The sequence below is a fragment of the Dipteris shenzhenensis genome, chromosome 7, assembly GCF_047967505.1.
Source record: "Dipteris shenzhenensis isolate YYH24624 ecotype China chromosome 7, Dip_SZ_1.0, whole genome shotgun sequence".
NCBI lineage: Eukaryota > Viridiplantae > Streptophyta > Polypodiopsida > Gleicheniales > Dipteridaceae > Dipteris > Dipteris shenzhenensis.
Window position 1 is genome coordinate 27,515,400 of NC_141602.1, and position 144,179 is coordinate 27,659,578.

The window sequence follows — 144,179 nt, forward strand, 5'->3', positions numbered from 1 at the left end:
TCTCGTCCACCATGATAACCTCGAAAAAGCCCCTGGCTGCATAATGTACTTTACGAACAAAAGAGCCAACCAATGTGCGTGTCAGCCAGTTGCCTATTTCTGCAGCAGGTGGCATCCGGCCTGGAAAAAATAAAATGACTGCATTCTTGGCATACTCTCTGACTGGATCCACAATTTCATCGACCTCAACCATGAGGCCAACTGAAGGAACCGAGTCTTTCCACTCTTTTCTCGTATCTGCAAATCCTTCATGCATTACATCATATACTAGTTGAGCCTCAATCGTGTCATGCCTCGGGTCATACTGACCCTCAACCTGCTTTTGTTTCTTGCAGGGAGCCGAATGCTCCTTTTGAAATGTTTTTTCATATGAATACTCTGCCATGACTCGGTAGGAAAAGGAGCTCGAGGATGAAGTACCTGTATAAGGGTGGTAAAAGCCAAAAAAACCAGTCCCAAAGAAAGATCAGAGGAAGCCCGCAAGAGAGAAGAGGAAGTGTAGAACCGGTAAGGAAAGAGCAAAAGGATAGGTAGGAGTTGGCTGAAAAACCAGGTAGGGAAGACTCCGGTTGAAAGCCCCAAAAGTATACAAAAGCTGAACTTGTACGGAAAGGTACAGAATGTACGGACACCGTACGGTGACCGTACAGACGTACGGAAGAGGGTTGGAGCCTGGTTACGGGTGAGAGACGAGATGCTGATGGAAGATGGAACTGAAACGAACTGAAACGAAACGAAGCCTAGAGATGCAGATATCGACGCACACACACGAGGGCTGGAGCGAAATCACGCAGGATGCGTAGGCAGAAACTCAGGGAAGTACCGTACTGACGTACGGCACCTGTACGGCTGCCGTACAGGTGTACGGTCAGACGGGGTATGCACACACACGAGGGCTGTGGCGATCTGTTCTCCGCTCACGCTCCACGCTCACACGCACACACCCCAAAACAGACACGAAAACATTTTTAAAAAAAAAATAAAAAAATAAAAAAATTTACACACACACACACACACTTTGAGAAAAAGAGCAAGAAAGCAGAGCAAGCAATAAGATGATCTTACACATTGGGGGATTGAAAGATGGTTGCTTTCATGATGATGAGAAAGACATAGATGACATAATTGTATGCCTTAAGAAGGAAATACTACAGGTTGAATGGGATGAAAATGACATATGTAACATCAGATAAAATGGCACACAAGCACATGATTGCTTCAAGTGGGAGGCAACAAGAGTTAAGTTTCTCAGACACACTAAGGATTTGGATATCTGAGGAGCTCACTCCGATCTAGCTCAAACAAAGAAACAATATACTCACCAAATTAAAGGAAGTGTATAAAATGGGTAAATGGGCTGTTTATCGAGATGCACAAGTCTTGGCTAGGGACTTCAAATCCAAACTCGAAGACTCTCAGTCTTAAACTGTTGTTTTAAAGGCCATTATGATAGACTTAGAATGTAGCTACATTGTATAATAACTTCGGAGAAGTAGCTTTGTTCACCCTCTCTATTCTTTGGTTATCTAGTTGTAGTAAGTGACTTTTTGACGTTTGTCTCATGGACTTGTGAGGTCTACTACAGACATTGATACATCTCTCTCTCTCTCTCTCACACACACACACACACACTCACACACACACACACTTTTTTATAGTGAAATCACACACACATACACACACCATTCAAATATACTAACTCAATATGGAAGTCTCTCTCTCTCTCTCTCTCTCTCCCCCCCCCCCCCCCCCTTCCACCACACACACACACATGCCAAAATGCCATCTCTAAGTTACCTTGGGAGTCCATAACCTTGTTAATACTTTCCCTCTACTACTTTCTATTTACTGATTTGAAAAAGACTTTTGACGAGTAGTTGCCTATAGTCAACCAGAGCTATCTACTTTTTGTTTGAGCTAGTTTTACCTCTTCAAGTTCCAAGTCTTGTATAGCACTCTTAGCTTCTACCATTAGGGTAGCAAAGATGGGATCTTTGGGAGCCATGGCTACCACCGCTCTCAAGAATAACTTCACTGTGCCAGTAGCGCCTCCATGGTTCCTTTCCTTTCTTGGACTGAAGGTCCAACTCTTTGGCTTTGGTCATAACTTTCTCGATGGGTGCACCCCATTTATTGCACAGGTCTCTAAATTTTGATCCAACATCCAACCAAACCTTTCTTTGACTGTGCAAAACTCTTTAGAGGTCAACTATTTTTTGTTAAACTTGAGCATAACATCCATAGATCTTTGGACCCTAGCAGGATGTTGAATCTCCACACAATTGGACTATGGTCCAAAAGGCTAGATAGGGCAAGGTATTCTCCTCTTATGGAGCCTCTCATCCACAACCCCTCTTTAGAGCCATAACACCTATATAACTTCCTCACTCTAAAATCACCTCTTTCCTACAGTTGTTTCAATTGAAGCCTCTAAGGCCCTTTGGGTCATCCCCTGGTTAAGACATAAGTCATCCTAGGTTTTCCATTCAAGACAGATGGTAGCTTCATTGGGTGAGACTTGTCAGAGCTTTCTTTCATAAAGTTCCAACCCCCCCAAAATCCAATGACTACCTACGATTTTAGAGTTTAGAAATCTCTAGCACTCCCACTGATCTTGAGCGGAATTAGGTGCATACACCCTCTTGACCTTGAATTCAAATTCTTCTAGAGACATTGACACATCAATCAATGAGCCTTCCTCATCCTTGAACAATTCTTAGCAATTAGGGGATTTCGCATAAGCCCACCGAACCACCTTTTCCACTGTGGGGGGATTTCCGGAGACTTCATTACCTAACAATAAATGAACCACAAGCTATCCTCATAGCCATACTTGAGTTCTTGGAATAACACAATTCGAGGCCATAACCTTCACATTGATGCTAGACACCCTCTTTGTTTGATTTTGTCACAACTTCTAATGTTCCATGACAATATTTACACCCCATTATTTGGTGCCTTACCACCCTCCTCGGACATAGATTCATTGCAACAGGCCTTGTACACATCTTTGAACAGGCCTTGTACACATCTTTGAAGAAGATGAAATGGTTCTCTTTTCCTAAACTTACACTCCTAGCTACATCCTTATATACTACGGTTTAGAGTTGCAATTGGCTCTCTCCATTGGCTTTCTCTCGTCTCTTTTCCTCATATATTCTTTTTTTAATGATTGGCATCAAGCATTTTCTCCTCCTGAAAGTCACCATTGGAACACTAAGTTTGGAGCTGCAGACCATCCTAAATTCCCAAAACGTGCTAACCTTCATCCATATGAGCCATCTTGATCTCGGTATTGTTTAGAGACTACCTAAGGTGGCGAGACTTTCATGTGCCATGCAATCTTCTCTCCATCATGTTCTTCTACAGTGACCTAGCCTTTCTTCCCCACTATTTTCCTTTGTTCCTCTTACAAGGGGTTTCTCAAGGTTCTCTGGATCTCTTCTAGACCCTCCATAACCAAGCTAATTTGAGCTGGATGTGGTTCTTGCATGTTGCATGCATGGGCCTGATTTGCATTGGACACCTCAATAACCAAGTTGATTTGAGCTAGATGTGGTTCTTGCATGTTGCATGCGTGGGCCCGATTTGCATTGGACACCTCGTTAGACGAGACTATAGACAAAGGGAATCAACTTATATTGATCTTTTGCTTACAACCAAGCCATCTCGGTTTGCAATGAACACTCAGTAAGCTTCCTAACCTAGCAAGCTCATGTGAGAGGGAGAGAACTCAGCACACTGCTCTCTTGTTCCCTGCCTCTCCCTGTTACAACCGCTTTGTACTAACTATGCAAAACCACCTTCCAAAAGACATCACGCTAGGTGCACCATGCCGCTACTTGCTACTGATTGATTTCCCGCAATCTCCAGCACCTCCAAGTACAAATAGTTCTCGGTCCAAAATCTTCCACCGCTTTTGAGCAAGTCTGCACTCAAAAACTGCAATTAGAATCCTGCCCATGTTAGCCTGACCCGAGGGATAACAAAGGGAAATCAAGGCTTCTTCGTATCTAGGCATGAGATCATTAGAATGATGTAGATGGGTTTAGGGCCTTCATCTAATGATGCTAGGTCTACCTCTTTAACCCTAGCCGGCCATCAAAACCTTGTTGTTTCCCTTTCTCTGCCATTCTCTTGGATTGCTCTAGAAGTATTTTACAATCTTGGACCCTGTAAGACTTAACTGCTTGAAGACTTGTCATAAATCAGTATTCTCCTCTTCATCATCATAAGGACTTAGCTTTTGGTGTTGCTTTCATAGACACAATGGGGCCTTCAATCTACTTAGCATGGCTCCCTAATTGGAGGAAAATTCATTGTAAGTGGTGATAGCACCAACATAATTGAGCCAATGAAGGTTGGAATTTTCGTTCATTACTCCTGTTCCTTCCTTGGGTGCCTTCAATACATTGATTATATTTAATGGGACTATAGTCCCATGCACCTTGGAATTGTAAGTGGCCATTTGTGTTCCTCTCTTTTCAGGCAGGTCTATGGATGCAAGGATATGCATCCATTTGAACTCAGGCTCTAGCAAGGGAGCATACCAATGTTCATCTCACTCCTCTCCTACGCCCTTTTCATTACATGCCTGGAACACATTCATTGAAGTGGTCCGCTAAGTGGTATCTGACTTGGCTGCAAACCAATTATCGAACATAGGATCGGCCTTCTAAATTTGAAGGTCGGCCCTCATGACTTGCTCGACCCTATGTAAATATATTCTATTTGAGCTCCAATCATGGACTAATCCTATAGTGCGCTTCCTGGTATAATATTGTAGCCGTCTGATAGGTCATGGAAATACAACACTATAAACAACACTTGATAGATTAGATCGAAAGTCTTGATTTTGATATCACTTAACATGTTGCGCTGTAGCTCCATTGGCTAGTTTGACCATGAGGTTTGTACTCTCCATTTTAGGTCATCCCCACTTGGTCTAGCACTGTTTAGTGACTATACTTACACCGCCCTCTCCATCCAAGATTTCCATAGCTTTCTTTTCTTGGTAGGAGATATGAGTATTGTGTTAGTGTCATCACTTTCAAGTATTGAACCAACTTATGGGTTCTACTACCTCGGGGTTCACATCTTCATGGATCAACATTTTCCCGTTCATACAGTCAGAGAGTTCTGTCTAAAGAATTGGGGTACCCCGTATAACAGGGTTGCAATGGGCATTTTGACCTCAGTAGATAGGAATGTAGCTACCCCATTCTTGGGGTTGTATGATCGGTTTGTGGCCCACCAACTACGGCTCTTTAAAACCATAAAAGGACATATTGTCCTCTTCTTTTGCTTTGTGCCATCCCGGGTCCTCCTCAAACATCTTATGCCTTAGGAGTGAATGTCTTATCGGTGAACCTTGCGAGCATTTATCTTCCACCCTCTTGAGTATGGGAGAGGATTTAGGGGCTCTATCAAAGGTATGATAGTTACGATGGATGGTATTCGGACCCTTGATGGGTCCTAAGCTATTGCTTGAATTTTTATTGGTAGTCACGCACCAGTTGTCATGCCTCGGTGAGGCATCATCATGACCTTTGGGCGTCATAGGTTTTCTATTAGTCAACACTCCCCAAGTCTCATCCTTTCCTTTAGGCAGTTGATTAAATTGGTTCTCATTTGAGGGAGTATGGCTAGAAGAGGATGAAGTGGACAAGGTGGTTGTGTGTCCTCATCTGACCCATTTTGAATAATCACCTTGTTAGAACCTTTCCCACTTTAACTGCACCCTTAAAATTTTCCTCTTTAGGCTGGGATGTGATGGCTTTATCTCTCTTGGCTTATTTGTAGAATTCAAGTTGATGCTAGGTTTAGGGTTTGTGGCCATTTTTCGCATCAAACAGTCCTTGTAGAGATGATATACCCCATAGCCAGAGCACAACGATGCTTGGTTGTGGCAAGAGTGGATCCTTGAATAGTCAATTATCCCAAGTTGGGCGGATTTGGTGGTGCGGGCAATGTGAGGGGTGGCCTTTGTTGATACATCAACTGGGGAATGACCTTAGGATACCAGCATTGTGAGGTCTCATGATTTACTCATCGTGCACACTGAGCATAATAGAGTACTGGCCTTGCCCTAAGATAGGGCCACTCGTTGGTGGGATGATTCCCCATGCAGATGCCACACCACATGTTTTTGTGCTTTGAAAATATGTGAGGATTGCTAGGGCCTCCCTTTTCAATCCTCCCTTAAGTTGTTTGTTTAGCTGATTCAACAAGTTAGTGGCCAACTTTTCCATATTCATGCCTTTAGTGTGGGGTTTTATCCTTGGCTTCACCTAAACTAGTGGCTTTCATAGTTTGGGACACTTTTGATGAAGTTGCTTGTGACATCCCCTTGGGCCTTCTCCTTCATATTGTCACCTTAGCATATAGCAGTCTTGTAGCACAACTCAAATGATATGGGATTCATTGCAAAGAGATGGTCATGGAGCTTGGAGTCCCATAGTCCTATGAGGAAGAGTGGCAAGAGTTGCACATCGGTCATCCTCTCATGCGGTTCACACTATGAGTTTAGGTGCTTGATCTTGGCAATGTAGTCACGAAGGGATTCGGTCTCCTTCTGCTTGATCTCATATAATTGGTTAACGGGGCTCCATTTGGGACCACTGGGGGAAAACACCACTATGAAGGATCTTTATAGTGTGTCCCAATTGATTTCCTCCCCAGGGTTTAGAGCCCTATACCATTGACCTACCTTGCCATCAAGGCTCATCCCAAAAGCATTGACCTTATCTAGGTCTCCAATGTCCCCAAAGGTGTCGGAGATTGTGACTGGCTTACTTTCAAAGAGCTGGTATCGCTTCTAGTGAAGGATGGTGGTGTGCCCCCCCTTCCTAGTGCTTGCACTAGGATCCTCATGGCTTTTTCAATAAGCATCGTTTGTGGCACGTGAGGATTTACTGGTGGGGAGGGCACTACCCTATAAGTGGTTTTGTTGTCCTTGAGGAGGTCATAAAAGGTTGTGGGTGTAACAAAAGTGGGATTGGTGGTTCCTGACCTACTATGTCCTAGGACTAGCACACAAGACAAGATTGGTCTTACCGGTTGTACTGGAAGTGACCTTGGCATAGGCACACTTAGGTTGGGCACTGGTTTATAGGGAGCAATCATTGAATAGGGAGTATTATCTAAGCTGCTTCCCCAAGTTGGATATAATGGGGTCAGAAAGCCTATGTCTAGTGTAATGTGTCCTCCCTGGATTCAAGCTACTCATTCATCTATGCCATAGGATTTTGTGGTCGACAAACACTTGGCATCCTTGACTAAAAGGTGTCACTAAATGAGGGTCCTCTCTTATAAAAGTGTACATGCAATGCTGTAGAACCCACCAGTATGGTGGGCATCGGTGCAATCTGTATAGCCTCAGTCATGGTTGGTAGGGTAGGGCCCTCTGGCTCTTTTGACACTCTAATTTTCCTTATGAATGGTTTCACCATGTAACATGTCGGAGTCAGACCACACATACCTTCCCATCAAGTTGGAAAAAGTCTCTTGAAGCTAAGAGGTTGTGCTAGAAGGAGTGGGGGAATGGGGTTGAATCGAACTAGAGTTGGGAGCTATAGAGGCCCTGGGATTTGGGATTTCACCAAATTTCTTTGTCAAAACTGGTGGAATCCTTTGAGCTTGAGTAATTGCCTTGGGATCGCCCGTGTATGGAGTGTGAGCTTAGTGATGAATTTTTGGATTGAATTGATGCTAAACTGGTCACTTGGCTGGATAGGATGTTATTGGAAGCACTTTCTTTTGGTTCAGGTTTAAATACAAGCACCCTTATGGACTTTAGGTGCATGTAGGTGAGTCAAGGTAGGTGGACACTTGGCAAGCACCCTGATGGACTTCAGGTGCATGTAGGTGAGTCAAGGTAGGTGGACACTTGGCAAGCCCTTTCAATCAAGTCAAATAGTGCCACTACTAGTCAATTGGCTAACCCAGCATGTGATGGGTTAATAATCCAATGTGCACTGCTTTACAATACAACGTTTGTTGGGTTATGCTTAATTCAGTGTGGTGACTACTTTTGGGGTCCAAAGTGGACACTTGGGAAGCACCCTTATGGACTTCCGGTGCATGTAGGTGAGTCAAGGTAGGTGGACACTTGGCAATCCCTTTCAATCAAGTCAAACCATGCCACTACCAATCAATTGGCTAACTTAGCATCTGATGGGTCAATAATCTAGCGTGCATTGCTTAATAATATAATGTGCACTGGGTTATGCTTAATTCAGCGAGGTGACTACTTTTGGGGTCCAATTGAAAATTTCCAGTGCTTGTGACCTGGTTTGGGAATTATATGTATGTCACAGTGCCCAACTTTATAAAATTTCCCTTAGTTCAATCAAACACAAAATTTACCCCTTTTATCAATTTTTGGAGTTATAGTTCAGTGATTCTTGGTGGTGGTGAACATTATGTGGTGATTAGGTGTGCAACTATATCGGAATATCTTACGCGAGTGGAGAAGCCCCAACAGGTGGAAAAAAAGAGGACAATTTGTGATTTCCAAGACCTTGAAACACACTCAATTATCACTTTTCAACCTTTTCCTAAGGATTGGATAGCATAAAAGGTTTAACAATAATCTTCTCTACCTTTTGCAAGATTGTACACCTTGAAACCTCAGAAGGCATTTACAACTAGCTAGAAATGACTACCTACATCTCTTCTCACTCACTTTTTCCTCTTTTTCTTAGCTCATACATATCTCAGGCACCAAAACCAACTACTTTTCACCTAGGTACTAAGTGTTGGGCGATGGGATATAATGGAAGAAGCTCATGCAAGCAAAAGCATACGTCTAACTCCCTAGCAACAATGATGCCAAAAATGTGGTCTCTTACGCGACACATCTCATGGGGATCTTGGAGGAATACTGATGGAGCCTCCTACTCCATGCTACTCATTGTGGGAGATATGCAAGCACATACAATCCATAAGTGTCATGCAAATAGCTTCTAGAGTTGTTGCAATGTGAATCCTCATTAGAAGAAGGGGGAGAAGGGAGAGGACAAGGGAGGGGAAGAGAGAGAGGGAGAGCAAGAGGGGAAGAGAGACAGGGAGAGGGGATGGGAAGCAAGAGGTAAGAGAGGGAAATGGGGATGAGAGGCATTCACAAAGGCAAGAGACAAGAGAAACACACGACAACACTCTAGAAAAAGAAGAGAGTTTCTATTTCTTAAACTTGCAAGTAATAATTGAAGACCAAAGTTTGGCTTTTGGACCTTTACACATGTCACCTTTTGAAGGGAGGGCCAACCCTATGCTCTCACTCTATTTCTTTAAAAAAAAAACTCTCTTGTTCCTAGTATTACAATTCTCTTGGGCCGCTCTATGGCTCCAAGACATCTTCTAACAAGATTCATGAGCGCATTGCACATAGTTCACGAGAAGGTGCAAAATGGGACAATGCTAGCCCAGGAGGTTAAACAAAGTATCATACCTCGGATGTCATCTACATGGTTAGGCATACATATTTCCTTATTTCTCACCATGTGTCATGCACCAGTATGAAAAATACAAATTGGGGTACTTCTATCCTATGTGCATGTTGTGGATTGGTATGATACTTTGCAAGGGCCTTAATATTACCCACTTTAAGACACATGCAAAGTATCATACCCATAAGAGATCATTGCATGGTTTATATAATTTCTTTTTTCTCTCCATGCGTCCATGAGTATGAAAAAATATGCATTGGGATAATTTTATCTTATGTGCATGTTTAAAATTTGTATAATACTTTGCATGGGACTTAATGTGATCTATTTAAAGGCCTATAAAAAGATCATGCCTACCATATATCATTTTCATGGTTGGGTAGGCATATTTCCTTATTTCTAACCATGAGTCATGCATGAGTGTAATAAAATATGTATCAAGGTGATCTTATCCTATGTGTTTATCTTTTATGGGGTATGATACTTTCAAAAGGGACTTAATTTTACCTAATTTAAGGCTTGTACAAAGTATCATAACCATATGCTATCTTTTTCATTGTTCAACATGCATATTTTACTATTTCTCGCCACCATGTGCCATACATGAGTATAAAAAAAATTGCATTGGTGTGCTTCTAGGCTGAAATTTTATCTCTGATAGCTATGATGCCTTGCAAGGGCCTTAAAATTATCCACTTGAAGATCTATATAAATTTTCATACACATTGGATACTATTTGCATGATTGGGCATGCATATTTCCTTGTTTCTCCCCATGCATCATGCATGAGTATCAAAAAAAGTGCATTGGGGCTACATCTATCATATGTACATGTCTCTGATGGATATGAAAAATGCATAGGATTTAATCTTACCCACTATAAGGCCTATGAAATGTATCATACCCATCAAATATCATTTTCATTGTTGGGCATGCATATTTTCTTTATTTCTCAACATGCATCATGCATGAGTGTCGAAAATATACTTCAGAGGGTTTCTATCATATGTGCATGTCTTAGACATGTATAATAATTTGTAGTAGAGTTAATTTACTCAATTTAAGGCCCTTAAAAGTATTATACCCATATGATATCATATGCATATCTGGGCATGCATATTTCATTGCTTCTCACCATGTGTCCTACATGTGTGTCCCAAATATGATTGGGTACTTCTATTTTACATGCATGTCTCCAATCGGTGTAAAACTCAGCATAGACCTTAATCCTATCCAATTTAAGACATGTCAAATGTATCATATCCATCGGATATCATTTACATGGTTGGGCTTATATTTTTTCTTGTTCCTTGTGCCATGTATCATGCATGAGTTTAAAATAATATGCATTGGGGTGCTTTTACCCTACGTGGTTATTTATAATGGGTATGATACTTTGAAAGGGCCTTAACATTACCCATTTTAAGTCCCATGCAAAGTATCATATATATTTTTCATAGTTAAAAATGCAAATTCCCCTGCTTCTCACCATGTTCCATGCATGAATGTAATAACATACACATCAGTGTGCTTCTAGGCTATGTGTTTATCTCTATAGCTATGGAAATTTAAAAAGTCTTCATATTATCAAGTTTAAGGTCCATGAAAATTATCAACTTTATTGGATATCATTTACGTGGTTGGGAATGCATATTTCCTTGTTTCCCACACCGCGTCATGCATGAGTGTAAAATATATGCATTGGGATGCTTCTATCATATGTGCATGTCCTTGTTGGGTATGATACTTTGCATTGATGTTAATCCTAACCACTTAAAGAACTATGAAAAGTATATATCTAGTAGATATCATTTTCATTGTTGGGCATGCATATTTCGTTGTTTCTCACCATGTGTCATGCATGAGTGTCAAAAAATACACAAATCGGCGTGCGTTTATTGTATGTGCATGTCTTCTATGGGTATAAAACTTTTCATAAGACTTGATATTATCCAATTTAAGCCCATTAATAGTATCATACTAATCAGATACCACTTGGATGGTTGGGATGCATTTAAATTCATTGTTCCTCACCATGCGTCACACATGAGCATCAAAAATATGCATTGGGGTGCTTCTTGTGAAAGATCTAATATATGATCGCCACTAAGCCTAGTGCACACAAGATCAATGGAAGAACTAAGGAGGCTCGAAGCACACTAAATAAGACATGAGAGGGAGATAGAAAATCTATATCTCTTGCAATGTGTTTTCAACAATACATGATAGGCCTCTTATATAGAGAGTGCCCTTTAAATAGTCAACACTTGTGTGATCATCTCATCTACATCTCTCCTTGTGGATATCCTCAATCCACATCTCCACATCATGTGGTCCACATCTTAGGGTGGCTACTTTAATACATTCCTTATCACATACCTTTGCCCTTTAATCTATGTGCTCATGGCACCATATCTCAACACCTCCCCTTGGTGCCATGATCCTTTGGCTATTGCAAGGTGGTCAGATGTGAGTTACAAATCCATCACCTCCCCTTAGTGCATGCATTGCTACTTAACTCCTTGGATGCTTTCATAGCTACTCTCAGATGGTTAGGTTTAATTTACAAAATATAGGTAAGGTTGGCAAGGTTTTTGTTTCTCAATACATTCCATTGATGTCACCTTTGGCTCATGGCTTGATGACGATGCTGTGTAGTTGACCTGCTAGTTCTTCAATCTGCAATCTTCTTCCTTGTGTAGCTTCATGCATGATGCTTTGTTCTTCCATGTGCCTTGATGCTTTATGTGTGGATGCCATGCTCTGTGCTATGGTCATCTCATGCACTTGTGCTTTCGGCATGCTTTTTGCATTCATGTGTCACTTTTCCATTTGTTGCAAAGGTCTTACCAATTGATTTCTTTCAATATTGGCAGTGTCTAATTGCTAACAATGATTTTGAACTAACAATGCATAGAGCTAAAAAAGATGATCACTTTTCTTTTTTGGAGCATGTGCAAATTCTTCTTGGATTGGAAGTTACACTTTGTTGAAGTTTTTGTGAAGAAGAGGGGGCCTTAATGATGTGGCAAAGGCTGTTCACATGCAGCTTGCAAGACTGTGCTTAGGTGGTACTATGCCACGTGGCAATCTCTTAACTGAACTGAATTAACCCACGTTTAAGCAAACTTAACCACAGTTAATTGACCAAAACTAACCAACAGTGACTTGACCACATCCTTATCTACCATGTGGCTTTTTGTGGAGAACCTTGGAGGAAGAGGAGGTTTCTGAGGCTGCGATCGTGCATTGCGTTCAAGCAAAAAGTGGAGTCGACATAGGTGAGGCAATTCGTTAGCTGACCGTGAGCCTGTAGAAGCCTTGGTTGGATTCTCTGAAGCAAGACGCCTTGGTCATTTGAGTGTAGGGTCCCCTTTGGAGCTCGTCGTAGAAGGCGGATGGAGTGGCACTATAGAAGGGCTTTGGAGCTATTTGGCTAGCACAGCAGAAGGTCGTAGGTGCTGTAGGAGACAAACGGAGTTGCTTGGCCATGAGTGTAGCGGAGTCAATTAGACCAGGAGAGCTCAGTTGAGTTTGTTGGAGCGTCGAGTGCTGGGAGAGCTGGAGTCGTGTAGATGCCGCACGTAGTCAGAAGATTGCTGATGGAGCTTAGGCATCGATGGAGGACTTAGGGAGTTTTTGCTAAGCGTTGCTAGTATCTTGAGAGTTGCTAAGTGTGCACTGTGGAAAAGCTACTATTCGATGGTGAGACATTGGCAATCCCGTGCTGTTCTGCTTGTCGTTGGAGCGCTTGCACAGTCCGCCTTTGTTGATGGTCATCAGAGATGGAGGCAGCCTTCGTTGAATCGGAGGTCTGCTTTGCTAAGGGTGAGGCCGATCGGGCTCACTGGTCTGTTGTTGGAGTGGAGCCAGCCGGTGCGGTTGAGCCGTTGTAGGAGGCGACTCCCAGTAGTTGGAGGCCAAAAGGTCATGATTCAATAATAGTACAAAAAATGAAATCCATGACCAAGAAGCATGAATCTCCTTTTGGGTTTGGTATTTCAAAACATATATAATGAATAATGATGTGGTAGGGAAATCAAATTGAGAATGAAATTACATCATATTTTGAATGCTTCATAAGGAAGGCCCAAAACTTAAGAATCAATGGATATCGTAATGAATTGGATTTGAAGTAAAATGTTGGCATTTGGATGCATCTAGAAAAATTTGAAAAAGTCACCGGACTACGATAAATGTCTACAATATGCTAATAACATAAACACAAGTTATTAAACACGAGATTATGATTGCTTGCGGTCATTGTCTCATGATTGTACTCGGAACTAGCACACATGGGATGTGTGTCCACAAGTGTGCAGGCGCGCATAGAAGGGGCATAGAAACACACACACACAAACAAACAAACACACACACACGTGCGCGCATGCGCACACACACATGCACACACACACGCATGCACGCATGCTCGCAGAGAGAGAGAGAGAGAGAGAGAGAGAGAGAGAAAGGTCAAAACCATATTAAGGGACCTCCAAATCTCTCTTAGAGGAGCCATATGGATAATAGGAGAAGGAAAGAAGAAGATCTCTTCAGTTTTTGATGTATCAAAGACAAGCACATTGGAATGTTGCAAAGAGGGTGTTGTGATATTCAAAGAGAAAATTATTAAAGCATTGGCAGAAAGCAAACATGAAGCGAGTTCTTAGTGTTTTGAAAAATCCAGTTGGTTCATCTACGAGCTATGTTGACTTTGAGGATGTTGATTTGAAGATTAAGCAATATCTGGCTAACTTGTCTACAGAGGAGGCATTAGAACATCGCAGCCTTAGCTTTGATTTATCTACAAAAGCTATGTATTTGCTACCGTTTACATAAAAAATCACAAGTTAGGATTTCGAAATGCAATCAACCTAGTTCCAAAGCCAATATTTTTCAAAAAGCCCCAACAAAATTCAGATGCTAAAAAAGCAAATTAATCTACAACGTGAAGATGAACATTAATTGAGAAATCACAGACTTCTTACCTTCCTTAAGGTACTAACATCAATACTACATTAATGTGAGAAAAAAAACTTGACCTAATCCATCGAACCCTAATCATAAGTTAACCTGATCTTAACCTATCCCTAAGCCTAACCATGGCCATGGCAAACCCAGTCACCTCTCCAACTTCTCGTTTTGCCATAGGCATCACCAAGGCTAGCAACGCAACGTGAGGGAGCCAGGACATGATGCGCCACTGCTGCTAGGGGATGCACCACTGAGTGAAAGGAGAGGAAGTCAATATCTAGATGTACTTCTAGATGCTATTCCCAATGAGACAGTAGATGGGCTAGGTTAACACTTGCAAATACTTAAGATCATCCTATATTGGGGAGAATCAGGGCCAATTGATGTTCCCTCTACCTCTCAGACTCCATCAGGGGTTCTCCAGTTGATATTCCCTCTACCTCTCAGACTCCAACAGGGTTGCCACATGTTGAGGGATCTTTTCCCTCAACTGTATCATATTTGCAGCCAGCTCATGGGGAGGGACAACCCAATATTTGGAAGCATTATCAGCGCTGTGCAAAGGATGTTTCTCCAAATGCACTTCCAGATGCTATTCCCAACGGGACATCAGATGGGCTAGGTTGACACTTGCAGATGGTAAAGATCATCTTATATTGGGGAGAATCAGGGCCAACACTTAGAATGCTAAGAAGCAAGTAAATTTTTCCTCTCATGACCCAAGAGATGGAGGCTGAAACTGAGGATGCTCAGGGCAATCCGGCATGGCAAAAAGCCATGGAAGCTGAGATTAGATCCATTCAAAAGAATGCTACATGGGACTTGGTTGATGCACCCATTGGCAAGAATGTGGTTGGCACCAAATGAATCTACAAAATAAAGTATCATGCAGATGGTACAATTGAGAGTACAAAACCTATTTCATTGCCAAGGGGTATGCACAAGAATAGGGGATAGATTATGAGGAGACTTTTGCTCAGATGGCCAAGATGACTACCATTCGCTCTGTCATCTCTCTTGCTGCGTTTTATGGTTGGTCTATGTACGGATGTATGTTAAGACTACCTTCCTCAATGGGGATCTCAAGGAGAAGGTCTATGTGCATCAACCCCATGGTTTTATTGCTTAGGGACAAGAACACAAGGTACACAAGCTCAAGAAAGCCTTGTATAGACTGAAGCAAGCGCCTCGTGTATGGTATCATAAAATACATTAGTTCTTGATGTCTCAAGGCTTTGTCAATACTCATACAGAGCCAAATTTATATGTTCTGCAACAAAAATCAGATTTGTTCATGCTTGTTCTTTATGTCGATGATATCATACTCACTAGCAGTAATTTGCAGCAAATTTTAGTAGTGTAGTCCGTCTTGTGTTAGACTTTTGACATGGCATATTTGGGCCTCTTACACTACTGTCTTGGCATTGAATTTTTGCAAACCCAAGAGGGGATTTCTATGGCATCGACAAAATATTCGAGGGGTTGTTGAAAAAATTTAAGATGGAGAACTGTAAGCATATGGCCACTCCCTTGGAAAAGGGAATCAAGCTAAGTAAGCATGATACAGCTGAAAAGTTTAATGGCACATTGTCCACGCAGTTGGTGGGCAATTTTATCTACTTATGCTCCACACGGCAAGACATTACCTATGCCATAGGGATTCTTAGCCAGTTCATGCATTGTCCCACAGTCACGCACTGGAATGCAGCAAAGAGGGTTCCCAGATATGTACAGGGTGCACTTTCCTATGGGTTGCATTATGCTTCAGATGGTGATATTTCTCTGAGTGGCTTCACCAACTGAGATTGGTCAGGGGACATCGATGATCGCAGGTCCACTTTCAGGTATTTCTTCTCATTGGGCTCTGCGTGCATCTCATGGCTCAATAAGAAGCAAGACCGCATGTCTCTCTCCTCCAATGAAACAAAATACCAAGGTGCAAAGTCAACCACTATGGAATGTATGTGGTTAAGGAAGCTTCTGCATGGCTTACATCATGCTTAGGATGGTGGCGCAACTCCAATCTTCTGTGACAGCTAGAGTTGCATTGCTATTGGAAACAATCATGTATTTCATGCTCGCATGAAACACATAGAAAATCACTATTATGTGCGGGATTGTATCATAGATGGCTTCATTGATCTCACTTATTATTCCACTCAGGACAGTGTAGCAGATATCTTTACTAAAAGCCTATCAACGCCTCTCTTCACACAACATCAACATGGCTTGGGGATACGAGACATTCAAATAATGTTAAGGGGGTTGTAAAATGACATTGTTGTCTTTTGTACTCCCATAGGTTGCTATATCCACATGTGGATGAATTTGTGCAACCATGGTACTTTAGGTACTGTAGGTGCTTCTGAGATCAATCCAGAGCATTTCAACCATATCATTGAAGAGGGATTTGTAGAGATATATACAATGATATAATGGTGTAGGATAGACTAGGACAGTCTATTTTAGAGTTTTTGTGTGCTTTAGTACTTGGACTATATATACCAAGTACTTGTACTTCATTTGGTCGAACATTTTAGTTGGAGTTCACTTGTGTTTAATTCTTGTTCTCTTGTGTTCACAACTCTTCTCCATTCTTGTTCCTACAAAACCTTCTTAACAGATGTGGGCTTCAGTCTAACAATCCTCTTTCCTGCAATGATAGGCTTGATGAGGCTTTCTAGACTCTTAAGTTTAAAGTGAAAGAAGCACCTATGTTCAATTTACTGGATCCCAACCTACCATAAGGGGTTGAGGCCAATGCTAATGATTTTACAGTAGGCACAACCCTATTCCCGAAGGATCGGACCTATAGCTTTTGGGAGTAAAAAGCTAGATGACACTAAGTTCGGAGGCCTACAAAGTCTTTGGGTTTTATCAAGATAGGAGCTGATCTTTATCATTTTGTGAGAGGGTTAGACAAGATTGGCAATCATCTGCATTAGTATTGGTAGCAGGTCCAAACAGAGAGCTCCACATAAATAGATCTAAATTCAAGGATTATACCATTTGTTCAAGTTATGGGTGGTCAGTTCTACGTTCAGAATGGCTTGCTATTATGAATTATGTCCCTAATGATGCAATGTTTAGAAGCAAATTTTATATGGATGTCATGATGCTCCAACCACAATTTATTTGGGAATTCAACGAACCTATGACTTAGTACAACAAACATATTACAAGCCTAAGATGAAGCCTCGGATTATTAACCACGCGATAAAATGCCAACATAAAATAAATAAGGTTAGAGTTAGAGGATTGTTGCATCCTATAGACATCCCTAGAAGTAAATGAGAGCATACTTCCATGGACTTCATTGTGGGGTTACCACAAACCCAACGAGGGCTCGTGATGCTATCTGGGCAGTGGTGTGAATAGATTGACAAAGAAGTCCAGATTTTCATCTACAAAGACAACCGTAAGGGGTAAGGACTTGAACATTAGCAAAGGGCTGATTGGCTAGGAAAGACGCTCTCCATAAACTTCTCATAAGAGTGTCCAAGGCTATTGTGTTAACATTCAATGTGCACACACCACTAGATGGTTTGGTTTGGATCTTGAGCCTAGACTCCTAGCTTTTACAAGGTAGATAATGAGATGTAACGATCTTGGAATGCCAAAGCTATGGGCATAGGCTTGTTTGTGGGAGTCTAATCTCTAGCCCACATGCTAGAGGGTGGTTGGGAGGTGAGACGCCCACCAATTTCTATTGTGTTCTATTGATTATGTTTGGATTGTGGTTAGGGTTAGATCCTAATGGGGATTCAATAAGAACATTCATAACTTTATTATCGTGACAAAATAGTTAATTTCGAGAATTTGAAAAACAATTCACCAATCCCAATGCCTTTCATACTAGTATTAATATTACAATAGATTAAAATTACTCTAAGATAATTGAGCATAATCACTTTAAACTAGATACACTAGTTGGTTTCTAAAAAATCAATCTTGTGATCTTTGTGAATTTCTTTGAATCATCAAGTTGAAAATCTCAAAAATGCATAAATCTTCAAGTCATGCTTATAGATTTGTTTGTGTTATTGATGTCCTAACCTTGATACAAAACACTCCGAGAATTTATGGAATCATTTATCTCATAGTTTCTCATGGCTCAATATATTCACAAAGCTTATCAAGAAACTACAAAGCCAAAAAAAAAAAAGGTAGCTGAAAAATATGTCATATCTTGAAACATTTCGTGACAACTACATCAAGAGAGCTGTAGTACCTTCAGAGTGGTTAAGATGGTTGCATAGATGTTACAACACACAAAAGGAAATATGAAAGCTTTTCATCATGTATAGAATAAAGGCATTCCAAATTGCATTCATAATAATCAAAGTTGGAAAGATGGTACAACCCAGGATATTGGGGAACTTTCCATCTGAATTTGAAGGTATTCTACTGTGTTAGGAAAGTAAACAAAGTTCAATTTCAGATTATTGACTCAGGCTATGAAAAAAAGATCTGCAAGGATGACATAGGATATACGGAACACGTCCAAAATCAAGTAAAGCCTCCATTGTGAGATCACAATGTGCAGATATTTAAGAGCAGGATTACTGTGCTTACTTTGAAGGCCAAAAAATGACACTGGTTCAATTATCAGCCATCAATACTACAAAAGATCAGACTCACTTTTACTGCTGACATCTATGAGTTTATTCTTCAGTGGTAAACCAGATTAAACTGTGAAACTAGACTTGCCTAGTTTAACGAACCGTAAGTCTTATAAACAACAGGTATGCCACGCCCTATTCGTGTTTTTAGAACTAATCTGCAGTTTCTCTCCGAAGTTTCTCCAATGTGTTGACAAAAAACTAGGTGACACCCTTTCAAGACATTGCCATGTCCTTTGAGATTACACCAATTCCTTAAAATCAGAATTAAAATCAAATCCTCAAGGGTAGCCATAGGTGTTGTCTGGTGTCTGACAATAGCTGCAGAAGATGAGACTGCCAAACAAGACTACATGCCCCTTTCCGGTTTACTTTCTCACACCTTTCATAACAAAGTCTTGGCGCATAAGGTTTGCCCGCAAGAGCATGGCTCGTGTATCCCTTTCAAAGTCTGCCCCAGTTTGGAGGACACGCTGAAAAGTTGCATTCCTCTGATCAGCATGGCGTGCATAAAGTATCTTGTTGTGCGAATCGATCCGAGCCTGAATGGAACCACATGCCACGTATCAACAAGGAAGCACACCACCCATGCATAAAATTTCAGGCACACTGTTTATAAAAAAAGACAAAATATAAATGTATGCATTTCTTGGCTTAGTGTTTTGTAGAGTAAAGTGAAGGGAATCACAAACTTTTTGAAGCACACATAGGAATGTTAAGTAGACAAGTCACCTGAATTTGGTTCTCCATAATCAAAGCTGCTAGCTCTTTCTCCAAACCAGAAACGCTTGTTTTGAAAGCACCAGCCATTCGGTTTAAATCCACGGAGATAAACGGATTTGTGTACTGAATAAGGGCTTTATGTCGAATTTGTTCATAAAGTGTCTCCACATGGTCATAAAGGTGAATATCAAGCAGAAGGTTTGGTTTCATTTTTTGCAGGTAACCCAAGCAAGATGCATACCGACTGCATAGCATTAACTATGTTAGTCTTGGAAAATCTTCATTAAAAGCCACATACATTCTTTTGAATGGTCAATCTCTCTCTCTCTCTCCCTCATAAGCCCGAGGTACACGCATATAAGGGCTGATTTCAGAGAGCTGCTTCAAGAATGTACTTGTCTACAACATCTCCTAGCCAAGGCCAACACCTCACATGCAGCTTTAGGCATTTATTTTGCACGGCTCCTAGAGCATAGAGATAAGCTAATAACTAGCACACCCCAGACAGGGGACATTTAGTTTTATCAAGTTCTGTTTGGTCCCGTGGGTCATTGTGGCCCCCTGCAGACCCTAATATGATCTATCTATCTATCCTTGCATTTGTAACATTACATGCAATATGAGAGAAGAGCCAAGCAAGGAAGCAATCTCTGCCCTACTCTCTTCGCCATATAGAGAGCATCATTGAGAAATGTGTTGTAACCGGCCTTCAGTTTCCTAAAGGACAGTAGACCATCACTTGCATTGCATATTCATTATTCACAACCACATTGCATCATTTCCAACCACGTAACTGTAACAATACCACTTAGAAACAATTTGAGAAATAACTGAATGGAGGCTAGAGTGCCCCTGCTCAATGAAACCAAGTACACCTCATGCATCAAGCATTAAGTCCATGTAAGGCAGAGGAAAGGGATCTGGTATCGTTGCTTTTCCACAACCCTTCCCGTTATTATTTATTACCCTTTCCTTTTTTCATCCCTAATCAATTTGTGGCACCTTATAATTAATTAATTTCACCCCCCCAACTGCGCTCATGCTTTCTCCCCTCCCCCCCCCCCCCCTACACCGTGTCAGTGCTGTCTATTCTAGCATAAACAATTTTCTTTTTAAAGATACGTTGGCACGCTGTATCAAGCTTGAGATGCACTCTTACAGGCTCCTCGAAATGCAAATTTTTATACCTAGATTGAAAGATTTGCATTTCCAAGTGCCTTTGAGAGTGTCGATAATTAACATTTTAGTCTTTCAACATAGCTATAAAACTGAAACTTTTTATGCTAGAACAGTCTGCACATAGCTAGCTTGTAAGAGTGCATCTCAAGCTTGATGTAGCTTGCCATGGCAACATAGATTTAAAAAAGAATTTTTTTCCAAAGACCCCCCTTTGAAAAGGAGTGCCTAATTGGGCTTCCTACTAACCTCACCCTTGAAAACAATAGCCTAAATTGGGCAATCATGCTTTAAACTTGGTGGAGAAAATTAACCAAAATTTCACAAAATGCTTTTTTTTTCTTTCAAAACAATTACTTCATTAAGTATGATGAAAGCCGCAAGAGCAAGCTCAAATGTGGGAGTACATCATGTCATGCATGAGAGAAAAAACAGGTTAAAAGGAGCTAACAAAAATCCAAGGTGGAGGCTGAAAATACCACCTCAACCCAAAAGAAGACTCAGAGAACAACGGAGATCCTCTCCAAACTCTGAAAAAAGTATCTCTCTTGGCTGTAGCTGCTCTAGAGGATCCTTGCATGATCGCCCAAATGGCCATCAGTGTGTGTATAGTATCAATCCATATACTGGCCATAGACTGGGAAGGGTGAACCTGTGAACCCTCCATCGCCTCCGTACATCTGGCCCTCCAAATATGCCAAGGTGCAATGCTAGCCAGAATCTCCCAAGATGTGTCTACTGAGGCATGAGCAGCTTTGAAAGGAAAGAAGGGAACATCCTGGAGAGAGCATGACTCCACAGAGTGTCATCGTATGATGAAGGATGAGTTTGAGTCATGTCCCTCAAAAAACACCTGAGGACCAGGAAGAGAGAACCATGCCACTTATCCCCAAGTCATAAAGAAGGGTGCTCTGTGAAATATGCAAAGAATCCTGGCAATACCCTTACAGATCGTCCTCACCTGCCTGCACTCTCAGAGGCAATGCTGAATTGACTCAACTGCTACATGGCATCGAGGACAAGTAGGGTCAGCCCCAAATCTCGATCTCCACAGGTTCATTGCAACCCCTCCATGAATAGAAAGCCAAAAGAAGAGAGTGATCTTTCTATTTCTGAGGGATTTCCAGAGCCTCCTTTAAAATGCTTATTTTGATGCATGTAAGTGTATTAAACATGATAGAGGTGTAAATCATGTCTTGCCATTTGATTTGATATGCCACATGATCCCATTTGGATTTTTGAATGAAAAGATGCAAACTGTCAAAGTTTTATGCTAGAATAGTCCACGGCCTGTTCTAGCATTAAAAAATTTAGTTTTATAGATATGTTTGGCAAGCTGGACAAAGCATGAGATGCACTCACAAAAGACACTTCAAAAAGGCAAATATTTTTACCTAGAATAGGTTGCGCCGGCACATCCTATTCTAGGTGAAAATTTTTATCTTTCCAAGTGCCTTTTGTGAGTGCATTTTAGTCTTCTAGTAGATCATTAAAAATGAAAATTTTTATGCTACAATAGGTCGCGCTGGTGCGGCCTATTCTAGCATAGAACTTTTTCAGCCTATGTCAAAGTTATATGCTAGAATAGTCCGCGGCCTATTCTAGCATTAAAAATTTTAGTTTTATAGATCTGTTTGGCAAGCTAGATGAAGCAGAGATGCACTCACAAAAGACACTTCAAAAAGGCAAATATTTTTACCTAGAATAGGTCGCGCTGGCACGTCCTATTCTAGGTGAAAAATTTTATCTTTCCAAGTGCCTTTTGTGAGTGCATTTTAGTCTTCTAGTAGATCATTAAAAATGAAATTTTTTATGCTACAATAGGTTGCGCCGGTGCGGCCTGTTCTAGCATAGAACTTTATCTTTTGATTGGCAAATCTAAATGCGGTCATGTACCATATCAAATCAAATGGCAAGACATGATTTACATATATAGCATGTCTTTTTCAACATTTAATAAAGTTATATGCATCAAAAGAAGCATTTTACGAAGTTATGGCTAATTGTCTCTACAAAGTTTAGAGCATGATTGCTCATTTTAGGCTATTGTTTTTCAAGGGTGAGGTTAGTAGGATAGCCCAATGAGGCACTCCTTTTCAAAGGACGGTGTTTGAAAAAAAATTATTCAAGCTTGAGATGCACTCTTACAAGCTAGCTATGTGTAGAAAATGGAAACAGAGAATGATGCCGAGGTTTGCGAGAATGAGCTCAAGTTTTTTTTGCATGATGGCCATGCCATGCAAGGCAAGATTCTAGCATTGGAAACTTGGTTAACTTGGTGGGATACGATAGCTTCTCATTGGGGTTCTTGGTTTGGGTCACATTTTAGTCATGCTCCATGCCTTGCATAGCCATTTTGGCTGATGCATTGGAGTTTATTTCTATAATAATCATAGCGCATAAGAAATAGTGTATTGGAGTTTATTTTCATTGGGGTGATCGGTTTGTTTCTCTCTCTCTTCTTAATTAGCACTCATGCTTTTGCATTAGTACAGCTTGTAGGAGGAGACTCTTAACTGTGTATTCACCATGAATAAGTCATGTAGTGTTAGTCTTGTAGTGTGGATCGACTCATTTGGACTCCGTTTCGAAGCCTCTTCATCGAGCTTCCTTTCGAGCTTCTACATCAACATTTTTCAGCCATATTTATCACATTCGAATAGTCGAGTACCCCCACCCTCCGAGCGAGAGTTTTTGAGCAAAGAAGAAAACGAGCAAAACCTACCAAAATGATTCAAGTGCTTCCTCTCTCCCTCTTCCTCTCCTCAATCCTCTTTTCTCCAATCTGTCCCCTACCCCTCTTCTACATTGGTATCAAAGCTCCACTCTCTAGCACCTTTGCTTCCGATTCCCTTCACCCGTCGTCCAACCCCAAACTAGTGAAGTAGATTTGCGATCAGTGTTCCGCTGCGGGAGCTATGGCCGAGTTAATCAACATCCAGGCACAGAGGCTGTGTACCCCAATGTGTGGTAACTTGCTCGCTCAAATTGCTTGAACACTCGAACCGTGTACGCACAGACATATATTTTGAGCGACTGTCGACCCATTCATTTGACCTTGCAGAAGTACTCCATCGCTAATCATGGCCAAATCGAGCCAGGCGTCTAAATCGCCAATGAACCCGCCTACAGCCGCTTGAGTGTCAATGTCAATCCATCGCAAAGACTATGTTGCCACATGTGAGCCAAGATTCGGCATCCATCGAGATGATGGCGATGGCCACAGATCTAGCATCAATGGGAATCAAGACGGCGACAAGCGATGGACTACGCTGATCGTTCAGTTTATCAGGTCGTGTAATCCAGAGCTTCACGGGCGTCAACGGAAGAGTGCCATCACCTCTGTCGAACAAGTTGCTCCTCTCCAGCCCAACATGACAAGCATACAAACCTCTAGCTCCTTCAACCTGATGAACCACGTAGATGAACATCTCGCCAATGCTCGATTGCCGGTTTGGGTTGGGTTAGTTGGTCAATTCTAGTTAGCTTTGGTTAGATTTAGTCAGTTTGGTTGGTTAGGTTAGTAGTTGGGGTTAGGTTCAGTTAGATTAGATGCCTAGTTGAGTTAAACTAACTAGGATTAGGTTACTTGTTAGGTTGGATTAGGTTCAACTAACCTTGTGTCTTACGTGTCTTGGCTGTCCTAGATTTAAGTGTCTTAGATGATTCAGAGACCCCCCACCCTCGCCAAAAAAAGGGGGGGGGAGAAAGACAGTTTTTCCCCAACCTCTTTTAAGAGCCTTCCACAAGGGAAAAGAGGTAGGAGAGAGAGAGTAGAAGAGGTGGGAAGAGGAAAGAGAGAGAGAGAGAGAGAGAGAGAGAGAGAGAGAGTAGGCTGCAAGGAGAAGGGAGTAGATAGGATTAGATGTCACATCAAAAAGTGTTACAAGAGTGGAGGGGCTTGGCCTTATATAGTCCCCCTCCATTATCCCCTCTAATCATCACTAAAGCACCCCTAAATTAACTCCTTTTTCCCCTTCATTACACTCAAGGTTGCCTCTGAACTAGATGATAGTTGTAGTGTTCAAACAAGCTACTTGCACTTCCCTAGGTCCTAGTTGGGTAAGGGTGATCAACCAACTTCTCTCAATCTAGGCCCTTGTTGGGCGAGATTGGCACTCAATTTTTAGTAAAGCAAATAGTGCAAACAAAATTTCATCATAAACTCTAGAATTAATTAACTTGATCATATTTGAATGAGCATGGCTCACCCACGTTGATCCCGATCAAAAATCTTGTGCACACACTTTTGTGTTATCTTGGTTGTTTAGGTCAACCCTAAACATGGCTTGTGTTGAATAGAGTTAGCCTACGGGCGGGGGTCACCATCTTGGCCCCTCAACCAATCTCCCATTCTGAGCTTTTCTCTGTGAACTCTTATAAACTATTGTGAAGGATTAGAGATAAAGTGACATCCATTCTACAGCACCACAAGGCCATCACACAATGACTAGGCTGCACGTGAACTTTCATGTCGATAGGCACCACTTCATCCGATCGCCTTGCTGTTGTCCTTCTTGTTAAAGACTTGATACAAATCATCTACCAAAGTAGGATTCCAAATTCTACGTATTTTGGATGCGGCGCCCCAACCAAAACCTTCACTGTGTCAAAAATGTCTTCCTAGGAATTGTCTGAGCTATGCAGCTCACTCGTGGCCTCTATCACTGAGTAGCGTCACAAAGAAGACATATGGTTGATGGCTGCCCTTTAGAGAGATAAGGAGACTGCCTACAAAATCGTGGCCAAGAGAGAAAGCCTCAAAACTTTTGCCACTCCTCCCCAACCTCATGCATTACACTCAAACCGACTCTGTACAAGATGAGAGCATCTTTGATAATATTTTCTCATCTCTCAATGGAGGCGTGTCACCCTCCTTGTCAATGCCTATAGAGCCCTAGCCAAAGAAAGCCTCAAACTCCAACTCCTACCCGACCTCATGCATGACACTCGGACCTACTTTGTACATGATAATATATTCTCATTCTAGCAAGAAATTAAATGGGCCAAGGAAAGCTGTCAATTTTTTGCCTTTCTTTTCTCGACTTTTGAATGCATATAACGGTGGACTCGACTTTCTTTTGGGGAACCCTACAACGCATGGGCTTTGTGTATAACTAGGTTTCCATTCAGCTTAGAGCCATGTTCTCCGCTCAGATTGGCAAAGCAGAGACACGCTTGATCCGTTCACCAGAGCTACCGACTCGCCCCCCTTCTCTATCATTACGCGACTAAGGCCATGAGCTTGTAGACATCTTCGGCTTCCTATCCGAAATGACAAAGAACTTATACATGGAGGTTGCAACAAGACAACTATATTTCTAGAAGAAAAAACACTCTTTTTTTTTGTTTTTTAATTCATCATGGAGGTATTGCAATAGACAAATGAAGGACGACTTTTGGATCACATCCTTCTTGCCCATGATGTTCACATGCTATTGAATCTATTCAGCATTGTCTTTGGGGACAGACAGGCCAGGATTATATGGGCAGGAAATGCAAGGCTTATAGGAAGATTCATCTCTTTCTCTTTGGTTATTACTTACGACTCTGTAGGCTTTCTATGACTAGGCCTCACATATTCTATGAAAGCTAGGTTGCTTCCTAGACTATGAGTCATCAGCACCTGTTACACGTGACATCTCATGTATCATAGAAAGAGGGCCAGGTTGTGGGTCTTCCTGCCCATGAGAGGTTGAGAGAGGGCCTTGCTTGTGGGTTTGCCCGCCCAAGAGAGAGAGAGAGGGAGAGAGCTATGGGTGCTAGTCATCGACTATGTGGAGCGATGTACGGAAAGGTATGGACCTACTTTCCACTCATCTTCAGGTCCATACCAGGCCGACCTGTCCACTGTACTGTAGCAGGTGTCGCCGGGCAGTTCCGGGGCTGTCTTGCCCGTTTTGGGGCCTACCTAGGGCCGCCACTAGGCCGCCTTTATGGCCCTAGAGGCGCCTTGGTTGGGCGCCATTTATGCCCCCAAGCCTGGCCATGCCCACCGACCAGCCAATTCACCAAACCCACCCTAGGTCGGCTGTCTAGTCGGCCACCCCCCTCCCTTCTAGTCGGTTACCTAGGACAGGGGGTATATAGGGCAGTTCACTTCAGAGTTGAGGTTTTCCCCCAGCAAAGGACAGGTTTTCTCCTGAGATCCTTGTGCAAGTCTCTCTTGTTCTCTGACTTTTCCTGTTCAGTTTTGTGAGTAGCTCTCTCTCTCTCTCTCTCTCTCTCTCTCTCTCTCTCTCTCCATTGTTGTCCAGTTCCGCTGCACTTCTCACAGCACCATCTTGTTCAGTTATGTCGCTTGGACAAAGTTCCTATCTCTATTTATAATCGTGCACATGCATCAATCGACATGAGTTGGGACTCAGGAGATCATTGCTATATGGCACATTTGGAGGGCCAAATGTATGGAGGCACTTGACAAAGCTGAAGTTTACTAAGATCAAACTTTAGCTAGTATCTAGATTGAAATTGTACATACTTTGAAGGCCATCTAGTCTAGGATGGAAGGGACTTCCAAATCAGCATTGATTAGGAGGATGAATTTTCCTTACGGAATGGAGAGAGAGCTCTTTTCTTTCTGAGTCCCCCTTTCACTTGGTATGGCATTTTAGCCACAATCTGTGTTTTTCCGTTTTGCATGATGCATAGATTTCTTGAGTTTTTTTCATTCACACTTTTGAGACTTGCACTCTTAGGCAGTTTTTCATACTTAAAAGAAGCCTTTCACATTAAATAGATAATAATAATAACACAATAAGTAATTGCTCAAGAACAATTTGATGGAAACGATTTTCAAGAGCTTCAATGGATTATGAAACAACGAGTCATAAAAGGATGAAGGGAGTAAAATTAGATGAGGGTATCACCATTACTTATATGGGATCACATAAAACATCGAAGCGCAGTTGTTCTACCTTCATAACACCAATCTCGTAATGTGTATGTGTGTGTCTCTCTCTGTGCGTGCGCGCACGTGTATGTGTGTTGACCGAGAGAGAGAGAGAGAGAGAGAGAGAGAGAGTTCATTAAAGTCTAATGAAGACCGATGGGTCTATGAGACTGATAGAAAGCCTGATACAGTGAACCAAATGGGTAGAGCTACTAAATGAGCAACCTAACCCATGCTAGAAAGCTATGTAGGACATAGTCAATGTCATCATCATCAATAGCACCATAATCAGAGTCCTGACTAACATCATCATCATCCTCGCGGCTCTACGTCTGACAAGAGCCACAATGACCCCTGTCGGCTATGCGCTGGCCATCCCATGATCATGCCAGAACCTACCCACTCCTCTACAAAGCGGTTGACCTCCATGCCGATCATGATGGTCCTGTTGTTTTTTGGACTCATGGGATCCTCTGCCTTGCGGATAGGTGTGATGGTATTAAGGGTCCACGTGTGTGGGAAACCCATTGAAGAGCTTTGCTAGGATCGGGGCTAGGATGCCAATCCCGTATGCGACAAACTCAATGCATAAACCCTCATGCTCTTTCACTCAGCTGTTATGAACTACGTCCTTGACACCTCCCTTGGTGAATAGGGTGCAAGTGGTAGGTCGTGGTGTGCAAAAGAACAGAAGTGGGCTGATTGGGGACCGTCATTAAAGGAACCTCTGCCAAAAGTCCTTGGAGTTGTTGCTAAACAAAATGTTCAATAATTTCTCCTCGTTTCAACAGACGAAGGCTTGTTTCTTCCGGCCAACTAGACGACGGTATTCATGTAGTATGTGTGGTTTGCTCGGAAAGCCATGCTTGGACTCAAATTGCGAGCTTCCCAATCAAATTGGACATGATGGGTTTTAAACCATTCAATGCCCAACAACAAGTCTACATGATCCAAGTGCATAACATAGCACTCCAAAATATCCTCGTAGGCTTGAATCCGGACAGAAAGTCGATCCACATTGCGATCCCAAAACTGCTTCCCAACTAGAAGTTGCATCTCGTAGGTGTGATCACTAGGCGTCGTACTTAGTTGTAGCTTCTACACAAGTTCATGATTAACAAAGTTGTGAGAACTCCCTGGGTCAAAAAGAATGTGAATCCGTGTCCCTTGGATGTCCCTTGGATGTCAAAAAGAGATCATGGGGGCCAAACAGTGAATTATTAAAAGAACAATCACAAGAATGAGGGCGGGTGAGGACATTGACACAAAGACATGTCAAAGTAGTCTGAGCGGCCGTCTTTGACTTCGCAGGTGGTCCTTTGATCTTTGGTGTAGGTCCATGTAAGGCTCCGGGCCTCTTTAGGCAATCAGCCCTGGTATGCCCACACTCCTCACAAATGAAGCATCACCCTTTCTTCCGAAGCCAAAGCGAACGGAGGAAGCACTCCTTACTACCCTTAGCGGATTTCTGCTTCTTCTGAGAAGGAGGATCAGAAGATCTCAATTCTTTGGTGCTAGTAGCTGCATTGAAGAACGTTCTCTTGTTCTTCCCCTGGGTCTCAGGTGTAGTCAACTTCTTGGTCAAGGCCATCGTATCATCATAAATGCACGCAAAATGTATGGCCTCGTTTCGGGTTGAGCTCCTATTGTTCTTAACCGGCAACGTGTATGAATCGGGCAAGTTGGCCACAAAGAAACCCAAAAGGGTCACATGATCCATCTTTGTAGCACGGGTCTGAAGGTCACGGATTTCTGGAGATAGGTCTCGAAAGTGAGGCCATATCCAAGGCCTTAAACTTGGCCACAATATCATAGTCATCTTCCTTTTTTAGAAACTCGGTTCCAAAGGCTTCTTCGAACTCTGCCCAGGTGGATGGCGGAGGCCTCAATTCCTTCCACCAGAGTAGAGCCTTCCCGGCTAGGTATCCAACTGCTAACTGTATGCGCTTGTCGTGCGGGTAGGGTTGAAAATTGAAATGGACCTGCTTTATGGAGCCAGGTATCCACAACCTCTTTCTTTCAATCCTTCTGTTCCCCTGAAAATCGTGCTGGGGTAATATTGGGCCCAAGAACAAATGCCATCGCATCCATGTGGGTCAAGGTTTGAAGCTGGGACTGCATGGCAACAATTTGCTGGAACAACTGGTCATGGTTCGAATTTAGGAGTGCAAACTTTTCATCCAATCCCGTAAGGAATTGGTTGAAAGCCTCCTTTCTAACCAAATCCTCATAGACATCACAGTTGTCCCTTTCAATATCCCGTTCAGAATTGGGGGAGGGCTGATTGGAATTAGATATAATCTGACCCGCCTTAGGGAGGTTACTTGCATCAGCCATGAAAGAAATGAATAAGGGAATACCCAACCAAACAAGGCTGTAAACTGCAAGACCTGGCACAAACTTTGATTGGGGAGGACTTATCTGGCGCACGAGCTGAAAGCAGGCTGCTCAGCAACAGCAAAGCTGTTCGAATCCTCGGCAACAGAGCTGAGATGAATGTGCAAATCCCCTGGCCCTGCTGACAAACCAGCTTATGAGCTGTCTCGGCTCCCAGACCAGCAGCCAGGTGGCAATTCGTACGGCCAACAGCAGCAAATAAGCAAGGGAAAGATGGCAATGAGTGAGCGGTGGGGTGGCAAGAGGCAGGGAGGAACGATGCAAGCTGGAATCCAGATCTAGAAGGAGGTGGAGCAGTTGCGAATCAAGAGCTGGCTACCAACGGAATAAAGGTGCCCCTTTTGAACGCAGAATTCATGAGCTTTTAATCTGATTGGTGCCCTAGCTTTTGAAAAGCATGACCCGCCAAATCTAGATGCTTGCTTTTAGGGTTTGCTTGGCGAAAAAGCAAAGTTGCTTTTTTGCCAACTCTCCTCAATCTGAGGGAGATTTCCCTCTCTCTCAGGGTTGATACTTGCATGCAAGCGCATCCCTGAGCTTTCCCTGAAAACTTGACCTTGAGCTTCTTCTCCCACTCAAAACGCATCTCTTACTAGGTAAAAACGATTTCCAGTCACTCACAAAACACACATGCCATCCTTCCTCAATTTCGCTCCTTCCTCTCCAACGGATTGATATCCTAGCTCCCTAACAAGCACCAACTGAACCAGGATGCATCTTCCCACAGCTAGTCTTGTGCGCCTAAGCACACGTCAGATACAATCCGTGCACATGACATCCATGGATATCGAGGGGTGATCCCACAAAGTCGATATGCGCCACAAAGCTGCTAGGTGTACCTAAGTATCTATGAACCATACAACGAGGGGCTGCTCTCTGTTGGGATCTCTCCCCACTTGCCATGCTCCCACAATAGTATGGTCAGGGATCCCTAAAGTGGTCGCGACAAAGGTAGTCATGTCATCCATCGATATGGTGTCTGTCCCTGAGATCCCACTGACCGTAATGTTGAGAGCCTTATTGGCCCTCTTCTACTGTTCCAAAAGGGTAGCCGAAACGGTAGATTTTCGGGGTTCCCGCTTCACCACATCTACCCATTTGGATGTCTCTGCAATGGCCGGTTGCATGGGTGGCTATCAAGTCTCCATTGTTGCTTGCTGGTGTGCCCCCCCGAAGCAGTACTTAAAGAAGACACCACCTCCGTGAGCTCTACGATGTCTTGCTTGAGATCTTGAATGCGACTAGCATGCTGTTGCATAAGAAGTGACTGCTCCTAAGTGAAGCGAGCCTACTCCTGTGTGAAACTGGTCAGCTCCACCCCACACGCATGAAGCTATGTACCTCCATGTGAAGAGACTCCTAGGCCTTCGGTGGGTCAACTCGTGGAAAGCGCAATGCCTCAGGATCTCAAGCTAGAAGGGGATTGGTACAAAGTGGGGCTGGTGGCATTCTAGTGAGCTGAGCAGATAGAGGAGATGTTTGAGACAATGATGAGGTGACCCCAGTTGAGTACTGCAAGGGAGGAGGAGAGAAAAGAGTAGTACTGTGAGCCAATGCAGGTAGGGCCCTGGAGACTGCGAGGTAGGCGGTGAATCTGGTGTACCGACTGTACTAACGATCGATGTGGATGTCGAAGTCAAGGACCCTAAGATGGATGTCAATGATGCTACCAACATGGATGATGTAGAGTTCTTCACTATTGCTTTGTTGTCCACTCCTAATCCGCTCCGATTAAAGCGTGTGTTTACATCCTCTACATTCAATTGCTTCGAGTTCTTGCCCTCTTCTTGTTTTTCCCTTTGTCCTTGTCATTCTCCCTTTCTCCTTTTCCTATATTTTTGGCATTAATTTGGTTTTGTGTCCTTTGGAAGATATGTGAAGCCGCACGAGCAATAGCCCCTTATAGGGGCCTGCCAAAAATGAATTGAAGCAGAGAAAGGTGGGGGAGTAGGCAGCGGATGTAGGAGGGGGTGAGCTGCTAAGGAGAGCAGCAGAGAGGAGGCGGGTAAAGGAGGGGATGGAAGTGGGCAAAAGGTGGCGGGACGAAGGGTGACTATAGGGTGGCAGGATATGTTGAGAGGGCGAAAGGGGTGGGCTGCAAGGGGTGGCGGATGAAGGTGCAAGGGTGGTGGGGGACAATCGGGGCTGGAAGGGGGTAGAGCAGCCGGGTGGAGAGCGGCCTGCAAGGGCGGAGTGGCCCTAGAGGAGAGCTGTGGTGGGGGCGGCTAAACTCTGGCGGGTAGGAGGCAGCTAGGCAAAGCAGCTTGCTAGGGTAGTGGGCAGGAGGAGCACCCGGTAGGCCCAGTAACGGGAAGATGCGTAACGGCCAAGCGGGAGAGGACAGGGGGCAGTGGCAACAATGGCTGCAGGGCCGCCAGAGGCGTAGCGGTGGAGTTGCAGCGGGGGCTGTAGGGCAGGCAGCGAGAGAGGTGGCGGAGGAGTAGCAAGAAGCAATCGAAGGGTCAATAGAGGAGTAGCGAAGGGCAGCGAGGGGGTGGCAAAGAGGAAGGGGGGAGAGAGAGAGAGAGAGAGAGAGAGCGCTTATTATAGTCTATGGAAGACCGATGGGTCTATGAGACTGTAGAAAACCTGATACAAGAAGCAAAATGGGTGGGGCTACTAGACAAGCACCATCACCCATGCTGAATGCTAAGTCCTAAGTAGTCACCAGGCCATGCCGGATGGCCAGTACAATGAGGCCTCGCAAGGTGTAAATGTCAACGGGAGCTCGTGAGGGGGCGAGGTCGTGCTGATGCATAGCCAGTGATGGAGCGCTGGCGACTGCCTATGGGCGCTCTCCGTCTCGATCTCCTGGCAGTGGCTCTCTGCCTAGCCAAGACTACTGTAACACCGGGGGGAGAGAGAGAGAGAGAGAGAGAGGATTGTGATTACGAGACAACCCAAACATTTAAAAATAAGAGTTCTTAGGCCTAATGGCAATCTGAGGTGGAGAACGTCTAGCAAAAAAATCTAACTGCCAGGCCTTAGAGAAAAGTGCTATGTGCAGTCTAAATAAATACAACACGCCATGCTTGTAATTTTAAAAGACAATGGGAAGTACAACAAATTCAGATATTACTGCATTAATAATACACCTTCTATGCATCATCATACCTTGCATAAAAATCATGAATGAGTTCTCGAACTTCTGGCACTAGCTCCAGAAAATTTCTGAAGTTAATATTGTCAATTACTTTGCTCTGTACAATCCCAAACAATTGATCGAACATGAGTGTAGCCCAGATAACCCTACGGAGTATAAGTTTATAGTTGATTTTAAAAGAGGTGAAATTGAGAGACCACTTAAAAGAAAAAACCGGAGACAAGGACGAAAGAAAGACCTTAAGCTCTGCCCTATCAAAAGAAGCAAGAGCACAAAGCCCGCCATAAGTTGCCACATCTTGGGGAGCAATTACTTCAGTGTAGCCAATCCCAAGCTCAAAATTCGTATCCACAAACTGCATGCACAAGTACAAGAGACAACCACGGACTTATAATAGCATCTAGTGCAAAACATAAGAGAGAATTTGCTAGATAGTATATAAAAAAACTACAGAGCATACGTAATCAAATATCTGAGAGCAGGCCAAACTCAAAATGTGAAGGCAATACAAAAACTACAGTCTTTCAACAACAAGCTTCTATTGCAACATACTTTTGAAAATTGTATCATATGGATGTAAAGAGCTACTATCATTTCGATAGACCTTTCACACAGATTTTGTAGGGTCTCAAGCGAAATTTATTACAATCCCATCAGCTGAGGATCAAGACAAGGAGAGCCATAGGCAGGCCTAGAGAGCAGCGAATCTGCATGCTATGCACACTGTGGAGGAGGTGGAGACAAAGGAGCACATCTACATGCGGCATGCCCGATCTACTATGGAATTCGTGGACGATAGCACTGTCTTTTTCAGGAGCGGCACGATTCCGGGCCCCTTTCTCAGCTGGTCCACTTTCATGATCAGGTTTGCATTGGTCTCTACCTGATCAAGATGCGACGACACAGAGAGACCCTGATGAGATAGGTCAAACAGCAAGTGATGACGTGGCAAATGGGATAGAGCTAGACCGAACACAACGACATGTCACAGACTTCTAAAAGTTCAAGTCAGCCCCAGGACATAGTGGAGTGGAGGAGGAGGGCTGAGATGAGGGCAGAGAGGATTAGCAAGAAGAGACGACGTGGAGTAGAGGAGCCAGAGACGCATGGACCACACACAAGACATAGGCTGACCAGAGCACATACAATGGAGGTCCAACCTATCTCAGCTCTGCTCATATGGGATTGTCAGAGTCAAGGTGTCACTCTTGATATGACTGACCAGATACAAAGATCACGGAGGCCACACCCCCGACGCAGCAAGAGATGACTCGGTAGGGACAGATACGACACATCATCATATCCCACCGGAGGCCTGCCATGGCACCACGATCATAGCTAATAGTTGATCATATAATCGATCACATCTCCTGCCCTAATGATTTTGTAGTTTTGATTTTTGAGTTCGAGTTCTAGTACTCGAGTTTCTTAGTATAGCACTCAGCAAAGGCCATAGAAAGCTCTTGCCTCAGCCCATAGTGGCTTGTATGAGTTCCTTATGCTTTTGTCTCATAGGCCCGTGAGGCCTCCCCAAGATGTTTACAAGGAGGTTAAAGAACAAGAAAACAGGGCTGCCAATACCCAGGTTGTATGACTAGGAGGGCTGCCTGAGCGCTGGTCTGCTGGTCTGTTGGAGATGGGAGCATGAAAGAAAAGATTAAGGATACAATCCCCCAGATTGAGTGGGATTCAGAAGGTATAGATTATGTCCTTCAAAAGGGGGCACAAGCACTAATGGTTTTTAACGACAAGAGCAAGGTTCTCAAACAAACTAACAAGCTGAGAGGCTCTAGGACATGGATCACAAAGGAGCTCACCTCGACTCATCTCAAAGCAAGAACTACAAAGTTGACAAAAGTGAAAGAAGCTTGAAACTAAGGAAAATGAGCTGTTCACAGAGATGGGAAAGCATTTATCAGAGACTTCAAATCTAGACCCAAAGAATCTCACTTTTAAACTGATGTAAATACAGGTTGATTATCTTTATAGTAGATCAAAATTAGCCTATGATAATCTCAGCGATGTTATATGCACTCCCAGAAGTTGCAATGTGCAGTATGAGACAATACATGATAACATCATAGAGTTCTCTAGGCAGGGAGATACCCTCCTTCTTGGTGACTTCAATGCACACACAGGAGATAGACAGGTGGGCTTGCTTGACTTTGCATATGATTCCCTCATAGTATAGGAGCTAGATGTAGCAGAGCTCGGGATAGTGAGGCACTCAGCGAATGTGACAAGGTATGGGTGACATCTACTAGAGCTGGGCGCAGTCCATGAAATGACCATATATAATGGTCTCCAAAGATGGCCATCATCTGGCACGCTCACTTGTGTGCAAATCCACTTTGACCGTGCCCATGATGCAATTTATGTGAGCCACCTAGCCTAGGAGCTTCCTGCCATACTTGGAGATGACATAGATTCTTGCCCATGCCTCGGACACCCTTGTCTCAATGGTACAAGACGCTGCCACCAGATCCTTCCCCACGACCCGCTCTGCACAGGTCCCACTTGGGAAGATGCCTCAAAACTTCTAGTTCGACAACGAGTGCAGAGAGAGGAGAACTTACCTCACATGTGAGCAAGCCTTAGGCCACCTGACGTCAGTTGAGGCACAATGGATCTCACGACAATTGACACATCGTAAGAGGCGGGTTTTCCTCACACATAGGATGGATGAGGTGATTAAATCATTCCAAGGAGGAGATCCTACCATCGGATGGGGCTTTTATTGGAGGGGAAGCCGCCTATTCCCATAACAGATCCAAAAATTTTGCGCACATATGCATGCTCCCTTGCATTCCGGCGGCTCCATAGCTGGAGAGCACAGGATCATGAGGGACTGCATACTGAGCACTTCGCACATGGACAAGAGGTCTTGGCTCCTGTTCTAGTGTCGATGTTCAACCACGTGGTATGTCACGGCTTCTCAAGTGCTTGGAGCACTACCATTATTGTACCAATAACACAAAGTAGGGGACCCCACCACACTCTTGATTGGCTACACCTTGGCCAAGATCTATGGATCGTGCTAGAGAGGGAGATCAGCAGCCACACAGAGTCTCATGGGTAGCGAACTCTCAAGCAGGCAAGATTCCGTAGAAAAAACCCCATCCTAGACCGCATCTTCACCCTAAGGGCTATTATTGAGGCGGCGAGGTTGAGACATCAAAAAGTCTACACTTTGCAGACTTTTGGAAGGTCTTTGACACTGTCCCACAATCCTCCTTGATCAGAATGCTACAAGAGATGCAAATTGCAAAGATTATGATTTGGGGGGTGATGAGCCTATACAAGTCTGTTAGAGGGAGAGTCCATGCTCCGCCTATCAGATGGGGTTGGGGTGAAGCACAAATTCCCCCTCTCACCGACTCTCTTCGGGCTTTACTTGATAAGATCACATCCTTTATAGACCGCCGCCTAGGAGGCGAGGGATCATTACTAGCTGACTTGATGATACAGATACTACTGTATGCAGACGACATAGTCCTGATATCTTCTTCAACGAATGCATTGCAAAGACATCTAGAGGCCCTAGAGGTGTTTTGCAAAGAGAGAGACCCGATAGTCAACCTTGGGAAAACCAAGATTATGATCTTCAACATCTCACAAGCTGGGCTTCACCAACATAGTTACACTTATCGAGGTGAGCAAGTGGAGATAGTGCAGCCCTAAACCTATCTAGGGGTAGTATTCACGAGGCCGGTTTTCACGATGACAGTGTAGCCAGAGTGCAGCTTGGCCTAACTAGAGAGGCAGTGCTTTTAGGGACCACTTCCGAGATCCGCCAATCAAGGGCTGGCTTTTCAACACCCTTGTGAGACCGATTGCCATGTATGCAGCACCCTTTTGGGGGAGTTACCTTCCTATAGCAGAGTGGAGGAGATTTGAGAGGCTACAGGTGACTATGAATCCATGATGATTTCCGCGGAATAAGCCCTTAGTTCCTCATCAAATAGTATAGGCAGAGTTCGCCATGACAACTCTCCCAGGTTGATGCCATTTTTCAAACAGAGACATTCCTCCACAGGGTTTGTGCCCTACCCACGGCAGATTGCTGATGTTGGCACTAGACTCATCCAAGCGACTAGCAGAGAGAGGGGTTAATATAGCATGGTATGCACATTATTCCACTGCTTTGCCAGTCACGGTATCCAAATGGACCGGCTTCCCCCCTTTCAGTACAATATGGATGCACCGCCCAAGTCTATCCCACGAGATGAGAGAACCGTATTATACGGTTAGAGATCTCCTCCAGCTCCATACATCTCGGATTGGGGGGGGGGGGGGGGGATCAAAAGCTCCCTACCAAGATCCAGTTCTATCGCAAGCACTTCTTGAGAGTATCACAGGATGGACTCATCATCAGACCCTAGTACCTCAAAGAAGAGGAGTCCCACATGCATTGAGGATCGCCATTGGGCAGATGCGGTTATTGAGGAAGGCAGAGGTGCACGGATACTAGAGAGCATAAGATCTACAAATTATGCACGTTGGGGGAGATTGAGACAGAGGAGCATTTTCTATGCACCTACCCGGCCTACTATGAGATCAAAGGACAATATCATTGCCTCTTTCAGGACGGACACAGCTTCGGTCCACTTTCAGGACGACTGATTCACTTCCATGACCAGATCTGCATTGGGCTCTATCTAATTGAGGCGCAACGACACAGAGAGACACTACTACAACATATCAGAGAGAAACATGAGGAGACAACACCACAAGCTATTGAGACAGATTGAGCACAGAAGCATGTCTCAAATTTTTTTGCATTTGAGTTAGCTCCAGGACACTATGGGATACTATCGAGTCGAGGGACATAGAGACCACGCGTGACACGAAGAGCGGCCCGAGCGCATACGATCATGGTCAGGCCTATCTTAGCTCTCCTCAGAGGGGATCGCCAGAGATGAGGCATCACTCTTAACATAGCTCATCATATCCTCAGATTGAGGAGACCACGGTCCGCGAGACAACTGGAAAGACAAAGATTCGCGATATCCTTGCAGCCCATCAGAGAGCCACCACGGTGCTGGGTTTCAACTTCTGAGCCTCATCTTTCAGTTTGAGCCTCAGCTTTCAATTTGTGTTTGTATTTGACTTTTGCATGAGCTCTTTGAGCTCCTTGGCTTAGTATAGCAATATAGTACTCCGCAAAGAGCCCTAGCACGCCCTTTGCTTCATATCTTTCTTTTTTTCTTTCTAATACTCTGAGATGTAGTAGCTACTCTCTTTTTGGTGTGTACTTTAACTCATGGCCCATGAGGCATTCAATCTCCCTCCCTTCCTCCCTCTCTTGTGCGGCAGAGATTCCCTTGTGCGGAAGGCCAAAGATCAGCTACAGTTGATGCCTCAGGACACCGAGCACAGACACGCATCACTGATTTTTACGCATCCGAGCTAGCACCAGATGAGATCGAGGGGGAGGAGCTCGAGGAGATGAGAGCGTTATGGATCAGCAGTGAGACTTGTCACCAGGATGTGACTGGACGAGAGACGCAGAGACCACATACGACACATGGGGCGACCAGAGTACACAACAACTGAGGTCCGACCTATCTCAACCCTCCTCAGAGGGGACCGCCAGAGACGAGGCATTACTCTCGATGTAGCCCATCAGATACAGAGATCCAGGAGAGCGCGCCCCCCACCACCATGGGAGACAGCCTGGCAGACACAGATACGTGAGCTCTTTGCATCACATCAGAGGGCTATCAGGGAGTCAGGTTATATAGAGCATGCACATGTACTTGAAGCTCTGGTTCTGAGCAGTACTTAATTACTCTTTTTCCTACTTTATTTTATACTTGCTTTTTGCATTTTTAGCACTTAGCACTCATCAAGGGCCTTAGTGAGCCCTTTGCTTCAGCCCACAGTGGCTTGTATGGGCTACATATATTTTGTATATTGTCTCATAGACCTGCGAGGTCTCCTGAAGACATTAACACCTCTCTCTCTCTCTCTCTCTCTCTCTCTCTCTCTCTCTCTCTCTCTCTCTATATGTATATATATATATATATCTACATCGCAATCCCCAACTAGGAACATGACCCAGAACCCATGGTTCAATGATGGGTGTCAAGAGATAGATCCCACCTCATACAGAAGCAGGCCCTAGGGTTGCGAGGATCAAGGCACAACGGATATCACGCAACGTGACTCGCTAAAAGAGATGAGCTTTCCTCTCAATTCGAATGGATGAGGTGATCAGATCCTTTCGAGGGGAAGAACCCACCTTTGCATGAGGACTCCTTTCTGAGGGTAAGTCACCGATCCTATGTGACTTCGCTCTACGATGTCCTAATACAGGTTACCGCTGACTTGCCCTCCTTACCCAAGCACATACACATCCTCTTTGTTCAATGCACAGAATGTATGGGCTGCGCTACATCGGCTCCGCAACCGGAAATACATGGATCATGAGGGGTTGAGGACGGAATACTTTGCACATGGGCATGAGATCTTGGCTCTAAGATGTTTTATCATACCGTATGTCATGGCTTTCCTCCTACTTGGAGCTTCACTACTATTGAACCGATACACAAAGCATAAATACAGGGAATTACCGCACACTTATGATAGGCCATACACTGGCCAAGATATATGAATCGATGCTAGAGCGAGATATCGACGCTTCTATAAGACACATAGGCAACAAACACGTGTTGGGTGTAGGAAGCAATGGAAGCCAGAAGGAGAAAAACGATATGATGTAATAGATTATTGCAAAACTAATTGTGGAGGCTCAAAGGAGAGCCAACATAACAAAACCCTAGCGCTAACTACCCTAACTGGACTAAGTGTCCTAACTGACCTAGATGGTACATAAACTAATTGTACCAATAGTCCTAATTGACTATAACTAGGCCCACAAGGCACATACCAAGGTATAAGTGGCATCTATGGATAGCCCATGAGATGGCCTACAAACTCCCCTCCATGGTATGGGCTGAAGTATCCCGAACATGGCTCAAGATACCTAAATATCTAGTATCATGGTTGCACATGTTCATCCCGTAGGGATATAGCAACCTATGACTGTACATAGTACAACAGATCAAGTTACCAAAGGTACTAAGTTTAAAGCTTGCCGAAAAGCCTTAAACTTAGATCAAGGTAGAGCCTTTGTAAAAAGATCTGCCAAGTTGTCTTCAGTGGGAACATAAGACAACTCAATATCACATGTTGATAATCGCTCTCTGACACAGTGATAGTGAACCTCAATGTGCTTTGTGCGAGCATGGAAAACCGGATTCTGTGCAACAGCCAACGCACTCTAGCTATCAGTGAAGATGACAATAGGAGCAGTCTGACATACACAAAGATCTGCAAGTAGCTTCCGAAGCCAAACACACTCCACTGTAGCTGTAAAAGCTGCTCTGTACTCAACTTCACAGCTAGAGTAGCAACTATACTCTGCTTCTTGTTGAACCAAGAAACACATGAAGTACCAAGCATAAAACAGTTGCCACTATGTGACACACGAGTGTTAGAACAACCAGCCCAATCACTATCAGTGAATCCATGCATGACAAGTGAAGTATCAGGCCCATAAAGAAGGTCTGCCTTTAAGATATCTGAAAACACGCTTCATGGCATGCCAATAGTGCATAGATGGGCTGTGCATATATCTGCTCAACTGTGAGACAGCATACTGTAGATCAAGTCTCGTATGGCATAGGTAAATCAAACAACCAACTACCTGCTAATAGAGAGTGACATCACATGTAACGTTGCCATCCTCACAAGAGAAGTGAAAACCAGTCTCTAATGGTGTGGATACTGGCTTGCAATCCTCAAACTAAAAACGCTGCAAAAGCTGTCCAATGAACTTGAATTGTGACATCAAAATGCCCCCCTCACTGCTAGCAAATTGAATCTCCAGATAGTAGTGCAGAAGACCAAGATCAAACATAGCAAATATCTGTTGTAAATCAATTCTAAAATCTGCAATTTACTGAGCATGTGTCCCAGTCACAAGCATGTCATCCACATAAAGGACTAAAATCAACAAATCTATCCCACGCTTGCAGATGTAGAGGGTAGCCTTTGTAGGGCTGTTCTGAAATCCGACTGTGAGCAAATGAGTATAAATTCTCGAATACCAAGCCCGAGGTGCCCGCTTCAATCCACAGAGGGCCTTTTTCAAGCGGCATACCTTGCTTTCCGAACCTTCAACCTCAAAGCGAGGAGGTTGGGAAACATAGACCTCTTCCTACAAATGCCCATGAGAGCTTCGTCCTTCAGCAAGGTCCTTGCCTTCAGGCTCCCACACTTGTGAGCCTCCTACTTGGGCTCTGATACCATGTTAGAAATGACCCAATAGAGGGTACGCACAGCAGAAGACTTATAGTAATGCCCAGGAGCTCACACAATGTGCGTGTGGGGTGTGGAATCACAAACTTCTTTACTTAATGTGCATAATATAGATGTGCATACTCAACAATAGACAATGAACCAGCCAAATAGAGAAACCACCAAAATATATATTTCCGTCCAAAACTATGGACACAATACAAGAGAGATAGATCCAAAGTCCCACCAATGGTGTGGTCCTCTGATCTAACCACAAGGTCCTCCTCCTATCTACTGGCTATCTCTAGACTCGAGCCCGCGTGCTCCACCTCGAGCATCTGTAGACATTCCGTCCAATGTGTTCTTCTCCACCTTACTGGGTGGGCAGCCCATGCCAAGCTTTGTCTGCAGCACACAGGTGTTAGAAACGAGAGAGTGAGAGCAAGATGCAAGAGAGCTGAACGTAGTACTTGCAATAGAAGAAGTGACTGATACAAGAAGTGGGATGGGTTTTGTCTAAGTGACAAAACCTTATCCTTCACTAACCGTAGTTAGTGAACTAACTGTGGTTAGGGAAAAAAACCTCTAAATGAGGGAAAAGTGCCCCTAACCTACATTGGTCACTGCTGAATTATAATAATAATTCTAACACCCCCTTGCAGTGCCAATGTCATGTACAAGGAAATGATCAATCACCAAAAGGATATAAGTTCAGGGCACTACGAAATGCCTCAAACTTTTCACGTGGAAGTGCTTTGGTGAAGATGTCTGCAACATTGTCATGTGTTGACACATAGATCATACTGATCTCTCCTGCATGCAACTTCTCTCTGACATAGTGATAGTGAACCTCAATGTGCTTCGTGCGAGCATGAAACACAGGATTCTTTGCCACTGTTATAGCACTCTGACTATCAGTGAGAATCGGCAAAGGACCCTCCAATGAAAGATGAAGATCAGCAAATAAACGACGCAGCCAAACACATTCAACTGTCGCTTTGAAAGCTGCCCTATACTCAGCTTCACATGAGGAGGTAGCCACTGTAGACTGTTTCTTGCTCAACCAAGAAATGCAAGCATGTCCTAGAAAGAAACAATTCCCACTAGTGGACTGCCTAGTATCATAGTCTCCAGCCCAATTTGAGTCACTGTAAGCATGCATCTGCAAGTCACCCCCCTTGGGAAACATCAAGCCAAAAGATTTTACCTTGCAAGTAACGGAAGATGCGTTTTACAGCCTGCCAATGTATAATCTTTGGGCTGTGCATATACCTGCTCACCTGAGAAACTGAAAACTGAATATCAAGTCGTGTATTGCAGAGATAAATGAGGCATCCAACAGCCTGACTATAGAGTGTGACATCAATTGATTCACCCACATCATGCATTGTAAGCTTCAGCCCCGGCTCCATGGGAGTGGACATAGGCTTGCAATCACGCATGTTGAATCTGTCCAAGAGCTTTTGAACATACTTGGACTGAGACATAACAATGCCACGTTTCTCTTGAATAAATTGGATCCCCAAAAAGAAATGTAATAAGCCCAAGTCTGACATATCAAATGTAGCTTTCAATTGGGCCTTGAAATCTGCAGTTACTTCCTCATTTGATCCGGTGGGCAGCATGTCATCTACATAAAGAATGATGACCAGAATATCCCTCCCATCCTTCTTAGTTGGACTATTGTGCAACCCCTTGCTAGTCAGAAAGGCATCAATTTTGGCATACCATGCACGTGGGGCTTGTTTCAGCCCATACAAAGCTTTATTCAGCTTGCATACCTGAAGTGCATTTCCTGAAATTTCAAAGCCCGGAGGTTGTTTGACATAAACCTCTTCCAACAAGTCTCCATTAAGGAAAGCTGTTTTAATGTCCAACTGATGAACATTCCATTCAAAATTTGCAGCCATGGCTATAACTGACTTGATGGTTGTCATCCTAGATGTAGGAGCAAAAGTCTCCTCATAATCTATGCCCTTTTTCTGAGCATAGCCTTTTGCAACCAGCCTTGCCTTGTACCGATCAACGGACCCATCTGGCTTTCTTTTGACTTTGAAAACCCACCGTGTACCTATGGCATTTTTACCTGGTGGCAAATCCACAACATCCCAAGTCTGATTTTTATTAATGGACTGCAACTCATCGTGCATGGCATTCATCCAATGCACATTATCTTTTGCTTCTTCAAATGTCTCAGGCTCCTCCTCATCAAGAAGAGTACCTGCATAAGCTAATTCAACTGAATGAGCTCCCTCCATGTGCCTTACTACACTACGAGTTCTTCCAAGCAATGGAGCTTCAAGCCTACTCTCCTTGAGAGTCTGAAGCAGCCAATGCGGGACTGTTTTGGCTGCGTGTATCTCTTGAATTTCTTGCCTGACAACTTCATCCACACCCTGAGGTTGTACCAATTCAGCGGGGGGCTGAATCTGTACTTGTGGAGCTGGCGGAGGTTGCTGTAAATTCTGATTTTCAGCGGGGGAACCAAATGTTATAGGAAGCATCCCCTCAAACACATCATCTGAAGAGGCCGGAATCTGAAATTCAGCATTTGTATATGCAGAATTTTCAGAGAATATGACATCTCTACTGACAAAAATCTTGCATGTAGCAAGATTGTAGAGACGATAGCCTTTGCTTTGTGAACTATATCCCACAAAAATGCATTTTAGTGCCTTATCTGACAACTTGTGTCTGAACTCCACAGGCACGTGGGCATATGCAACACAACCAAAAACTCTGAAGTGGTCCACTGAAGGCTTTCTCCCATGCCATGCCTCATAGGGAGTGATTGTCTTCAAAGCCTTTGTAGGAGCCCAATTTAAAATATAGTTTGCACACATGAGGCCTTCCAGCCAAAACCTGTGAGGCAACTTCTTACTTGTGAGCATGCATCTATCCATTTCCATGGTGGTGCGATTATTCCGCTCAGCTTTGCCATTCTGTTGAGGTATAAGCCTCACTGTAAGCTGATGCATAATGCCTTTTTCTTTCAGAAATGTCTCAAATTCATGAGACATGTACTCCCCCCCTCGATCTGTGCGAAGTGTCTGCACCTTGAGTCCTGTCTCATTTTCAACCATAGCCATAAAGTGTTTGAAATGCATAAACACTTCTGATTTTGCCTTGAGACCATAGACCCAAGTGTAGTTGGTAAAGTCATCTATGAATGTAACAAAATAGAGATAACCCCCAAAAGCAGGTGTCCTCATGGGACCGCAGACATCACTGTGAACAAGCTGCAATTTTCTTGTAGCTTTCACTGCACCATCCTTTTTGAAGGGAAGCCTATGCATTTTGCCAAGAATGCAACCTTCGCATGCATGAGGAGGAGGCGACTCCAAAGGAGGTGCTGCATCAACCATATCATGCCTCTGAAGTGTCATTAAGCTGCCATAGCTCATGTGCCCATACCTGGCATGCCACAACTCCGCATTGTGCATTGCAGCAGTGGGAGTGCTAACTGATAATGCAAGATGGGATCTTTTTTCATATAAATCAAGCTGAAAAAGACCCCGATACAAAGTGCCAGACAACCTCAAAGCATATTCATTTTCTTTGTCTCTGACTGCACACTTGCCATCATCAAAAACAACCTGAAATCCTCCTCTATTGAGTGAGGACACTAAAAGCAAATTCTTCTTTATACCTGGCACATAGAGTACATCTGATATTCTAAAATCTGTGCCATCAGTGGATGTGAGAATAATGTCTCCCACTCCACACACTGAATGAGAAGAATTATTTGCACAAGTTACCTTCTTCTTGGTGGGTGAAGAATGCAAAGTTACAAACAGATTTTTCTTGGACGTGATGTGCTTTGAAGCACCACTATCAAAATACCAAGTATGTAGTGTCTCATCAACACTAAAAGAGCATTCATCCTTTGAAGGATCGTAACTGCAAGTCAAAAAAGCATATGGGTCATCATTATTAGTGGCTGTAGTATCTGAACTACCCACTAAAAAATCTGAAGTGCAAGTCAAAAAGGGATAGTGCTCTTCAACCAAGTTGGCTGCAACATCTCCTCCGTCATGGCAATGTGGACCTGATCCATCTGATACAGCCATACCGGAATCCCTTTTCTTTTCTTTGGCTATGTGCTTCTTGCACTCTCCAATATAATGACCTGGCTTCTTGCAATAATGACACATGCCCTTCTTTTTCTGCTTGTTTGTATCACCCTGTGCCTTATAAGAAGGCTGTCCAGAATCAACTTTATGCTGATGTGTGGGCTGATGGGCATGTGGCTTATGCTGCCCTTTACCCTTGGGCTTGAACTTAGAGAGCATAGCATGCTCGCCAGCCCGGGTTGCCATATTTTTGCGTGTTTGTTCCTCCTGCAACAGAAGTCCTACCAACTCGTGAAAGGAGAGAGGATTGCTGCCCCCCCTCAATGACAAATTCAGCGAGGTGTGGAAACCAAGATAGGACTCAGGAAGAGAGTTCAGAGTGGTGGAGATCATCTCTGAATCCGGAATGACTTCATCAATGTTCAGCAATTGTTCCCTGAGATCCTAAAGCTTCGTGAGGTCAGAATTCATGGAATCTCCCTCCTCCATATGTGTATGGGAAAGTTCTCGCTTCAGAAAGGAAACTCTGGCATCCTTTCTTGCTGCAAACATACTCTCCAGTATTACCCAAGCTGCCATAGATGTCTTGCATGACCGAATATGAGGTATAATGAACCTCTTGATAGAAAGAGAAATTACTGAAAGAGCTTGTGCATCTCTAGAGTCCCATCTTTTCTGCTCTGCTATGGGAGCTCCTGGAGCAGCTGCTCCAATCACCTGTGCTGTATTTGTACCTCTACCCTTGCCTCCAGCTGTAGGAGTGACAGGTATAGGCATTGTATCTGGTCTTTCTTCATCTCCATTGACATAATCCCAAAGATTTCTGCCAACTAAGATATTTCAAACCATGAAACTCCACAAGGAGTAGTTGGTGCCATCCAACTTATTCTCCTGTGTGAGAACCCCGAACACCTCATTTGAGTTGTTCTCTGCCATTTTTGCCAGATAAACTCAGAAATACAGCAAACTGAACAAGTAAAGTCCCTTCCTGGGATGTAAGATGCACAAATAAAATCAGCAAAGAAAAATATGCCCACATTGACAAATACTGTCAGAGCCTGTCAAAGGCTCAAAATGCACCACAATGCTCTGCTCAATGCCCAAAAATCTACAAATAGAATCTGCAAAAGGTGGCAAAAGCCTGCAATTTGACTCGTACTGAGTCCAAAACTGTTTGCAAACTTCCAAACTTCCCTTTTACCTGCAAAATTGCAACCCAAATGCAAAAGCCCCAATTTCTTGTGGGAAATTGCATACAAAAGAGGGAAAATGGTCTGAAAGCCCCAAATGTTGCACAAATTGCAGTCTGCCTGCAAAAGCCCCAAATTTCACTGCAAAATTGCAGAGTAATTGCAAAAGCCCCAAATTTTTGCAAGAAATCGCAACTCAAAAAAGGGGCAAATTGACTGAAAGCCCCAATTTGCAATTTATCTGCAAAAAGAACCAAATTCCACTGCCAATGTGCGCAAATGAGCACACCCTCAATCCCAAAATGCACCTGCTTGAATCCACAGCCAAACAATGGCTCACTGCACAAATGCCTGACAAAGAAAATCTGTATATACCTTTGTAAGACTAGAATAAGTCCAATCATACAAATTTAGAAATTTTGTGGTTCTAAAGATCAAAAATCTACAAAGAAAATAAAAGAGAAAATGAAAGAGAAGAAAAAAGAGGTAAACAAAAACTTCTATGAAAAGCAAAAGGAAGACATACTTAGCAAGCAAAGCAACACTTATGTCGTCATCAGTGCCCAGGCATAAGCAGCTATACTGGGTTTCTAAAGACCCGCGGAGTCTCTTGGGCAAACCTAGTGCTTACTAAAATACGTCAAATAAACAAAAGAGAATAAAAACAAGAAATAAAGAAGAAACGAAGCAGGTGACTTAAGCAAAAATAAACAAGCAAGTCAAGAAACAAAAACTTCCAAAAAACTAGAAACTCTCTCTCTCTCTCTCTCTCTCTCTCTCTCTCTCTCTCTTATTTAAACATAAAAAGTTAAATGGCACTTTACACTTATGTCTCGTTTCTGCAAAGAGGCAAAAATACATTTCTAACTTAGAAAGCACAAGTATACTCAAACAAACTCTCTTTTGAAACTAAAAGAAAAACGGGCTATTCAGCTCCCCGCTTTTTGTTTTCAGCTTATGTTCAATCATTCTAAACAAACCTAAGGCCAAAACACCATAGATAAAAGACTTCATGTCTAAGAAAATCTGCTCCGAAACAAAAACTGCTAGAACAGAACTGTAGGAATCAACAAAAAACAAATGTATCCTGTACGGACAGCAACGACACTATTGACAATCCGTACAATTGTACGGGCTGCTGTTGTACAGATGTACGGCTCTTGCTGTACTGGTGTACGATTGCTGCTGCTGTTGTACAGAGGCGCATGCTAGTGGTGTTGTACGGATGTACGGCTGGCTGACGCATGACTGTACGGCTCTGTACGACGGTCTGCTATTAGCTGTACGACGGTCGTACAGCAAAGTTTGAAGGTACCTGGTTGTCGGGGGTACAAAGTCCGGTGGTAGCTGTTTAGAAGACAGCGCATGTACGGCGCTGTACTGCAGTGTACGGATTGCTCATGGGAGCAGTGTACAAGATGGCAACATCGCTACTCTGCACTACGGACGACGGCGCTTGTACGGACGGGAGCTGAGAGCGGATTGGCGCTGGTACAACGGTGCAAGAGCTGTACGAGGTGTACGACGAGTGTACCGGCTATACGAAATCAGTCCGTACAAATTGTACGGATGGACTGTACAGACGACGAGCTACTGACGACGACTTGTACGGACGACGAGCAAGAAGAGCATGGAGCAAGGTAGCTAGGCAGTAAGCTTTGCGGGCAAGGAAGCTAGGAGCAAGGTCTTGTTGCTCTGATACCAAATGTTAGAAACGAGAGAGTGAGAGCAAGATGCAAGAGAGCTGAACGTAGTACTTGCAATAGAAGAAGTGATTGATACAAGAAGTGGGATGGGTTTTGTCTAAGTGACAAAACCTTATTCTTCACTAACTGTAGTTAGTGAACTAACTGTGGTTAGGGGGAAAAACCTCTAAATGAGGGAAAAGTGCCCCTAACCTACTTATTACATTACATTGGTCACTGCTGAATTATAATAATAATTCTAACAACAGGTCCCTATTCCACTGCTCCAACCTGCTTGTGAATGGCTGCTCCAGAAGGTATGATGATCTCAGCACCTTGCTGCTCTAGAAGACAGCCAAGGTCCAGCCTCTCCCTAGAGCTAAGTCTGCAGCACCTGTTGCACTCTCTCACCTCCTGTAGATAGGCCCAGAGAGTAGGCTTTCTGCTCCTTTCTGCCCTGGAACTGCTGGCTGCTGGATATGAAATGAGGCCTGAGGCCTCTGCTTTTATAGGCCCCAAGGGGCTGGCAAAACCTACCGACCCAAGCCCCTAGATCTGGCCGACCTGGTCAGTTCTTCCTGCCCTAAAAAACCAACCTGGTTGGCTGCCCCTACCAGCCCAACCAGGGCCCTATATAAGGGTCTTTTCTAGGCCCTTTTTCAGCCTTTGTTCCAGGGATTCAGCCCCCCTGGCCAGCCCATCTCCAGGCCTGATCTGCTGGCTCCAACCAGACCCACCAGCCTCAGCCAATGGCCGACCCAGGTGCTGCTGCTCCCTTCCATGGTTGCGCCACCTGTAGGCTCTGTTGCAGGCTGTCCATCTGCACACAGATGCCCTCCACATAGGCGCCTTTGTCTGTGCAATCCCGCGCCATGTCTGCTTCCCCTGACTGACCTCCTGCCAGGTTAGATCCAGGACTTGCTGTCCCCGCCTTCTACTCCTTCCACAGGTTCTGTCCATTGCAGCCATGCTGGTCTCTTTGATGTGAGGTGCTGCCCATGTGGCAGCCCCCTCTCTTTCTTCTCTCTTGGGCACATCCTGCCCTAGGTCTCCCTCCCCTACGCTCTCCTCATTTGGGGGCTTACAGATGGGGAGGTGATCATTCCAACACCCCCTCTCACCGACACATCCAAGCCCAATGCCAACACGTCGATGAAGATGCTCCAGTAACTCCCTGGTCATAGTCCTCTGGAACTTTTCGATGTCGAAATATTTTCCTGGCTTTTCATCCAGTGGCTCCTGCTCCACCAGGTCTGGTTCCAGTTCCGCACACCATCTTGGTACACAGGTCCATCTTTGGTAGCACCTCCTGGCACCACCTCCTTCACTCACGTTCCCGCCTTCGAACTCGAGCAATCCAGCCGTCACGATCTTCCAGTTGTCCCCCTCATAATGAATGAACAACCTGGAGTCTTCTAGGCACCATGCTCTGAGAGTCTATTTCAACCCGTCCTTCCTTTGGCAAGGTCTGCAACCAAAGTACATCTCCAGATAACCTCGACCGGTCTTCCAAGCACCATGCTCTGAGAGTGTTTCAACCCGTTCTTCCTTTGGCAAGGTCTGCAACCAAAGTAAATCTCTAGATAACCTGGACCGCGAACTTTAAACGCACCTGACTGAACCTGAGTCACCCTCCTTCTCGCAAGGGCACAATCCTCCAGTTGTGGAAGTCGATTCCCTAGAGCTTCTGAATCAGGGTCGTCCTTCAACAAGGTCCCTGCCTTCAGGCTCCCACACCTGTGAGCCTCCTACTTGGGCTTTGATACCATGTTAGAAATGACCCAACAGAGGGTACGCACAACAGAAGACTTATAGTAATGCCCAGGAGCTCACACAGTGTGTGTGTGGGGTGTGGAATCACAAACTTCTTTACTTAATGTGCATAATATAGATGTGCAGACTCAACAATAGACAATGAACCAGCCAGATAGAGAAACCACCAAAATATATATTTCCGTCCAAAACTATGGACACAATACAAGAGAGATAGATCCACAGTCCCACCAATGGTGTGGTCCTCTGATCTAACCACAAGGTCCTTCTCCTATCTGTTGGCTCTCTCTAGACTCGAGCCCGCATGCTCCACCTCGAGCATCTGTAGACATTCCGTCCAGTGTGTTCTTCTCCACCTTACTACCTGTGAATCAGCCTAGGTGGGCAGCCCCTGCCAAGCTTTGTCTGCAGCACACAGGTCCTTGTTCCACTACTCCAACCTGCTTGTGAATGGCTGCTCCAGAAGGTATGATGATCTCAGCACCTTGCAGCCAAGGTCCAGCCTCTCCCTAGAGCTAAGTCTGTAGCACCTGTTGCACTCTCTCACCTCCTGTAGATAGGCCCAAAGAGTAGGCTTCCTGCTACTCCTTTCTGCCCTGGAACTGCTAGCTGCTGGATATGAAATGAGGCCTGAGGCCTCTGCTTTTATAGGCCCCAAGGGGCTGGCAAAACCTACCGACCCAGGCCCCTAGATCTGGCCGACCTGGTCAGTTCTTCCTGCCCTAAAAAACCAACCTGGTTGGCTGCCCCTACCAGCCCAACCAGGGCCCTATATAAGGGTTTTTTCTAGGCCCTTTTTCAGCCTTTGTTCCAGGGATTCAGCCCCCCTGGCCAGCCCACCTCCAGGCCTGATCTGCTGGCTTCAACTACACCCACCAGCCTCAGCCAATGGCCGACCCAGGTGTTGCTGCTCCCTTCCATGGTTGCGCCACCTGTAGGCTCTGTTGCAGGCTGTCCATCTGCACACAGATGCCCTCCACATAGGCGCCTTTGTCGGTGCAATCCCGCACCATGTCTGCTGCCCTTGACTGACCTCCTGCCAGGTTAGATCCAGGACTTGCTGTCCCCGCCTTCTACTACTTCCACAGGTTCCGTCCGTTGCAGCCATGCTGGTCTCTTTGATGTGAGGTGCTTCCCATGTGGCAGCCCGCTCTCTTTCTTCTCTCTTGGGCACATCCTGCCCTAGGTCTCCCTCCCCCACACTCTCCTCATTTGGGGGCTTACAGATGGGGAGGTGACCGTTCCAACAAAGCTGTCTTAATATCAAGCTGATGTAAGTGGGTAGGAAAGGCAATAGCAATGCGAATATTAGTGATCCTAGAAGTGGGAGCAAAAGTCTCCTCAAAGTCGATGCCATGCTGCTGAGCATAGCCCTTAGCAACAAGACGGGCTTTGTAACGGTCCACTAAACCATCAGCTTTCCGTTTGATTTTGTAAACCCACTTAGTTCCAATGGCATTCTTGCCATGAGGCAAATCACACAACTCCCAAGTGTTATTCTGATGGATAGAATCCAATTCAGCTTGCATGGCCTTCATCCAACAATCATTCTGAAAGGCATCTTGATGACATAAGGGCTCTTCATTGCATGCTGTAGCAACCAAAGCATAAGCAACAAAACTATCATGCTCTTACCGGACAGCTGCTCTCGTACGGGCTGGCAGAGGAGTGTCTTGTTTGCTGTCATTTAATGTGTCATGGAGCCAACGGGGACCTTTTTGGGCTCCTGAATTTCTGCTCTTTCCTGGTCAAAAGCCCTGTGCAAATGATCCTGATCAATGATAGGCATATCTAGCTGAATTTCTGGCTGCACATGTGGCTGCAAATGACTAGGAGGTACAACCTCAAATGGAACATCATGCTCAGCATCGGCATTTATTGGTGGAAATAATGAGCCAAATGAGGCTAATATGCAGGTGGGACATAAGGCTAAAATGCCCTTGTGAAGATCAGCTAGAGTGTCTAGACCGCCTGAGAGATTTGTTCCACGGGCAGACTATGTGATGCTTATTGATTGCAGGGAGCCTTCTTGCTACATGGAGGCTATGATGTGCTAGGATCAGCGCAAGTGGGAGTATGCTATGCAATTAGAGATGAATTAACTCATGGAAAATAAGACTTGGGACTTGGTTTCTTTGCCAAATGGAAAGAAAGCATTGCTATGTAAATGGGTCTACAAGATAAAGGTCACAAGTGATGATGTGCCTAAGTACAAGGCCCATTTGGTTGCTAAAGGGTTCAAGCAAGAAAAGGGTGTGGACTTTGATGAGATCTTCTCTCCAATTGTGAAGATGACCAGAAAATCTTGTTTACAGCAAGGTATGTTTGTAAAAAGTGCTCGCAAACAAGATGAAGCAGTGGAATTATGGCATGGAAACAAAGGCATCAAGCTGTCAAATATGTCAAGGGCATCAACAATGGGCTGTTTTTTACAGTCCAGCAAAGGCATAGTGGAAGATTCATCAAACAAAACATCCCAACTGACAAAACACTTGCCCATGCGGGGCTGATATAGCTGATAGCCCTTGCTCTTTGAACTATACCCAAGAAAAATGCACTTAACATCTTTATCATCCAAGCTAAGCATCCAAAAGTCCTCATGTGGAAAATGCGAGGCTTACGACCCGTCCAAGCCTCATAAGGTGTGATAGTCTGCAATGCCTTTGTAGGACATCTATTTAAGATGTAATTTGCACACATGACCGCATCCAACCACAACTTATTAGGCAAATGTTTGCCTTTCAACATGCATCTGGCCATTTCCATCACTGATCTATTCTTTCGCTCAGCCACGGGATTCTGTTGAGGAGTATAAGGCACCATGCATCAATGATTGATGCCACGGGAAGCCCAAAAAACAGCAAACTCCTTCGACATGTAATTGGCTGTAAGTGGGTTTATAAGGTGAAGCACAATGCAGATGGTTCTGTGAACAGATACAAGGCAAGATTAGTTGTCAAGGGGTATGCACAAACATATGGCATTGATTATGAAGAAACATTCACTCTAGTTGCAAGGATAGCAACCGTAAGAGCAATCATTGCTATGGCTGCATCAAAGGGATGGTCTTTACATCAGATGGATGTAAAGAATGCCTTCTTGCATGGTGATTTGCAAGAAGAGGTCTTTATGGAGCAGCCACCAGGTTATATTCATGCTATTCATCATGAGTTTGTTTGCAGGTTGAAGAAAGTCTTGTATGGCTTGAAGCAAGCACCTAGAGCATGGTCTGACAAGATAGGATAGTATCTTGTCACTATTGGCTTTCAGATTTCCAAGGCAGATTTCTCACTTTATTCTGTATTAAGGTGAGCAATGTGCAGCCCACTCTCATTCTCAACCAAGGCAATAAAGTGCTTGAAGCATGAAGAATCTTCAGATTTGGATTTCAATGCGAAAATCCAAGTGTACCTGGTGAAATCATCAATAAATGTGACAAAATAGTAGAACCCCCCAAGAGCTGCACCTCATGGGTCCACAAACATCACTATGAACCAGATAAAGCTTGCGTGAAGCACCAACTCTCCCATCCTTGGAAAACACAAGCACGGTGCATCTTACCAAGCAAGCATGGTTCACAAATATGTTTGGTAGGCATATGCATTTTGGAAAGATCCACAACCATATCTTCCTTATATAACTTCACCAGGGCTCCAAAATGCCACAAATGAGTATCTGCCATGGTAGAATCAAGAGCAAAGGCATGTGCATCGGCAAGTGCAGCATCATCATCCGAACATTTGTCATAAGCATCAAGTCTATAAAGACCTCTACACAATGTGCTAGTAAAAACCATGGTAAAGGCATGTGTAGCATCATACACTGCACACCTCACACCATCAAAAAGAACCTGAAAGCCACATGTAGCAATAGCTGAAATAGAAATGAGGTCCTTACGAATGCCTGGAACATAAAGCACATGCTCTAGAGTAACAATACCACCAGAGACAGAAGTAAGAGCAACTTGCCCAATACCTTTCACGGTATATGATGCATTATTGGCACATGTGACACTGCCCCCTAAGATGTAAGCTCCAATGAGCTGAATAACTTCCTGCAGGAAGTGATGTGCTTGCTAGCACCACTATCAAAGAGCCAAGCATCACAAACATCTGAAACTGCCATACAAGCATCATGAACATCAGGATTATACTGACATGTAACCAAGAAAGCCCAATGCTGGTCTTGTGCAAAATTAGCAGACTCGTGTCGATCTTCTACACTCGAAGAACCAGATACTGCAAGACCAGGCTCTTTCTTTTTCTTTTCAGATCCTATGCGCTTCCTGCATTCAAAAAAATCATGCCCAGGTATCCTGCAATAATTACATCTCTTCTTCTTTTTGTTATCCTCTGAAGAAGACACGCCATGTGAATGATCAGCATGGGAATGAGAGGGTTTTCCAGCTGAAATCTTGCCTTTACCTTTGTGTTTGTGATGGGCAACAAATGCTTGATCACTAGCCATAGAAGCATTGCGATTCACACGACTTTGCTCCTCCTAAAGAAGAAGATTAACTAGTTGGTCAAATGAGAAATGATTGGCATCACCCCCTGCAACCAACCTCAATGTAGTAGCAAAGCCTTGATATGAATCAGGCAACCCGTCAAGGGTATTAGAAACAAGCTAAGAATCAAGCATAATCTCATCAATGTTGGCCAACTGCTCTTTCAAATCCTTCACATTAGTGAGATAGGCATCCATGTTACCATCCTCATCAAGTTTCAAATCTTTCAACTGCTTGCGGAGATAGGCAACCCTCGCCTCATTCCGCACCTGATACAAAGATGCAAGCTGATCCCATGCTTGCTTAGCTGTCTTGCAAGACCAAATATGAGGGCTAATAACCCGTTTCACTGAAAGAGCAATCAAGGCATGTGCTTTGGCATCACGACCATCCAAATGAATTTGCTCCTGTGAAGGAGGCAAAGCACCTGGAGCAGGAGGTGCAAGTGTCCTAGCAGTAGCATTAGAACCATCACCTGAAGACCCATCACTTGAAGCACTAGAGATTGTAGGTGTAGCACCAGAAGTAACAGTGCATGTAGGCCTAGCCTCAAAACCGGAAACAATATGCCATAGATTCTTAGCAACCAAAACATGTCCATGTATGGTCACATGGGATAATTGGTGCCATCAAGCTTGTCATCAGCCCCAATCATCCCAAACAAATCATCTTTGCCACCAAACATGGTGTTAAAATACAAGACAAATGCACCAACTGGCAAAGCAAATGAGAGAAAAACAAAAATCTGCCCAAGCTTCAAAGCTTATGCCTACAAGAGACTCTGCTGTCCCAAGGTGTACCTGTTGCAAGAAAAATCCCCAAAGGCAACACGAGGCCTTCCAAGGCAACACGAGGCCTTTCTAAAATGAAAATGAAGCAAATTTTGGAAAGAGCCAATGCAACAACGGCTTACCCAATGATGTAGCCCAAAAGGACAGCAGTGGAAGGCTCTAAATGCGAGCAAAAGAGGGATGGAAATGAGAATTACAGTAAAACTCCCACGAGGAGAAGAGCACTTAGAAATGAGAGAAGAGTGATCCAATGGAGGAGTACTCGCAGCCCGAGGCAAAGAATAGCCAATGGAAGAAGAAAGGGCTCAAAGAGAGATCTCCAGATCACTTCAGCAATCTCCAAAAGGCTCCAACAGCCGGCACGCAGCTCGAGGCAGCTCCAAAATGCTGGCACACACCCCAAAACAGCTCCAAAATGCTGAGAAATCTTCAAACTAGCTGGCACGCACTTCAAGGCAGGTTCAAACAACATTTTGGTGCATTAAATGCAGGCGCAGCAGGTCCGTACAGCCTGTACGAGCTGTACGGATGGCCGTACAATCGCTGCACAGCAATCTGCAGTCACACGTGCGAATTAAATGAGCCGTACAACTGTACAGATTCCGTACAGCAAGTAGCCATCACACGTGTGAAGTGATTTCTGAGAAAAAACAGCTCCTTTCGCCTCAAAATGCAGCTCCCTTCGCGGTGGCTGCTCCAAAATGCGGTCTTCTCGCGTCAAGATCAGGGTTTTCGCGACAGAAGTGCTTGGAGAGGCTTCAAACACACACGGGTGTGTAGAAACCAGCAAAACCAGCAGGAATGAGGGCTCATGAGGCTGCCAAACAGCTTGGGAAAGCTGTCAATGGCTGAGGGAATGGATTCCCAACCTGCTCTGATACCATTGTTGGGTGTAGGAAAAAATGGAGGCTCAAAAATGGAAGCCAAAAGGAGAAAAACGAGATGTTGTAATAGATTGCTGCAAAACTGAAGTGTGGAGGGTCAAGGGAGAGCCAACATAACAAAACCCTAGGGCTAATTGCCCTAACTGGACTAAGTGTCCTAATCAACCTAGATGGTACATAAACTAACTGTGCTAATAGTCCTAACTGACTATAACTAGGCCTACAAGGCACATACCAAGGTATAAGTGGCATCTATGGATAGCCCATGAGATGGCCTACAGCACTGGGACAGGCAGGTTTTCGACGGCAACATTCCACCCTTGACCACATCTTCACCTTACGGGCAATCATGGAGGAGGTGAGTTCCTGATCCCAGAGAGTCTATGCTTGCTTCATAGACTTTGGAAGGCTTTTGACACAATCCCACGAGCCCACTTTATACGCAGGCTTCAAGAGATGCAGTTACCAGGAGTCATAATCTAGGGTGTGACGAGCTTCTATTAGTCTGCCAGAGGAAGGGTTCATGAACCTGGAGGTCTATCAGGTTGGGTCTTGATCTGGGGGGTGATGAGCTTATACGAGTCCGTCAGAGGGAGAGCTCATGCCCTGGGAGGTCTATCACATTCAGTTGAGAGCACCATCGGTGTGAAGCAGGGATGCCTCCTATCACCGACTTTCTTCGGGCTCTACATCGATGAGATCACATCTTTCAATGACCGCCTGGGGAGCTGGAGCTGAGGGATCTCTACTCGCATATTTGATGATATAGATTTTGCTATATGCCGATGACATAGTCCTTATATCATCCTCAACAAAGGGATCGTAGAGACATCTAGAGGCCTTGGAGGTATTTTGCAGGAAGAGAGACTTGACAATCAACCTTGGGAAGACCAAGGTCATGATCTTCAACACCTCACGCACTATGCTGCATCGGCATGGTTTCACTTACCAAGGCGAGCCCGTGGAGATAGTACAATCCTGCACATACTTGGGAGCAATCTTTTCAAGGCCGATTTTCAAGGTGATCCATGCAACCAGAGCACGGCTCACATGCAATTAGGGGGCTCTTGCCCGAGTTGAGAGGCACTGTTTTCAAGCGTATTTTCAAGATCCACCTACGAAGGGCTGGATTTTTGACACACTAGTGAGCAGCACCTAGCTAGGGGAGCAACCTTTCAGCACCAAAGTGGAGGAGATTTGAGCGGCTACAGGTGATTATGGGCTCTCAGATCATTCGGAGTAAGCCCTCAATCCCCCATCAGATAGTCCAGGCAGAGTTTGCCATGACACCTCTCCAGGTTGATAACATTTTCCAAACAGCGACTTACCTCCACATAGTACGAGATTACCGAGACCAGCACTAGAGTCATCCATACGCTTAGCAGAGAATGGGCCCGATGGGGTCTGGTATGCACATGTATCTGCATGGTTTGCCAATCACGATATCCATATGGACTAGCTTGCGCCTTCCAATACAGGATGCACCTCCCGAATCGATCCCTCGAGACTAGATTAACCGTTACCTCTTGAGGTGAAGGAGTGAAGGAGTGTTTGTTTAACTCTACCAGGTGTGGGTAGGATGGACAAGAAGTTTAGGGATGGATAGGATATTTAGAGAGGCAATTTCTTTGCCCAAAATGGAGAATGCGGATTAATAAACAAGGGTGCCACAACATTATTTGCCCTAATTAGAGGTGGGGAAATGAATAAACAAAGGTGCCATGACGTTGCCTAAGTTAAGCTAGACCTCCTCTAGTTACATACATCACGAGCTTGAGGGAGGGACCAATAACTCCCTGCAAAGACCTAGTTCACCACTTCTTGAGGGTATCAGAGGATGGATTCATTATCAGACCACAATATCTTGAGGACAGAGGGGTCTCACATGCATTGAGGATCTCCATCGGACAGATGTAGGTAGAGCTACAATGCAGTGAAGGTGAATGGGGAAGTGAGAGAAAGCCACGGAAGGCAGGGGGAGATAGAGAAGGAATAGGGGAGGGAAGTAGAGAGAACAAGACTGGAAGTACACAAATGATGAAGGAAGCAAGGAGAAGTGGATTAGACGTCAAATCAATAGCTCCTTACAATCCTTTTGGGTTGACTTATATAGTCCCCCACAGTTCCCACATTTCCCCTACTATTCTCCCATCTATTTCCCCCTTAAAATCCATCTTTTTCCCACCTTCATTACAGCCATCCCTTCCCAAAGATTTTTGCCCTCAAAATTCCAAGAGGCTGCCCTGGATGAGAAGGATACAACAGAAACTGATCAGCTCTATAGGAGATAGGGGTAGTCCTGCACAATGCTCTCAGGTTACCAAGAATTCTCATCTTCCGTTAAACCTTTTCATTATATGAGGTATTTTGTGTAGGCTTTGTTCCTGAGTACATGATCTCTGAAGCCCTTGATTTGCTCCGGCACATGGATTATGTGGCCCTCTTCATCCATAGGAGGCAACTCAGGAAGAACCTGGACATGCTGTCCGACATGTGGTTTCAGCAAGGATACATGGAAAACATTATGGATCTTGGAGGTACTGGGTAGTTCCAACTGATATGCTACCTGCCCAACTTTGCGGATGATTTTGTAGGGGCCATAATACCTGTGGGCAAGCTTTGTGTTGGTATTACCTTTCAGCGAGGAATATCGATTCTTATGGAGACGTAAATGCACATAATCCCCTTCTTCAAAAGATAAGTACCTCCTTTGTTCATCCGCATACTTCTTCTGCTTGGCTTGGGCATCCTGCATATTCCTCTTAGCCAACTGCAGAAGGGCATCCATACTCTCCAAATCATTCCTTGCTTGCTGATTTTTCACAGCCAAGTCTGCAACCCCTGGAAGGCATTCCCACTTTGCATCCATACATAGCCTCGAATGGACTCATGCCAATAGAGAGGTGTTTGGTGCTGTTGTAGCAAAATTCAGCCAATGCTAACCATTTGTCCCAAGACTTATGCGTGTCATGACAGTAATGCCTTAGATACTCCTCCAACCACTTGTTCACCCTCTCTGATTGTCCATCCGTCTGTGGATGATAGGGTTAAACCAGCCATATAAAGCACAATTTCTTTTCCCACCCCATTCTTGTTGAGATATTGGCGGCTCCCTTAGCATCCCTGTCACTGACAATCTCCTGAGGAAAACCATGGTGCTTGAACACATACTCAATGAATTGCCAGGCAACCTGTAAAGCGCAGTACCGAGTCCTAGTCGGTATGAAATGGGCCTGCTTAGTCATCATGTCAACCACCACAAATATGCTATCCCAACCCTTATCTGTAGAAGACAAGCCTGTAATGAAGTCCATGGCAATGTGAGTCCATTTGCCTTCAGGAATGGGTAGCGGTTGCAGAAGGCCTGCGGGTAACCGGTTGTCCACTTTATTTTGTTGGCAGGGCAAACATTCACTGACAAACTTCACCACATCTCGCCACAAACCATCCCAAATAAAGCTCTCCTTGACTTTTTCATATGTTTTTGTGATACCCGTATGCCCTGACATAGGGGATGAGTGCATTTCCAGTAATACCATCAACCTGTACTTGGAGCCTGGCACAAGATAAATTCTGTCCCTGCACCATAACAGTCCGTTGCGGAGCTGAAATCGAACATGTCCTTGGCTGGACGGACTCTGTAACTCCACAAAAATAGGAGCTGCATCAGAATTTTGCATGTATTCCTCCTGAATCCCAAGTATCCACTCCTGATGAAGCGTGGAAATGGCAGACAGTTTGCATGACCACATCCTGGACAAGGCATCAGCAACCACATTCTCTTTCCCCTTTCTATATTCAATGTCAAAATCATAGGACTGAACTGCAGCCAGCCATCTCTTCTGCTTCATGGATAAATTAGGCTGCGTTAAGAAGTACTTGAGTGTCCTGTGATCCGTTTTGACCTTAATCTTGCTACCGTACAGGTAGTGGTGCCATTTTGCAAAAGCATGCAAGATTGCCAGCATCTCTTGATCATAAACATGATAATTCATTTCTCTGGCATTAAACTTCCTGCTCTCAAAAGCAATCACACCATGCTCTTGTTTTAGGACAGCCCCTAAACCTTTGCCACTGGCATCCGTCTCAATAATGAAAGACCGTGAGAAATCAGGGCACACCAATACAGGTGCATTGCTAAGGGCATCCTTGAGGTTATCAAAGCTGAGTTGTGCTGCTTCTGACCATTGGAAGGCATCCTTTTTCAGCAAATCAGTGAGAGGGGCAGCCCTTTTGGCGAAGTGCCTAATGAATCTCCTGTAAAAAGAAGCAAGACCCAAGAAACCTCTGAGCTGCGTGGTATTTTGTGGCTGTGGCCACTCCTTAATGCATTTCACCTTAGCTGGGTCTACCCTGATTCCGTGCCTGCTTACAACATGACCAAGATATTCAACCTCCTCTGCCATAAATGTGCACTTGCTGGCCTTGGCATAAAGCTGATGCATCCTCAAGATTTCTAGCACTTGTCGGACATGGTCAATGTGTTCCTGTGCATCCTTACTATAAATGAGAATGTCATCGAAAAATACCAGCACACATTTGAAAAGAAGGTGGTGTAAGATCTTGTTCATGAGTGCCTGGAAGGTGGCTGGTGCATTAGTCAAACCAAAAGGCATCACCTTGAACTCATATAATCCTCTTTCTGTACGAAAGGCAATCTTATGCTCATCACCCTCTTTCATCCTGATCTGATGGTATCCTGACCTCAAATCAATCTTCGTGAAATACTGAGCACCCTTGAGTTCATCCAGCAGGTCATCAATCCTGGGATAGGAAACCTGTTCTTAATGGTGGTCTTATTCAATTCTCTGTAATCAATGCACATACAAAAAGAGCCATCCTTCTTCTTCACCAGGAGTACTGGAGATGCAAATGGCTAGGTGCTATGAGCAATGAAGTTTTTCTCAAGCAAATCTCGCACCTGTGTTGCCACTTCTTCCCGTTCAACCTTAGAGAGTCGGTACGGGGCCTTGTTTATTGGTTTACTACCATGTTCCAAGACTATGGCATGATCAACATCTCTTTTTGGGGGCAACTGAGATAGCATATCAGCAAACACATCCCCAAATTCTAAGAGCAATTTCTGCATTTCACAATTATCCACATGGAGAATACCACCCTCCTGAGGTACAGAGACATTCAATGCATAAATGGCACTTTCGTTCTTGAGCTCCCTAGCTAGCTGCCTTGCTGAAATGACCTGCAATTTCTGATTCACAATGCCCTGCAATGTAACAGTTCTACCCTTGTGGCAAAACTCAAGAGATAAAGCATTCAAATCTATACTAATTTTCCCCAGGGATTTCAGCCAATCACAATCCAGGACAGCATCTATGGGTCCCATATCCAATGCCAAAAGATCACCTGCAAACTCATAATGATCAGAAAACTTGATCCTAGCATCCTGGCAACAATGTCTGCTGATCATGTGCTGTCCATTCGCGATCTCCACTTTCAGACCATGGTCTATCTCTGTAGCAACTAATCCCAATCTTTGCAATGTTCTACAATTAATGAAACTGTGAGTGCTACCACTGTCTACCAATACATGGACAGATCTGCCATTAATCATTCCCTTCAACCTGATTGTGTCAGCACTTTTGGCACCCATCAAGGCATGTAGTGAGATGGCATACAGTGTAGACTGGGCATCCCAATAAATCTGTTCATCATCCACAGGAACATTACCATTAGCATCACCTCTGACATGAAAAGGCATTGTAGGGTGATGCTCCAACACAGAGAGTGTTGGCTTACGGCCTTTCCTGCTACATGTAGGCTGAATATCAATCTCATGCATCACATGAGTGGTTTGCTCAATAGCCCCACCCGGATCAAAAGGAAAAGCAGTCCCCTTTGTGGCATCTGTGTCAGGAGACTCATCTGCATCATGAGCTCCTGTCAATTCCTCATGAGAGACATCATGGGGGTCTGCTACATCAGCCACTTCATCATCATCAGATAATTCAATTATCATGCTGAGTTTGGCTGAGCTGACATTCTTCATTTTGATCCCCTGCGTGGGTCAGGAAAATCACCCTGGCTATCCGACTGATCCCCGTGCTGGGGTGCGGGCTGCTTACCCTTATCGTGCATACTGATGGCGGTAGTGATCTGTTGCCCAATGTTCTTACCCATCTGGGTGATAGCTATATCGTGCATAGCCATAGCAGTGGTGAGCTGCTGCCCCAACTGCTGACCCATCTGCTGAAAAGCCCCTGAAGCATCGAGGCCAATGCATCCAAAAACTGCGTGTCTGTAGGCATAGCAGCTACTGGCTGTGAGGGAGATACACTCTCTGTAACTGGCATCAACTCCTGCTGAGCAACATCATCTCCATGCTGAGATGAATCATCTGATCGGGGTGCACGCCTGGGTGCCATGAGTGTGCGATGGAGTCGATGAAGGGGCGGGTGGGAAGAAAGCTCGGTGAAGAGGATGGAGATGAGGCTCGAGATAAGCCACAAAGGTGGCTGAGAAGGAACCAAAAGAAACTGTCGAACTTCGAAGTGCCCTTTTTTTTTTTTTTTGAGAAAGAGACAGGCCTAGGACTGTGCGGGCCTAGGACTGTGCCGATTGCCCAAGCCTAGCTAGGATTGCTAGGATGGTCCAGCCCTAGCTAGGACTATAGAACTTGACTAACTAACTAACTGACTAACCACGGTTTATAGTCAACTAACTCATAGGTTGACTAACCTTAGAAAAAAAAAGATTAGGGAAGAAAATAATCTAAGGTGAATCTCGGGGCGGAAAGCGGTGGCTGAGGCAGAGGCGGGAGACGGTGGCGAAAACGGTGACAGTGGCGAAAACGGTAAAGGTGGCGGAAGTCGGTGACGGTGGCGGAATCGGTGACGGGTGACGGACAAGTCAGAAGGCTGAGACTGAGGTGCGGGCGGAAACGGTGAAGGAAGCAGACGGAGGCGGAGCGATGGGCACGACAGAAACTGGAAGACGGAGCGATGGGCACGACGGAAACGGTGGCGGAAGACGTCAGGCCGATGGGGATAGCGTGAAGACAGCGAATCACCGACAATCGTGAACAGAACGGGATGAGGAAACAGACGGAGGCGGAGGTTGTCAGGACGGTGGCTGGAATGTTGGCGAAGGTAAATCGCGCTTCCGTTTGAATGTAACGATTTTAGCACCGTTTGAAATCCTCGTCTCTCAGCTATGGCGCATTACAGACCTTCGCAGAGTAACGGAATGCTCGGCTCCATGTACACTTCCGCTCCTCCTGCAAACGCCTTGGAGATGGTGCAGAAACGAGTCTGCCATTCTTCCTCCGTGGTGTGATTGTTTTTTGGCGATGAAGGGGCGGGTGGGAAGAAAGCTCGGTGAAGAGGATGGAGATGAGGCTCGAGATAAGCCACAAAGGTGGCTGAGAAGGAACCAAAAGAAACTGTCGAACTTCGAAGTGCCCTTTTTTTTTTTTTTTGAGAAAGAGACAGGCCTAGGACTGTGCGGGCCTAGGACTGTGCCGATTGCCCAAGCCTAGCTAGGATTGCTAGGATGGTCCAGCCCTAGCTAGGACTATAGAACTTGACTAACTAACTAACTGACTAACCACGGTTTATAGTCAACTAACTCATAGGTTGACTAACCTTAGAAAAAAAAAGATTAGGGAAGAAAATAATCTAAGGTGAATCTCGGGGCGGAAAGCGGTGGCTGAGGCAGAGGCGGGAGACGGTGGCGAAAACGGTGACAGTGGCGAAAACGGTAAAGGTGGCGGAAGTCGGTGACGGTGGCGAAAACGGTGACGGGTGACGGACAAGTCAGAAGGCTGAGACTGAGGTGCGGGCGGAAACGGTGAAGGAAGCAGACGGAGGCGGAGCGATGGGCACGACAGAAACTGGAAGACGGAGCGATGGGCACGACGGAAACGGTGGCGGAAGACGTCAGGCCGATGGGGATAGCGTGAAGACAGCGAATCACCGACAATCGTGAACAGAACGGGATGAGGAAACAGACGGAGGCGGAGGTTGTCAGGACGGTGGCTGGAATGTTGGCGAAGGTAAATCACGCTTCCGTTTGAATGTAACGATTTTAGCACCGTTTGAAATCCTCGTCTCTCAGCTATGGCGCATTACAGACCTTCGCAGAGTAACGGAATGCTCGGCTCCATGTACACTTCCGCTCCTCCTGCAAACGCCTTGGAGATGGTGCAGAAATGAGTCTGCCATTCTTCCTCCTCAGATGAAATCGAGGTGAAAGGCCGGAGCTGGATTGAGGCAAGTAGAGTTGCAGGTATATACATAGAGAGCAACAGACCTACAGATCATGCACATTGAGGGAGATTGAGTCAGAGGAGCATTTCTTATGCGTCTACCCAACCTACTACCAAATCCGAGGGAGATACCACTGCCTCCTTCAGGAGGGGTATGGTTTTAATGCACTCCCACAACTTATCCATTTTTTAGACTAGGTCTGCATTGGGCTCTGTCTAATTGAGATGCGACATCACAGATATAAGCTACTACAACAGATTAGGAAGCAGCAGACAGGTACAGCAACACAAGTTTTGGAGGCAGACCAAGCACGACGACGGGTCACAAGCTGATATGCCTTTTTGTCGGCTCCAGGACATAGTGGGGTGGAGGAGGAGTTAGATGCCTTGTGAGCGATATGGATCAATGGAGAGAGACAACTAGATACGATTGAGTGAGGGACACATAGTCCACACATGACACAAAGAGTGACCAGAGCACGCACGATTGATGTCCGACCTATTTTCACCCCCTCAGAGGTCGCCCGAGACGAGGAATCACTCTTGACATAGCCCATCGGATACAGAGGCCCTCCGTCACAGCACGAGATAGCTCAACAGATGTCTAATCCAGCTCCGGCCTTTCACCTCGATTTCATCTGAGTTTTTGAGGTTTTTGAGATCTATAGCTATAGCTAAGTTTAGCACAGCACTCTCAACAAGGGCCCTAGCACGCCCTTTGCTTCAGCCCTTTGAGGCTTGTATGAGTTTCCATTCTATTTTGGTGTCCTTTGTCCCATAGGCCCACGAGGCCTTCCGCGGACGTTAATATCTCTCTCTCTCTCTCTCTCTCTCTCTCTCTCTCTCTCAAACTGATGTATGGCTGTTTACTCTTTCAGACTATTATGTAGGCACTCTAAAATAATGAGGGTTGTTTTTTGCACTCCTTGGGAGCTGCCATGTGCCCTCCCTAAAGCAGAGGTACTAGAGGGTTTCTTGCTGTCCCATAGACCTTTTGGTCTCCAGTGGACGTTAATAGACTCTCTCTCTCTCTCTCTCTCTCACACACACACACACATCATCTTATGCACAAGAAGTCACCACTAACATGCACAGCCCATATAAGACCATCCATGATGACATCACTCTAGATAGGGGGAAACTCTCCTCCTTGGTGACTTCAAAGCACACACTAGGAACAGACAGGTTGGCCTGCTAGATTTTGATGAGGATTTCCTCATAGTACCGGAGATGGATGCAACAGAGCTGGGGATCGTCAGGCAATCGGAAGATGCAGATGCCCCAGTGACACCATATGGGAGGCATCTTCTCGAGAGAGATGGCCATCATCTGGTGGGCTCACTTGCTTCCCAAATGGCGGAGGGAGAAGCATAGTGGACTATCTGTTGGGTCCACTAGCCTTTGCCCCACAGATACACAAATTTTTTGGGCTTCCTCTGTGAGGGAAAGGGGGGAGTGGAACAGTAGTAGACAGAGACACAAGGAGTGTGGGTGTGTAAAGAATGCCTTGAGCCACACCACAAACTCAAAGGTTTTATTAGGATTAGGTATTCACCCTATGACTGTCTTAGGACAGTCATAGCAGTCGTAACATTTAAAGGGTGGCAATGTGCCTTTACCCCAACAACCTCCCACCTAAAGGCCAATGTGCCTAAAGGGGAGAAAAGAATAACAAATTACAGCAATATACAGTTACTGTATACAAGACCATAAAATAAGAATGGTCTCATCCTAATCCCATGATGTGGCGACAATGTGCAAACCACTCTGTAGGCAAGCTCTTAGTGAGCAAATCTGCAGGATTATCATCAGTGTGCACCTTCACAAGCTCAAGCTGCTTGTCCTCCAGTACCTCCCTGATAAAATGATATTTCACATCTATGTGCTTGGTCTTCTTATGAAAGACCGGATTCTTTGCCAACATGATAGCACTCTGACGATCACAATGCAAAACTGATATATCTCCTATAATGCCCAAATCTCCCACCAGCCGAGTAAGCCATATTGCTTCCTTGCAAGCCTCAATGGCCGCAATATATTCAGCTTCAGTGGTTGACAGTGCAATGCATTTTTGCAACCGAGACACCCATGATATAGGACCTCCTGCAAATGTGAAAATATAACTGGTAGTAGACTTCCGGTTATTTGCATTTCCTGCATAGTCTGAATCTGTAAAACCATGCACCAATGCATCCTGCCTACCATAGCATATGCACAAGTCTTTGGTACCCTTGAGATACCTCAAGACGCCTTTCACTGCTTCCCAGTGCCGCTTGCCTGGATTTGCCATATACCTGCTGATGACTCCCACCGCAAAAGCAATATCCGGACGAGTGGCAACCATGGCATACATCAAAGAACCAACTGCAGATGGATACGGAACCTTGGCCATCTCAGCCTTATCATCATCTGATCTGGGGCTGTCCTTACGGCTGAGTTTTAAATGAGGAGGCAACGGGGTACTAATAGACTTCCCCCCCTCCATTTTAAACCTCTGCAGTACCTTGCCAATGTACTCTTCCTGTGACAGAAACAAAAGTCCCTTAAACCTGTCACGAGTAATCCGCATACCTAGTATGTGATTTGCATCACCCAAGTCTTTCATGTCAAAAGACTTATGTAGTTGCTTCTTCAAAGCAATAATCTCCTGCTGAGATTTGCTGGCAATCAGCATGTCATCCACATATAGAATGAGTAGCATCAAACTGCCATCCTTTGCCCGTTTGGTGTACAAGCAGTGATCGGTCTCACACCTATGATACCCTTGGGACTGCATGAAGGCATCAAACTTCTTGTACCATTCCCTTGGCGCCTGCTTGAGTCCATACAAGCTCCTCTTGAGCTTACACACAAGCTGCTCTTTCCCTTTAACAGCATATCCCTCTGGCTGACTCATGTAGATCTCATCATGGAGATCTCCGTGAAGAAAAGCAGTCTTCACATCCATCTGACATAAATCCATGTCCTCATGAGCAACAAGAGCTAACATTGCTCTCAAAGTAGTCATCTTGACTACAGGGGAAAAAATCTCATCAAAGTCAATGCCCTTCTCCTGCTTAAATCCCTTGGCAACCAATCTGGCCTTATACCTCGGTAAAGCATTTGAATCCACTTTGACTTTGTAAACCCACTTGCATGGCAAAACCTTTCTGCCTGCAGGTAGCTGCACCAAGTCCCATGTATCATTATGAAGTAAGGAGTCCATTTCTGACTGCATGGCTTTCTCCCACTTCCTTTTCTCTGTTCTTCCCATAGCTTCCCTGAAGCTGGAAGGCTCACCACAATCTGTCAGCATGATAAAATCAGCCACATTATTGGCTCCTGGAACAAACCTGTCAGGAGGCCGTTGTACACGTGTGCTCCTCCTAACAAAATGCTCCGTATTAGGCTGCTGTCTAGCCTGTTCGTCATGCATGACGGGTGGCTGTACCACCATATTTGGCTGTCCTACAGCGCCATTTGCTGGCATATCCAGTGGTGCATCATTGGCAAAATTGTCTGGCTGATTTTCAACCTGTATACTTTCTTGAACAGGGTTATTTACAGCAGCCTGCTGCTGCATATTAATGGGCATTCTTTGCTGTCCGACATCATCATAAACAACCCTCCTTATTCCACAGGTTGCATGGGTTCTTTGTGTACACTATCCTCTTTAAAGATGGCGTCATTGCTGCGTATAATCTTCCGTTTGACAGGATCCCATAACCTGTACCCCATTTCACCTTCGTCACCGTAACCCATGAAGATGCATCTGAAAGACTTTGGCTCCAGTTTGGTGCGCAGTTCTTTGCGTACATGAGCAAAGCACTCGCAGCCAAACACACGTAAGTGCTTGTATGAAGGTGGCTTGCCAGACCACACCTCCTCTGGCACTTTCAGCTCCAAAGCCTTGTTCGGCGACCTGTTAATTAGGTGAACTGCTGTTTGCACGGCTTCTGCCCAAAAGCCATGGGGCAATGCAGCATAAGACAACATACATCGAACTTTCTCCTGAATAGTTCGATTCATCCGCTCACTCACACCATTTTGAGATGCATTATGAGGGGCTGTGAGTTCCTGTTTAATGCCCTTAGCTTCGCATAACTGTACAAAAGCGTGTGACACATACTCACCCCCATTATCGGATCTGAGGCATTTCAGCCTGCAACCTGTCCGATTCTCAACCTGAGCGACAAACTTCTTGAAAGCATCTAAGGCATCGCTCTTATGCTTCAAGAAATAGACCCACACTTTGCGTGTGGCATCATCAATAAAAGTAATGAAATACTTTGCACCCCCTAGTGATAGCTGTGGCATCTCACACAAATCAGTGTGCACTAGATCAAGCGGTGCTCTATTCTGGGGAGTTCTCCTCTTATGAGGAGTCATAGAATGCTTTCCAAAAATGCAATGATCACAAGTAGGCAAATCTGAAAATGAAAGAGACGGCAGATAACCCAAACGTGACAGTTCTTGCATTCCTTTAACGGACATGTGTCCCAACCGGCTATGCCACAATGAAACCTTCGGCAGCTCGGTTATGGCAACAACATGATTACCTACACTGGAAACATAAAGAGGGTACAAGGTATCACTCTTATAACCCTCAGCCACTACAACCTGGCCATCAGTAATCACCCATTTGGAATCCCCAAATGTGGTGTGGTAACCACTGTCATCCAACAAGCTAGTGCTAATCATATTTTTCTTGATTTGCGGCACATGGCGAGCACCATCAAGCATAAATATGCATCCGTCAGGGAATACTATCTGTATACTGCCAATCCCTGCAATCTGACATGCATAGTTGTTCCCAAGGTGAACAACTCCATGAGTACCTGTGTAGGAAGTAAACCACTCCCTATGAGGCGTAACATGAAAAGAAGCACCTGAATCCAAGAGCCAGGTGTGCATGTCATGGCCATCAACAACCAATGTATGTGCAATTACAGCAGAAGAACATAATACATCATGTCTGTCACTGTCACTGTCCTCTGCTGCAACATTCACTACATCAGTGTCATCTCCCTTGGCCTTGCCTTTGCCTCTGCTTCCATTGCCTGCATCCTTTGTCTCAGCCTTCTTGGCTGTCTGATCCCGTATAAACTTGAAGCACTTAGACTTCACGTGTCCCTTCTTGCCACAGTAGAAGCATTCAATATCCTTTTTGCCACGGGAATGACTGCGGGATTTGGACTTGCCAGTAGATCTCCCCTTCTGCTGAGTCCTACCTCTTTCCTACACCTGCAAAGCATTGGAAGACTTGCTGCCCATATTGTTCTTCCTGCTCATCTCTTCCATAAGGAGAGAGCTCTCCACATCAGCATACATAAGAGTGACATTTGAATTAGACAAGGTTGTCTTAAAAGTGTCCCAACTCTCAGGGAGGGTACACAGCAAAAATGCAGCCTTGAACTCCTCGTCCAAGTTCAAACCCTGTGCAATAAGCTTAGTAAAGATGGCATTGAACTCACTCAAGTGTGAGGTCATAGCTGTACCTTCCTTCATGCGAAGGTCAGCAAGCTTCTTCAACCAATAAACCTTACTGGCTGAACTCTTTTGGGCATACAACTCTTCTAGCCTCTGCCATAGGCCATAAGAGGTCTTTTCTGCCTGAACATTGAACACAAGAGAATCAGTGAGAGTAAGCATGATAGCCGCCCTTGCGGACAAATCAAGCTCCTCCCACTCATCATCTGCCATCCCAGATGGCTGGACACCCTTCAACCTTATGGGCTTAGAAATCTTCTTTAGCAGAAGTACATTCAAACACTGTTCTGCCCATAATGCATAATTGTGTGCCCCTTCCAATTTCTTTATGTTCAGTATTGAGGATTCACTTCCCCCTGATGCCATATCAGACAAGGAAAGTGCCTGACTCCCTGTAAGTCAAAAAAATGACTAAATAAAATTCTGATTTCTCAGAAAACCTGCTCTATCAAGAGCCAGGAGCACTCACAATAGTGCTGTTTTTTTTTTTTTACTGTCAAAAAACCTGCAGCAAAACAGAAAATTTTCCCTCCAGTCACTGTACCTTCTGACACACTGTACCGTGCTCAAATAGGCATAAACCAGTAACTACAGAATTGCTGCAGCTGTTCCACAAGTGTTTTATCAGTGCATCATCATCTGACGAAGCACAAAACACTGCTGTCCTGGACACTTCTCCCACCTCAGATGAGGTATTGCACTGATTTTATATGCATAAACCACTTGGCATACACTGTTTGTCCACTGAAAAAGGCTCCAAACACCTCAGCCTGTCACAAACCTGCAACAAAGTATGGGACAAATCCCAAGCAATCACCCTTCTGCCAAGGGGATAAAAGGCATCTGAAGTTCTCAAACAATAACTCAAGTGCTCACAAGCAAAATCTGGGCAAAAGCCCCTTGGTTTGACACCTGTACCAAGTGATAAACACCCTCAACAATGAGGTAGCATACAAAATTCAGCGCTCTCCTGGCACTTTCACCTGACAATGTAATGCATAAACTGCCTGTGTGCACAGTAGCAACACAGATCCCAACGTACAAACACCGAAAAGAAAAACTTTTGAGCACTGTCAACGATGGACAGTTAGGGACCGAGTAAACTCGATGCGCCCTGGCCAAGCGTGGCTCAACTGAGATTTTCTAAGTGCCGTACACAAAATGTGACCTGCAAAGAAATGTCACTGATACACTGCGGAAAACGAGACCAACGTGAGCACCCTGGCTCCACACTGCCTCAAGGCATACACTGCATACACTTCCAGGCAAAAGCCCTTTGTAATAGTCACCCGAAAACTGAGATTTGCACTCAGTGTAAGCATAAAAGCCCTCTGCAAATCAAGGCATCTGACCTTCCCGAAAAATAACTGTGCAACCACCACACACTGTGGCACTAGTCACCTCAGGCACGAGGGACACGAGTGTACTTGCTGTACCTCAAACACACAGTTTTAAAAACTGAAAAAATTCCGAGAATGCATCAAGAAAAAAAACTCGTTGTACTTCTGTACCTGCGTGTACTTGCAAGTACCACGCAGAAGAGCAGAGTGCTCTCACTTTTTCCTTCTTCCCCAAACAAATCTGTTTGTGCCTGTGCAGCTGTACCTTCTGTACCTGCTGTGCCTGCACAGAGCACCTGCTGTACCCTGTACTTGCGAGGGCACGGATCCCCCAAAAAAAAACTGTCGAAATTCTCAAAAAAAAAAGCACTCGAACCTTGGCTGAGGGTACAGCCGGTACGGATGTACCTGTACGTGCACGCGTCCCGAGGACGCTGCTGAACAGTAAGATCTGTGCGTGGCCGGTTTGTGCACGGCTGTTCACAGCCCGCTGATGGAGGTCGGCTGCCTGTGTGCAGCCAGCTGCTGCTGGTCACACGACCCAGCAGCTAACAGCTGCACGGCCAGCTGCCTGTCGCGGCTGGTCGCGGTCGCGACCAGCTGCAGGCTGCAGCTGGCCTGGCTGCGCGCGGCCGATGCTGCGCGCTGCGCGCGTTGGCTGCGCCCGCCTTGGAGCTGCCGATAGTCGCTTGCTAGCGAGCTGAAGAGCTCGCTGCTGCCCTTGAAGCTGCCCGCGCTGAAGGAGAACCGCCGCACGATAGAATGCTGCCCGAAGCCTTTACACAGCTCGAGCTGAGACTCGAGAGCAGTTACAGTGCTACCTGCTGACAGAGGGCACGAGGCCCGAGGGGAGAGGGAGGGGTAGACCGGAGTGAGAGAGGGAGGAGGTAGGCTTTGATACCACTTGTGAGGGAAAGGGGGGAGTGGAACAGTAGTAGATAGAGACACAAGGAGTGTGGGTGTGTAAAGAATGCCTTGAGCCACACCACAAACTCAAAGGTTTTATTAGGCTTAGGTATTCACCCTATGACTGTCTTAGGACAGTCATAGCAGTCGTAACATTTAAAGGGTGGCAATGTGCCTTTACCCCAACATCCTCCTCCACTCGAGGCAAACCACTCGTACCTTGCCTTCTGAATGTCGGCCGCCATGCCATCCATGAGGAGGGCCCCCCTGCCACCCACCCGTGTTCATATCAATTTTGATTGTGCTCTTGACCTGGTGTACGTGAGCCACCTGGCTTCTGAGCTCCCAGTCCTACTTGGAGAGGGCATGGACCTAGCACATGCATCAGATACCCTTGTCTCGATAATACAAGATGTGGCCACCAGATCCTTTCCCACGACTTGCTCTGTACGTGTCCCAGATGGAAAAATGCTGCTGAACCCCTAGTTTGACAATGAGTGCAGAGAGATGAGAACCCAGCTCACACGTGAGCGAGCATTAGGGCATTTGACTTCGCCAAAGGCACAGTGGATCTCATGCCGAGTGACACAGCGTAAGAAGTGGGCTTTTCTCATACATAGGATGGATGAGGTGATCGGATCCTTTCGAGAAGGAGATCCTACCACGGGATGGGGGCTCGTCGAAGGGGAAGTCGCCCATCCCCATCACAAATCCAGTAGTCTAGCATACATATGCATGCTCTCTATGATGTCCCAAGTCAAGCATCACCTGATATGTCCTCTATGTCCAGACCCACTACTTGTCACTTGTTTACTGCACAGAATGTACGGGCTGCTCTTCTTCGGCTTCATAACCGGAGATCACCGGATCATGAGGGACTACACACTAAACACTTTGCACATGGACAGGAAGTCTTGACCCCAATCCTAGCACAGCTATTCAACCATGCCATATGCCATGGCTTCCCGCCTACCTGGAGTACCACCACCATAGCACCGATACACAAGGCCGGTGATTCCATGGACACTGGGAAATACCACACTCTTATGATTGACCACACTCTGGCTAAGATATATGGGTCGGTACTAGAGAGGGAGATTAGCAAGCACACAGAGGGTCACGAGCGACGGGCTCTTGGACAGGCAGGTTTTCAGAGACAACATTCCACCCTAGATCACATTTTCACCTTGAGGGCTATCATTGAGGAGGCGAAGTCCAGACATCAAAAAGTCTACACTTGCTTCGTAGACTTTCGTAAGGCATTTGATATTGTCCCACGTTCTCCCCTGATCAGGAGATTACATGAGCTGCAGCTCCCCCGGATCATGATCTGGGGGGTCATGAGTCTATGTGAGTCTGTCAAAGGGAAGGTACGTGACCCAGGAAGTCTATCAAATTGGGTTGAGAGCACTATCCGAGTGAAACAAGGCTGGCTGCCCCCTTTCACCAACTCTCTTTGGCCTCTATATAGATGAGATCACTTCCTTTGTAGACCACCTAGGTGGAGAGGGTTCACTCCTCCCCTAGATTGACCATCACCAATTAGGCCACATATGTTGAAAATAGTCAGAGCAAACCGACATGTTTTGAAAGGCTTGTATTGACAATCGTTAATACAAAAACACTAGCTTCCATTTCTCGATCACATAGTTACAAACCCACATAGCCTGAGAACACCTTGAACACAGATTAACTCCTAGACTTCCTGTTATTCATTACTTTCTGACACAGGAAAATACAAATTTAACATGCCAAATAGAAGATCAGTTAAAGAAAATTTACCTTTCTTGCAGCCAGCTTGTACTTCTTACTCTCCAGATGTGCAAGACCTGCATCTACACGCAACTTGGCTGTAACCTGGGGTTCTTGATTATCGGGTGTCTGATCAGCCTTTGAAACATAGTTTGAGACATGGACAAAATGGCCAAGCTCAATGCTGACCAGTATAACATTTAGGCACATGGCAATAATGTGCTTGGAAGTAGTGCAGTAGTCTCGTGTACGAACAAAGCACTTGAATGCTTGCTGCAGGTCACCACGTCCATAATAAAAATCTCCCAAGTCATTATATCCCATCCGAATACTCTCCTTGATCAAATTTGTCTGTCATTTATTGAGATAAAAACCAGTAAAAATGAGTTGGACATGTAGGCTTACACAAATCAGAGAAAAACTGAGCTGAATATGAAGAAAACTGTTCCTATCCTAGACAAAGAACAAAAAAGCCCTTTGGACTAAGGTAGGTCAAAATAAAAGCGGACATAATAGGAAGTCAAATAACGGAAAGAGGTGACGGGAAATTTTTTTAATGACTTAAGACTATATTAACTAATTGCAGGGCAAAAAAGGTATGTTGAGAAGAACTACACTGTGGACTCTGTTACAGAAATGTTGGAGAAAAGTAATACAGCTCATCCATACTTGCAAAGAATATTGAGGGAATGCCTCAGTGGACTTCACGTCCAAACTTTCTATGCAGCTCGTCTGCTAAAAGCAAAACCACACATCTCAATTCAAAAACCAAAGGGTTCATAAGTACCTTGAGAAGTTGAATAGCCTTCAGCCATTAAAGATTCTAGGAAGATGATCATCTTGACACTTACATAAAAGCAATACAAAGTTCAGGATTCTAGGAAGGATGGCTGTTTTCCATGACATAGATGGCAGAAGTCTTGCACCGTTAAAAGCTTTGAGGAGGACAAGACAATCCTTAATGGTCCCCAAATGGCAACTTCTGACTGTAAAACGAGTGATTCCAAAGAAGAAGGAAAAGTCTTCACAGCTGTTGAAAATGGCCTGCTAGCCAAACACAGAATGACAACCTAGCTAATCAATGAAAATGGGGATTCGTGACTTTATTATTGATGACAATGCTAGCATCCCAGCTTGAGGACTGTTAGGAATACTAACTCTGGAGCCAGTAAAGGGGTTGATGGCTTGAATATATCAGAAAGAAAGAAAGAAAGAAAGAAAGTTTATTAAAGTCTTCGGAAGACCGATGGGTCTATGAGACTGTGAAAATCCTAATACAACAAGCTGTGGTAGTGGAGCTACTAAACGAGCATCCATACCGATGCAAAATGCAAAAATGCAGAATGGCAGTATAAGTCCTAAGTACAACATAGTCACGTCCATGGTCGACTATAAATCAATCTCAGTATCATCATCATCAGCGGCAGCAAGATATCAGGATGGATGAGTGGAGGCATGAAGTCAGCAATAGAGTGCTGTCGGCTACTCAGAGGTGCAGTCCTGGCACGTCTCTTGGTCATAGCTCTGCGTCTGACCAGGGCTACTGTGACCCCCGTCGATCGGGCTCCGACTCGAAACAAGGAGGGGATGCCCCCAAGTGTGATCTGTGTGTCGACCCTCTGTCTGAGTTGTCGGGTCACAGGCTCCGGGTCACGGTCATGTCGAGGCCTCGTCTCGTGGGGGTCCATGTGATCTAGCTGAAAGAACTCCGTGATAGAGCTCTGAGAGGGATTAGCCAAGGAAGAAGTATGCGCCTATCTCCGTGCTCGGAGTATCGTCCCGTGGTGTCTAAGTGCCTCATGAATGAAACCTGGAAACGGGCCAAAATCCCATAGCTATCCCTGAAGAGGCAGTGGAAACGCCCTCGGATCTCATAGTAAACACGACACCTGAAGATGAAATACTCCTCTGTCTCAACCTCCTGCATGTCACACAATGTGCATATGCGCCTCTCCCTCGGTAGTCGCTCTACTCTCCCGCTCTTGATGCGAAGTCTGTGTGAAGAGACCCGGAACTGCCCAAAAGAGACCCTTAGCGAGTGGGGTAGGTGGATCTGCGTGTATCCTGGTGGGTCAATGAAACCCTCTGCTGTGATATGTAAGAAGTGATCTCTGTAGAAGCGTGGGAATGTGGTCCATGGTTCCATGATCACGCCAGAATTCCGCCTGTCCTGTTGCTCTAAGTCCTCGACACTCTGCAAATCTACTAACCTCGGACTCAAGTACTGATAGTGTTGTACTTGATAGCATAAATCTTGGACATGACATGTCCAATCATAATGGTCCTGTAATTCTCCGGGCTCATGGGATCCCCTGCCTTGTGGATGGGTGAGATAGTGTTAATGGTCCAAGTGTGTGGAAACCCCAAACAAACAGCTTCATTAAAAAGCTTTGCTAAGATTGGAGCTAGGATGTTAATCCCATATGCAATGAACTCAGTGCATAACCCCTCATGATCCTTCGCTCGGCCATTATGAAGTTTCATTACGGCATCCTTTACCTCTCCTCTAGTGAAGAGGGTGCAGGATGTGGGGCGAGGCATGTGTGAGAGATTAGGGAATGGCTGATTTGGGATGTCATAAAGTGTGTGTGCATAATCAAACCAGATCTAAGTGTCAGTGAGTGACGGAGGGAACCGTCCTTCTAGAAATCTCCGCCAGAAGTCCTTAGAGTTGTTGCTAAACAAAATGTTCAGTAGCTCCTCCTCATTCCGACGAACGAAGTCTAGTTTCTTCCTCCGTACCAGCCTACGGTACTCGCATAGCATATCTAGTGTGCTTGGAAGACTGTTTTTTGTTTCGAATATGAGCTGATGGCGTAAAGCCTTACACTCATCATCGTACCAACTATTACAGGATACGGTCCCAGGAGGTAGTGGACGGGTGGAGCGGGTTGTGTGGGAGAAAGAGTGAATGGCAGCCTCGTGTAGTGAGCGGGTGACAAGGGCAACATGATCCTCTAAAAGGGGTATGAAGTCAATATAAGAGAGAAGTATGTACAGACGGCCAGAGTAAAGAGGTAAATGATCCCGATCAAAGCGTATATCATGGTAGGTGGAGTAAGAACTGAGTGGGGTGGAAGGTGCTATGTGAAGAGGGGTGAAGATGCTAAAGAAAAGGTATGTATGATCAGCCCCTGGAGGGAGAGGTGCTACAGTGAAGTCAATGATGCAAGATGTGAAGGCAGGGGATCCCATGATGCAATCAACAACGCTGGAGCCCCCCCCATGTGGAAAGCATGTGAAACCACTTGAGGCGGGCCACCTATCAAGACCATTGTAGATAATGAGATCATGTATCCTGCCGAGGTTTAATAGGGCATGCCCATAAGATGAGAATGGACCTCGCCTATCAGCCGAAACCCGTAGCATACCTACCTCCTCAAGGTCAATATCTAGCAGTAGAGTAGAATCATCTCTGAAGTCAAGAAGTGGTATTTGACAGGTCCTTGTCCTCGCGTTGAAGTCCCCCACTAGGAGGACTTCTCCGCGGCTAGAGAAGTCAACAATGGACTGATAAAGAGTAGCAAATGGGGATGTCTCATCATCACCTCGGATATCTCTGGCAAAGTGGGCGGTCTCGGGGGGAAGTAGCAAACCGCGACAAACAGATCCCGGCTGTCTATGTGCCGAATCTGGATCCAAAGAAATCTGGAATATGTATCTCTCTGCTCTACTGAAATGGTCACCAGAAGTGTGGATCTGAAAAGAATTGCAACTCCACCTGAACCTCAAACTCCTCCTGTACCCCTCATCTCATCTCTGTAGGCAGACTCCCATCTATATCCGCTGACTACTGGAAGAGGGTGCTCTAGACTCTGATGTGTCTCTGTATAAAAGACTCTGTCGTGACCTGTATAGGATTCCGAGAAGTTCCCTGGTTCTGACCATAAAGGTACCATTACAATTCCAAATGGTGCAGGACAAGGTCTCGAATATCTGAGTCTCATAGACCCCGCTTCCCTATGTAGAGGAGGGGATAGGTGCCCTACGGGAGCCTGTAAGAAGTCGTCCCTCTCGTACCACTGTCCACTTCCCCTGCTTTCGAGCCTGATCCCATTGGTGTAGCAAGGAGCGCCTCTCCTCAACCTGTAGAGGTGTGAGGTCCTCATCCATAGAGATCACTGGCTGATCTCGAAGGACCAACCTATGTCGTAGAGCTGAAAGCCTGAGTGTCATGGAACCGTATGATCAAGGGTTGTGCTCTCGGTTGGGATCTCTCCCCACCCGCCATGCCCTCTATCCTATGCTCAGTCACACCTAGGGTAGCAACCACAAACGCAGTCGCATCTGCCATCGGTGTAGCCTCAACGCGTGGGATCCCGCGTAATCTGATGTTGAGAGCCTTACTGGCTCTCTGTTGCTGCTCCATGAGGGTAGCCGAAACGGTTACCCTTGCGAGTTCCCGTTTGGCCACGTCAACCCATCTAGATGCCTCCTCAATAGCAGATTGCATGCTCGCAATATGTGCCTCGACCACCGAGATACTCCCTGGGACAGTGTGTATGGTTGTGACCTCCTGTCGGAGCTGCATGATATCCTGTCTAAGTCCCTGAATGAGACCAGCCTGCTCCCGAATGGCCCTAGCCTGCTCCTGTATGATGCGGCTCTGCTCCTGGTTGAAGCGGACCTACTCCCGTGCGAAGCGAGTCAGCTCCATCTCACGACCACGAAAACTATGTATCTCCATGAGCAGGGTCTCACAGGCCTCAAGCATATCAGCCCACCCATGTCAAAGCTGAAACTGTGATGACTGAGGCATGAAAGTGTGGGACTAGGTCCGAAAACTGGACGGTGACTAGGTGAACTGGGTGAGGAACAGAGATGACAGTGGAATGGATGAGGTAGTCCCAACGGGGTGTGGGAGTGTGGGCTGACTGAGAGGGAGAGGGGAAAGTGAAGCGTAATGCGGAACAGTGTATGACACCTCCGAAATAGGGGTCATAAGCGGTGCGCGGGCTGTAACAGGAGAGGAGGGGAAGGGAACAACCGGCGCCATGGGCATGAGTATGTCACTGATCATAGATGTAGAGGAAGCTGAGACTGGAACTAGAGCTGAGCCTAAAGCAGGGAGCGGGGGGGGGATAGGCTGAGCGTAGGGAGAAGAGGCTGAGCGAAAGGAGCAACGCCAACGAGGAGCCAGCGTAACGCTAATGAGGCTGAGCGGAAGGAGGCTAATAAGCAGAGCCAACGTAACCAGCGCCAACGAGGAGCACAGGAGGGCTATGGCGATGGCGAGATGGAGGTGACGGGCAAGGGGAAGGGAGGTGATGGCGATGGCAAAGGCTTGCTGCTCCACCATACAGAGACGCAAGACGAGGCATTGGCTCTAAGGCATTGGAGTAGAAGGGGTTGGCGAGGCTGAACGGAGGGCTAATAGAGGGGTTGGCGAGGCTAAGCGGTTGGGGAGCAGCAAGAAGCAACGATCAGAGAGCAGCCATGACCAACGACCAGAAAGAGACAAGGGAGACTGCACGGGATCTCAGGACAAGAGAGAGGGAGTCAAGGTTTTGTGGAGAGCAAAGAATAGACTTGCTGTCCAAAAAGGCAGCCAAGGCTGCTTTGAATATCTTGGATCAACGGAACCAAGAGGGATTCAAGAAGGCCTCCAAGGCTTGACGAAGTAAAATAGAATTTCACCCAGTGTGAGCCCAATTTCAGATCTCATGATAATAACAAGATCTCATGATAGCAAAGACAAAGCTCATTCATGGTTGGATCACGTGCATCCTCTTGTATATAATTGTATTGTCATGACTCCATCTAATTAGACTAAGACACACTCCCAGCTTGTGAGCCCTCTTTATGGAAGATTTGTTGCCCAAGTAGGGTAGATTAGGAGTAATTTGGTCAGCCAAGGGCTGCCAAGCAGCAGGACAGGACAGCCAACATCCACCCAGCAGGCAGCACAGCAGCAGGTGATGTAGGTGGGCCACAGCTGCCACGTGGCACATGGCCACACAAGCAACAGCCACGTGGCATGTGACACATGGCCACACAAGCAATAGCCACCCAAAATGCCTTGTGATCTAACTGGCAGGCAGTTACTCAGCAGCCAGGTCACTCGAAGGGCCACAGTTGAGACCAGCCTAGCAAAAGGGTCTCCAGACTATTAAGGATGGGCTGGAGGCACTCATTGATCATCATGTCAGGCATATAAAGGGAAGGCTTGCTATAGCCAAAACCATGCTGTTTCCCAATTCCAATGGAACCCTTAGATCTTCCTCATAAACGTTTCCACACAAGTAAATCAAAGCACATACAGGTAAACTGACCTGATATGTGCTCCACCTAGGCAGCAGCCACATACAAAACTGACCCAATGACTGGAGCTTGGTTACTAGATTATGGCAGAGATGAGTTGCTCAATAGTGCTCAGATGCAGTCAATATGGCAAGCACACTCAAGACTATGGGTCACCACATGCACTTTGAGTTGCACATGGCTGATAGCTTTTGGGGGATGGGCATGTTTATGCTGTCTTCGAACTACAACAATACCATGGACAGCTGACCCTTTTCAGCATGAAGCAAGTGGAGGTCACACAGGATCTGGCATTTGCTTGTTTTATCCAATGCCCCCTCCTTGTTCTACCACATTAGGTTGAAACAATATGTTTGAATATTTTGTTGTCATGGGGTTGGACTTTGTGTATACAGTGACAAAGAAAAGATTGTGGAACCATGCCTACTCGACTCCTAATTTGTCTCTCAGACTATTTGGCTGTTCGCAGGCTAGATGCACCCGGAAGCTGTCTGAAAGACACGTATGCTACTAGCATCCAAATATTGGAGGCTTGTGTTGTCAGAATTCTAGATCCATGGCATGTTGGGGTATTGAAGAAGCTTATGGAGCTGTTTGAGTCCAAATACAGCAGCTATAATGAATATGATTTTCAATTCTTAACATTTGGCAAGGACAGCATAACCAGAGCCCAGCCAGGCCTGAAACGCCGTTTCAGGGAAGCCTAGATCCTGAAACGTGTTTCAAGTTCTGGAACACGTTTCAGGACCCTGAAACGACTGGCTGAAACGTTTCAGCCAGTCTGAAACGCGTTTCAGGGCACAGAAACGGCCCGTTTCAGACAACAAAGCATCTAGGGTCTCAAAAATCCACCGCCAGCCCGATTTCGGTCATTTTGATTTCGATTTTGGCCTCCTGTGCAATGTTTCAATCCTTCCACTCCTTCAGCCTCATACTCTCTCCATCCTCAAGGTTTTCCAGCCCTCCTTGAGCCCCATTCACTCCTTTGTCCTCCTTTCTCTCATGGAGGCTGCTTCAGCCCTCCATCATCATCTACTCGCCTTCAGCCCTCCTTCAAAGCTCAAACTCCACTCCTTCAGCTCTCTTTCAGGCTTCAGCCCTCCTTCAGCCCCCTCTTTCAGCCTTCTAAGTTAACTTCCAGGTTCTAATTTGTAACTTGTTCTGAGTTCTAACTTCTACGTGACGTTGTGGTAAGTATTATGTACTATATTTAAAGTTACATGTAGGCTGTAGGCTGTAGCATTCTAAATGTGGGTGTTCTCATCTCAAAACCCCCTTTTCTAAAACCCCCACTCGCTGACGTGGCATTTCCCCGTTTCAGCCCTCCCCAAAAATCCCAAAACGTTTTCGTTTCCGTTTCTGTTTCCGTTTTCGTTCCCCGTTTCCGTTTCCCCTAACTATGGTTTAGAGCTGCTAAACGTGGTTTTCTTTTCATTTTTTGGTATATTTCCGGATGATTTCATGATGTGTCATATGATGTGGCGTTTCGGTTCTGGTTCCCCCTTCTCGGAACGTTCCCATTCCGGCAACGGACTTCTAGAAGCATTCCCCATTTCCAGGTGAATTAGGTGTACTAGAACTACATGTCCTCACTAGCCTACAAGGCCATACCAAGGCAGTACGGCAATCAACTTACTGTTGGCAGACCTAGGTTGGGTCAAGCTTGGTCCGCAGATTGCCTAACTAGGTCGGAAGTCAAGGGCAATTCAAACTCTATAAAAGGGCCTCAATGCTGGGTCATTCCACAGTTCAGTCTTTGGGCATTTCAGCCTCTTCGTTGGTGTAGACCAACAGCCCATTGGAGGGCAAAGAAGAGTGCTTGTGCGCAGCAGAAGAGGTTCTCACAACGATTCACTCTGCAAGTGCCTTAGGGCATCTAGGAGCACACAAAGGGATAGATCTACATCCTGAAGAAGAGCCTAATTGTATTGCACAATATGGACAGCAAAGGACCTTACCACGATCCCTCTCTCAAGCCCTTCACTATTGTAGGTCATCCTCCCCCTCGTCCTCATATGGGGGCTCACAAGAACAGTAGTTCACAAGAGAAAAGGGAGCACTGCAACAATTCATCCATAATTGAACATACTCGGGCTTTTTCTCCTCCTTGCCGACTGCGAAAGTCCCAAGAGAGAAGGGTGGATGTCCCTGAGACACAAAAGTAGTCGCGAATTGATGTAATTGTTGCTTGCTGTTGTTGCAAAATATGCCACCATTTGACTCATATATGAGATATGTGGGAAACCTAAGCCATGGTTGGCTCTAGGAATGTGGATGCGGAGGAGGTTTCTTCATGCTGCAGCCCTTCCCTAGATACTTTGATACCATCCATGATTGTAGATGAGGCCATGTAGAAGCAGAAAAGAAGAGATTTCTTGGCTTGAACTGTGGGGGAAAGGGCCCACGAAAAGAACAATAAAAGCCTTGCATGTCGAAGCTAGAAAGAAACTCCGCAACTAGCGACCAAACCAGGTCTATTGTGGAAAAGGAAAGTAAGGGAACCAATCCCTTCAACAATGTGGCAAGAGGGTAAGCTAGCTAATGAGGATGATAAGTTGACGCAAGTGCCTAGCAATTGGCGAAATCGAACAGATAAGGAGGTGATTGCATGCCCAACAATTGACGAGTTAAAGATAGGAGTCTCAGTGTGGTTAAAGTCTTAGTGTGGTTGAGTTTAGGGTTTGTCCTAATTTAAGGGTTAGCGATAGGGTTTAGAAACCCCAACCCTATATGAGTCACTTTGTATTGAGTCTTTCAATTAATGGAATTCACCATGCCGTTTGTTAAACTTTCCGCTCTAATTCATCAATTGGCGTCAAAGCCAAGTTTTAACAATCTGCCACTGCTGCTACATGAAGGAGATTGCTAGCCGCTCAGCTTAGTCACCTCTACCTGTAGCTCTCTCATCTCTACTTGTCGACCTACTGCTGGGATTGATTCCCTTCGAGATCTGCACGTTGTTCTTCAGCACAGAGGTTGTTATGCTCACAAAAGCCCCATTGTTTGGCCACCTCAATTAGGTCTTCCAGCCATCTTGCTGTCGCCATTATCTTCGGTAGTCGTTATTTTCAGCATGTCCATGCAACTAGAGAAGGGGCACCCTATAGCTAGTTAAGATGCCCTTTTGCGCCCCTTTACAGCCCCCTACAGCCCTGCCTGCTTCTACCTCGCTAGTGAACAGCCGCTTCTCTTGAAGCAGCTGCCTCTTTTCCTTAAGCCGTATGTGCCTCTTTTGAAGCAGCCGCCATCAACAGTCACTACGCTACTCCTGTGTAGCCGGTCAAGTCTGATATTGTCTACAAGCAGAAGTTGATAAAGATGACATGAAGGCAGTTCTTTTATCAAGCATCTGAAACTCTGACTGTACTACAAATGGCACAAAAGATGTCCTACAATAAGATGGGTTGCAATACTCATAGAGGCAAATCCCTGCATCAAGGAACAGGCCGAGTCTTCATTCTAATCAAAAAATGCCATGTTCACAAATTGGAAAACAAAAGAAGATCAGATGCAACTACTACAAGAAGCTGGGACACATGGAGGATCATGTTTCAAGAACATAACCAAGAAGCAAGCGAAGGAACATGCAAGTCTTGAAGATGCTGAAGAAGAAGCTGAACCTTCCAACACATTCAAAGAAAAAGTCCTCACCACAGTGCTTGATCTTTCTCCCAAGGAAGATTATGCATATGCTTCCTAGATTGATTGTGAAAGTCCAAGGTACTCTAACCTGGGTAGTCCCCCGAGATGAATGTAATATAATGTGTGAGTTTAAGGTACTCTGCCTGGGTTGTCCCCAATGAATGTTTTCTAAAAGGCTCCATCAGTCCAATACATGACCTTGCACGTAGGCCCCCGGGGGGGGGGGGGGGCTGCCATGGGTGGGCAAGCTCTCATATCAGGCTTGACTTTGAGTCTCAGGTGTTGGCCTCATTGTGTTCACATGATTGCAATCATAAGCCCAAATCACCATGGATATTGAAGGTTCTTTCAAACATCTCCACGTTCACTCCAACGGGGAGTGTTAGAAATCGGAGTAAAATCTCTCTATGGCTAAGTTAGGGTTTGCCCTAGTTTATAGGGTTAGGGTTAAGGTTTAGAAACTCTAATCCTATATGAGTCATGTTGTTCTAAGTCTCAATTAATGGAACTCATTTTCTCGTTTGCTGTACTTTCCTGCTTTTCGCTCTGATTCCATCAACGCTGGCAAAAATTGGCCACGTGGCACTTTTGCATGCATGGAACACGTGCATGCTTGCCACGTGTTCATGCGTGCACAAGCCAGCTCTCAGCGTGGCATTCATGCCACCCAAACCAAAGTGTAGAAAAGTGGGAACAAGTTAAAATGAGTGTCCATGTAGGTTCAACAAAGGGGGAGGGGAGCCTGGTCCCCTAAAGGGAAAAAAGGGTGTTGGGGTTAGCCTCCCATGTGTGGTCAGGTTCTCATATCAGGCTTGACATTGAGTCTCAAGTTTTAGCATCATTGTGTTCTTTTCATGTCACATGATTGCAGTCGTGAGCCCAAATCACCATGGCTATTGAAGGGTCTCTCAAACATCTCCACCTTCACTCCGAAGGGGGGTGTTAGAAATCGGAGTCTAGGTGTGGTTAAAAGTCTCTATGTGCTTGAGTTAGGTTTGCCCTAATTTCAGTGCTAGCGTTAAGGTTTAGAAACCCTAATCCTATTTGAGTCACGTTGTAATGAGCCTCTCAATTAATGGAACTCATTTTGTAGTTTGCTGTACTTTCTTGCTTTCTGCTATGATTCCATCAGGAATGGCAAAAATTGGCCACGTGCAAAGCTTATGTGGCACTTTTACATGCATGGAACACGTGCATGCTTGCCATGTGTTCATGTGTGCACGAGCCAGCTCTCAACGTGGCATTCGTGCCACCCCAAAAGGCCTTCGGGCTTGAGTCGTCCCAAACTGAAGAAGAAAAGTGGGAAAAGTTAAAACGAGTGTGCATGTAGGTTCAACAAAGGGGGGGGAGGGGAGCCTGCCCCCCTAAGAACTTACTCGGCCAGCCACCAGCCTGCTGCAGGCTAGACTGGCCAGCCAGCTAGTTGCAGCAGATGCTGGTCTAGTCACACGTATAGGCATCCCTAGGATGGCTAGCCTGGGCTTGCCAAAACTGCAGCACGTGACCTCTCCTCTCATACTTTGTCCAACAGCTCCAGCTCGAAGTCCTCATCAAATGGCAGCTTACAGTTGGGTGCCTTAAGGAGAGCACCGCACCTTCGTTAGTTAAAATCACTTTTCACGCTGAGGTCTAGTACGCAATAACTTACTCCTAGCCAAACTAACTCATTAATGCTCAACGAACTCCCTCTAAAACACAATGCTATATATGCATTCAATCCCGAAGTCTCTCTGAACTGTCCTTAAGGCTACAACTTGCCTCTAAGCCACAGCATCAACCACCTCACTATTGAGCTCAATTCCTCCCTTAGTGGAGTTCCAACTCCTTGACGTTTTGAATCTTAAACCCTGTGGCACCTCCTGAGGACAGGTGCTTTCTGTCAAAGTATAATTTCCTTGCCACAATAGTAACGCATATGACCATCTCAAAGGCATCGCTTGAATCTAACTTATAATACAAGGAACAAAACTTCATTTTTCTCCTTTAACAGGGCTAAACTGAGGTGGAGACTTCGTTCCTGCATTTTAGGGCCTCAGCAACATGAAAAGAGGGCTTTTTTTTTTGCAAAAAAAATAAAAGAGGGCATATTCCCCAGTTTGGAGCCTATTTGAAGATGCAGTAGATTAGCCCCCTACCTGTTTGTCTTGGTAGCGTCATATCAACAAAAAATCATTATGAGAACATTCTAACGGGTGGAACCTCTTCTCTTGATGAAAACTATCTATAACTGGTTACACTAGTGCCGTCAATGTTGGACTAGGAGTTATTGAAAATTCCTTGGATTTTAGACAGCTTATACAAAGGCTTGATTTACAAGCTAGAGCTGGAATGCACATGCTACAGTTTAAAGAGCAAGATTTCATCCAAAAGCCAATCATAAGAACTGTGAATTTCATACGAAGTGAAGTACCTTCATGAGGGTATACCGTATTATTCATCTTCCAACTTAATTTATTATTTTAATAAATAAATAAACGAGTAAACGTATAAAAGGAGAGAGACAAAGAGAAGGGATGACTTTGCTTAATCATTGGCATCTCAAAAGAATGATGACACGCCCAGGGAGACCACTCAACGTGCTCAAGCGGAGGATAAAAGGAAATCCCTTTTTAGGGGATTTCTTGGTGTGATATTGTCATTATCGTGTCTTTATACAAGTGAAGTAGAGATGACTAGGGAAGAAACTTGGGGAAAGCTACTTTACTTTAGGGCAAGGAAGACAATAAGGCACGCTGTGTTGTGAACCATAAGATGCTTGGGTTGTGTCAGCAGAAAATTCATTAAAAATGTTCGGAGGCAAGTAGCAATAAAGAGACATACAATCGATTAAATATCTCGGCCTGTAGCAACCGCGTCGTAGATGCGGGATGCCGAAGAGGAAGAGGAATCATCCTTGAGGAGGAAAGCACTTTTAAATTGTCGATCAGGCTTAAGTTCCAAACGAAAGAAATCCGGCGTAAACTCTAGCGGCAAAGAAAGTGAACATCAGAAGAGCGACCAGACCACGCACCTTGTAACCATTCAGTTCATTCTCCAGCTTTTCCAAGCGTTGAGCAGCCCGACGATCCACCGCATCCACCCACTCCTGGTCGAGCAAGTAAGCAGGCCCAAGGCGGCCACCGATCTTCTCGCAAGCCTGCTTGTAAAGGAGGGTGCTCTCGCCCTTACGAATCTCCTCGAAAGCCATACGGAGGGCCTCGAGCTCCATGGACTGGTTACGGCAGTGGTCAGCGATGAAGAAGAGGCGCATGATTTTGGTGCGACCGGAGTAGAGGCTAGCGTAAGCCTCGATATCGATGTGTTCACCATGGGAGGGGAGGTCAGGGGATTTGGAGGAGGGCTGGGGAGGAGGGGAAGGATCGGGGACATCCATTTCATCATCGTCGGAGAACATGGTGGATTGCTATGATGCTGCTGCTGCTGCTGCTGCTTCTTCTTCTTCTTCTTCTTCTGCTTGTTCTACACGATCAACTCGGAACTCAGCTCTCAGTAATTTATATAGTTGCCACCTCCCCCCTCTACACTAAACACATTTCGAAACTTTGAACGGACCGTCCCCCGGAATGGTCTCCCCCATGGCTTTCCTCCCCCTGACTGGCTGGCCATTCTCAGTAAAATAGGCCACGGCAGACCATTCCCCCACCACAATCCCCTCTCACCGGCCGAGAATGCCCGTTGGCGCAGCCATTCCTCCACCACCAATATCCTGCCTGGCACAATAAACCTCACCCCTCACCCAATCCCCCCCTATTGGGCAACTTGCCCCGAACTGATAGGCACTAGGGTGACCTACCTGGTGATCAAACACACACACCCCCATCACTCACACACACATTCAACAACCAAGCCGAGAGGGGCTCTTTAGGCAGTAGCCAACCAGTGGCACCACATGAAGGTTGAGCGGGAAGGGATGAGGTTGACATGTGGCAAGTTACAATTCGCCTATTTGGCGGCTTCATGGGTCGGAGGCATTTTCCCTCTTTGAAAGGTCCACAATCGGACAATGGAAGATCGATCCTCCGCTCACCACTACCACCGCAAACCTTTACGTAGAGGGGAATGGGCCATGGGAGGACATTCCGAGAAGCAACTAGTAGGGGGTTTTCGAGCACTTCCTTGTCCCCCACATGAAGGTTTCAACAAGAGAAGCTCGAAATTTGATGCATAGTCCCAAGATTTGCATATGGCCTGTTTTCGTTCATCTGCTTGGCCACTGTCACACGAGTTCCAAGGGCCAACTTATTGTCTTTGAAAGTTTCTCAATCGAATGGTGAAGATTAATCCTCCGCCCCATACCACAAGCCTTTACACCCAGTAGGTCCCCACGATGAGATTTACACCTATGTATGCATATATATACCTAGTATATATATGGGTAGGGAAGGACCACAGGGAAAGAGTCAATAAGATTTTGGCAACCATCATTAGGCCATGCCCAACACTTAGCTCTTCTTGGCAATCGAGGCTATTTGGGCAACAAGCCCATCAACTACCACACGTTATCACCTGCTCGTCTGCCCATGTCTGCACAATCACCTCAACACATATACAAGCAAACATTGTGCATTGCAATGGTTCTAAAAACCATTTTTGTGGATCCCATGCTTATATCACATAGTGTATGTATGTATGTATCTAGCTATAAACTAGTATGTATGTATGTATCACATAGTGTATGTATGTATCTATCTAACTATAAACTACCCTTGAAGACACATGTGTTAGAAGCACTATGATGCTCGCTCACTGCCGTTTTGACCAATCGCAGCCCCTTGTTGTTTTGTCCAATCGATGTTGACTTCTCAGTGATGATGTGCCATTGTCTGAATAAATATTCTCTATGGTTTTGCTGCGTTGTCACCTTTTTGTGAAAATTCTTTGGGTTCTTAATGTGTGACTAGTGGTTCGTTTGGTTTCCTAGCCTTTCCTAGATTTAGAAACTCTTAATCGGACCAACCAATGACCTTCACAGGTATGACTGCTCTTATTAGGGAAGGATCCACACATGTCCGGATGCCTTGAGCTAGGAAATGTATTCGAGTGTTGATGTGTTTCACACATTGCAATAGCTTCTACCCATTTTATTAGATCAACATGAAATGGGGCCCTAATACTTTCACTTTTCCACATTGTCCACACCCTCGGCGCCCTACCTAGACCAAAGGAAAATAGATACAATGGGCATCCTATCTAAGTCAAGCACCCCATCAGTTAAATGATTCTTAGTGTAGCGAGGTGAGGAAAGTCCAGCATGCCTGGTCCTAGTATCTTCTTCGCTCCTTGAGTTTTTTATTGATATAGGGAGGGGCCACACTTGAGGTGGCACCGAATACATAACTAGGGGGACATGGTGCGGGCAAATGCAAAACAAAATTTTAGATTGGGATGAGCAAGTGTTAGCCCCACTCCTTTATTGACCCAAATTACACCCACTAGGAATTACATGTTTTCAAGCTCCTGCCTCACATTGCCCCCGAATGAAAAGAATTCAAATAAGTATTAATTAGTGGTGGAAAGGCAAGGAGATTGATTAATGAGGAAGTCCCTTTATTTATGGGGGACGGTCCTCTCTGCCCTCTTGTCATATATGTACTTCTTTCATAAGATCATTACTTAGCCTAGTTGTATGACCTTGAGAGTGCATAGTGGATGTCTTGGGTTCAAGTCCCCCTTTTGCATGAAGTTTTGAAGCTCACCCTTTGCCTCAGCTTAAGTCGGGTACTCCACATAAGAAATCAGTTGAGCTTCTCTATTGAAAAATAAAGACCTGTTTAATTATTTTTCTGCTTAGGTTAAGTTGTATGTATAGAATAATTTGTCAAGATTAAGGGAAATTAGATTAGGTAGAGTGGGAACTGGCTCTCAAAACAAAACAATAAAAAGGATCCACCATCTCAAGGTTGTTTTCAATATAAGACTAGCACCTCCCACTTGTAAACTAGCATGCCCCAAAAATGCATACCTCCCTAATGGTTCTCACCCAATTCCTCCTTTAATTTGTTCATCTGTACTTCCCATCTACTTGTTCTGAAGCTGGTAATCACAACAAATGACTCCATACATATAGATTAAACTAAGGAGAAGGCTAACTTAAAAGGATTCAATTTTGCATTGTTTATACTATGGTCTATACCAACCATTGGGTGTTGATGATGTTAGTGGGGATATCATAGAAGCTAGCCCTTATGCATGATGGAGTTTATGCTTTTCAACCTTATGATTGTCATTAGACTGAACCTGCACCCTGTATTGTGTTTCTAGAGGATGAGTTTGGGCATGTTCTTGGTTTCATCTAGATATGTAGACATATATTTATTCTTCATTTGAGATATTCAATTGATTTCTTAAGCGTAAAGGTAGAGCACTCCTATTAACCTAAAGCCAAAGGGATAGGTTCAAAATTTATGCATTGAACTCAAGACATCCATTACCACTCATGCGGTCTTACAATTAGACGACATGCTAGTGTCGTGAAGTAAGCACTTTCAAGAGTTTTGAATTTGTACCCTCATAAATAAGAGGGGATGGGACCCCTTCACTCATAAATAGAGGGATGTGCTCATTAATCGCTCTCCTCTTTGCCCCTTCCCTTGCCTTTCCATCCCTCCACTCCTCCTTTTTCATTATGTAACACCTTTTGTTAAATACAAGAACTAGCATGCTTTTATCATTTAAAAAAAGGGAAAATATTACAAAAATTGGTCATAAAAGTGGGCAAACTACCCATGAGCTTCACCAAATAGGTAGAAACTGACTCCTACCCTAGAGACAAACTAAGATCCTTCATACACATCCCCACCAATAGTAGTCTCTTTTCTACCACCCGACCATTGACCTAGATCCATCAGCATAGACTTAGAAAGAGCAACAATGGCATTTTCCCCAGAACCCACCCCAACCCCGACTTTGAAAGCCAACTCATCCCTCACACTCCATAAAGGCAAAAAACAGCAACAGAATCAACTCCCAGCAAACAACTAAGGTTGATGGCAGCATGACCATGTTACCCATCACAAACATCCTCCCATTTGTTTTGACAGAGAATCTACTCATCAATTTACATTTCTAATCCCAGCAGTTACCACACACCAAATTCTCCTCGTTATTGTGCACACCCACATCAAGTGCATAATATCTTCCACACAATTCCCACATAACAGGCACAATGGATTCGTTGATGCCCACTTTTTCATTCTCCCCCTCAAGGGTAGCCAAGATATGCATAGCTTTCTATAAAAATGACACCCTGCCAGCCAGAGGGCCCTTCCAAATCCCCTCAAACCTTGCCCTCCACCACTTTAGCGACCTTCACAATTCCCATTTCTCATTTAGTTTATCCCACGAACTCAGGTCCTCCAACAGCGATCTATACACTTTTCTAGATGTGATCTTCCTTAGCACTACATTACCCACCATCCACTAGTTAACCCTCCACTCTGAGGATATCACTGGATGGGTGGGACACCTCTCGAGCAACAATGATCACTAAGCCAACTTCTCTATCAAATAACCCATATTGATCTCTTATCCACAACATCGACCTCCAACAAGCCCTCCTAACATCCCATAAATGCCACGAATAGTGCAATCCTTTCTTCTAAGCCGATCTAGCAATTTGCATATCCAGCCAAGCCAACGCCTTGTCCTAATACTTAACTGCCCAACACCACCATATTGATTGATTCAAGCTTGCATCACCCCTCAACCTAGACCTCCCCTACCACCTCATTAGTTTATGACACAATTTCCATGCATCAACCAGACTAGCAAATTTTAATAGGATACCAAGAAAATGTCTTATCATACCAAGACAAATTGGATCCACAAATTTTAATAGGATACCAAGAAAATGTCTTATCATACCAAGACAAATTCCTCCATTTCCCACACTCTTGCTCTTAACATGTTCTACAAACCACCTCAGTTCCACCCATGGAGCTCTACAACATCCATTTGGCCGGCAAGGCCAAGTTCTTTGCATCCACATCCAGTACCCCCAACCCACTATTCTCTTTCAACATCTTCATTGCATCCCATGGTGCATAATGCCACTTCCCACCACCTCTGTCCTCCACTGAAATGAAAGCCCTTAGCATCTTGTCTACCTCAAGCCAATGCACCTTCTTAAACCTACAAATCGATGTCAGATAAGTAGTAGAAGGTGAAAGAACATGCTTTACAATAAGCACTCTCACATTCCATCCCAAGGTTGTCCAATGCATGCTTTGATCTTTTGCCAAAATTTTCCTTTAAACCAATCCAATCTTTGCCTCAAGGTGACCCCCACTACCAATGGGGCCCCAAATATTTGAGTGGTTAACACATTTTTGAAGTCTCTTCAATTTGGGACACCTATTTAGGACCACATTTTTACCCCAAAGTCTCTGGCCCAAATTAATTGCAATAGGAATGAAGCATTTGTTGAGGATGGGAGTATAAGGTACCAAGGATCAATCCATTTTCAAAGGTTCATGGCTATGTTTTGAATGGGATTAGCATGGGTGGACTTGTCATTCTCGCTCTAATCCATTCTCACCCATGCCCATTTCTATGAACAAAATTTGTATCCCTCCTCTAGCATGGGCTCTTAAGCCCATGGTCTACTCTAGGTTTATGAAAATGTGAGAGACGTATGTTGCTAACTCCATCCTAGCCTTATCAATCTTTGGCATCTCCTGTATTAGATCTTAATATGAAATGGAATTTTTTCATGAGAAATAGGATGGAGACATACTTATCCAAGCCCACCTTTTTTCCACTTGTCGAAGTGTACTAATGCCCTTGACAACATAGGTCTTCTTAGATTTTGGAAAGAGGTGTTTTTGGTTCTGCTTATTTTCTCACCATTTTTCCACATACTATGAGCAGCCCATGCAAGGTAGAGCACACTCTAATCCATGTTATATATGGATTGTTTTCTAGATTTATGAAGGTAAGCGAGTGGGGCTAGTCAACTTGGCCAACTTCAATGAAGACTTCCAGCACAAAGTAAGAAAAAGAAAGCTTTGCCATTCAAGCAATTGTTCCAAAACCCATGTGAATTAAAGAACATAATCGTCATGATTAAAGTGTGAGTGGAATTTTCTTTGCAGAGTGATTGTGTCCAACAACCCTAAGATCTTCTTTTTTTCCTTGCTTCAGGCTGTCTTGCAATAAGTAGGGCACCCCACCACACTCTTGATTGGCTACACCTTGGCCAAGATCTATGGATCGTGCTAGAGAGGCAGATCAGCAGCCACACAGAGTCTCATGGGTAGTGGACTCTAAAGCAAGTAGGATAGGGTTCATCCCCATTCACTAGTCCCCATAAAGCTTTGGCAATAAGTATATTCTTTATCATGCAACTCCATAAAGAGTAATTGTTTGCATTAAGCTTGTCATCTTCGAACAAAACTCATGCCTATATATAACTATCTCTATGGCTCCAAGCAACAATATAAGAAAAATGCAGCAAAAGCCACAAATTTCTAAGAGCAAGATATACTCAGAATGTGAGAAAAAATATGGAAAATCCTTACTAAAGAAACCCCCAAATGAATGGATAGAAAATCTAAGAAAAAACACTCAATCCTCCACTGCAAAAGGGGACCCAATGGTGTAATGCAATATGAATTGATATTAATGTCAGTTTTTAAGCATAACATGATAGAGCAACTGCTAAAGATCATGGTGGGAGGAAAGAGGGACTATGAGGAACATGATAGTGTAGGTGTCATACCTTGAATCAGTTTGGTCGGAAGCCGATTACATAAGTAGTTTGTAGTGGCTATTGCTTCTGCCCAATACTAATTCGAAAGATGCTTCTCACTAAGCATTGCTCTAGCACTGTTTGCTAAAGTACCATTCTTCCTTTTAGCTCTTGCATTTTGCTGAGGAGTATCTGCACAAGTGAATTGTATTTGAATGCCGTGACTTCTGCAAAAGTTCATGAATGCTGAAGACATGTATTCACCTCCTCTGTCTGATCTCATGACTTTGATCTTTCTGCCTGTCTGGTTTTCTACCATGGCTTTGAATTCTTGAAATCTAGAAAAGACTTCAGATTTCTCTTCTAGAAAGTAGAGCCAACACTATCTGCTGTAGTCATTGATGAAAGTCAAGTACTAAAGTGAACCATTGATGCTGTGGGTCTGGGCATAACCCCATACATTTGTATGTATCAAATCAAGAATACCTCTTGCTCGAGAGGTGCTTCTGCCAATGTTGGTTCGCTTTTGTTTACCGAAGCAGCATACTTCGTAAAATTTTCCAAGAAACTATAGCTTAGGAATCCCAATTGCCATATTCTGATTCCTGAGCTCAATCAAGCTGTTGAAATTGACATGTCCATATCTCTTGTGCCATTTTGCGGGGATAGTGGCATCTGTTGCGATTGAGCTGACATGGCATTATGTAAATCTGGTATTGTTGCTAGCATTTTGAACAAGTGTCCTTCCTTGACTCCTTTTCCTACTAGCTGAAATCCTCTAGATTTGTCTTTGATAGGCATTCATCTCTGTCATGACTCGGTAGTTGTGTTCCGTCATTTGACCTATTGACAAGAGGTTCTTGCTGATCTTTGAAACATAGAGTACATCTTTCACCAATCCTTTCATACCAGTGAAATTGTTCATAGGGATAATGCTTGTCCCTTGAATTGGATTTGGTGTATTATCTATCATGTAGATGATATCCTTCTGACCTTCTGATGGTTTCATCTCTGTGAACCATTCTTGATGCTTTGTCATATGAGATGATGCACCGCTGTTGATGTACCAAGGATCCTGATTTGCTTGGTTGACTTGGAAAAGGAACTATTATTGCAATTTCCACCTCTAGAGATGGTTTTGTCTTTCAATTTATGGCCCCCACATACTTGAACCATTTTTGTGGGATTCATGGCCTCTCCTGCTGCTGCTGTGAGTTGAGTGTTGTAATCTTTGATCTTAAGTAGGTAAGCATGATCGGTTTCGCTATTGTTGCGAAAACTCTGGTTGATTTGGTTTCTCAATGTGAATCCTGGAAGTGTTCTTGGACTTGTAGAGAGCTATGAATATATCCCATGGGAGTGGAGGCTCCATTGACATTCCTTCAAGATCCCCACGACACGTGAGTCCCCGTCGAGACTACACATTTTTGGTGCCGCTGCTAGGGAGTTCAAGGTATGCTTTTGCATTGCACTAGATTTCTCTCATCATCTACCCATTGCTCATTGTTTCAAGCTTAACTTGGAGCTTTGATAGTGGAGTTGTAGGAGAGGAAAAAGTAAAGAAGTATGTGTTTGGACGGAAAAAAGAAGAAGCTGTCATTTTTTGGTGGAAAGCATTTTTGATCATTTGAAGCTTGCTTTTTATGTTTTTTAGTGTTTTGAGTTGGTAGGAAGATAGTTGGGAAGATTGCTAAGGAGTGTATGGTGCCAAAACTCACAAAAAACAACCAAGAATGATGAATCATGCTGAAAATCGAAGTGGTTTTGAGTGTTGATAGTGACCTCCTCAAGAAATCTGTCATTTTGCAACCAAATGTTGTTTTTCGTTCTTCTTTTTTGCATTTGGTAGGTAGATTAGGTAGTTTAGCATCCCTCCATCACAAAAAAACATGAACAAAAACTTTTAAATCATCAAGAATCATCAAAAACCAGTCGTCAGCAAAACTATGCGTTCCTATGCCCACGGGTCATCGCCTTAGCACTCTCCCATCTGTCAAACTTGCATTGACCCATTGCCTTAGTGCTATCCCACTGGTCAAACTTGTGTTGACCCATCAGCTTAGCCCTATCCGCATGACCTAACACATGTCAGTACCTATCCTCCCACCCTAATTGATTACTATCAGTCAGCTATCCCATCGATTAAACATGCGTTGACCTGATGCCTTAAGGCTATCCCACCGGTCGTTGCCTTAGCTCTATCCCCACGAGTTGTCACCATAGCTCTATCCCACCAGTTAAAGAGGCATTGACTTGTTGCTGTAGCTCTATCTGCCAGCCGTTGCTTTAACTCTATCCCACCAACTTGCTATCCCCACGAGTCGTTGCCATAGCTCTATCCCACTAGTCAAACAGGTGTTGACTCGTCACCATAGCTCTATCCCCACGGGTCATCGCCATAGCCCGCCCCTTGACCCTACATCCGAGGTGGACTCAACCTAGAATTGGGGCTCTAATGAACATATGATCTTGAGATCAAGAAGGTCCCACAAGCTCACCCTGAGCCTAAAGACAGTGCCTCATATACCATCTGGTCGACCTCCATACCAAGCTTGGCATCCTCAGGGTCAACCAGTGCAAAAGTCAGTTCTTCTTACTCCTTGCAAGAACCACTACTAGGTGAATTATCCAGCTCGGAAGAGTCCATGAGTCAGGATAGAAACATGGGTGAACCCTCTAATGTTAGAGCCTCGGTAGCTCTAAACTCCATCCCTAATGATCTTCACTCTCCTACCCCATCTACAGCAGTAGCTACATTAAGGGAAACCTTTTCCAATATCATGGAAAGGTTTGGATTGACAGACCCAGTAGAGTGGCTAAACCCATTTGCTGGACAAACCAGGGTAATGTCAGAGGCTCAAATGCCGGCCCAACCACCACCGATGTAAGAAGTAATACTCAGGGAGCCAAGTCCCATGATACCTAATGGCAATCAACCCCCGTCGTACCAATTCTCTGACGATAAACAATCCTATGGGGGTGGATTTGGACCAACATTCTCACAAGGGTCCCAAATGCTAGAGCAAAGGGGGTAGAGGAGTAACCTTGAAGGCTCACAGTTAAGACCCTCCACTATAGAATCCCCTATGATGCCTCCTTGGCAACAAAACAGGGGAGATATTCCCTACCCAACAAGTGCCCCTTATAAGCCTATGCTTGCAGGGGACATACTACTCCCTAGAAGACCTCTAGTCCAACCTGTTAGGCCCAACCTGACCCAAGTCACAATGCCAATGCCTAGTGGGCCTGGACCCTTCCATCCCAACCTTGTGCCATAAAATCCATGAAACCCTTCATCAGGACGACCAATGTATGGGACATGGCCCACCATTCCACAACCTCCTCCTCTATCACAAACGGTCCTTACAGATGAAGCTATGAGAATCCTAGTGCAAGCACTAGGAAGGGGGTTCATCGATCCACCATTAATGTTTCCAAGAAGGGATACCAACCCCTCAAGGAGCAAGCCTATCACAATCTCCAAGCTAATCACCAAGTTTGTAGGAGAAGGAGACATAATCTCCCATGTTGAGAGATTTAAACAAATCTGTGAGACCTTTGGTCATATCGAGGATCCAGACAAAGTCAATGATTTTAGCTTGAGTCTTGATGGCAAGGCTGGACAATGGTTTAGAGCCTTAAACCCTGAGGAGAAAATAAATTGGGACACATTGCGTAAATCTTTCATTGTGGGGTTTGTTGCCCCCAGTGGTCCCAAGTGGAGCTTGCTTAACCAGCTTTATGAGGTGAAGCAGAAGGAAACCGAGTCCTTAAGAGACTACATCACCAAGATTAAACATTTGAACTCATGATGTGAAACCCATGAGAGGATGAGCGATGTGCAACTTCTTCCATGCTTACTCATAGGGCTACGAGATGCTAAGCTACATGATCATTTTTTTGCTATGAATCCCACATCGTTTGAGCTATGCAGCAAGACGACGATATGATTAGGGGATAAAATGAGGGAGAAGCGCCAAGAGGATAAATCCTTAGGTTCCTCTGATATGTCCCAGACAATAAAGGCTTCAACCTTAGAAGTAGCTAAGGATGAAAGCACGACGCCCAAGGTGCTCAACATGGAAGAGTTGGCCACAGATCTATTAAACAAGTTGAGCCAACAATGGAAGATAGAAACACCAAAATATGCCCCCAGAAACCCCTATCTATTTCCACAAATAGATAACATATGGTGTGGGGTATGCACTGGAAATCATCTCACTAAGGAATGCCCTCGTCTTAGAGCTAGGATAACACTCTACTATGCCCATTGTGTTCGTTGGGGAAATCATGACACATCCCAATGTCATTATCCTAGGGTGATTCCTCAACCCATTTATCAATAAAGGCCGCATCTACCAATTCTTGCACTACCCAATCCATCCAATCAGGCACAATTGGCAACATCAGCCAATCAAGGACAATTTATGCTCAAAATATTCCATTACCTCTGCCAGTATTGGGACCTCAACCACCACCACCACCACCATGAATTACTCCCCTGAATCAAGTATTGGTGGAAGAGCTACCTAGTGACTGGAGAGACCCCAAACCTACCTTCAGGGGAAACAACTATGCCCAAAACGGTGACAATGCAAATCGGTCCAGCATTATAAGTCACTACATTATACAAGATGACCAATACATTCTAGTCTACCAAATGGCACCGATTTCTCAAACAATGGGAGATAGGAACAACTTGACTAAGGCACAACCCATTCAATGCCATACGTGTCAAGGACCACACCTAGCCAATGAGTGTCCATATAAGGGGCAATCTAAGAAGCCAATCACATGCACACTAGCATCTAATACGCCACCGCCATTGTGCACTGGGTGTGGTGTGGACCATCTTTTTAAGGATTGCTCGATGTGAGAAGGCCATCTAAGTCCACAAGCCTTAACTTGTTAAGCATTGAGAGAGGTCAAGTGTCACTAGTATCCTTGAATGTAATCAACAGGTTACAAGCTAAAGCCCTTAATAAAGGGCTTCACAAACAAGCCAAAAGGGATAAAGCCAGCACGTCACAACCTAGAGGGGCAACTAAATCAGCACGAGTAAGCACCAAGGGTGCAAAAAAGATTGGGAATGGAAAAAGTAAGGTCATCATCCAAGATGGGTCAGATGAAGATACAACCTCCCTAGCAACATCATCTTCCTCTGGTGATACTCTCTCATAAGGTACCAACAACAACCACCCGCATGAGGCAATGGTAACGGCTTCAACCCATGGCCAAGCCACAACACCTAAGGGTCATGGTGAATATCCCAACCCATGGGTGGGGAAACAAAGTCTCACCGAGGCACATAAATTAGAACGCAAGTGCCAAGAGGAATGTGAGAAAAGGCTCAAGGCAACCAAGAGTGCATCAATCTACCCAATGAGAAACTACACCATCGAAGCAATATTTTTGATTGAGAAATCATTTCCAACAAGCATTATGTATTGTAAGGCTTTAGAATGACCCTTTTCCTATACAAATGTACAAATGTTTTTTTAATACACCAATAAAAAATATAAATTTTGACTATTACCATAAAACAATAATATATTCCATTTAAAAAGGCCAAAAGGTGATTAAAGCAACAAAGGTGGGAGAGTAACTCCATCCCACAAAATTCATAAAGAAACCAAAAAATTGGCATGGCTGTGGAAAAACAATGAAATCCCCAGCCTATGCCAATTTTTTGGTTGGGTTTTGGTCAAGAATGACACCAACAAGCTATGCTCTTTTTTGAGTTGTGCATCCAAAATTCATGATCCATTATTGAATTGCATTTGTTTTTTCACATAAACATAATTGTGATTTTGAATGTCTTGAGGCCATTTTAGGTGGATATCATCAAAGGAGATTGTAAATTCATCAATCTATCATGAGAATTTAGGCCATCAAAGCACTATCTATGATTAAAAAAGCATTTTGAACAAGCATTGTGGAGTATGTCTCCCTTTTGAATAATAATTCAAAATTCTATTACTATTTGTTTAGTTTTCTATAGCACCCAAAAAGTTAAGCTATGTTAGTGTAGATTCAATACGTATATTGTATCCCCACCCGTGAATATTTCCCCATCGATACATCTAGTCTTGGACCCCCTCGGTGCAATGTCCTCCCCCCGTGTGTGTCCTATCCATATTCACTTCCCCAGGGCGTCAGCCAATATGCTATGGTCCCTTCCTCTCCCTCTCAACATTGCCTTACTGCTGGCCCTTTTGCCCAACTAGTAAGTGCTCTGTCAACTTCATTACTAGCAATCCACTGCTCCAAAAACCCAACCTTTGGAAGTATTTTCAATTTCTTTGGTATCCATAAAGCATTGATCTTTGTTTGTTTGTGTGCTAATTTTGGCCTCGAGAAATGGGAGGATTTGGCGATGGAGACTACAAAGAAGATGAAGCTCTATGTAGAATTACCATTGGATTTCCTTTTTGTGTAGAAAATCCCAAGGTGCCTTGTCCTTAGTAAATGGGAGGATGTGGCAAAGAAGGCAAAGATCTAGCTATGGTGATCAGTTTGCTCACAACGGCTTGACTTCCCACTAGTCCTCTGTGTGTGTGTGTGTGTGTGTGTGTGTCTCTCTCTCTCTCTCTCTCTACACCCTCTCCATCCCTATAGCTAATTGCTCTACCCTAGCTCCCATGCTCCTATTAAGTACTGTCGCCCTGCTCCTACCCATGATCATCTTGCCCTAACATGGAGGTTACACTAGGTTTACATGAGGACCTTAGATTATGTTAGGGTAGAGGTTATGTTACACACTTATGTTATCAAAGCTTAACAAAGATTTTATTAACATAAGCATAAGCTTCACCTAATAGATGAGATTTTGGGAATGTAATGTGAATTAGTGTTTTCACATGTGAATTATCTATATAAAAAATTAAAATTATGGGTGTTTGAATCATGGTTATAGCATTTGTATTTTTTGGGTTTGAATCATGGTGATAGCATTTGTATTTTGGAAGATAATTAATAGAGCCTACCAATCCCAAGATCTTTTTGTAAAGATCAATACACAGATTTTTCCCTCCCTCACCATATCAGATGTGTCTTTGAAGATGAGGATGTTCAGGAAGACATGCAAAATGTCACCATAGATGTCATGGAAGCAAGCAATTCCAATACTCCTCTCTTACCTCATGAGCTAATGGCTCTAAACCTCCATAAAAACTGATGGTTTAAGCTCTCTAAATCATTACTCAGACCTAGATATGAGGGGTCTAGTAAATTTGAGCAAAGAGACATCAAAGACTTAGCACATGATGAACATGATAGTGTCGATATGTTATTAAAGGATCATGTAGAAGATTCATTTGATGATTCACACCTGATTCACATAACTATCCATCCCCTCTTTTTCCCCTCCATACATACGACCCCTAGCTCAGATAAGCTATTGTGTTCCTTATTAGCACTGGCTCTCCTAGAGACAGTGCTTAAGGATTAGGTTGGCCCAAGTTTTATGATTATTTGTTTTTAAAAAAAAATTCTCAAACCCCATTTTTGGGTGAGGGAACTTCCGCTTTAGCACTCTACCGTTTCCATTCTAGACAGCTCATGCTTTCTCGTGCTTTCTTGTGGCATAATTGGATGTCTTTTATTTTGTTCTTGTGCTCTTGTCTACGGTGTTGATTTTGGCCCACCCGTTCTTAAAAAAAAACGAAAGGAAAAATATATTTTCCACAGCTTCAGAGAAACACTCTGTGCTAAGTACCAGAGCTTCCAGTGGATAGTTGTCTTTCTTCCCTTTCCTCAAAATATTGAACATGGTCCATATGTTCCTATCAGTTTCTATGCATTGATCCCCGTCCTCACCTGCAAAACCTTTGTGACAAGCACTATGAATATAGAATGACCTAAAGTTGAGAAATTGTTCGGAAGTTCTGCATAGAATAGACCTTATTGTTTCAGGACATGTAGTCTCGACGGATTGTGCTCGATCTCGCCTTCTTGGAGCTGTGGCTTTCCTCCTTTTAGGTTCACAGTCCATCAGACCAAGCCTAGTAACAAGCAGCCTTGGTCAGGCCATTTGCTAAAACTCCCTTGACAAATACAACCAAATCGAATGGTGAGAGCAATCTTACATTGTGCAAAACTGTGGAGCATCATGTAGAACAAAATTGGCTTCCAAACCCAATAACTCCCAATGTATTTGGACAGCTTCATCCCAGCTTCATCTTCATTGGATGGCCTAGCAAGGGCTTGAAGGATTGCATACATGAAGTCAGCTACACTGATGCCACCACCACGCCTCGAATATTTCATGGAGCTTAAAAGGGCATTGGTGATGTCTAGTAGGGCTTTGGCATTTGCAATTTGTTCTCTCAGTCTGTGCACTGGAAAATTCCCAAAGCCCCAATTGCAAATTGAGGTCAGATGGTAGTTTCATTTCATTTGCTATCCCCACAAACAAGAGCTCGATGATAGAGAAGTCATTGTTTCCATTCCAGACAGCTTGTGCTTTCCTGTGGCATAATTGGAAGTCTTTTATTCTATTCATTTTGAAATCGTTGCCTTGTAAGCAATCTTGTTTGATGATACATGTGTTTTGTAGCATCTCTTATTAGAGAAGATCATAGACTAGATTGCTTTATGCATCTTTATCATGGCTTTTGTAGGTTTTGATGCTTGATGAGTGGATATGTTGTTTCCTACATGTGTTGCTTGTGCCGTTAGATTGCCATTTTCTTGTTGCGAGTTCAATATCATAGGTCTCTTTTTTAATTTTTGCATGTGTGACCATACGGTGCTCATTGCTTTGGGAGAAGACAGATGCAAGTTCAAGATCTTTAAAGTTGTGCTTTGTTCTGCTTAGACAGAAAAGAGCCATGCCGACTGGAGATTTCCAAAGTATATAAATCTTTTCAAATAGGAAGAGAAACAATGGGGAGACGTCGATCATAAAAGCAGTGTGCTGTTCGTGATTGTAAAGGAGAGCATACATTGGCATTTACAAAAGAGAGATGGTAGTTAAGGGCTTGTACTTAGAATATGGGAATTGATAGCGCTAGTCCACTGAATGAAGCATCCAATACTACTTGTATGTTTTTCCTTCTTGGTAGAATTATTAAGGGCCTTGTTGCATCTACCCTATCATTATTCTATTTACTTGTATTGCAGGAATGGTGTATAGTAGATGGATGATGAGTAAGTCAAGTGAGACTCCCTTTCCCTCATCCGAAGCATTAGTGCAGGCATGTGCATGATCCTAGTGATCACTATGATTGTTCTTTATATGGTTGGAGCCAGGAGAATGATTATGAGGTCTAGTTTTTTTTCTCTTTTGTTTGCAACATGTTGACAAATCTACTATGCTTTTTGTACCCCAGGCTAAAGAGTTGGAAAATCAATTTTTTGAATTGCTCTCTCCAAGGGGTCTTGTGGCGCGTATACGGAACATGAGCAATAATATCCGAGATTGCTATGCAAGGATTATATTGTTAGACCATGATTTTGCATAATCTTATGATGTGGAGCTTTGGAATGTGCAGTACAACCAGATTGAGGAGTTCAGATATCAGGTTAGCAATATCAAAAACATTTCTTCAATTGCCGATTCTCAAGTACTGTCAGGCACATCCAATTCCAAGAGTGGACGGCTTCTATCATGAGCTGATCTCGAAGCTTAGGGCCAAGTATGGGCTTTTACTTGATTTAGCTGATGGGATTCCGACTGCAAGCCATGATGAAAGTAGAATTTTAGATTTGAGGAGATGTCAGCTATGGTGCCATAAGTGCTTGGTTCACCTTAAGGATTTTGCTCTCTATAAAGAACATCTTCTTGGGAGCGACCCTTGCAATTTCGATGTTTCAATTGTAGTAGACTTTTATCAGAAGGCAATATCACACTGGCCATCCATTGGCCAACCTCACAATTAGGTTTATTTGAGGATGCCAGAAGCAGCTAAATATGCTCCTACTCTTGTTGCATGCTTGTGTGGAAGGGTGTATTGTTGGTGAAGATGAACTTGAGGAGCTTAACTCATTTATGAAACCAACTCATATGGATTGGTTTAAAACCATCGATGACCTGATTTGTGGGGATACTTCACAAAGTTTATTAGTCAAACGAGTTCAAAACAAGTTCATGATCATGTCATGGGAAATTGTATGGAGAAAATCGACGAGTATCCAAATCGCGCCGTGAGTATCAACATCCGATCTTTGGAGGATTTCCATTCACCAATTTGAGTATTGAAACGTTTTAACTTGCCATTGTTTGACTCTGATTTTGTTGGCTTAAGCAAGAGCTGCACAACATTGAGGGTGTAAGGTAGGATTGTGTATGATGGCACTTGATTAGAGGTTGGGGGTTGGATTGGGATAGAGATGTAGATGTTCTAGGCAAGATGCAAAGCCTTTAGATTTTATGCACAAGGTTACTGACAATTGGTGTCCACCTTTGACAAGGAGTTTGCGATTCTTAGATCTCCACTCTAATTGTAGCACAAAAAAATGTGCACACTTGTCTTTTCTCTTAGATTCCTACACTAGGATTTGAGTCACGCTCAAGTGCTCCATCATTCTTCCTTTTTCTTAGATGTACACAATGAATTGTCCCGGGCCTCGCTTGCTATTGTGATATAATCATCTTTTGATGTTGTAGTTTCCCCCTGAGCTTGGCTAACTATAACTCCATAAGTGTCGTGGGCTAGTGGAGTCCCTGAGCACTTCATTTGGGCAGCTTAGCAAGTTGGCGGCCCTTCATCTACATAGCTATGCTTCGATGTAGAGGATTCCGACTACAATGGGAAAACTGAAATGACTATGAGAGCTCCGAGTGATAGATGTACCCCACTTGATTTACTTTGTCAATGGAATCAAGAAAGCTAGTTCTCTTGAAAGCGATAACAGCCTCAACTGCAACATAAGCTGATTGCTGCATATAGGCCTATCCAAGATTACCTTGAAGAACAATGATATGGAGTCAGTGGCATCAAAGTGTAGCACACTTGGATGAATATTAATACACCCATAGTTGGTGAGCACGTTAGTCGTCCTAGTACAGGGCTTGTCACAATGATCCACGTCTTCTTTTGTTGAGGACCAAGCCGTGAGTCCAGGACTTCGAAGGTACTACAATTTATTCCATATTTTGCTATGATTGATTCAAATTTACATTTTCCTGTGATTTTAGTGTTTGGAGATTCCCATTTAGTGTCATTGAAAGGCTAATTAGATAAATAAAAACTAACACTTTCTTTTTGGAGCAAGGCATGCTTCTATACATTCGATTTCATCTATGAGAACATTGTGGAATGTTTTTGAACAGTGTACTCTACTTCTGTGCATCCCACCTATTCTTTTTCATTAAATGTTTCATTAGTGACTGTGCACTAGTCCTATCTGCTTTAAGGAATTCCTAGAAGGGTTTGCTCAGATGGCACATGGGATTTGAGCATTATTGTATATGTATGGTTGGTCAATGAATGTGCCCATTCTCTTTCATTAAATGTTTCATGTGAGAGAGATTGCTAGTCCTATCTACTGTCAAATATTCTCGGAAGGGTTTGCTCAGATGGCACATGGAATTTAAGTGTTATTGTACATGTATGGTTGAGTGCACTTTTAAATATTCCTAAGTGATGACGGTCTTGATTTTCTTCTAATCCATTTTTTGAAAGTGCTCCTATACACAAAAAAGTGTGCACGCTTTCCATCTTCTTAAAAACTGATGTTTGCTTGTTAAAAGGGCTTTATCCCTACTGGTGAAAAGATTGTTGTTTACTGAGACTGTAAAAGTCAAATAAAGAAGAAAAAAAAGGAAAGTTGCCATCAATACTTTGCATATAACTACTGGTCCAAGAGATATCATTTATAAAACTTTCATTGTTTTAGTTATTTTCTATTCTCTTTACTAAGCTATGCACGGCTTCTAGAAGGACATCAAAGTGATTCATTTAAAACTGTAAAGGTAGCCTTGTTGACATAAGCATTCAAAACAACAACAATGGACCCAAACAAATCAATTGATAACATCTTGTAGAAACAGAACTTAGCCGTGTCATGCATCATGGTTACACAGCAAGCGATTGTTTATTTAACACAAATGCATATGGACTATAAAAATCCAAAATTTTTATTTCGAACTTGCACAACAATGACCAGCACACAATAAATTATTTCAACACATATTTGGGTTTGAGCTTCATATGTGAACAACATATGGAGTTAAAACGTACGACGAATACCTTACACGAATGAGTGTTCCAATATCACACGATGGTCTTTGGGGAGATAGATTTATCATTGCATGGCTTTCAAAGTTCCTTAAAAGACCAATTCAAGTGTGGTCATCTGCAACCGGAAACATATGTATGCAATGTAGCAATGAAAACGTATCGACCCCATTACGGATCTTGTATGATGACAGTTCTATACACCCTTCTCGCTTTGGGTCAAATGTTAAAACGACAACTCAATCTGATGAAGAGGTCGTAAATCTCGCAGTAAGTACAAACCCAAATCTCGCACTAGTGTTGAAAACCAGCACTCAATTAATGCTGTCCTACGTTATTAACACAACCTCGGTGATTGTTTATTCGATAAAATAAAGTACTTAGTCGGTACTATTGGACTCTAATATTACCAATGTTGCTTCAGCTTGAATTCTTATAACATTTGTCTCTTTTGATGCATGTTCTCGATGCAAATAAGTTTCGAAATCAATAGAAGAGATGCCACATGGGATGCAAGATCAGGATAATATTTTCATATGGTTGTAGTCCATGACACAATATTATTTAGGTTGCAACCAAGGATGAGATATGAGCTCTTGTGAGCATAGTCTTATTCATGTATTTGTTGGGCAAATCATTGCACATCACCAAGGTAATAATAAAACACTATCCCTAACATTTGCAGGGAGGATTGGGTCTTGATGGACCCTGTGTCATCTCATGTTTACATTTTCTTTGTTCTTTTTTTTTCTCTTTATGATATTTTCATTAAATGGTAGGATCCAAGTTTTAGTTTAAGATTGTAGTTATGTGCTCCATGATAAAAAAAGGAACTTTGTAATATAGAGAGCTATCAGTGACAATAAGCGGGTCTCTCAAGGTTACGTAGAGGCTATCTGCTTTGAAGTAGCATTGCATTTTTCAACTGCATCGATGCAAAAATTGTCCTTAAATTTCTTTTCTTTAGAGCCTTAATTGATAGCTCAGCCTCGTAAGCAGAAGCCAGTGCACTAGCTTCTGTGCATACATACACTCTTGTTTATATAAACCTATTGCGCATTGCAATATATGAATGTGTGGTGAGAAAATCCCCATCCATACATACGACCCCTACTTTAGATAAGCTTAACCTATTGTGGATTGAAATATGTGAATGAAACTTTTTCTTGAGAAAAACTACATTAGCCGAGATGATAAGTGATAAAGGCTCGAAACCCTTTGGTTAAGCTCCAATCTAGTTTCTAGATTGGCTTCCGCCTCTCTGGTTTTGGAAGAATAGTTGACGCGATCCGGAACGAAGAGCTTCGTCATGGTAAGCTCATTCGATTTCAACCGAAGAGCTCAGTTTCAGAGGTAAGGAAAGTTGTTCTCGTCCAGACCACCTTGCTTGTTCAGTGGGAAATACCAATCACAATCGCTCGGCTTCTCACACGCAGGAGAAAAAAACGGCACTCCTCCAGACCAAAAGCACGGCGACAATACATTGATTCCAAGGGAATGGGCCGTGAATACGTCTTCGTGCTTGGGCGTGGATGTCATCGTATCGTTCCTTATTGTATCTAGAAAGGGCGATAGTCCTGTCAAGGAGACCGCTGGGCTGTGCAGGGGAGTGAGAAGCTGTAGCGGACCGGTTGAGGGCGGGGCAGCCGACGAAGAGTCCCTCGAGTTGAGGCTTGTCTTTTGTGGATGTTGCTGCCTATCGCCGTATCCGCCGTGCTGATAATCGGACGCCTGATTTAAGGAGCGTCCGAGATCGGACCCATGTGCAACGTCGAAAGGAGACGACAAAGCAATTCTTTCACGGCCTGCGTCTACTGTCATAGGAGGTAGAGATGCCGAATCGAAATTGTAAGGGAGCGCAACGTCATGTGCAGGAGGAGACGATAGAGCAACTATCTCACTGGCTACATCTGTTCTCAAAAGAGCAGCTAGAGACGCCAGGTCGAGGGAGAGCCCAGCATTGGACGGAGGCACAGCGAAGCTGGATTCAGGAGGGGATAGAAGACCTCTGTCACGAGCTTCGACAACAGCAGCTGAAGAGGTAGGACATCCAGGGTCTTCGGGGTGAGCTAGGTGGGCTTCCTGGCGTGCAGCAGCACGATGAGAAGGGACGGATGCGGCGCCGGTCAAGCGCTGAACGACGGGACCGAAGTCGTGAGGGGGGACGTGGATGATTTCAGGAGAATGCAAGTGAATGATGATGGGTTTGGGGCGAGGGGAGGAGGAGTGGCGAATGGAGAGGGGAGGAGGGCGGTGTCTGAGGGAGGAGGAGTTACGAGGGCGCATGGTCAAAGCAACAAGCAAAGCGGAGCAGGAAAAGGATGGAGTTGCTGCGAGTATACTACGTAAGTTAAACAACAGAGGATTGTAATTGCAACAACAAGCAAAGCAGGCAAAGGATGGAGTTGCTCTGCTGGATGTAAGCTAAACAACAGAGGATTGTTGTAACAGCAAGAAGCAAAGCGAAGGAGGAGGGAGTTGAGCAGACAAGGGACTGAGATCCTTGGCCTTATTAAGCAACAGTTGATTTTGGCTGCGGCACACACACCACTTCCACTTTGACTCAGCTAGTCGCCTTGACCTCTTCATCCTCGAGATTCGAGTTTTCATCTAAGAATATGTCCTCCACACACAAAAAAATAAAATAAAATATATATATATATATATATATATGAAGTACCTAAAAATCGATATTTGTATCTTTCAAATTTAAGCTAAGCCCACCCTCTCATCATGGATGAGTAAGATTATTGCTCGCCCATGTTCACTCAGATGCATTCAATGTACCATGGCGGCTCTCGCCTCTAAACACTCTAGTAACGTAAGTTAGCCCTCCCCCGCCCTCCCCCCTCCCTCCCTTCTCGTACATAGCCCAACCATTATCCCAACAAACCCCCCCCCCGCGCCCCCCCTCTCCCCCCTCCGACCCCGGCACCCCTACCCCATGGCCCCCCACGCCCCCCCTTTCGACCCCGGCACCCCTACCCCACCCCCTCCCCTCCCTTTCTCCCGTCAACTCTCTCCCCACCTTCCCCTCCCGCCTCGCATCTTCCCCCTCGCCTGCCTTCACCTCTCGCTTGCTCCCTCGTACCTACCCTCCTCATCCTTCCCTTCCCCCTTCTCCCAATCTTGACACGGCAAAGTCAATGCAAGCTTTCAATGCCCTCTCTCCTTTCACAAGAGCATCAATGCTAGGTTAAGTTAGGCTAGGCTAGACCAAGTTAGGTTAGGTTAGACTTGGCTAGGCTAGGTTAGCAAATCTTATAGTCATAGCTCCTAGACTTATTTGGAGAGTATCATTTAATTTAGCTTGACATCCTAAGCAATGTTATTAAAAAAATAAGAAGTAAGAATCCAACTCTCCACATTAGAAGAAGCCCTTTGAAAGAATTCAAAAACACATATTTGCATGTTTGCACCTCTCCTATTCACACCTCCTACCAAAATTCAATTTAGTTTTGGTGCATGGAGGCTTAATTAAGCTATGTTTATCTATGGCTTAAATTATTTATGCTTTAATTAACCTATGTTTCTCTATGGCTTAATTTATTCATGCATTAATTAACCTGTCTCTCTATAACTTAATTTATTATATGCATAGACTATGTCCAAGGGGGGCTATGTTTATCTATGGCTTTAATTATTTATACTTTAATTAACTTATGTTTCTCTATGGCTTAATTTATTTATGCATTAATAAACCTATGTCTCTCTATAATTATTTTTTCGACTCACCCACCCAACTCACCCACACGTTGAAGATATTGAGGGGATGTCGCCCTGCCTCTACTCCCCTTGGGAATCGAACGAGGGCTGCCGCCCTGGTAGGCTGGCAGCCCTACCACTAGGCTACCATGGCTTCTTCCTGTCAAGAACCCAAAACCAAGATTCGAACCCAAAACCTTCCTTTTCTTAAGGGTGAGCCCTACCATTGAGTAATATTATGTGCCTCTTTCCTTATAAGAGTATTATACATCTTCCCTCATCCCCCTCCCCCTTTGGGATGTCCTTCCCTCTTTAATGCCCTCCGCTCTCTCCTTCCCCCACGTGAGACTAAGTATGTCCCCCTAGATAGTGAAAAATGGGGAATTCCCATTAATTAGTCCTCTCACCAGCCCAAAAAGTTAACCATTTAGCCTAAGCAAGAAGGTTTTCTTGCCACAAATTAATGGTTTAACCTAAGTAAGAAGGTTGCATGTCCGTCCTGTCCTTCTCTCTCCCACTTGTACATCCTCTTGCTTGGCATGAAAATCTTCCTGCCCCCAAAAAAATTTGGATGCCCTCCTCTTCTTTCCTCTCAACCCCCTCTTCTTTGGTGTCCTTCCCTCCCCCTCTTCATCGGTTATGGACCCTCGGTGTCTTGCCATCGCTATGCCTCCACCTGAGTCTGGCTCTTTCTTCCCCTTCCAAACCAAGTCGCCTGCCCTACCAGCCTTCCTTCTTGGCACCTCTTTGGTGCTCTACACTTCTTCTCCTTCCTCGTACCCTCCCCTCCTACTTCTATGAATGGCTGGCCTATTCTGGGTAGTTCCTATTGCTGGCCTAAAATTCCTATGCAAGTGGGGAGGGAGTAAGGCAATTCGTCTGATCGCCATCACTTGTGGATGGGTGTGCCCATAATTGTACGTAGTTCAAGAAAGGGGGTGTTGAGCGAAGGGAAAGAGGAGGAGGGAGAGGGAGATGGGGAGAGAGGGGAAGGATGGAAGGAGAGGGAGATGGGGAGGAAGGGGGGGTGAACGAAAAGGGAGAGCAGACAATAGAGGGAGACAAATGAGAGCAGAGGGAAGGGGGGGGGGGAGTTCAGCGGAGGGAAAGATGTCGATGGCGAAACGGGGTAGGTTGAGCGATGGAGAATACAGAGGGGAGGAGGTAGGGAGAGAGAGATGCAGAGGGGGAGGTAGGGAGAGGCTGAGAGGGAGCGAAAGGTTGATGGCCGAGTGGGAGAGGCTGAGCGGCGAGAAGGAAGGGGGGTGTAGAAAGCTTAGGTTAATTGACATAATTGGTGAGGGGTCATTACTAACTTAGGTTAATCGGGAGGGAGGGAAAATTAATTCATGTGATTTTTATTTTTGCAGAGCTAGTAAAATGGGAAATCCCATTAATTTGTCGTTGGGAGGAGAAGATGGGTGAAAAGGAAGAGGGAAAGGGCATGATTAAACTAAGGGATATAGGGGGGAGGGAGGAGTTTCAATTAACAGGGACCACTTAAGAAGGGGGCATTAAAGAAGAAGGCACGTGCTAAAGGGGGAGGGGGAATAGGGACCATTTAAAGGGGCGTTAAAGAAGAAGGCACTTACTAAAGGGGGAGGGGGAAGAGGGACCATTTATAATATTTTAGTTAGCACTAGGTATGATCTTCAACTCTATAGCTTAGTGGTAGGGCTCACATGTGGAAAAGACAATATTGTGGGTTATATCCTACCCTCTTAAATGATGTGAGCTCTTCTTAGACATAGCTTAAATATAATGGCCCCCCCCCTCCCCCCTTTATGCTTAAATATTTTGCCATCATATACCACTCCCCTCTCCCCCGTCCCCCAACTACTTAATTAATATGATTTTTTGAATGTTAGGGGTACCTATTTGCAGTTTTCAAATATAAATTTGTAGGCCTCCCCCCCAAATATAACTAGGACCACATAAATTTTCTTAGGTGTTGTAACCTCTTAAAAAAATAAAAAATTCAAGTCAAAATATAAAATTTTCAATTATATACAAGAAGGGCCTCCCCCCTTCTTATCAAAATAATTATACTTATATATCATACTTCACTAGACATTTTTGAAAAATTTTCAAAGGGGGGGACGTGTTAGGTGCATTTGCATGCATGGCCTTATCCGGATTTCGGTGTGATTCGGGAGATGACACTTCCACCACCTCCTTTTCTCATGTGGCCAGCTTTGAGTTGATAATCCTCTGCGGGGGCAATTCCTTGCAAAGTGTCCAAGCTTCCTACAAATGAAGCATGCATCAGGAAAGGGCCCAAACACCACTTTTTGCGCTAATACCATCCCCTCTGGGAATCTAATTTTGATGAAGTCTGGGGTAGGCTAAGCCCTATCCAGGGTAGGCTAAGCCCTATCCAGACTCACTTACACCCATGGGAGCATGTGATGCTAGAGGTAGTAGTAGAATTTTCCTGAGTGTGTCTATGATATGTTCAAGGGCATATCCCAACCTTGAAGGCTTCCATAATATTTCTATTATTTTCCCTAGATACATGTATGAGGAGGTCACATTTTAGTAGAGATATGCTTGCTTGGGAGAATGTGCTCTTAAGCCCACACACTTTTTTACATTTCACAAAAATATCACATAATTACGTTATTTCAATTGATTTACTAGCCTCCATTATGTGTCCTAACACTATTGACTCATCTCATTGTCCTTAATGAATCAATGTAAACACACTTCATCCATGTGTGTGTGTGTGTGTGTGTGTATCTTCTTCACCAAAAAAACAAGTGTGTGCATGTACCTATAATTTATATCATGTGTTGAATCTAAGTTTCCAATATGGCAAAAGCCATGGGCCATTTGGACAAAATTTATGTGCCATCATTTAAGTGACAAAAATCTAGGAAATTTTATACAATGTCATGAAATGTTGAGTACATGAACTTCATCTAGAACAAATTCACTTTGAGCTACATAATATTGAATGTGTGCCATAAGGGATAGGCAGTTTTCTCATAGACTTCTCCATAGCTTGATAATGTTGATGTGCTAACTAGCTAACTATCTACCGTATAAGGTGAAGGGGGTCAAAATTTGATTCTTAAGTACTTTAGCATCTATATTAGCATTTAAAAACATCAAAACAAATGTCAATATTTGTATTGGAGTAAGCATCAAAACAACATTAAAAAAGTTTGGTCTCCATTAAAGTTCCTTTTTATACTTCTAAATTGTTACACAAATAAAACTTCTAAACCTTATCTCACGGGTCTTCTTCTCCCTTCCCTTTCCTTTGCTCAAAATTGACTTACAAAGCATTTATTAAAGGGGGCCATGTCAAGTCTAAAACACACACACACACATATACACACATAATTCACATATATTTACACCCTCTTTCTCTTGTTATGTAAGTTATTTTCTAATTTGATAAGTAATATGAGCATTTTAATGTATTATTATTTTGCTTTTTGGGTGCGGACTACCTCCCATTGTTCAATAAGTTCCAAAAAATTGCTTTGATATTTATAAATTTTCTTACATTAATTTTGTAGGTTTCTTTGTACCTTTCTAGATAATTACTTTCTCCTCAATTTCCAATTTAATTTATGTGGCTATATTCAATTTAATCTAACTTGCATTTGTGTTTATGTAATTGCTTTATCCATTTCATTCTATTATCGATTTTTTATTCAATTGTTGTAGACTTAGTTGTTTAGTTTTTTAAATTCCTCTTTGGTTTATCACCTAATTTAATTATTGTGATGGTGTAACCTAAGGGTGTGGAGTACCCCCCATTTGATTGTTTTCTGGTAAGGGTGTGGACTACCCCCCTTATTTTCTCACATACTTTGGTGGTGGATGAATCCCTTTTTATGTTAGATTTGTGACACCAATTGTACTTATAGCACGGTATTTTCAAAAAGTTACTTGCCAATCTAGACGGTTGTCTATGTTCCTTAGGTAAAGCAATAACACGCCAGGGAATACAGGCATTACCTGTCTACCCAATTGAGACTATGATGTTCTAGCACCTAGTTTTTCTTGGATGGTGGCAGGGAAGTGGATCCTGACCTTGGAACCTAGACTACCTGATGGATTCGACACCCTTTTCCAATATTGTGTTACTATTTCAAACTCAATATGATTATAAATTCTCAAATTTGTTAGAATTTTTGCAAAAATGTCAATATTTTACAATTCCCAACTTAGATGTCATAAATATATTTTTGTACTTATCTCACATATAACTTTTTATCCAATTGGTGGAATTAATTGTATGGCTCATTTATTGATGGGACTATTAAATCTAAACACACACACACACACACTCCTCCCCTTGGCCCCCCCTTGGGGACCCTTGTGACCCCAGGGTGTGCCAGGAGGATTCTCTTGATTTCTCCACCATCATGCATGGGTAATTGAAAATAGCAAGGATCAAATTTAGTGGTGGAGAATTTAATGGTTACAAGCATGCAAAAGGAGGGATCACTTTCTCTCATTAAGAAATATGACTTGAAAGTACTTGGCGGAAAACTCAAGTGGAGGCTTGCATTAGCTCCCTCTCTATGTTCTGAGAGCTCACAAGGACCAAGAGTAGCCTGGCACACAACTTGAGGAGCTCATGAAGGACATTGGGAACCTGTGTTATATAGGCAGCCCCTGTGCATTTTTGGAACTAGAAGAGCATATAACTTTGCTATCCCTTAGTCTAATAGATAGCAAGATTTGGCACTCATCCCTTGTGATCATTTGGAACGAGTTACTTTGGATGCCATCTAGGTCAAGCACCAACTCTCTTTTGATGTTTTACGTTAAGTTTCCTGTCTCTCACTGTCTGTGAGCTATTTTGAGACTTAGTACTGGAATTTATCTCTCAGGTCCTTGGTGATGCTTTAGAAGATCAAGCTTTCGAGCCAGGTTTGGAGTCTGGTCCTTCATCAGACGCTCTCTGGTCCTTCACTAGATGCTCTTTGGTCCTTCACCAAAGCTTCTCTGAGAACTTTGAGAGCTTCCCTATGACTAGCAAGAAAACTCTTTTATAACAAAGCAAGCAATCTGACGCAGCGCTACTTTTCAGAGACGCTGGCCAGGATGTAGACTAGTAGTCTTTTGTACCCATGCTGATAGAAACTGTTTACAATGGGACGACACAAAGATGGACTATATGTTGCACAACAATGGCTTGCTTGGACTCTATGGGAGCCGTATACTCTCTGTCACAACAGTAGTTTCGATTCCAGGAAGCTGGAGCTTCATTCTGACCTCATCAGCACCGTTGATATGCTGTCTGCAATTGGGGGAGGAAGCATATTTGTGATTATACTTAGGACTTGGATGGTTTTGAAGCCACCCACAATCGTGCGACCTCCATGGCTATGAAAAACTGGATGTACATGTTACAAAAAAATAGTTCGGGCAGCACATAACTGATATGCACTTCTCTTTCTTCCATTGTTTACTTGACAATTCTGGTTGCATGGCGATTCATAGTCATGCAACTAAGTATCGTGACCTGGGATATGAAAATTGGAGCAAGTTGCGTAGACTTTTTGAGGAGTAGCCAACCAGAGGGGATAGTTTGCACAGCTTACGATTAGCAACAGAAACTCGGCCCTCTACAGCTAGTTCTCTACATATATACTGGAACATATGTTTGTAGAAACTTTGAGGTTGACGAGCTATCTCAAGCCCCACGTTTTTTGGGTAGGCGTTTATATGTAGCCAATGGGATTCAAAACACTCTTGAAAAATCTGAGTACACTGTGTGGTACTTAGATATAGTGGAATCTATGCTAGACTGGCTCGTAAGAGCCTCGGGGAGCTGGGAAAGTGTGGCTGAGTGTCCCTGACACAGGGATGCCCGTGTCCAAGAGGAAATTCCGATCATGACCTATAAGAGTTGAGACCTTTTAGGATTGCTCTGTAGCTCCCTACAACTTGACCCCATTGGTGTGGGACTGCTATACATGACTAGGAGCTGCTATACATGACTAGGAGCTTCCATGTATTACCATTGGACCCGTGATCAGGTGCTATGAACACTATCTAGTTGTAGTGACTCTCACAAAATCACTTTGTTGTTAATGGGCATGTCAGCGCACGTTGCACAGCTTGGGAGGCAATGTAATGCATTCCTTGACCTTAACCTTTCTAGAACTTTAGTCTATCGTACATGAAAAAAGAAATTGAATGTTTTTTTCTTTGAAAAGTTTCATATAGGACTTTTGTATGCCTATATATTTCCTAGACTCCAGGTATGAGAGTAAACCATATGTGGGTTCATAATAGGGATATCTTGTGGCCATTAGAATTTATGGTCGCATTATGTATATGCTATGATGGAATTCTACATTTGATTGGAAGTTTCTTTTATTGCATAAAGGTAGTTCCGTGTAACTCTCCTTCCCTCCCCCAAGCTCTACACTGGACCTGTGGTGTAGAACGTATCCTCCACACAGGAGCTAATTTATGCATCTCTATTTGGGTGACCAAGTACATAGATACCTTTGAGCAAGTATCCACAACCCATTACATACTGTAGTGAACTCTGCATCCTCACTATTTGAACTTTAGAGAAGAACTAATAGATTAAGAGACCACAATGGTTCTGTAAGAAAACAATACAACGTCTGTGCTCAACAGATAATAGGATCTCATACGCAAGAGAGAAAACTAGATAGTATGGAGAATCAAAAATTTGATTACTATAGAACTGATACAATAGATGGCGCTGCCTCCCAACCGTGCGCTCCTGTGAAAGAAGCTTCGATGGTGAGCTGGAAATAGTAGAGGACGGAGGCTGGATGTAAGGAATTAGGGTTGCTGTAGCCAGTGATGAAATGGGCTTCATGGGCTTGCTCTTATATAGCCACTAGTAATAGTCGGTTGGGCTCAATTGGGTGACCGATCCACCAGTCCGCCCAAAACGGTCGACTAGGGGTCGGTCCCGAAATAGGCCACCGGCCACATGATAGAACCGGTGCACAAAATAGAGCAACTAACCTACGGTCTCCGTTCGGCCCACAGCCATCCGGGATCATCTGGGACTCCAAACGGGCCCTGCAACCCGAGAGTGGGCTGCCCCGGGAAATGCTTCGTCTACCCTCAATGCGGTCAGTCATGGGATGCCTTCCTGTACTTGCATGTAGCCTAGTTGGCAGTATGTCAACTCCGTCCAGCCATCAGGCCACACATGGCCCCCATCTGGTGTCCAAACCAAGACCTACCGGATAACTGAGCTACTCAAATGCCTTCTCCTCATTTGGGGGGCTTACAAGTAGAGTTAGCTGGTTCCCGCGTAGTTACATGAGAGTGGAGCATTGATATCTAACACCCCCCCTCAATGTCCACCCGCAAGTGAACTTACTTTTTCGGTCCAATGCCAAGTCGATGAAGATGCCTCTCCAGAAAGTCTCTTCCAAGAGCCTTTGTGAAGATGTTCGTAGCATTCTGTGTAGTCGGACAGTACACCAAGTCGACATCTCCATCCATGATGAGCTGGCGTACAAAGTGATATTGAATCTCAATGTGTTTTGTGCGAGCGTGGAACACAGGGTTCTTTGCAATCGCCATGCAACTCTAATTGTCACATGATAATTGCATAGGCTTGTTTTGCATTGCACCCATGTCCCCCAGAATCCTCCTCAACCACACTGCCTCGCAAGAAGCAAAGCATGCTGATTTGTACTCAGCCTCGGTAGAGGAAAGAGCAACTGTGGGTTGCTTCTTGCTGATCCACGACACAGCTCCAGATCCAAGTGAGAAACAGTAACCTGTCACTGATCTCCTACTGTCCACGTCTCTTGCCCAATCCGAGTCATAGAATTCGATCAAGATGTTGCCCTTAGTATAGGTGATGCCTTAATCAAGTGTGCCTTTGATGTATTTCAGCACCCGCATCCCTGCCCTCCAATGGTTCTCCCGGGGCTTATTGGAAAACCTGCTTAGTACACCAGTCGCAAAGATGATGTCCGGCCGTGTGTTGCACAAGTAAATAAAACTACCCACAAGCCTTCTATACTCCGCTTCGTCCACCAGTGGTGATGAATCCTCGTTTGAGAGCTTCACGTCAACCTCCATAGGGGTACCAACTGTCTTGCACTCAGCCATGCCAAATGCCTTCAGTATCTCTCCAGCATACTTCAGCTGTGAAATGAAGATTTGTTTCGGCTCTTGCCAAACTTCAATGCCCAAATAGAAATGCATCAGTCCGAGGTTTGTCATTTCAAACTCTCTTCCTAGCAGATGCTTTGTATGCGAGATCCTCTCTTCATGGTTCCCTGTTATGACAAGGTCGTCCACATAAAGGACCACGATCATACACCTGCCTCCTTCTCTGAAGATATATAAATTTGCATCTGATGGGCTCCTCCTAAACCCATTTTGCAGAAAGTAGGCATCAATTCGCTGGTACCATGCTCGTGGGACCTGTTTCAGCCCGTAAAGTGCCTTCTTTAGTTTACAAACTTTACCTTTTGAACCGGGGATCACAAAACCTGGTGGTTGTTCCACGTATACCTCCTCCTTGAGATCCCCATTCAAAAAGGTAGATTTTACATCCATCTGAAACATGGGCCAACTTCGGTGGGCAGCTAAAGCCAAAACACTACGAATTGTGGTTAGTCGAGCTGTGGGAGCAAAAGTATCCTGATAATCAAAACCATGTACATGTGCAAATCCTTTTGCCACGAGCCGAGCCTTGTACTTATCCAACGTGCTGTCGGACTTGTACGTGGTCTTGTACACCCACTTAGTGCCGACTACCTTGTGTTTTGGTGGATGATCCACAAGGTCCCAAGTGTTGTTCTTCATTATGGAGCCATACTCCAACTGCATAGCCTCCATCCACCTATCATCACCCCGTGCCTCTTCAAGACACTTGGGTTCATCAGCACAGATCACTTTTGTCATCAAAGCATAGTTGACCAAGTGTTCCAGCAGTCTTCTTTGCTCCTCTAATCTCTTGGACCAGCGGTGTTCGGATGGTTCCTCCTTAATGGCTGGAGGTTCTCTGCCGTCCAAAAGCTGCTTTACCCACTTCGGGAATGGCTTTTGCCGTTGTGGTTTTGTAGGCTCTTCTTCATCTTCTTTATCTTGAATCCTCCCAAGCACCGTTGGGGGAGTTCGGTCTGCTATTGGTGGTGGTACTGGATGGATATCCTGGTCCTGGTTGTCTGGGAAGGAAGCATCCTCCTCCAATTGATGCGGCTGTTCTGAGAACACCACCACATCGCGACTTACTATTACCTTCTTGGTAACAGGGTTATAGAGACGGTAACCCTTCGCCTCTTCGCTGTAGCCCAAGAAAATACACTTTCGACTCTTTGGTTCCCATTTAGTCCTCTTAGCATCAGGGACATGCACAAAACAGTCACATCCAAAAACTCTGAAATGTGCAGCTGAAGGTTTCTTACCATAAAAGGCATGCAGTGGAGTCATCCCGTTCACAGCTTTCGTGTAGTTACGATTCAGAATGTAAACTGTAGTGTTACATGCTTCAGCCCAGATAGCCTTTGGCAAATCTTTCCCTTTCATCATATTCCTGCCCATTTCACAGATGACGCGCATGTTGCATTCTGCTACTCCATTTTGCTGTGATGTATGTGGCGGGGGTTTCTACTTCTTGATCCCGTGACTTTTGCAGTAACTCTCGAATTCAATTGATGTGAACTCTCCACCTCTGTCTGATCTCAATTTCTTCACCTTCTTCCCCATTTCTTTCTCGACCATTACATGCCATTCCTTGAACTTACTAAAAGCCTTGTCTTTAGTCTTCAGGAAGTATATCTATATCCTTCTACTATAGTCATTGATCAGCATCATGAAGTAGCAGGAACCACCCAAAGCTTCCGTCTCCATCTTTCCACAGAGGTCCGTGTGAATGAGCTCTAGAGGAGCCTTTGCCCTGCTGGCCTCTTTAGGAAAGGGCTGCCGATGCTGCTTGCCCATCATGCAAGCTTCACATACATCGGGCCTCACATCCACCCTAGTAGCAGTGTCCTAAAGCTCATATGCGCTTAGGATGGTCTTCATCTTGAACTTCCAGAGTGGATAGTTAGAGCCGTCCAACTTTTCGCTTTCGCTGAACGGTGGGATTCGCAGTCTTGCGGGCTGGGGCCATCTCTTACAATCTGCTCGCAAATAGAAACACACTACCAAATCTTCTTGCTAGAGTCCAGGCTCTGATACCATGTAAGAAAACAATACAACGTCTGTGCTCAATAGATAATAGGATCTCATACGCAAGAGAGAAAACCAGATAGTATGGAGAATCAAAAATTTGATTACTGTAGAACTGATACAATAGATGGCGCTGCCTCCCAACCATGCGCTCCTATGAAAGAAGCTTCGATGGCGAGCTAGAAATAGTAGAGGACGGAGGCTGGATGCTAAGGAATCAGGGTTACTATAGCCAGTGATGAAATGGGCTTCACGGGCTTGCTCTTATATAGCCACCAGTTGTAGTCGATTGGGCTCAATGGGTGACCGACCCAGTCTGCCCAAAACGGTTGACTGAGGGTCAGTCCCGAAATAGGCCACTGACCATAGATAGAACCGGTGCGCAAAATAGAGCAACTAACCTACAGTTTTTCGTTCGGCCCACAGCCATCCGGGATCATCTGGGACTCCAAACGGGCCCCGCAACCCGAGAGTGGGTTGCCCCGGGAAATGCTCTGTCTACCCTCAATGCGGTCAGTCATGGGATGCCTTCCCGTACTTGCATGTAGCTTAGTTGGCAGTGTGCCAACTCCGTCCAGCCATCAAGCCACACATGGCCCCCATCTGGTGTCCAAACCAGGACCTACCGGATAACCGAGCTACTCAAATGCCTTCTCCTCATATGGGGGGCTTACAAGTAGAGGTAGCTGGTTCCCGCGTAGTTACATGAGAGTGGAGCATTGATATCTAACATGTTCTCTTTAAATCTTCAACGCTCATAATTGTTTGTAGTTCATACACTAATTGTTCTTCACGACCAATCTTATGCTCATTACAAGGGCTCCTTAGCTATTTGGTTAGCCCGTGATTGTCTTTAAAGATGACTTGAGCCATCTTCGTTCTTGGTTGGTTACCTTCTTAATACAATCCAAAGTAGTTTCTACCATGAGTCGTGGCAACTGGCTCATGACTGACAGAATCCCAGAGGCTACTTCATGAGGTGTATCACTAAATTGTGTACCTCTAATTTGCCCAAAATGATGAGATAGTTCAGCTGCTTTTACTATGGAGCACACAATCTCAAAACCGTGTGTACTCTATTTGTTGAAGAAATAGTTCAGATGGCCTTTTGGTATAGCATGGTCTTCTAATATTAAAGGCATTACTTGCAATGATCATCATCCCTACCTCTTCTTAGAGTGTTTATACACTATGGGTGCTGTGTGAACAATAGTTCCCTATCTACATTCCTATAAGACAAATGCTTCGTCTCACATTTAAATGGGTTATATATATGTATATAACACTCCAATCTTTCTTTCCATTCTTCTTAGCATCCTTTTTGGAACTTTTTTATATTATGGCAATGGAAAGAAGCACATGGTGAATTAAATTTTCCACTTTTTTAGTAGAAAGATTTTATATGAGGAGGATAAACTATGGCCTAAAGCTTTTAATAGAGAGGTACATGGAAAGAAGGGATTAACAAGTAGGATTTCATTTTTTGAGCATGTGCTTTAGAAGCATTGTTTTAACTGGTGATATTGCCATGGTAAAGGAATTATTATGGGATTGTCTATAATGCTTAAGAAGTTGCACTAATTACCTACTTGAATTTCATTATAGTAGCAAGATCTGGCACAACCAGCTTTATCTACTTGGAGCATCCATATGTTTAGGTTTAGTAGAATTGATTATGTGTGACTCGTCCTGATCAAGTAGAAAAAAGACAGACCACTTGTATTACTTTAGATTAATTATCGATGGGCTACAAGCTTGTGTATATGTATATAAGTTATTATGCTAGGGTCTTCTTTATTCCTTTGTGGAATTGCTTCATATACAGTCCTCATAATTTTTTACTATATTTGATGGGAAAGACTGGTACATTACTTTTTATGTTTATCATTGACTAGCCAAACTTGTGTATCGGTGAAGGGAACTATACCTTTTCAAGATTACTTAAGCAGGAAAATGGAAGAAGATCCCCCTTGAGAACTTTTACATTTGGGATTTTTTTGATAGTGTGCTACACTTGGGATGTTCTTGGGCAATGCTAATCTAGATTGAGTGACAGGGATAAACTGTGTGCTGGCATTGAAGCCTAGCTTCCACATAAAAAATGTAATGCCTAAACTTTCATTTTTATTGTGATGGTGCCAGGCAAGTCGGAATACCTCTCCATTAGGTTTGCATTGAAAATCTAAGGCATGATGATAGGTGTTGGCAACTTTGAGGAGTACTCTATGGCGGATTATCTCCAGGTACTGATAAATCTTGGATGTTGGTATCACCAGCAAATTAATGGGCTGAAAACGTTGCCCTTGGTATGTATAAGTCACAAGAGAATTTGGTGCACCCACCTGTTGTGAAGTTATCATGCTCACGACACCAATTGAGGGTGTAAAAGTCTACTCTTCCCTTTGATTTGTAAGTATGAGTCTCCAATTATTATAGATAATTTGTTTGTATGCTCAAAGTTTCAATGTTAATTGGGAAATTATAGACTTTCTTTTGTTACTGTTATTGATGTCCTTGACCGACTAGTCGTAGGACGTTCACCCATCACACTCTATGGTATTATCTGATTGATCAAGAGGACTTTATTAGTTTTGAAACATCCTTTTACTAAAATTGAAAAGTTGACTAGTTTGGTTTGGAATATGGACCCATAACACTCTTACACGTCTACTAATGTATGGGACTTTGAATCCATGATATTTGTACACTTATATACATATTGGATGATATTGTCTATCCATTACTCCTTACTTTTCCCTCAATGGGATATCAGTGGATATTATAGAAAAACTTTAGTGATGATTGAAATTATACTCTACATAGTTTGGTGGGCTACACACACACACACACACACACACACACACACACACACACACACACACACACACACACACACACACACACACACACACACACTTGGGGATCCTTGCAATTTCTTTGATGGGGACTATGTATAGGACCTAATTGGTCTTGCTCTGCTGGCCTCATCTTTACTATTGACCTCAATGAATGAAAGGTTTGAGAGCACAAGTAAGATATATATTATATATATATTTTTGCACATAACTTGAAAAGGATTGAACCACTACTTGGAGCTTGGGAGATTTTCTATTTGTTAGCCTATGTGTACTACAACACTTCAATAATTGTTAGCCTATGAGAGAGATATATATGTTACAATGATTCCATTTAAGATTACATTTTTAATCTTACCTACAAAGTTTAGTGTGTAGACAAACTTAGTGTGTAGACAAACTTGTGGGACTCAAACACTAAGAGGCATGTGTGATTATTTGATATATCTAGTTCTCTATACCATACCCTCATTGACATTAATAGAGAGATATTAAACACCCATTCAACCACCATGGGTAAGTGTGAAAACCAATTGGACAATGGGGTGACTTCCAGGTAATTCGACACTTTGATTTTTATGTCCTATGAAGATGATAGGCTTTCCATAATGGAGGAGTGGTCCTTCCATTTATACTTTACACTTCCATGATAGTATAGAGGGGGATTACCTCTCATTGATTGGGTTTAGAAATGCCCCAAGGTTTGTATTGGACCAATGAGAAGTACTGCCATGGATAATGATGCACTAGAGAACTGCATTGAAAAATGGAGCACTGATGATGAGAAGATCTAGGAGATAGATATCTTCTTGTGAACAAAACTTGAAAAAGGGGCTATATACATCCGCCGATACGACTAAGGAATATATTAGTTTGTATTAATGAGGGATAGATTTAGGAGACAAAGGCGAGATACTAACTTTTTACTTTCACACTTTATACCTCAAGGCTAAGGAGAGGGAGAAAAAATGAATTGAGGGGAGATCAATAAACCATTACTAGTCCCAAGGATAAGCTCAACACTCCCAAGGAGAAGAATCACAATTTGGTAGATTCAATCTCTCCCAAAAAGCTTGCTTTCATGGGATGGACTCCATGTGGCAAATATTGGCAATAACAATGCACAGTAGCAGCAACGCAACTACACTAAGAACTTCCTCAAGGGCCCAAATATAAAGTATTCATTCAAAAGAAAGTGTAAGAATGAGTAATGAAAATTGAAAGACATGGATTCATATTCTATTGAAAGAATATACTCAAATTGTGAATCATTTAGTCACATTCTATTGAAAGAATATTAAATATTCATTCAAAAGAAAGTGTAAGAATGAGACTGTAGGTGTTCTAATAAACTAAGAAACAAAGCAACAAATTTATTCCCTTAAAATTCTAACATCATAGACACAAAAAAGAAACTCTTTGTATTCATTCACATTCTATTGAATATTAAATATTCATTCAAAAGAAAGTGTGAGAATAAGACTCTAGGTGTTCTAATGAACTAAGACACAAAGCAACAAATTTACTCTAAGATCATAGACACAAACATAGAACAAAATCACATTTCTCACAAGAGATCTAAGATCATACTGGGCGTTTGTCAAATGGTGACACCAACGTTGAGTCGATGCCTGGTATGGGTATGGCAGCTCTGTCCAAGCACCCACTGGTTTATGGAGTTTTAGCGTGGTGAGCTGGAGGCTTGGGGGTTGAAGGCAAGTCCCATAGGCTTGGGTCCATCAGGGCCTTGGTATCTTCTCTGCTCTCTTAGTTTCCATGAAGTACAGAGGATCCACACTTGAGGTGGTGCCAAATAAATAAGGTGGGGGGAAAGATCGAGTTCTCCATGAGATGTCTGGTGGGTGTAAGTGCCTTACACAACAAAGCCGGCTCTCAAAACAAAACAAAACAAATCTAAGGAACTCAACAAAGAGAACCTAGAACTCCCACAAATAAATTCCACACACACAAACAAAGACCAAAAGCATATTTCTCACAAGAGATCTAAGGAACTCAACATAGAGAACCTAGAACTCCCACAAACAAATTTCATAGACAAATAAAGCAAAAAGCACATTTCTCACAAAAGATCTAAGGAACTCAACAAAGAGAACCTAGAACTCCCACAAACAAATTCTATCTTAGTTTAGATCTTCTAGATTGCATTTGCAACCTTGGAGGGTCTTTCTTCTTTCCTTTCCTTGTTTGATCTCTTATGCTCAGCTAGAGAACCAAGTGCGAGATAAGGTAAATTGAAAAATTGTGAGCTTAAATATAGGAAAAGAGGCCCATAATCATCCTAATATAGTTTTATTCATACAAATAAGTTATTCGTACAAATATGATTGGATGACATGTCAAGTTATGAAAAAAACGTGATGTGTCAACGTTTTTTTGCATGATCTTTTTTCCCTTTCGAATCATTTGTCCAGATTTCCCGCATTTTTTGAATCATGAATTTGAATTTTTCTACTTAGTTCACTAGCATCCAGGTTTGTTTATTATTATTCTTCCACACTCTTTGATTGCAATAGACTACACTGGGTCTCTGCATTTGTACAGAGTGGTGCAGGGATACCTTTGAGCAAGAGAACTCCACCCAGCATGGCTCACAACTACATAGAAATACTTGCCTATTGCTTCTAGATACTTTATCAATGCTTGGTGGGAGCCTCTTGTCAAGCAACCATGAAAGTAACTGACTAAAAAACCATGGAAACTCTAGTGTGGACACTAGACATGCATATTCAGATTACCAATCAAAGCTACGGTGTGAGACTCATTCCAATGAAGCTAGATATGGTGAACAGGAGTAGTCATTGCACTTTGCCATTAGTGCTTTACAACTTTAGAAATGGGCACATAGAGTTGTCCCCACAGTATGAAATCTATCAAATCTTGAGGGACATAGATACCTTTGAGCAAGTAACCACAACCATTATATACTATCGTGAACTCTGCATCCTCAATGCTTGAATTGTAGTGGAGAAAAAATAGATTAAGAGACCACGATGGTTCTCTTTAAAGCTTCAATGCTGCGGCGACTGATTGCTAGCCCACAATTCATATGTTCATTGTTCCTCACGACTGAGTTTATGTCATTACAAGGGCTCCTAAGCTACTGGTTAGCTAATGATTGTCTTGAAGATGACTCGAGCTGTCTTCCTTCTTGGCCGGTTACCTTCTTAATGTAATCCAAAGTAGTTTCTACCATGAGTCGAGGGGATTAGCTCATGATTGCCAGAATCCCAAAGGCTACCTCATGAGGGCATCATGTACTCTACTTTGCCCAAAATGATGAGGTAGTTCAGCTGCTTTTACTATGGAGTGCACAATCTTAGAACACAATTACTTAAGGAGGCAAATGGAGGAAGATCCCCCTTGAGAACTTTTACACTTGGGAATTTTGTATAGTGTGCTACACTTGGGATCTTCTTGGGCAATCTCCTTTATGGTTTGAGGTTGCTTCTTAGGGGAGGAGAGGAAATTCCCTTGAAGAATTCATTTCAAATCCCACGCTTGTGGGGTTTTATAGTAACCTTTTGAAGAAAGGATTAGAACCCATAATCTTATATTTCTCAAAAGTGAGCCCTCTCACTAGGCTATAGCATGCGTATTGCTAGCCTTAATATTATAAATGGTTCCCCTTCCCCCTCCCCCTTTAGGACATTCCTTCTTCTTTAATACCCCTTCATAAGTGTTCCCCCACCCCTTTCATAAGTGGTCCTTCCCTCCCTCCCCAATCTCACGTGCATCCCTTCTAAGGCCCCTACCCACCATTATCCTTTAATTGAAACTCATCTCCTCCCCCATTTATCCCTTACTTTAATCACGCCCTTGCCCTCTTAGTTTTCACCCTCTTCCCTTTCACCCCTCTTCTTTTCTCGACAACTAACTAATAGGAATTTTGATTTAAAGTTCTCTAGGGGCACATATTCCTATTGTAAAGCACTTGAAATTTGTGAATAGAAGTACAATTTTGGACCACCATGAGGAATGTACAAAAGTACAATTTGGCTTCCGACTCCTTCTTTCATACCTCTCTTACCTTCTAGCTATTGTACCGCCCGGCCACCATGAGCTCCTTCTCATCTCCTTCTACGACGGGCAGTTCGAGCTCATTTGTCTCATCTCGACCAGGCCACTCTTATCTATGTGTTCTCTTTGGCAGTTGCTGCTGGAACAGATCAATGCTAAATAACGTTGATTTCCTGATGAAAGTTCAGCATTATGCATTATGAGGTAACGTGAGATAGGCTTTACTCTCATCTACTTCGCCAGACTCCTTACTCGCATGACTTTGTAATTCAGATGAGAGATGCATTCGAGGGGAACAAAGATCTGAAGGGGCGCCGACCATGCTCTGGCTGCATACGACAGTTTCATCCAAGTTAGGAGTTAGGGACTACTCAATGAAGGAGGAGCAGTTACTGGATGATACACAGGATGAACGACTTAGCCCATTGTGAGAGACAGATCTCTCAGAGCTGGCGAGAGTGTTTGACCACGATGGTCACGGAAATGACGAGGAGCCTTATACGCAGATCTGCGACAGAATATGGTGGACGTCGAATTTGCTCTAACCATTACGTCTTTGCTGTTACGTCCGGGGTCTGTATGATTTTACTAAAACTGTGTGCCAACAGAGTTCTATTTCATGATATTTTTCTACCTTTCACGATACCCGTAGGAATATAGAGGACCCTAATTTGCTCTAACCATTACGTCCCTGCTGTTACGTCCGGGGTCTGTATGATTTTACTAAAACTGTGTGCCAACACAGTTCTATTTCATGATATTTTTCTGCCTTTCATGATACCCCGTAGAAATATAGAGGACCCGGCTTGTAAAAAGTTGGTAGAAATTTCCCTGCTACAAGCAATCATATCGGCGTTGAGAGTGATATTCAAAAGAACCCCCTCCATGCTTAATGTACAGACGATGTGTGCAAACTTAATGCTACAAACATTGGATCAACTACATACTTCTATTTCATGTTACGTGTGATCTACCCCGTGATAGACTTAGAGTCATTAATGGCTCATATTCGAGTCATTAGGGGAGAATTGGGGTCTCAAAAGAGTCTCATAAGGAATGGATTAAGAAATGGATTAGGTAGGTCCCAAAAAGTCCTAACCTCCCCTCACTTAGGTGGATTAAGCCCACAAGTGACCCCACCTCTTACACCTCTTACACAACTCTTACTCCTTGGTGGGATCCAAAAACTTCAAAATTCAAAAATTCAAATTTTAAATTCCCTTCCTCCTTCTCTCTCCTCCCTCCCTCCCTCCCCCTCCTCCCTCCCCCTCCCTCACTCCCCCTCCTCACTGCCTCCTCCCCCTCCCTCCCTCCCTCCTCCCCCTCCCCTCTCCTCCCCTCCCCCTCCTCACTCCCTCCTCCCCCTCCCTCCCTCCCTCCTCCACGCCTGCTCCTCCTGCCCTCCCCCTCCCTCCTCCATTGCTATTCCTCCTCCCCCCTCCCTCCTGCTCCTCCCTTCTCCCTTCTTCCTCCTCCACGCCTACTCCTCCTCACCCTCCACACCTACTGGTCTGCCTCCCTTTCCTCCTCTTCAACAAATGGTCCTCCCTCCCCCATCCCTCCTCCTCCTCACCCTCCCTCTTCTTGCATGCTGCTCCTTCAAGCCTGCATCTCCACACCTTCTCCTTCTCTACACTTCTTTAGTCATGGCACCATTCGAGGACGTCTCCAACAAGTACCAGGTTCACTTAGAGTTGGAGGCTGAATATGCAAGCACACGGTCTAGGATTGAGGGGAGCTTCCAAAATCCACAGTCTTCGTTTGCAAGGAAAGAAGCATCTCGACCTTTGGGTAGAAGGATCCTTGTATTCTTTAGATCCTGCCAACCAAAAGAGCCCTCCTTTCCATACAATGCATAAGCTAATTTGGTTTGTTGGAAATGGACATGCGGGGTTGCTTGGTTATTGCAATCGGTTAAACAATGTTGAGTCAATGGCTATGCAAGCAAGCGAGATGCGTAGAGCCCAAGCAGAGATGCTAGCACATTTAGGAAATAGCACCATTGTTGCAATGCATAACTCTATGCAGGATCTTCAAAGGGAGAACCAGGATCTTTATGATAAAGCTAAAGCATTAGACTTGGAGTGAAATGCATTGGACTTGGAGCGACATAAATTAGAAGAGTCACTATGTAAGCTAGCTGAGCCCAAAAAAGGCTTGGAAAGATCTATATACAATAAAGTACGATGAGCCATAGACAAGGAATGAGAGAAGGCAGAAGAACGAGTGCAAAAGATAAAAGAAACACCTTTGGGATTGAAGGAGAGGAAAAGAAGGTTATTACATAACATGGATGCATTGGCACCCACTGGTGGTGCTAGAAAGAGGAGAGTTTGGGCTACAAGGTTGGTTATCAAACGTTCCAATGAGATTACACTCTTTTGTGCTACATTGTTTGTGACTAAGTTTTAATTGTGTTCTTCTTTAGGAACTTCATGGAAGATGTGATGGGAAGAACAGACGGGGATGATATTGACTGTTCATATGCTCTAGCTAGTTTATTGAAGTCAAGTGATGTCATTGGGATACTAAGGGACCCAAGACACAAGCGCCTATGTGTGCAAGTTGCTGAGGAGGTGATGAAGGACTTCAAGGATATTGTGGATGCAAAGGAGATGCTTGCACCTTGTGATACTGCCGGTGTAAGTCGTGAAGCTTTCACATCTGTTTTCAAAATTTTCAAGTCTACTATTTTGGGAAAGTATAAGAAGTCTACAGTGCCCCTACCCACACCTTGGTTTGTGAGATGTGCACGGCGAGAAACAAACCAATGTGCAAGAGAAATGCTTGGAGGGTACCATTGCGTCAGGGGCACAATGACTTGGAAGAGTAAAAAGAAATCTGGCTTGCAAACCTTTGAGATGAATGCTTTCAACAATGTCTACTTAGATGTTGAGAAATTGCAACAAGCAATGGTCAAATTCAATTGCATGAGAGAAGATGGTAAGAGGAAATCCATTATAGCATTGCACTTTACTTAGTTCATTTCCTATATCATGTTTATCCTAACGAATTTTCTCTTTTGTTGTACAGATTGCAATGGAAAGCTCATATTTGTCATCAAAATGGATGAAGCTCAATTGGTGAAAGAACACAAGTTAGAGAGAGTCAGCATCTGCATTATGAATAAAGCCTTAGCCTTTGTTCAAGGGGATGAAGAAGTAAAGCAAGATTTCTCTGTGCAATCAGAGCAAGATATATGGTGGCTTGCAGCATTTGAGACTCCGAAAGAGTGCCATGAGACATTGAAGTGGGTTTAGATAGAATAGGAATCCCATCGACCATCTGAAGACAAGAGGAAGGGCAAACATTGATAGTCGATGGCCATGGAACCTTTCAAGTTGAATGGCATCTTGCTGGTGATTTAAAAACCCTCAAGCGCTTGCATGGTTATGATACAGGGGCAAATGCAATGAACACATGCCTTTATTGCATGTGTTCACAACGTAAGCAAAAGGCTAGCTTACATGGGAGAATGGCATTCTATCTTGCAGCCAAACGCAAGCTCCGAATCACGACAAGAACGATCGAAAGTGGGATCCCATCTTGCCCATCCCACTTGAGAGAGTACACATATGTACTTTACACGCAGAACTGCGCTTACTTGATAAGTTGTTGTATTTGCATCTTGTTTATGCTTGGAATTTATTTCCGCAAGAAGTATCCGCACGGTGCATTGTAGAAACTGAGAAGTTGTTGTCAGAGATGGGATTCCATGGAGGACATGTCAAACTTAAGGAGGATAAGAAAATGTCTGGGGCAACACAAAATCTTCTTGCAAAAGTGTCCATGGGTGGAGGGAAGGCAAGGAGATTCCTATCGAACCACAATCTCGACAAAGACAAACATACATTGTCTCAAAGTAGTTTGGGTTGGGAATACTGTAAAGCATTGTGTGAATGCACGACTAGTAAGGCTTCTCATCCTCAAGTAGCAACTTTGAGAGCTAAAGTATGGACAAAGGTAGATGCATTAATAAAATTGCTTCGCCAGGTTCAAATTGATGAGATGTATTATGAAAGGTTCAGGATGGCTGTGAAAGAGTTTATGCAATTAATGGTGAAAGCATGGGGGGAGTCGTACATTACGCATTACATGGTAATCTTGGCACCATCGTAATATTTAGCACTTGCTTTATAAAGAATTTTTGTTGCTGATTTGATTCTCATCCTGTTTGCAGCATATTCTCTATGCACATGGACCATGGTTTGTATAAAATTGGGGTCCTTTGTCAATTTGGAATACACAAGGCATGGAGAAGTCACACTATAGAGCCAAGTAGCCTACTTCAAGAACTCAAGGCATGGTGGTGGTGTCACTCGCAGCAATGCATTGCATGAGATGTTCGACTGATTTTTTAGATGTCTACTAGGAAGGACTTTGAAGTTTGAAAAGGCAAAGGCATTAGAACTTGCAAAAGCAATTCAAATTGTATCAAAGAATAGAAGGCATAGTGCTTGGAAATCATTATCGACGAGTATGTTGCAGGAGCAAAGTTTGAGATAGTTGAAGCAACTTTGAATGACTACAAGGATAAAAATGCTGTAAGAGTGGCATGTGGATATGATGGAAAATGGTTGTTTTTGTGCCCTCGAGGTTCAGATCTACAAACAATTTTATCAGAACATATCAAAGGAAAAGCTCACATCACTTCTTCCAGCAAGAAATCAATGGAGCCATGTCCAGTATTATCAAGGGTTGTTAGCCGACCTAGGAAGCATTTTGACAAAGATCCACGACAAACATCATTGGGAAGGTTCCTTGTACAAACAAAGGAGTTTAAAGTGTTGCAACCAAAATGTGGTGAGACAGAATCTCTTTCTGATTCCTTGACTAAGTCATTCTTATCTTCATCATCAAATATAAATTTGTTGTGTTGGGGATTATGGCAAGCTAATGTTCATGTCAATGGTTGTGAAATTAATATTAAGTCATTTTTGATGGATCAAAAGATGGGGCATGAATGGTTTTGTGAACCATATACAAAGGCCACTTTACATGATGGGAATATGGAATACAAGATAGATGGATGCTTCAGGCACATAAATTGTCTTCGTATATCAATCATTGGAGTTCCATTTCAAGGTTTCTCATGTGAACACTGTAAGAAAATTTCAGGTTGTTCTGATTTTCGTATGAGATTATATAGGGAGAATCTTGCCGTTCAGAAGAGAGGAACCAGGAAAAGAGGCAAAGGAAGGCGGGTAGACTACCTGACAATTGAAGAGCTAAAAAATGCCACTTTTGAGTGTAGGAGAAGTTTGAATGAAGAAAAAAGAAGGCTATGGTGGGCAACATAAAAAATTGTAATGCTGTCAGTCAGAGTCAAAACTTTGAAAGAATCAAGTTTTGAATGTATAAATAGGAAAGATGTTCGATGCTTTTGTAATAACATAATTGAAGCTCATAGACAAGGAAAGTTTGGTGGAAAATCAGCCTTGTGGGAGTTTTTTCAAGAAGTGGCACAAAACATGTTACGGTCAAAGCAAGGACACAGGTTTAGTGACTCTACAAAAACCATATATGAAGTTATTAGGCTATGGGGTGGTCCAAGACTACATGACTTCTTGAGTATAAACCTTGAAGGTCCATCTTTGTCTACAAGAGGAGAGAAAAATAAAGTATTTCACAAACGCTATATCAAAACAAATAACTATAGACCTTCTAATTCTTGCTTATATCAACACAAATATTACATAAACATTATTAATGAGTCATTTGAATTAATAAATTAAAAAAGTTGACATGTTTTTTATATACATAAATAGATCATATACTAGAAAGAAAACCATCAATCTTTGGAATATTATTTAGAAACTATAGTGCTACAAAAGGTTACAATGCATCATGTCGTAATGCACTTTCACATGTGACTTTGAATATAACTTCAAATGTATGAGTAACATCTGTTCCAATAGGTCTAGCTTTAGGAATAGGATTTCTCATTTCCTCTATTCTCTTCCACCAACGCTTTAAGTGATCCAACTTAGTTGCATCTTGGATGTGAACAAAGTACTTGTAAGCTAGCCGATACAACTTTTCCAATGAAAAGGCTGCAGCATAAATATCAGTTTCCTTGGAAAACTTTGCATATGGAAAAGTATACAACTCAGGAGCCAACCACTTTCTTCACATGCATCGCTCTTTGAATTGAGGATCACATCGATCCTTGCCATCATTGACATATTTATCACTCTTGCTAAATCCCCAATCGATAATTCCTATGAAGACCTTATCAGACTCACTATCAAAGTGAAGCATAATGTTCGAAGGATGCAAGTCATTATGCAAAAGATCTTTTCCATGCATGTATTTTAACATCCCCATCAAAGTACCAGCTAGATTTACGGCATGAGTACGGACACGAGATAAATGGTCCAGCTCCTCTCCCACATAGACTGAGTTCATAGCATTTAACCTTGACCATTTGTCCAATGTCTCCCCATTCCAATACTAGTATACCAATCTTGGAGGATTTATCACACGAGCAATCGTGCGAACAAGTCCTCTATGAGGTAATTGGGCTTGCATTGTTTCCATATTTGCCATTAACTCTTGCATGGACCTTCTCTCTTCCCTTTCACTTGGCTGTTGAGATACCTTAAGTTTCTTAATGGCAAAGGTCTCTTTTGGATCAAAGCAGTCTACACCAATGATGTTACCTTTCACCACTCTTCCATATGAGCCTTCACCCAGCACATAATCTTTCTCTTATACATGAATCTGTTGCTTCTCAAGAAAAAACAAAGATGGCATCTTCAATCCTGTGGGATTGACACATTCTTTTGAAGAACTGGCATTCAATGCTTTCCTCTTTGAACTCATAACTGCCTTCCACTTTAAGGAAAACCAATCAATCAACTCTTCTTTATTATTTGTATCTCTGGGATTGAATGTGCTTGTCCCCTTTTCATAAACACTTTTAACTCTCCCTAGTTCTATGCGAATACTCACACAAAAATTATCTTGAAATTCATATTGCATATTCCATTGTGGATCTTCATTCTTCATCATGGTAATGACATCAGAGGAAAGATCCACACAAAGCTTATCCATCCCTCTTTCCCCTAAGTCAAAATACTTTTCCAAATCTTCCTGCATTTTGAATAATAAGCTCATGCAAAGACACTTCGAGAATATTTTTCGCATTCCTTCCTTGAATCTATATTCATATAACACGCGTTTTTTATGACTCTTCATCTTGTCCATGTTACCTTCTGCACATAAAACAAAATTAGTTGCTTTTGTAAGATTATCCTCTCTCTCTCTCTCTCTCTCTCTCTCTCTCTCTCTCTCTCTCTCTCTCCCTCTCTCTCTCTCTATCCCTTCCTCTCTCTCTCTCACACACAACTAAAGGGTTTGATTCTTGTGAGCATGTAGATGTATTTCCAATTATTGACTTGATTTTCTAAGCATTCTTCCAAGGGAATTGCAGACCGTGTTAAGAGACCGGAGTACTCCCAAGCCTAGATTGCTTACATACTATACATTGCACGACTTGATTCTCTAAGCATTCTGCCAGGGGAATTGCAGACCATGTCAAGAGACCGGAGTGCTCCCGAGACTAGATTGCTTACATACTATACATTGCATGATTTGATTCTATAAGCATTCTACTAGGGGAATTGCAGACCGTGTCAAGAGACCGGAGTGCTCTCGAGGCTAGATTGCTTACATACTATACATTGCATGACTTGATTCTATAAGCATTCTACTAGGGGAATTGCAGACCGTGTCAAGAGACCGGAGTGCTCCCGAGGCTAGATTGCTACATACTATACATTGCACGACTTGATTCTATAAGCATTTTGCCAGGGGAATTGCAGACCGTGTCAAGAGACCGGAGTGCTCCCGAGGCTAGATTGCTTACATACTATACATTGCACGACTTGATTCTGTAAGCATTCTGCCAGGGGAATTGCAGACCGTGTCAAGAAACCGGAGTGCTCCCGAGGCTAGATTGCTTACATACTATACATTGCACGACTTGATTATGTAAGCATTTTGCCAGGGTAATTGCAGACCGTGTCAAGAGACCGTGTCAAGAGACTGGAGTGCTCCCGAGGCTAGATTGCTTACATACTATACATTGCAGGACTTGATTATGTAAGCATTCTGTCAGGGGAATTGCAGACCGTGTCAAGAGACTGGAGTGCTCCCAAGGCTAGATTGCTTACATACTATATACATTGCACGACTTGATTCTATAAGCATTCTGCCAGGGGAATTGCAGACTGTGTCAAGAGACCGGCGGAGTGCTCCCGAGGCTAGATTGCTTACATACTATACATTGCATGACTTGATTGCTTAATACATACTAAGACTATAGAAATATTAAAGCATAAAGCATAAATGGCATAGAAGCATAGACTAAAGAAGCATAGGCATATATAAACATGAAATTATTTGTTGCATGCTATATGCTCCAACAATCATCCTCATCTTCCAAAAGATGAGGTGGTAGCTTAAGTCATCATTGCATTTGAAAAGAGGGAGGGGCTTGGAGGAGGCCCTCCAAGCTTCTGGAGGACCTTCCTACTCTCTTGCATATCAAATTCATAGAAGCTCCAAAGTTAAAATCTTGTCTCATCATGTCACTTTCAAGAAAGTATTCCAAGCAAGTGTTTCAAGCATGTGTGGACGTTAAGTAGACCTGTTTGTTTTCCCCTTTCACCTACCTTATCGGTTTCCTTTCCATACATCTAAGTTGTCTTCCTTGGCTATCTCCATCCTTCTGTCTCCTTATGATTCCACCTAGATACTGCCCTTTCCTATCCATCATTTGCCCAAATTGGTATACTGCTCAACAATTTCCCATCAGCATGCAAGACTTGGAGACTAGAGTTGGACAATGCAATCAAACATAGCTTCTGATTGCCGAATGTATGCAGGTTTTTGAGTCTAGGTCTTTCTCCTCATCATGTACTACCATATGCTTCAGTCAGTATTAAGTAGAGGTATGGGGATATCACAGGTTTTGAAACTCACCATAACGAAATTACTGTGTGGGGACTTCTAGCTACCATATGCTATTTGGCAGAGTCGTGTGAATAGAGTTGAGTACTGATATTTTGCTCTATCATGATATTAATAGGGTTGTACTTGATATGAGGCAGGGATGCGCTATCGTGATGATCCCTCTGGATTAAAGTGAAGCCAGGAGTGAAATTGGAGTGCTGTGAGCTTGGATATTGTTAGTACACTAGTACGTTGGGACATGGTATGTCTATTTTCATGGTTGAGAGCAAACACAATTAGCATTGGAACCCCACAACTAGGGAAGAGAGCTTGCGTACAATGCGGCCCTACAGATCCATAATCAGGGGACTTTTAATCTTCTCACAGTCTTTAGGATTCGGTTTTGGTCTTTGGCACTAATTTCCAAAACTCTCCAGATTGTGTTCTACTGTTTTGCCGTGTAGACAGGGCCCTAGATAGAGGAGCCTTACAACAATGGAAAGCTTTTGCAGAGCCCTCATGATGGGGGGTAGCACGCTCAAGAAGAGAACTGAGCTTCCAGCAGTAGCAAGCTGACGACATGCCTCATCAACAAACAGCTCCAACACGCCTTCTCAAGTATCCACACTGCTCTTCAACTATGCCTCCAACCACATACAAACAAAACTCCACAGCAGCAAGCCCCCAATATTAAGCGGCTCATGTGCATAGTTGTAGTGCCTCACTACAACTGAATGACAAACTCCAGGCTCAAATGAATCTTCACACGCATCTCCCACATCCACAACCACTCCATCAACTCAACCGGTCTGTGTAGTTGGGCATCAACAGTAGCTCCAAGTGCAAGCTAGGTGCCTCAAACCTCTGGCTTCTCCAACAACTCCAGAGGCTCTAGCTTCAACGACATTCAAGCTCAGCCACCAGCCCATGCACTTCGGCCTTGTCACAATGCAAAATTACCACACTAGTTATCATAAGCAACAGACCAAGGATTATTCTGCGATCTGTGTAAACAATCCCTTCTAGAAGCCGCTTGTGGCAAAGAGAGTGGAACCCACGTCCAAAAATTACTACACAGTGTAAAACTTCTGAGAATAAGTAGATGGTTTCAACAGCATTTGGGAAAAGAGCCCTCGATCTTGGGCCAATAAGACGTGACTTGTGCAACAGCTATTGCACCAGAGTCGCAAGCAATCGAAAGCCCACAGCAGTAGAGCAGAAGGAAAGTGGGGGAAGAGCAAATAATCTTCAAACCTAACTACCACCCTCTCCTCGAAACGAAAATTTAGCAACTGGAAACACAGAAAGCTACTCAGTTTCTATCTAGATTCATATACGTTAGAAAGACTAAGAACTTGCTGTAATGGCAGCCATACTCCAGCACAACCACCATGTTACTAGCAAAGCGAAAAGGTAAGTAATGGCACGGCGAGGGCGATGCAAGCTGCTACCCAGAGAGACATAGGTGCAATTTGCCGAAAAGCTCAAATTCGTCTCACTGGTGTGCTCCAAGTTGGGTATAATTGGAGGGAGGTGAGTTATGGACAATTCTCTTGAAGCTGTACGGCTCAAGGAGTCATAGTTCATGGAGTCCATATGATTTCTTGGAGTGTAGAATTAAGCCACCCACGAAGGCACGGCTGAGTCGAAAGGAGCAGTCGCATCAGGAGATGGGGAGTCCAAGCAAAAGGTGACAATGGTGAAATCCTAATCAATGTTTTCATTTGATGCAGATCCCGCATGCAAGTGTAGCGGCTTTTCGACAGCTCTGAGACCCCCAAGATCTATTCTCCCCAGGACTACGTGTCGAGTGACCAAAGTTGCATTGCACAGCGATGGGGTGGAAGGGCTTTGTGGAAGGCGGGGTGGCATCAATAGTGGCGGGTGTGCGACGCACCCATTGAATCTAATCAAGGTGAGGATGCAGTTACACGGGGAAGGCTTGGCACGTGAGCAAGAGGCACAACAGCAACCTACAAATACTATGTACTAAGGCAGCAGGCTGTTCGCGCTGAAGCTCGAGTTGAGGGGATCACACATGAAGGAATTGGGAAGCTCGCAGGTTTCCATTTTCTAGGGAAGGGGGGCGTAGAACTTAGAAGAACCTTCAACCAATTTCTAGAATACAGATTCCAAATGACTGCTCAATGAAAGTACCTGGCTGCTATTGAGTGACTTGAGTCTTCAGTCTTTAGTGACGAGTCGTGAGTCGTCAAAACTGCAAACAAGTTGGGGCTTTCTTTGAACTGGAGATTGATGGTGGTGGCACTCAGTGGCAAGTGCTCGAGCTAAGAGCATGATGTGAAAGCAAGAGCAAAGTTTGAGAAAAGAGTGGAGGAGACCTAAAGGATAAGAGATGACAACCACACATCTAACAAGCAATCAACAGTGATGATGGAATCTAAGTTGATCTGTTTGATCAAGGGTTATTATGCAAGCCACATGGATTAATTTGTTTAAATTTTATTAATATTATATAAAAATAAGAATATATTATATAACCTTTAGTTTATAAAGTGCTTTATCAACATTAACCGGTATTTTCAAAGAGAGCTTATTAATCTAACCTTGATTTTCAAGGTATATCTTTTAAATATCATTAAAGTCGAGATTGCCATAAAATTTTATCCTTTTTAATAACCTGCTTCTCACCACTTACGACGGTTTTTTGCCATTTTTACCAGTTCAGAATACACTAAAGGACGGTTTTTTTCTAACACTGAGGAGCATACTGATACAATCATCGCAGGGATCTTTTTCTATGAGGGTATGGAGCTTTGGAATGACTCCTCCTATGTGATGCGGATGCACTCCGAAGGTCTCACCTTCTACTCTGTCACACACTTCGATGACTAGCACCCCTCCCAGTATTGGATAATCCCCTTCTTAGATTTCAACACACAAATGAATGTAGCCAGCAACCCCTTCGACCTCAACACGGCTCTCACCTCACCCTCTTGCCCAATTGGCTATCTATCCAAGAGTATTCTGATATGAGTAGAAATATCTTATTTGTGATGCATGTAGGAATTCTCATCCAGGACACAATTCAATTCTTGAAGCCACAAAGCTTGAGGTATTTGATTCTTTACTACAATTACAAATGCTTTTTGTTTTCCTACCCAAACCCTATCTCCTCTCTTCACCCCGATTAGTGAGCAAAGACTTTATAGGCATATCTAAAAAAATCAAATCTCTTCTTCATCCTTGACCCAATGGACCTGGCAGCTTCTTTGATTCTCTTCGTGAAGTTTTTAGTCGATGGGATGGCATGGAGGGCCCCACCTTCCACACTACCAATGACTTCATGATGATCTTCCTATGGGTCTAGTTGATATTTTTGGTCGAGGAGGAATTTCTTATGGGGCTAACATCGGTGAGATCTTGATCACCATGCAAGACGATCTGTGGAGTGTCTAGAACTTGAGGAGAACTTGAGAGACCACAGTTGGATCAATCCAACACCAATATCTACTTATCATGACTGCGAGGGGTAGTCAGAACATTAAAATTTTGAGTCACCCATCAACAAATTGTGACTGCTCTTACACATCATCCTAGATGAAACAATATTTAAAAAATAACTTTTAATTTAGATCTGAGAATAAACACACCCTACCTGTTAATTTTAAAACAGTGTATAAAATTACCCCTGCTATAAATATATTTCTATAAGTCTTGAGAATTAAAATACCCCTCATTTTGAACTCTCATAGTATACTTACATTTCCTAGATGGACCCCCCGAGGAATGTTCGATCCAAAGGCATTGATAGCAGCCAGGCGATGTACCAAAATGACTTTGTTGGCATTCCAAGTAATGTTGGAGTATCCAATAGCGCGTGACAATGCCTTGCACTTCAGCAGCTCCGAAGGACCTCGAGGAGAAAATTTGTCATGAAAGACCATGATATACTCTGCGACTTTGCTAAGGTAATGGGCCAAAGAATGCTCTCGCCCAAATGTGCTGCGAACATTACCCCGTCGAGATGAGAATTCATCAAGCTCGAACGCATCCTGCAACAATTCAACAAACATTAGAAGATCGACAAAACAAATTATACTGAAAGAACATCAAAATAAAAAATATTGTTCGAACTTAACACTACAGCATCGTGGGCTTCTATCCATTCCTCATTTGCAATGTTGATGGAACCAGGTGCTGTGTGATGTTCCATTTGGGAGGTGGACGCTTTCTCTTGACCTGTGTTGGAGGTTCTACATGAGAGGGTTGTGCATCGTATATGGACATGTCTGCATCCCTCATTGAAACCAGCGTCGTCAAGAGAAAGTCTTCCATTGTCTAGTCTTCAGTACCTAAAACCTCGGGATCTTTGACACTTGTGTCAACATCGAACCCTGATAGGACTCCTAGTGCCTCATCCTCTCGTAGTTCAAAAAGAATCTCTATCTCATGGAGGAATACGTACTCTTCTCCATTGATGATGAGGGGGGACAAGGACCATAATTCTGAGTCTGGGTCAACGCTCTCCAATGCATATTCTTGCTCTACTGGGGGCTCTTGAAGTAGGCTCAATGCTTGAGGTGCTTCCATCTCCTCTGTTGGATCATCAAGACTCTCTTCCATGTAGATGTCTGAGTCTAGTCTAGGGACGACCAGATCAACAGTTCTAATAGAGGGGGTGCTAGACGATGAGGCTTCTTCCTCTAAATTTCCTTCTTGGAGAAGGAAGATGAATGTCATCACCCATGAAAGGAATTTGGTGCCTGTATTTCCTATGATCCATGTGTCTAGGATGTCTTGAACTTTGACTGTCCTAAACCCTTCATCTGTAAGGTTGTCCAAGCACTTTACAAACTTGGGTTCCTCTACGAACAAATACTTTATGTAATCTATGGGAACCCATCTCTTTGAAGTGTGGTCAAGTGTATAGGCAAAATTTTAGAAATTATCTTGTATGTAAAGGATGAGATTTGAGCAATCATCCTTGGCTCGCATATATGTGCCTAGGACATCTAAAGTCCTATCAAACACTAAAAATAGCTCTTCCTCACGATCTGCAAATGCAATTCGTGAGATGAAGTCATGGAACGTAGTTCTAGCTGAATCCATGGCAAATAGCAGTTGATGCAGGGAGTAACTTCTGAGGACGGGAGTTTCTATGGCTCTCTAAATGTGAAAGTGAGAATGTGATGTAAAAAGGGCTCTTACCCCTTAATATATATAAAAACCCTAAAAATTAAAATTAATCATAAAATCCCCAAAATTTTTGAAAAAAAAATACCACCATGAACTGAAAGGAGAAATGCTGCACTAGTCAAACACATTGTTAGCAATCTTCAAAGTTGCAGGAGGAATGAAATTGGCACTATGCATGCACTTCTTCACATGGCAGCTGATCTTACCACCAATTAAGGTAAAGTAGAAGGACTCTGAGATGCCATCCTCCATGACCAATAGGTGTTCTCACACATCCCTTAGAGTCCATTGCAATGTGACATTCACATTCTTGACATCTCCCTCTTCAACATCAATAGACAAACTTACCCCCGTATTGTCTTCATAATTAGAGTCTAGGGGAAGCCACCGGCCATTTGTTTTCTTCCAGCGCTTGTACTGAAAAGCTAAATACAACATTGGGCTTGACAAATGGTATCTAATAACCACATTGTCTTTACATGTGTGACATTGAAACACATCACCCTTTTGGTCACCAGACCTGGTTCCCCAATTCATCCCAAGTAAATCTTCAAGAGCATTTTCATCTACATGCTTGTAGGACCACATAGTTTTTGTTCTATGCATATGTATATTCTGAAATAAAGAAGCAAAAATGTGTAGAGGCATAAACCAAGATAACCTTGCCCATTTGGATCCAAATGTAAACTTCATGGCCATGCCCACATCCTTTGCAATCTTGTCCTTGTACGATTGCAATGTCCTCGAGTCCACATTGCTGCAATCCATGTCTTGAAGTTGTGGTGGTGCAATGGTTTGTAGACGGCCATAGCTTGATGATGTCATTGGAGTGATGTATGTTGCATTATACCAATACAAATTCTTCATTCGCAAGGAGGCCAACTTCTCCCCGGCATGCATTTGCTTACCTAAATCCTCATGAATCGCAGTGAACTTGCCTATGAATGATTCAACTGGTTCCCACTCCTCGAGGTCCGAAGGGAAGACATCTGCCACCATGAATAAGAGCTCTTAGAAACCAAACATAAAATTCCCAAATGGACTCATTACACTTACAGGTGAAAAAGGTACATAGATAGAAAGGCTCACAATGTGATGGTATCCTAGATTGATTGAATGATGGAGGAAGCCGCATATCTTTTCCCATGTAAACATGTTGCACTTTTGCGAGCCATCCTTTCTTCCCAAACTTGAACTTCAAGATGCGCCCCTTCCACTCATGCAAGATGTCACCTCTCTTGCTTTTGGGAAGCTTATGTGGACCTTTCACTGATCCTTTCATCACTATCCAGTCATTTAAGCTGTAGGTGCAAGGGATCCACTCATCTAATGCATTTCTGGTGTTGTGGAAGACACAAGACGTCACAGCATTGCGTGGTCTTGTAGCCTTTCTCCTCACCATGCTTGTAGAGGTTACAATAGCAATAATGGGACTACTACACAAGGCAATGCAGCTCCAACAAAGGCACAAAAGAGGGAGAAGGAGAGGGACAGAGCAGTAGCAACAGAGGCACAGGAGAGGGAGAAGGAGAGGGACAGAGCAGCGGCAATAGAGGCACAGGAGAGGGATAGAGCAGTAGCAACAGAGGCACAAGAGAGGGAGAAGGAGAGGGACAGAGCAACAGCAACAGAGGCATAGGAGAGGGAGAGGGGAGAGAGAGAGAGAGAGGAGTTGCAACAAGCAGGCCAGCAGAGCAGAGAAAGAGGGGGGAGAGGGAAAATGCGTGGATTTGGTTCAAATCTGAGTGATTTGGCAAGCTGGACCAGAACAGTGGGGGGCAAAGGTCCTAGAAAGAGGGATCGCCACAAGGGCCCTACCATCCCATTGAAGGTAGTTTTGGGCTCATGTGGGGGAGGTGCACCTAGTAGGAGGGTCAAACATGGGTTAAGAGGGAGGGGGGATGGTTTGGGTGGTCCCTAGTGAGTCCCTAGTGTAAGGGGAGCAACCAATAGGGGCTCTCTGCAAGCTTGCCCACCCTCCACCTCAACATACCATTGCCTCACACCTTCTAGCACTCTCATTGGTACACCTCAAATCACTCTCTAATCCCTTGAAATTAGGAAACACTAATTGGAGGCCCTTTTGAGACCCCAATTCTCCCCTAATGGTATCTTTGAGGCACTAGGGCTGCTACACCCCCTAAGTAACAATGGTAAGCTACAAGGAACTTTTGACCAATCTCTATACAGTGAAGTGTTTCCAAACTAGGAAATTCATGCATATTTGCTAGATAGAACTAACCATTTTGTTCTCTTTGTCTAGAGAATTGTATTTGCTATATAGCTATCTAGTAAATGTGAGCCTTTATATGGAGAATCAAGTGGATTTTGCCTTTCTTATATAGAAAATTTGATTACCTATATTGTGCTATCTAGTAAATGTGAGTTTGTATATGGAGAATAGATTGGATTTTAAGTTTGTTATATAGTGAATTGTATTATCCATATAGTACAAGTATATTGCTATGTAGGAAATGTGAGTTTTTATGTGGAGAATAATGTTAATTTTTAGTTTGCTATGTAGGGAAGTGTATTTCCCATGTAGCCCAAGTATGTTGTTATCTAGGAAATGTGAGTTTGCATATGGAGAATGAATTAGGATCTATGATTCTTATATAGAAAATGAGGTTTTTATCAAGCAAATTGGAGAGAATATATCTATCTATTACCTATTAATAACCATGGACAAAGGAAAAAAGAAGCAAGGACACTTGGCAACTTGGAGACCAAGAGCATGCCACATATCCAAACTTTGAGCCTTTGGACCTTTGAAATACTCTCCTTCATTTGAGAATTCTGAATTGGAAGTGAGGCTTGAAACGACCTCATGACTATTTACAAAAATTAGCGTTTTAATAGTTAATGAATTATTTGAAACTTTATAAACATTAAACATTAGTCTTTCGTGAACACTCCCTATGCTCGGACATGTGTGCATGTAAGCAAGATAGACCAACAACATGTAGATGCGACACTTAGCTCAGATGTGAACTATACGAGTGGTAGCTTCCTTTTCTTTTCAACATCTCAAGCTTTCCTCTATCTTAGACACTAGATATGCCACAATGCATTATTCATGACAACTCCATGGGTGTGTGAGGGCAATATTTTTAAAAGAAAATAAATCTATGTCATCTATCTTAGACACCATATATTCCATAATACGTTAGTCATGATACTTAATATATTAATACCTTCGTGCACCTAGAGGCATCACATCCATCCATAAAAATGACCAAGGTTGGATGCATCTATATCCATTTATGACCTTGAAGCGAAAAAACATGGGTTTTGTAAGAGATAT

General features: G+C 43.9%; 2 protein-coding genes across 2 annotated transcripts; both read right to left on the bottom strand.

The window, feature by feature from the left end:
- Positions 1–18,913: 18,913 nt before the first annotated feature.
- On the bottom strand, positions 18,914–87,696 carry FUS6 (COP9 signalosome complex subunit 1). The gene is made up of 6 exons (XM_087377471.1): positions 87,145–87,696; positions 74,262–74,582; positions 33,572–33,688; positions 33,345–33,430; positions 19,775–20,009; positions 18,914–19,584 (listed from the first exon to the last, which is right to left on the bottom strand). The coding sequence occupies exons 1-6, from the start codon at positions 87,526–87,528 to the stop codon at positions 19,411–19,413; spliced, it is 1,317 nt and encodes a 438-aa protein (XP_087233597.1). The 5' UTR covers positions 87,529–87,696; the 3' UTR covers positions 18,914–19,410.
- Positions 87,697–107,351: 19,655 nt separating this feature from the next.
- On the bottom strand, positions 107,352–108,290 carry LOC147900180 (uncharacterized). Its single transcript, XM_087376595.1, has one exon. It carries the CDS (start codon positions 108,288–108,290, stop codon positions 107,352–107,354), a length of 939 nt encoding a protein of 312 aa, XP_087232721.1.
- Between the last annotated feature and the right edge of the window lie 35,889 nt (positions 108,291–144,179).

Coding starts and splice junctions, on each gene's coding strand:
- LOC147900180 (XM_087376595.1), bottom strand. CDS start 108,290: ATGCGCCCTCGTAACTCCTCCTCCCTCAGACACCGCCCTCCTCCCCTC.
- FUS6 (XM_087377471.1), bottom strand. CDS start 87,528: ATGTTCTCCGACGATGATGAAATGGATGTCCCCGATCCTTCCCCTCCT. Junction 33,431..33,571: donor TTGATAGGGCAGAGCTTAAG/GTCTTTCTTTCG, acceptor GGGATTGTACAG/AGCAAAGTAATTGACAATAT. Junction 19,585..19,774: donor TTATGGAGAACCAAATTCAG/GTGACTTGTCTA, acceptor GGTTCCATTCAG/GCTCGGATCGATTCGCACAA.